We start from the raw sequence: 144,179 nt of genomic DNA, 5'->3' as shown, positions 1-144,179 counted from the left end.
AAATCATGATATTTTTTAAATAACGTTGAGCTGTTGTTTAAAAAAGCCGCGCATGCAAGCTACATGTACATGAGTGTGAGGATCCGAATCCCTCCAAGATCCATTTCGAAATGTCGCCACAGATCCAACTTCTCCTTATACCATCCCGATCCAAGTCCGACATGATCAGCATCCAATTGGATCCAGCCACATGGTCCGGATTTAAGAGAAATCTATTCGTATTCGAGCCTTGATATTTCCAAAAAGGATCATTTCTGTTCGCATTAGAGCATAGTGACAAAACTTTTTTTTGCAAAATCTTGTTTTTCAAAAACTCGCGAGAAATTTAAAAAATTTCATAAATCTCGTGTTTTTTTGGGTAAAATCTAGGCAATAAAAAATTAATAAATATAAAATATAAAAAATATTTTTATAAGAAATTATTAATAGAAATTATTTAAAAATAAAAATACATGTTTTTTTCATGATAATTAGTCGTTTAAAACGTATATCACATTTAAGTCTCGGTATTTATGTTTTTTTATAAATCTCGTGATATTTTGAAATTTTTGCAAGAAATCGCCATTTTAAACTTTCAGGCAATTTCTCATGATATTATGTGCTCGATATTTGTCACTATGCATTAGAGGTATCAATGGGTAAGACATGACCAGATCCAGTGTGGGTTGGATCTGAGAGGATCTGCTTTTGGTAATAAATAAAGAGGTATTTTAGGTCAGACCCAAAGGACCCGATTAGTACACGGAGCTGGTTATGGTTTATAAAATTTTATATGAAACCCTGTTCTGACCCAAGTTCTGATTAAGATCCGCAATTTTTTAATGTAAAAAATATAACCAAAATGTTATTTTATTAAATATAGATATAATCCTTATAGGAATCGGGCATGGTTTTTTCCCCAATGTTCTCAGAATGGTATCGGACCCTAAATTGTTTTGAAAACAATTCAGGAGAATCGGCCAATTTCCATCCTGAACTGAATCGGTTAATTTGAACCAGTAGATGACACGTGTCACAAAAATATTAAAATAATAAACAACTTGCAAAATATTTTTAAAAATATTGAAAAATAAGTCGAATCAGCTTGGTCTCATATCGATTCTGGACGATACGAAACGAATCGTCCGATTCGAAACGATACTGGCAACATTGGACCATTGGTTCCCCATGATAAACTAGTTCGGATTCGGGTATGGACCCGGTACAGAACCTTGAAGTCAGACCTATGGATCTGGTAAAAAGTCGCAGATCCGACCCGTTGACACTCTTTTCGGTATGGCTAGGGTTAGGGTTTTTCTCTTTTTCTTTGCTCTAGGGTTCTGATTTCCCTTTCTTCCCACCACAAAGAGAGAGAGAGAGAGAGAGAGAGCAGAAACAATCTTCACAGATCGCCAGAATGTCAGGGTACGCTCTCTAACTTCCTCTTTCCATCTATTCTTCTTCTTCTTCTCTGTTTGTTCGTTTCTTATTTTTTCTTTCTTATGATGTAGTTATCATGACTGCGCTTGTTAGATTTGATTCCGGGTTGTGGGTTTGCGCCGATTTTTCTTATTCTTTTGTTGATATTCTTGTTAATATCGCGCTTCTTTCTTAATTTCATAAGATTGATCGTTATGGGTTGTTGTTCTCACTTGAACTTCCATCAGCTCCAATTTTGCATCATTGGTTGTGGGTTTTGAATCATCTTTAAGTTGGGAACGGATTTTCTGCAAAAGTTTTTTTGTGGGTTCTTCGTGGGAGAGATTACCATGTGTGTGCTCGATTACTGATTGGTGTGGATTTGGGGTTATTGTTTTTCATGCACCCCCTGGCGTTGAATCCTTGTTCTTCGCCTTCTGCTTTTCATTGTGACCGGGAAACCGAACGCTGATAAAGTTTTTGTGGGTTTTTTTCTCCTGTGCAAGGGCACTAGTTCGATCGATTGTTTTTTTGTTGGTCTCTTGCGGGATTGGAATGAACTCCTGCTGTGAGCAGATTCGTAGTGTGTAAGATACTTGTTTTGTGCCACAATTCGGATCTGTTTACTTATCGAAGGTGCAGCCCTGCTCTATGCGCATCTTGTGTTTTTGTAGTGATAACAGACTATTTTCATCCTAGACAACATGATTAGAAAGTTTGTGGCTTGGGTTACATGTTGCCCACTAGGTGTGGTCATTTAGAACACGTTGGTGGTCATGACCTGCAGTAGATAATTCAGTATCTACAGGGTTGTCTTCTAAAGTCATGGCATATTTTTAAATGTGTATACATCTCGCTTGTTGTTGCCTTACTTGACAGACCAAGGATAGTTAGCTGAAATTTTGGCACCTATTTTGATTAGGCCTAGGCATCTGTTGGTTTTCTGGCTGGCTGGCTAGAATCTTGAGCAAGTTTCTATTTGTGCCTTCGATGTCATTGCTTCTTCTCAAAGTTCAGTTTGGTTTGGCTGCTCCTGCAAGGCTCAAATGACCAAATTGATGTTATGTTTGATTGATCATGCTCTGATTGGCACTGATTGCTATCTTCTTTGTGGCACCTCATATTAGATTTTTGCCAATCTTCCAGTTTGCTGGCAAAAGTATTCAGCTCATTGGTGATATCAATCAGTTTCTATAGTGTCTTTATGAACCACATCTTGTTGCTATTTTTGGAATCAATAAGCGAATAGTTTGCATAAACTTGTTGTTCATAATATCCCATGTTTATTACATATATGTGCAAAGGTACTGGAAAGATACTTGGACATTGTTATGCATGCATTTGTATTTTGCAATATTGTACATATCTGTTTTACCAGAAATCTTTCAAAATATTGGCTGTCAATCATACTTCAAATTATCAACTGATTGGATTTTCAATATATCATGTTCCCTAGGCCTTCTGTGTGTCATTCATGTTATTAGTTCGTTTCAGCTGTTCCTGTTTGTTTAGGTGGTTATGGCTTTTGGAAGGTTTATGAACTTCTATATCACTGTACTTCATGGATTTTCTTGGGGATTGATTTTTCTCTGAAATTGATATTGAGTGCAGTTATGCTTGACTAGAGATTTGTTACTTGTAGAACACCAAAAATCTAGAGTGATGCAGATGGTTTAGGATCACAAAATTCTTAATCCAGAGAACCTGATTGCGATTATTTGATTTTTTAGCAATGACATTTATTTGAATATATCACTTAAATTTGGCTGTAAAGGACATGTATTTAACTCTATGAATTATCAGATTATTCTTAATGGGCATCTTTTGGCAGACTGTTTTCTGCTTTAGCCTTAACTCCCGCACTGTGTAGCCCCATGTGAAGTGTGTTTACAGAGTAGGTCTCATTGTTCTTGTAGACATTGCCATATGCCATAGTATGATGCCTATATTTACTGGCAGAGCTAGTCTGTTTCTAATTGGTATTCATAGTCATTACCTGGTGCATGCTTTGTCACTGAGTCTAACAACATTTTCTAGTATTGACAATATTATTTGGTGGACTTGACAGAGAAGATGGTCCCGCTGTTGTTGCCGAGTCATCGGCACCAGCTCTAGGAGAGCCAATGGACATCATGACAGCTTTGCAGCTTGTTCTGAAGAAATCACTTGCTCATGATGGGCTTGCACGTGGCCTTCATGAAGGAGCCAAAGTGATTGAGAAACATGCCGCACAGCTTTGTGTGCTTGCTGAGGACTGCAACCAGCCGGACTATGTCAAACTGGTCCAAGCTCTCTGTGCTGACCACAATGTGAAATTGTTAACCGTTCCCAGTGCAAAAACTCTTGGCGAATGGGCAGGGGTAAGCAAAGAGCTCAACACTTCTCTTCCAAAAAAACAAAAAAACTTGTGAGGGCCTGTAATGTTCATTACTTATGCTTCTAGCATGGAGCTCATGAACATGAAAACATTAGCAGTCTTTGCATTTGTTAATTACTACTAATATATAACTTAACAAGTATTGCATTTTCTCTCTGTTTCTAGTGTTCATATTGTAAAATGTTCAGTTCTAGTGTGTTATTCTGGTCTTCTTTACAACATGCATCCAGTGTTTCCCTTAACATTGATATCTTGTCTGCAATTCTAGTAATACTATGAACTAGATAAGAAAATGATTTTGTGACCGAACTTTTAAAATATTGAAATAATCCATGATTTCTGTTGCCATGCCTAAAGTCATGAAAGGTTTTTACCAAAATCTCTTATATCTTTCTTTTGATTCCAGGTGGCAGCATAAAACTGCATGCGTGATTTTATGCTCTTTTCTTGGTCTTCATACCATTAATCTACTATAAAATTTCCTAAAATTCTTTGTACTTTGTTTTTTGCAGCTATGCAAAATTGATTCAGAGGGAAAAGCCAGAAAGGTTGTTGGTTGTTCCTGTGTTGTTATTAAGGTATGTAGTAGTATAAAATCATTTATGCTTGTGAAATAGATCCCTTGTTAGGTATTGTTCTGGCATTTACTTGGACCAACTTGGTGCCAACCAACAATATATGTAGGAAAATAGGATTGTGCTTTGATGAAGGCCTAAGCCATGAAACACTTTCAATTTTCATGGCATTCAGTGGTAGTTGAAACAGTGAAATTTGGGAATTAAGGGCAATCCATGAATGTTTATCCAGGTGCACTTGTTCACAAATTCTGAGTTGTAACCAGTTACGATTTTTTTTCAGTGGTTAAACTTGGAGTGAGGAACAGGAAGGTCTCACTTCATGAGTTACTAGTTCTTGTGCTGTTCCTGATAAAAAAAGTTATGAACCTCATATTTTCCATTGCATGCATGCACTTGCGTATGCAGCTTAGTCATGGATGCAGTGATTAATTGTTTAAACAACCCATCCATGACTGTTCATCCAAAAAAGTTATGAACCTGATATTTTCCAAGGCAATCCATGACTGTGCGTAGAAATGTATTGGAATAGATGCTCAAAGCATATTATTTCAGCGTATTTTGAAATGGCACTACTTCTTGAATTTAGAAGTCCACCATCACTGGAATTCTGCTGTGTACCTTGCAGGGTATCTTGTCTAAAGTATGCTTCTGATAGCAATATGCCTTTGGGTACCTTTGTGTATTAGTTTTCATCACAGTCATTTTCTTTCAAATATATTTGCTAATCATGTATTGTGGGTTGCAGGACTATGGCGAGGAGTCTGAGGGGCTTCATATTGTTCAGGAATACGTGAAATCTCATTGAGTTTAATGGTTATTTTTAAGGTATTCGCTGAGGATTAAGCTAGTCTTTTGTTAGAGTTGATCTTGTCCTTCATTTCCGACTGCAGTATGCGAGGACGGATCAATTTTTCTCTTTCATGTAGCTTTGCCATTGAATGGATAAATGTCTTAGCTCTCTTCATGTTGTTTTTCAGCGTCATGTTTTGTCAGCATATTCCTGACTCTAATTAGGAATTATGAGTACCATTCTCTCTCTTTTGGCTATCAATGGTGTGGCCAACAGTTTGTGATCAGGAGCACTCAATGCTACTCTTTGAGAGCCAGGACCATCTTATCTTGGGTTTCTTTTTTGTTACACAGAATACAGTCAAGCTATCCCTTTTAGACAACAAAACTTGCCCTTTTAGAGATTTGAAAAGCTGGTTCTGTTTATTGCGAGTTGCAATGGGCATTTTCACCCAAGGGTTGCGCTCACAGTTTAAAAGTACATTAGACTGTGAACCCCTCTTTACTGCGTTGTTGGACTCTGTAGTATGCTGCTGGGCTTCTGTTCATTTCATTCAAAAGGGTGCTTGATGAACGTGTTGCTGCTGTCTATGTCAATCTCCATCCAACCTGAGGGGACGTTTGCATGCCTCCAATTGGCACGGACCAACTCGTGACTCCGGTCACCTGCACGGTGCAGTGCTAGCGCTCATATTCGACCCTAACCAACATACCGTTTGCTAGTATTGATTGCTATGTCACAGGTACATGGCTGCGGATATGGATGGTGGATGGTCTTTTTTATGAAGTTTTCCATTACAAAATAGTGTACAAGGGGATACAGAAAGGGGACTGAAAATGTAGTATCTGGGTGTGTAGGTTGATTGAACATGTTAGGTTTAGAGAATCAGTTGCACGTGAAGCACTGAACTTTTGCTATGCTATCTATATGCGCCATTTTAAGCCTAAAAATGACAGCTATGCAATGCATTATTATGACAGCTACAACATTAAACTTTTAAATTCGCTACATTTGATTTTGAGCTTATTTGATCCAATCTGACAGTTTGCCTATTCCATCCCCCAGCTTCTAAAGTGCATACGGTTAAGTTGTCCTACTGTTATCCAAAATTCGCCAGCATTTTCCCTTAGTACATGCTTCTGTATATTCCCTGTTGATGTCTTTGTCCGTGGGCCAAAGACCACCGATTTTGGCACCTTGGCAGCTTGTCCTTGACCAATTTCATTATCTGTGTTCCATTCCTTCACCCGCCTTTTCTTCCTCCTTCAGTGTTGTGTAGGCGCATGGTGATTCCCCCCATTTTTCATCAGCCCTGGCCACCACTGAAACCTCTAAGATTGCAGGACATGTACAATACGCTTTCTACTTTCAAAGTGCTTATGTTTTCACCACATTAAATTATGATATCATTTGCTATATCCTTCACCTTTATCAATATTTGACCTGGGCATAAATTTTTTTACAAACCTGCGATGTGTCAGACTCAGACTGATCAGCCTAATGGCCAAAGGGCGTGCATCAATACTTTTCTATGTGCTGAATCATTTTATTGGCTTTACACATCACCTCATGCGCAAATGCATAGTGAAAGCTGATTAAGCGTATTTTCAAATGCAAATTCTATTTAGTTCAGGTCATCTAGTGTATAGTCGTTCGATATCAGCTACACTACACTTTTGAAAGGAGCACAAACTTGTCTTAACTTTGCTTGTCATGGAGTTTATTGTGATTTTATTTTCACATTATAATAAAACCTTATTAATGAAGGAACAAGATCTTGTGGCCTCCAGTTTGAAGACCAGTTGATGATTGGATACCATAGCGAAGAGCACTATCCAAACTCATCCACCAGCACTTAGGCATTCACTCGTTTAACCCTAAGTCACTATACTCGATTGGAATCACCTAAGGTGATCTTTAAGAGAATTAACCCTAACCCACACGTACTCTTGTGCGTTCAAACGTTGTGCATGAAAAACTTTTACAAACCGAAAGGTTCTTAACCAAATCTTTAAAAGCAACATCTTTTGATCTGCTTGTATTTTTTAACCAAACAATGCTCTATGTCTGTGTCATCATACATCGATATACTAACGACAATATCATTGCCTATCGCATGTCGTGCTACCACCGCATGTCACCAATCAGGCTAACTTACACTGTGCGGTCTACACTCTATGCATTTTTCACTTAGTAGAGCTCTGCATTGCACCTTCCCCATTGTCATTCTCGACAATGTCGGTGAAGGTAAGGACACAGTCTTAAGTGATATGTCAGTTTTTCTTAGTACTTATCTTTGGTTTCCTTCTTTTCTTCACCCTACTCAACTTATTCTAATTTTCATCTACCGTCATCGTAACCTTTAATATGTCAAGTCACATTTCATAATGTGCCTCTAATCACTTAAAGATCAGTCTTCTGCTCCATCAACATTGAACATTCTTTGTTCGTGGGACCTTAATGCGGTCCCATACACAAGCGGGTCATCATCGCTCGCACGATAAACTTATCGTCTTCATGTTCATGGCTTGGGTGTCTTTCAACCCCAACAAGGGAAATTCCAAGCCCTTCATGGTCCTCGCAGAGAATGACAACCATCAATGTGTGTCACATGGATAGCAACTCCCTTAAGACACCAACTTGCGATTTTCCAACGGTCCAAACTAGTCCTTAAGTAGGGGGCGCCTACTTACGTATCACTCCAAAGCGGTCATTCAAAGCGTCTTCATGGACACTCATCCACACAAGGAGCAACACGGACCAACGCTGCAACTCTCATCTGGAGTCAGCACAATGCAACTCTCATCCTGAGCTAGCAAAACGTTTATGCAGGAACCAAATCGATGAGCTACGAGCAACAACTTTTTTTGCACACATAATTGACAGAAGAACTGTCAACTCAAGTGACCAAAACAATGAGCATTTTGCTCAAGATGGACACTCCGCTAACCTACAATTTTGGGAGAGAATATAGGAGTTTAGTTGAGTCTCCCATACCCAAAGATGTAAATCCATCCAGCCAAATCCAACATGTATTCTCTGCATGTACAAGGCAAATGCCACGCTCTACCTGCTAGCCTAATACATAACTGGTAGAAATCTTTGGCTTGTCCATGTTCCTTTAGCCAATTGAATAACAACTTTATACTTCTACTTGCCATCGACAAGATAACCTATACCACCCTGACAACATATTGCTTATTGCTTTAATGCTTGGTCAACAACACTTCAGCTGCGCAAATTTGCGTAACCAGGATAAACCATCACTATCTCCTTCAATGTTACACTCAATGAACAACAAGGTCTTTGTGAATCTTTCTACTCTAATGTCAATTTGTCACGAGAATAAATTTTTTTGCAAACCCGTGATGCGCTAGACTGCCCAGCCTAATGGCCAAAGGCCACACAACAACATTTTTCTATGTGTTGAATCATTTCATTGGCCCTGCACACCATCTCGTGTGCAGCTGCCTGATGGAAGCTTATCAAGCGTATCTTCAAAGGCGTGTATTCTAACTAGTCTATACCGCTTAATACATAGTTGTCCCATACCGGCTATCACTTCTGAAAGGAGCACAAACTTGCCTTAGCCTTGCGTGCCATGGAGCGTATTGCAACTCCATGTGCATGATACAACAAAACCTCGCCACTGAAGGAACAAGATCTTGCGGCCCCCAATCAAAAGATCAGTTGATAATTGAACATCATAGCGAAGAGCACCACCCAAACTCATTCACTGGCGCCTAGGCATTCACTCGCCTAGCCCTGAGTCACCATACTTGGTTGGAATCACCTTAGGTGATTCCTGTGAGAATTAGCCCTAACCCTATGCACCCCTGTGCATCCAAATGCTACATGTGAGAAACTCCTACAAACCGAGAGGTCCTTAACCAAATCTCCAAAGGCAACATCCTCTGATCCGCTGTCACTGCTCTATTTCCCTGTGACTTACTTTGTACAGTTGTGTCTAGAGTTTGTTTTGCTTTGGTTGAGTCTTGATGTAAAGTGTCGAGTCACTTGAAACTTTCTTTGGGCCATCCATGTACTTTGGTTTAAGTTGAACAATACCCTGAAGTGTTAGCCCGTAGATCTAAACTGTAACGAGCACTCTGGCAAAAATGTGAATGAATGTAAATGTGAAGTGCTTTCTTTTGTTCACCCTCATTGTGATTGCTTCCGAGTGATTGCAATTTTTCTTTCTCTCTATTATCTCGCTTTCTTGCACTTTCAGTTATCAACGCTTCCACAGTTGCAAGTGAGCGATCAAAAGGCTTGCGGCAATAAGGAAGGATTGTCACGTTTTGCTGGCTTATTGAAGAAGTAGGCCTATGACAGGTGGTGCCAGAGTTCGTTCTCGAGCTGAGGAAGAAACTCAGGAGTCGGTGTCGAGGACGCATCAACAAGCCACGATTTGTGAGCAAGACATTGTGGCATACCATTATAACTTGCGGAGCACCAAAAGAAAGACAGTTGCCGAGGCCGAAGAGATGGGTTCACCTTGGGGCCATGAGTAGATAGTCGTGATCGTCAACAGACTGGTGGTTTATGTGACTTCGCACGAAGAAGCGATTTCACTTGCAGTTGAGTCGTTCGGAGGACTGGACGACGAGGTGACGAGCCTGTGAGAGCATGTAAACATGTTGATGGGACAAGTTACTTCATTGACTACGACAGTAACCACTCTGCAGACTGAAGTTGAGGAGCTTCAGTTGAAGAACCACACTTTGCAGTAGACAGTTACTCTCAATGGCAGAAATAGCGATAGGTCATCAAAGATATATATGTCAAGACCAACTAAATTCAATGGTTGCAGGGATAACAAGGCCATAAAAAACTTTCTATTGCATGTGGAAGACTACTTGGGCATTCAGAATGTATTGACCGACAACCTCGGTCTGAAGGCAACAACAACTCTACTTGACAAAGTTGTTATAGCCTGGTGGAGACAGAAGCATAGCGACATGGAAAGAGATCACTGCGTGCTTGATACCTTTGAAGCCTTCAAAAGTGAGCTACTACTTTATGCCAAGAAATGCACATCGTCAAGCTTATCGGATGATGATAAAATTCAATCACACTGGAGCATTACAAGACTACATCAGGACGTTTTAGAAGCTCATGCTAGACGTACTCAATATGCTGAATAAAGACAAACTCAACTGGTTTATTATGTGACTATAGCCATTGGCACTAGTGGATACACGTGAAAATGAGCAATCCCCAGGCGTTGGAATATGCATACGTGACGGTCGACCGACTAGTGGATATACAATGCAAGTTCTTCACTCCATCGACTAAGGTTGGGAAGAAGCCAGACCACGAAGGCAAGAAAGAGGATCAACGCGACAATAAATGTGAGTCGTCGACCCAACACCATTCTTAAAAGAGGCAAAATTATAGAAAGCACAACAATAACTGCAACAAAGGGCTAGTTCTGACTTGTTGGTTATGTGGCGAGAGACATTGTCAGGAATGTTTAAAACACCTCGTGAATGATGACGGGCAGGCCAATACAGTGCATGCGGAGAGTAGTGACGCCGAGGTCGTGCAACCAAGGATGGGATTCCTGCAAACGATCAATGCAGCTAAAAGTTGCACAATCAAGAGCATGTCGGTTAGCAAAGAGTTCATGTTTCTGAAAGTCATTGCGAATGGAAAGTCTTCTACGACAATGGTAGACTCTTGGGTCATGCATAACTTCGTCTCGCGGAAAAAGGCAGAGCGGTCAAAGTAGAGGATCATCAAGACAGTGAACTCTGAGGCCAAGCCAATCCTTGTTAAAGCAAGGGATGTGGTTAGCCAGAATGGGAGTTGGTTTGGGAAAGCTAACTTTTCAGTGTTGTCTCTGAACGATTTCAGAATGATTTTCGGCATGAAGTTTCTTCACAGTTAGAATGTAATGATGCTATCGAAGTTCAATTTGTTGACAATAATGGGGCCAAACTTTTCACACACGGTGCAGTGCCTTGATCTTGGAGGTAAGTATTCAATGATATCTGATATGCAATTGAAGAAGGGTGTCAAGCGTATAGATCATACATTTCTGGTCACCGTGCACACCAAAGAAAGGAAGGTAAAAGCAGCAGTGCAGCCGACCCTTGCCTCAATATTGACTGAGTTTCGGAGAGTGATGCCTCCAAAACTGCTGAAGCGTTTGCCGTCGAGACGCGAGGTCGACCACAAGATAGAGTTGACTCCAAAGTGAAACCAATCTCCTTTCAATGCTTCTTCATTTGCCTTCGGATTCTTCAGATAACCTTTCATGATCCGGTTGCCTTTCGTTACTATCTCTCCCAAGGTTTTACCATCAGCTGGGACTGGTTTTGATGTTTTGAGATCATGGAGTTTAGCTTGGTGATGGGGAGGGAGGGAATTCTACTCGAGCTTCCATGCACAGATCGTAGAAGGGCCATATGTCTCGGAAAGGTCATAGGTGTGATCTGCACGAAAGCCTTGCTCTGCCGTGGCTGAGAGCATGGAAGGTGGAGGAGTACCACCTGCAGTCGTCACATTGACATTGTTCTAAGGGAAGTTAATAGCATCTTCCTTTGGGGCATTGATGATGGTGCTGAGGATAACAGGAGCAGCACAGCAACGAGTTACATTGTATTCTGCAATAGACGAGTATACAGCTTTTGCCAACACCCGTCTTTGTCTGAGCAAAGGCATATATATCCCTTGCTCTCATTAATGCAAGAGGTAGGCTGACATTTTTACTCTGTCGCCTAAAAAATTTAAGCATCTGATTTTTCAAGCGACAACTTACAGATTTTTTTTTAGGCGGCAATTACATGGTGGCTGATAGTTATCCAAGTTGCTATATAATAGTTAATTTTTGAAATTTTTATATTATTAAAAGAATTAATAAATAACTCAAGCCCATGGGGCCGGCCCGAGCCCAGCTCACATATATAATGGGCCAAGTTTCGGCCCAGTACCTAACAGGCCCAGGTAGGCTTGGCCCATCTGCCAGCCGGCCCGTTGCCCACCATTTCCATCTCCACTGCTAAAAAGTACTGTCAAGTTTGGAATCTTTGAGGGTTGGGTTGTTATTATCTGTTTTCTTGTGTGGAATCACACAATGTGAAAAATACTTTACAGTATTTCCCTTGTTCTGTTACAACTTGAGAGAAAGACAACAAAACTCAAGCGCACATGCCATTGGTTGCCAAAGTTGGCATTGTTTATTTTAGAAAATATTTCATTTAAGGGCCAATATTTTGCTTATAATTTTAAAAAACTAGCCATACATTTTTGAAATTTCAAATATGAGCCAAACTTTTCTTCCTGAAAACAGTTAAATAAGGACCTCAGGTCAACATCTATCACCATGGAAAACGTGATTCCTTTTTTTTATTTTTTACAATATCTCTTGAAAATTAAAAAATAATTCATTCTCGTAAAAAAATAAATCGTAAATCGTTTGAACTCTTAATGATGAAGGTTGCTATTGTAATTTGACTTGTTTTTTAACTCATAGTCACAAATATGGCCGAGATTTTGAAAATCTTGTGATATGACCACATTATTTAAAACATGCAATATTCCCAATTTTAATAGTGAGATTTTGAAAATCTTGCTTATTCAAGTTAAAATGAGTAACAGTACAATAATAAATGTAGCCCTTATTTGGCAGTTTGGAAGAAAACAGAGGCTTATATTTTAAATTTCAGAAATGTGAGGCCCATATTTAGAATTAGGGCCAAACCTCCTAAATGGATTTTTCCTTTTATTTCAGTATAATCCACTACAAAAGCCCATGCGGGCTCCACTCATTTGGTAGGGGGCAATCTTGTCAGTATCGGCATCGGCCCTGAATCGTTGGGTCACCGATTCATTTGTATCAGCTCATACCGATACTCAACTGAATTGTTCCATATGGGCCCAAAAATAATAAAAAATTATTTATGTCAATCATAATGTGACACATGTTAAAAAAATTAAAATAAATATAAAATAATATTAAAAAGTATTTTTGACATTTTTATAATTATTAAAAAATATTAGGCCTACAATGTACCAAATTTCTATTGATACGATGTATATCGGCCTATACACAACGAGTCAGGTTTGGTTTGGACTCAAGTGGAACTAGACTTGGCCCTGATTTTTGGATATGGGAGTTTGAACCCGGATCTAATCAGACCCACATTAAGAGAAACCATACCTGGCCCTGATAAGAACTACATGAACCAGACCCTGTCCATACTCGGTGAAACAATAATTTTTATCATTTTTACATTGAAAATTATAGGTTTAAATTGGGGCTCGGTTTGGGTCTGGTATAAAATTTCATAAACTATACCCAAGTCCATTTATTAATCGGACCTTCGGGTCCAAGCTCATGTCTTAATTGAATCTTCTTATTTATCACCATACCCGGATCCTATAGGGTTTGGTTCGGGTAAACCCGACCCGTTGATACCCCTGGATGCAAGCTTGGAGATCAGTATACTCCTAAATGGGCAAAGGGGGGCTAGGGTTTTTCCATCAATGAACTCACAAGTGAGTGAGGTGGTTTTTCTTGATTATCCCAAAAAAAGAACTTCAAAACCCAAGTATCAACAATAGAGATAATAAAAACTACAAACGCAGGCATGGAGACCTAGTCAATTAGGTTTGAGGGAAAAAAACAATAACACAAAAATAGAAGATAGACACTTGCATAAGTTTTTCTTTTAGAAAACGATTATATTGTATGACAAATATGACGTATTTTTTAAAATGCCTTACAATTTTTGTTATTCTCTCCATATTCAAAATCGTAAATATCTGGTTTTGAAAAAAACTTAATACCCTTCATATGTGATTTCCTAAATATATGTAAATTTCTTCTCAAATATGTGACTAATTTTGCAAAGCATTGTCTATTCTCAGAGTTGTATCTCTTTGATTCGATGATGAAAACTTACATTTTTTACAGTTGGTTGAAGTTGAGACATAAGCATGTAACTTTTTGTTTAATTTAAAATTGAAGACCACTTTTTTTATTTGTTCTATGCTAATTTTCAGCTACATGTGCTTAAAATCGATAAAAATATAAAAAAGACAAAAATAGATCAGGACGTTAACTTTTCAATGCTGCCAAGATCACCTTGATTTGATGAGTGGCTGAGAAAAAATGTTCTCTGAAAGAGAGACTGTTTGTAGAGCTTACTTATATTTCAGTTTTGGAGTTTAAAAATAAAAACCTTAAAGGGGTTTTTGTTTCTGACTCAAAACAAAAAAGTTATCGGCTTATGTCTCAGCTTTTTAATGACTAAAAATGAAGATTTTTGATGTTGGAGTGGAGAGATACAGACTTGAGAACATAGACTATTATGAAATATATATATATATATATACAATTTTTGCATATATTTTCTATGATTTCTTGTTAAATATATGTGGAGTTTCTCTTATATATGTGATTTTTATTTTCTCCTAATTATATGTAAATTTTCTTCTAAACATGCGATTTTCTCTTATATATGTGATGTTTTCTCTTAAATATATGATTTTTTTATATATAATTTTTTCACAAATATATGATTTTTACATACATTTTCTATGATTTTCTCTTAAATATATGTGTTTTTTCTCTTATATATGCATTTTTCCTCTTAAACATGTGATTTTCTCCTAAATATATGCGCTTTTCTCTTATATATGTGATTTTTCTCCTAAACATTTGATTTTATCTTAAATATATGTGATTTTTCTCCTATATATATGCTTTTTCTCTTAAATATATATAATTTTTCTCCTTTATATATAATTTTATTCTAAATATATGATTTTTCTCCTAAAGATACATGATTTTCATGAACGAAAAATCATATATATAAGAGAAACTCTACTATATTTAGGAGAAAATCGTATATACTTAATAAAAAATTGCATAAAATATATGTAAAAATCACATATTTTAGAGAAAATAAGATATATAGGAAGAAAATCACATATATAAAATAAACTTCGCATATGTTTAAGAGAAAATAGCAGAAAATATATGCAAAAATCATATATTTGAAAGAAATTCACGTATATTTAGGAGAAAATTGCATGTTTAAGTGAAAAATCGTATATTATTAGGAGTAAATTGCATATATAGGAAGAATTCTATATATAATTAAGAGAAAATCACAGAAAATATATGCAAAAATGACATATTTTTTGCAGAACAATCTTTGTTCTCAGGTCTGTATCTCCTTGCTTTGATGTTGAAAACCTGCATTTTTATGGTCGTTGGAAAGCTAAGACATAGGCTTATAATTTTTTTGTTTTGAGTCAGAGACGAAAACCCCTTTAAGTTTTTGTTTTTGAACTATAAGGCCAGAATAGAAGCATGATCTGCATACTAAAATAACCAAATAATCTATCTTTCAAATCAAGGTTGTTAAATGCGATAAGGCGAAGCGAGGCGTTGAGCCTGTTATGAAGCAAGGCGTAAGCCTCGAGGCGTTAGAAGCGTAAGCTTCATGATCAAAATAATAAAATATATAATATTAATAAAATAATAAAAAATTTAAATAAGAAATACTAATAAGCGACAATATAAAATAAATACTACTTTCCTATAATTAATTCGTATTATTCATTTTCTTATATGCATGCATATGTAAACCACAATTAAGTTAGACTCATAGCGCAAGATAAAACAAGTTATATCTACAATCATGAAATCATATTGAATATATGTGGGGCCATCTTCAAATCGACATGTTCTAGAAATGCATTTTATGCACAAAAATTTTGTTGTAATAATAGAGTTCAAATGCACAATTAATATAAAATAAGTTAATTCATCAACTATTGTACAAAACTAGACCATGATAGAAATCAGTGTTTGGATCTTGTTATTCTTACTATTTTGACCATGCTATGGGTTGGGTATGACCCGATTTGGACCCATATTGAATTTGATAGGGTCAAGGTTTGGTAACAAAGAAAGGAGTCTGATTAACTATTCGGGTCAGACCTATGAAGTCCAATATGGTTTATGAAAATTTATACCAAAATCAGATCCATTTCGAGTTCCATCCACAGTTTTCAATGTAAAAAAATTTATTATTTTATCTGGTTTTGTTTATGTAATCCTTATCGGATCCAAGTATGGTCTTTCTGAAGAAATATCAGATCTGATCCAAATTTGAATATGATATCGACACTTCCTACTTGGATCCGAGTATAGACTCACCTGTAGAATGTGCATATTTTAAGTATTATATTTGCTGGAAGTAGCTTCTGTTGGATTTGATATCTAATTTGGATCTGACCCACTTACACCCCACTTAGAAAAGTGATTGGGCGAAGCGGTGTCGCCCAACAATACAAATCAAAGCTTAACGATAATGAGGGAGAGCGCAAGAAAATAAAAGAATGGCCTACTCGCTGCTCTCTCTCTCTCTCTGGTCCGAAGCCACCATCGCCCAAAGGCGTAGCTATGGGGGGCAGGACTGGGTTGTAGCCCAGTCCTGCCTCCCAAAACAGTTAATTTTTTTTTTAAAAGCCTAGCCCTGATTCCATATGAAATAGATTTTTATCCATTTTTGTAGCCCAGCCCATCCCTGACTGCAGCAAATAGTTTGATTTGTCCATATGAAATAGATTTTTATTAATAATTGTAGCCATTTTTTATTTTATCTCAAAAAAAAAAAATCGAGGGCGCTGCCCCCGAACCCCCGACTATCACACAAATAATTTTTTTTTTGCTACACCCCTGTTTGCCCCCCCCCCCTCACATGAATCCTAGCTACACCACTGCCATCGTCGGAGAGAGACCTTTGCCAGAGATCCTCCCTCGTCGGAGAGAGAGATCCATTGTTAGAGGCTCATGCCAGACTTCCTCCACGGACCACCATTACCAGAGACACCCACCAAAGAGAGAGAAACTCCTTTTTCCCATGTTCCTCACTGCACCCTCTCTGCCCACTATTGCTCCTCCATCACCAGACCACTGTCACCCTTATCAAACCTAGTTGCCTGTGAAACATCTTTCTCAAATCCCTCGTACCTTCCCCTATATCCACCTGATATCTTTACCACCTTTCTCAAAACCCTCAATCACGGAGAAGGACGACTTCTATACCTGAAGAAAGATCGTCGGTCCGTAGGATTCCATAAGTTTTGGCCGCCATGGGTTTGATCGACAAGTTTCGATAGTTCTTGATCGTTGGGCGACAAGAGTTTGAGTGACAGGGGTTTGAGAAGCCTCGATTCCTTGAGCTTGTGCTTCGCCTCTAAGGCGTACGCTTAAGGTACTGAGGCGTTCACCTCTAACAACACTGTTTCAAATAATGTTTCTCCTCAATCGCTCATCAGATTAAGGTGATCGGTACAACGTTAAAAAGCTAATGTCCTTATCTATCTTTGTCTTTTTTTATTTTTCTCAATTTTTAACACATGCAGCTGAAAAATTACATAAAATAAACAGAAAAGATGTATTCACGGATGTTTCAGTTTGCAAAGCATGCTTTTATTTCAGTTTTGAAACTAAAAAATGAGAACCCTAGAAAGGTTTTTTTTTCTAAATCAAAACAGAAAAGTTATAGGCTTATGTCTTAGCTTTCTAACGATTATAAAAATGTAAGTTTTTCAACATCATATTAGAGAGATACAGATCTAATAATAATGATTGTTCTGTAAAAAATAATTATATATTTGAGAAAAAATTCACATATATTTCAAAAATCGCATGTGTAAAAGATAAAAAGGTCTTTTTAAAACTAGATATTTGTAATTTTAAACTTGAAAAGAATAACAAAATTTGTAGGGCATTTTTGAAAAATGAGTTATATTTTTCATACGGTTATTTTCTGCTTTTCTTTCTTCAAGAAAGATTGCATTTCAAAGGCATGTTCGTCATGCCCATTTTTGTTGTAATTTGTGTATACGTGGCAAACTTTTGTTGATGGCTTGAATTCATGTTGTACCTTTATTTTTTGAATAGTCAAATTGGGGTTGGCCAGACCCCTTCAGTTATATGATCATACAATTGGGATTTGAACTTGCAACATCCAACACAAGGTGACTTGCACTAACTGCTCCTACAGATAAGAGAAGCCACCCGTTGGTGTGTTTCTTTTAATAGGCAAGCAGACATGCAAAGACACACTGATTCGTTGTATTACTTTTTAATAATATTTCAATAAAAAATAATTTAACTGTTAAAATATCACAAATAACTTTTGTTGCTTTAAAAAATTAAGATTTTTAATACCTCGTGGCCCATTTTTTTTTTTAAAAAATCGAAGTTGCGACCTGAGCCTGCATCCTGTGTCCTCGTGTCCCATTTTTTGAAAGAAAGTTTGAACTTGCATGTCGGGATGCCGGCGTGTCTGTGATCATAAAGTTATGTGTCATGCATGATGAAATGTGTGCTTCTTTGGTGCACGTGCAGCCTCAATAAAGTAATTTACCACCGAGGTGGTATCCCATGTGGTAAACGGGTCCTGTGTCAAGCTGAAGGCCCACGATCGAATCCTGTTGCCACATGGGGACGGCTGTTCTTCCGGTAGGGGTCCTCCTAACCTCAGCTTGCCTATCAAAAAAAAACTTCATGAGTAATTCCTAACAATGTCAAACCGAGACCTTGAGCTAAGTTTCATCAAAACAAACATTGGGAACCAATAGGGGGCTCCGCTTGTCTGGCAGGAACAGTTAGTGCACGTCACCTTGTCTTACAGGACATTGCAAGTTCGAACCCATGGTTGTATAACTGGTAGGTCTGCCTAACCCGAGCTTTCTCTGTCGAAAAAAAAGTAATGAAAATGTGTAAAGGTGTGGAAGTTTATAGTTTGCCCTTAGCTAAAAAAACACATGATTTTTCTTTTAAACACATAAATAACTTAACCACCCTTATGGAGCAAGGTGGAGAAATAGAAGCGGAGAAGGACATTTTTAATATTTTTAGATATTAATTTAGGTTAAGCAACTGAGTTTAACAAGAAGTTAGGTCTGATTAGGGATGCAAACGGTTCTGATCCAGGACAGTTAAATACATGGGGATTCGGATCGAAAACAGCCAAAAAATTTCAAACCTCTGTAATGGATCCAACCCATTTTCATCTCTGTTGTTCGATGGTTGTCAGAAAAAAAAACTTATTATTTATTATGAAAAATATAGTTCGTGATATGAAATAACAGGTAAAATCATTAACATCGAACAACAAAGGACCCCGGTTCAGTCGAAAGTACGAGCTATAAGCAAGTATCAAACGGAACGGAAGAAGGCGACCAGCGGGAGTACTTAGCTTGGCACAAGACCCCGCTTACCACATGGAAGAGGAGGCTGGCAGGCTGCCAGATCAGTGGGACCCGGGTCATGGATCACCGCCAGCATTATAACAAAGGTCCCCGGCTCATCTATGCGGGGCCCATTCAGATTGGCCTAAGGAAGCCATGCATGATGCAGTCACTCTCCCATCATAGCCCAAATCGGTTTCACTCATCCCTTATGTCATTTCCATCTTCCTACTCCTTGGGATTTCAATGATGCAAGCACATATATAGTGACAAATATCGCGAGATTTATCAAAATCTCGGGATAAGATTGTGAAAATTTGCCTGAAAGATTAAAACGGTAATTTCTTGCAAGATTTTCAAAATATAGTGAGATTTATAAAAAAACATAAATACCATTAACGACTATTTATCATGCAAAAATCATGTGTTTTTATTTTTAAATAATTTATATTAATATTTCTTATAAAAAATATTTTATATTTTAAATTTGTTTTTTATTGCTAAGATTTTGCCAAAAAAGCGAGATTTATATAAAAAAAATTCTTGTGAGTTTTTGAAAAATAATATTTTACCGTTTTTAACTTTTGTCACTATGGATGCAAGTTGTTTTGATCAATACGTGATGTTTGTTATTCATTTAGTAAAGATTGACATTTGTGTGCAGAATGTTTTTGGTGAATAAAAAACCAGTGGTTGACAATACACTTTTTTTGTGATTTTAAAAATTCATATTTTTTATAAATAAAACAAAATTAAATTCAAGGGTCTAATCTTGTTAAAACGGTCATGCTCAATCATCTATGAAGTTACTTTTGATCAAAACATCATAAGATTTAAGAGGGGCATGAAGATGTGGATGACATATAGGGGATGAGTGGAACCGAACCAAAACCTTGTATGGCCTTCTTGTGTTTTTTTAGAGCCACAAAGACCTTGTATAGTTGTTTTTTATTGGATAAGGTATGAGATTTTTTTACATCACTTACTTTAAATTGAGTCCTTTTCACTAGGGGTGGGCAACGGGGTAGGCTGAGCTGGCCCACCATGGGCTGGGTTTGGGTCAAGGTTTTAGGCCTTAACCGGTTAGGTATTAGGCTGAAATCTGGTCCATTATATACATGGGCCCGGCTTGGGTCAGCACACGGGCTACATAGCCAACCCGATGGCTTTGAGTTACCTAAATAATTTCTTAGTAACTAGCTGCATAGTAACTTGGTAACTACTATTATTTACTTAATTAGTTGTATTAATTTTATGAAAACTAAAATGATAATTAGTTGGGTACATGAAAAGTTGTTAACTATTGCTATGTACTTAATTTGTTGTATTAATTTTATAAAAAATAGAAAAATAATTAATTGAGTGTATTAATATTTTATTTAATTCATTGCTTTTAGTATTATAGGAATTAATTTATGAACTTCATTAAAAAAAATAACCAACAATGGCTTTTCGTCAGCCACATTGGCCCATTAAGCCAATGAGCTGGGTAATAGGCTGTTCTCCAAAGCCAAGCTCATTTTCGGGCTGAACCACACTTAAAACCCGATGGATCGAGCTCTAAACGGGCCTGGGCCAGCCCAATGCCCACCACTGCTTTTTAACTTCAATCATTTCATATATTAAAATGCCAAAATGACTGATCAAGAAAGCAACTTCATCAGTCGGCTATGGCGTCTACACGAAAAGAGGTACCTTTACAAGCCAAAAAAATAAACTTTTTAAAATCCAACGGTCTGGCAGGCGTACTTAGTATACGTCACCTTGTGTTGGAATGTTACAAGTTCGAACCCCAAATGGTATGGTTGTATAACTGGTAGCGGTCTGCCTAACCCCATCTTTCTTTGCCTAAAATAAAAAAAAAAGTGTATTGATCAATTCCATGATCACCGATAAATCAAACGGTCGGTGCACTTGGTTTTGGTTGGAAAAATTTTGGTTTAAGGGCTAACCCTTTTCTAATAAATGGCCCATACTTTTTTGAAATTTTAAATATGGGCCAAACTTTTCATGAAAACAGTCAAATAGATCATTTTAGAAAAACTGATTCTTTTTGTTTTCTATCATTATCCCTTGGAACTTGAAAAATACTCATTCATCCTCGTAAAGAAAGTAGACAGTTTGAACTCTGATGAAGGTTATCATTATAATTTGACTTGTGGTTTAACTTGAGTTAAAGGAAATGTAAACTGTACCTCTTGTTTGTCCGTTTTTAGGAAAACAGAGGCGTGTGTTTAGAATTTAAAAAATGTGAGGCTCATATTTAAAATTAATGGCCAAAAGTTGCCCTTGAATGAAATTTGCCCTTTTAGCTTTGCACAAAGCAGCAGAATTGTTTTATCTGGATTTAGTGAATTGATTAGGCAAGCAATTTGGTGTCTGGTCTCGTCTCAATAGTATAGGCATCAGTTGTCAAGGAACTTTTACCACGGAGGTGGTATCCCATGTGATAAGCGGGGTCTTGTGCCAAGCTAAGTGCTCTCGCTGGTCGCTGCTTATCGCTCGTACTTTCAGCAGCAAAACTTCCATCTTTCGGGCAGTGACGGAGCCAGAAGTTTTTCCTTGGGTGGGCAGACTTCGGGTGGTGATGATCAACCTCTATCGGTGTGCCTCCTCAGCTCCCTCTCGGAGGGGACGGTCCTCGCCACAGCATGAGGCGGAGCAACTCCCTCGGCTGGCTCCATCCCATGTCCACCGTCTATTGCGTCTGGGTGCCATAGGGTACTCTGTATCGCAGGGAGGCTTGATCTCCACTCCTGCACCACCCTGCTCTGATCTTTTTCGACAAGCATTCGCAAGGAAAGAAAGCAACCACCAAATCGTGCGGAATGAAGAAGAAGACTCGAGCCGTATCATATTTCAACTCGGTTTCTAATTCTGGGGTGGGCGACCGATCACCCATGCCCACCCCTGGCTCCGCCACTGCTTTCGGGCACTATTGGACAACGACTACTGCTTACGAACTACCATTGATTGGCCGGTAAGTCAGCGGATTGAAAGTCCTGCCCTATTTCTAGGGAATCAATTGATTCTGCTTTACGGTCCCTCTGCCATATGGGCTTAAGAAATATATAGTAGGGGTCTGCTTAACCCAACTTGCTTTAAAAAAAAAAAGTTGTCAAGAAACTTTAGGTGCAATATGATTGCACACAAATTATGCATTAAGCACCTGATCGCCTTTCATCAAACATTGGGCTTCACACCTGACAGGTCTTTGTTTGCCGGATGTAAGAAGATAAGAGTATATAATTTAAAGAATAAAGCAGTTTGAGGATCACTTTCTTCATAGAGTATTTTTTTGGACTTTGATGATGTGGAATAGTCACATATTGAAGAATCACAAAATAATGGTGGAGTTTATATCTCATTTGATGATTCAATCACTTGTTCCAAAGAACAAGGAGATGGAATAGTTACCACACACACGTGCACGCCGCATCATGTCGAGCCGAGTTGGGCTAAGCTCTGGTTTGGGTTATTATTATTGGCCCTTTAGGGCCATATCCATTAATCTAAGTCAAATATTCTTTTTGTCTTGCATTAATTATTTTTATTTGAATTAAATAAAGAAAAAGAATGAATGAATAACAAATCATTTCGTTGATGGGTCACGTTACTTCGTAACAGGTAACAGATCTCTTTCACGTTTTTAGTATTCGTTCAGAGATTATAAAACATGGTTAGAGGGTTGCGATTACGCATACGCTGGTGACTCTTGCGATTTTTATTTTCTTTCTCTCTGCTTTCTCTTGCTTTCCTGTGGGCGTTTCTCAGAAAGGGAAGTTTTGTAGCAATTGTTCACAGAGGTTGTTTTTGAATGGTGATCTATCATCGAAGTGCATCGACCCAGATCACAAAGGTTATTGTATGCTGGGAGAAGGACGTCGAACCCTTCTTGCACCTCTTAGAGAAGATTCTAAGCATGTCAATTTCATCTAGTTTTATATCGAAAGTAGACATGTTTGGTATGCCTGAAAATTTTGCCGATCAGAATTTCAAGCGCTGGCAACAATGCATGAAAATCTGGTTCACGACTATAAGCTTGATTTCTGTTCTAGAGTTTGAATGCCCTTCGGTTTTAAGACTGATCCTGATCTTGCCATTGTTACTGCGGTTGTAGAGTGGAAAGAGAATGGTGGAATATGTCATGGTTGCATTCTGTTGGCTCTATCCAACACTTTTTTCGACGTATATAGTTCATCTTCTACCGCTGTTAAAATCCTATGGGATCAACTTGACAAAAAGTACAATACCGAAGACCAAGGTCTTGAGAAGTATTTAGTTGTTAAGATTCTGAAATATCAAATGGTTGAGGACAAGTCGATCACTGAACAGACATATGAGTTTTTGTTATTGATTCATAGTTTGGCTGAGGCTGATATGAAACTTCCTGAGAAGTTTCAAGTCATGACCATCGTGGAAAAATTTCTCAAGTCTTGGGTAGACTTTGGCATGTCTCTCAAACACCGTAGAGGAAAATTTTCTTTAGATGATCTTATGGTAGTCATAGTCATTGAGGAAGAGCATAAGAGTCAGAATTAAATTGTGATGCCAATTGAACAACCTAAAGTAAATATGATGACCGGATCTTTCAAAGGCGAGGGTCAAAAAGTTAAACCTGCAATGAAAAACTAATTCAAACCCAAGGCCAAAATCCAGAAAAAGAAAAAGAACAAACCTTGCTGAAACTATGGACAGGTTGGGCATTGGGCTAAGGAATGTCCTTCTAAGAAGGCCAAGGCTCATGGGACCACAGATGGTACTCCTTAAGTCAATATGGTGACTAAGGTCGTTGAGACCAGTGCTAAGTATGTTTCTGTTAACCCTCAAATCTATCACATTTATGAGCCAACTAAGTGGTTGGTTGACACTAGGGCTAATGTGCATGTTTGTGCTGATAAGTCTGTCTTTGTCTCTTACCAGGCTACTAAGGTCAGATCTGTGATTATGGGCAACTCCACGACTGCAAAGATGTTGGGGATTGGATGCGTAAACCTAAAGTTTTCTTCAGGACGAGTTCTATCTCTATACAGAGTACACCATGTACCTATAGTTAGAAAGGATTATTTTAAGTGGTTCATGTCTAGTTAGAGATGATTATGAATTTAACTTTAAATGTAATAAAGTTGTTATTTTGCATTCTAGAACATTCATTGGCAAAGAGTATTTAGATGATGGTTTGTTTAAACTTCGTGTTGAACATATTTGTAGTAATAAATTAGAGAATGATATTTCTTTTGATTCTCTGTCTAATGTTGCTTATAATATAGAATCATCTGATTTGTGAAATAATAGATTGGGTCATGTGAATTTTAATTCTATAAAACGCATGATAAATTTGAAAATGATTCTTGAACATTCTATAAAAAAAAATAAAAAATATAAAATTTGTGTGCAAGCAAAATAATATAGAAAATCATTTCATACGATTGTTAGAGATTCTGAAATATTGGATTTGGTGCACACAGATATCTGTGAGTTTAATAGAGTGTTAACTAGAAATCATAAAAAATATTTTATCACTTTTATAGATGATGACACTAAATACTGTTATGTGTATCTGTTAAAATCAAAAGATGCAGTTTTTGATAAGTTTCTTATTTTTAAGAATGAAGCAGAAACACAAACTGGTAGAAAACTTAAAGATTGAGATTTGATAGATGAGGAAAATATGCTTCTAATAAATTAGATGAATATTGTCAATCCGTTGGCATAGTTTGTGAGTTTACTGATCCATATTCTCCTTAATCTAATGAGATTGCAGAAAGAAAGAATAAAACACTAACTGACATGATAAATGCTCTACTTTGAAGTTCTGGATTATCTACCTATATGTGGAGGTATGCTCTGAATATGACTTGTCATAGTTCGAATAGAGTTCCCATAAGCATAAGAACAATAGCCCATTTGAACTCTGGATAAATAAGAAATCTAGCTTAAAATACCTCAAAGTTTGGAGGTGCCTTGCAAATGTACTTGTCCTATAAAACAATAGGAAGAAGTTGGGTCCTAAAACCGTACATGTTATCTTTTTGGGTTATATAGAGAACATATATGCCTATAAGTTCTTAGTAATTAAGTCTAAGATATCTAGCATAGATATAAACTCTATTATTGAGCTTCGAGAAACTATATTCTTTGAAGATGTATTTCTCATGAAAGTTGGTATTTCTCATGAAAGTTGATGTACCTCAGAATCTTTTTTCTGTAGATATACTTTCAACTTCTGGTTTTATTCCTAAACATGTGGAAATAATGACAGATGTGGAGGTTGAGTCATCTTGTTTCTACTCTTAACCAAATGAGTCCGAGAAAAGTGGTTGAACCAAGAAAGAGCAAAAGACCACAGATTACCAAGGATTTGGGAAGTGATTATATCACTTATCTTATCGAGGATGATTCTCTCACTTTTCGATATGCAATGGCTTCAGCTGAAGCAAGGCATTGAAAAAAAGTCATAAAGAGTGAAATGGACTTCATTGTCTCTAATGACACTTGAAAATTGATTGACCTCCCTCGTGGTAGCTCTACTATTGGGTGCAAATGACAATCTTGAAGAAGAGATCTATATGTTTTAACCTGAGGGTTTTGTTGCTTTTGGTAATGAAAATAATGTTTGTAGACTTGTTAAGTCATTATATGGAGTAAAACAAGCCCCTAAACAATATCATGAGAAATTTGATAAAATTATTTTATCATTTGGCTTTGTTGTCAATGAATCTTTTAAATGTGTTTATTGCAAAGTTAAAAGTGATGCATGTATCATTTTATGCCTGTATGTAGATGATATTTTATTGTTTGGTTCCAATATAAGAATTGTGAATGAGACACTGTCGTTTCTTAGTAGCAAAATTGAGATAAGGATATGGGTAGTGCAATTGTGATCTTAGGCTTAAAGTTGACTAGGTCAATTGATGGTATAACTATTTCTCAATCTTATTATGTTGAGAAAGTACTTAAGAAATTTGGCTATGACTAAGAAAGATCTGTAGCAACTCTATATGACCCTTTTACTCATCTTTATAAGAATATGATTGTGTTCATGTGTCTCAATTATGGTATTCTCAGATTATTGGAAGTTTGATGTATCTTGCGAATTGCACGAGAGACCGGATATTATTTTCTCTGTGACAAAATTAAGTAGATACACAAGTTGTCCAAATCACACTCATTGAAAGGCATTGGATAAGGTAATTAGGTACCTGAAAGAAACTATTTTCTTGAGTTTGCATTATAAGAGATTTTACGTCGTTCTTCAGAGATATAGTGATGCAAGCTGGATAGTTATGAACTCTTGAAGTTGTGGCATAACAGAGTATGTATTTACCTTGGGTGGCAGCGCAGTCGCCTGGAGGTTAATGAAGCAGACCATCTTGTCATGGTCTACTTTTGAAGTTGAGCTATGTGCTTTAGATATCACAGAAATGAAAGTTGAATGCTTAAAGAGACTTCTAGAGGAACTTCCTTTAATGAGCAAACAAATTTCTACGATATATGTGCATTGTGACAATATAGTCATAATTGCAAATATTAAAAGCATAACATATAATAAAAAATAGAGAAGACACATCCAAGTCAGAATAAAATTTGTAAGGGAACGGGTGTCTCAGTTAGTAGTTGTTGTGGACTATGTTAGATTTAAAGAGAACGCAATTGATCAATTAACGAAAGGATTAGATAAGTCATTAGTCTTGAAATCTAGAGAGGGGATGAGACTGAAACTCATTAGTAGTTCATCTACAACGGCTACCCAACCTATCTGAGTGGAGATTCCACAAAGTAGGTTCAATGAGGTAATAACAAATTGTAGGGTGAACTGGATAGCACCTTCTTAATGCGATACTATGTATCTCTGTTGTTTCTCCTGATTGCTCTGAAAAGGTGTTGTAGCTGCAAGTAAAAGAAGTGTGAAAACTCTGAATGAGTTCAAAGTTTTCTAGGCGAGATGTTAGCAGTGCATCTTTGAAGAATCTCACCTATGTGAGTGTGATTGTGTGGCCGCTGTTTAAGAAATTGGGTTATTCCTGAAGTCACTCATGAAACATAATTCGGGCGCATGGTCATTAATGTGTCTTCCCTAAAGATTACAACCATAACCTTTATCATGTTGTTGCTAATGGATACTTCTACACCAAAGGTTCAAGTTCAAGACTTTAGTTCACTTCGCTCCTGTGGAGGTAAAGTTAGTCAATTAAGGTAGTGGTTCAAACCAGAAAATACCATTACTGAAAGCATGATATGTCCTACTTCAGATTACTCCATCTTGCATTTTTGTTTCCAACTGTTTTCATTCTTTGAATTTATGGAGGAATGTTGAATATAAGAAGAGTAAATTATATAATTTAAAGAAGAAAGCAATTTGGGGACCACTCCCTTTATAGAGTGCCTTTTTGGACTTTGATGATGTGGAATAGTCTCATATTGAAGAATCATAAAATGATGGTGGGGTTTATATCTTACTTGGTGATTCAATCACTTGTTCCAAAAAACAAGAGGATCAAATGGTTACCACACACACATGCCCGCCCACCACGCCGTGTTGAGATGGGCTGGGCTCGGGCTCAGGTTATTAGCCCTTTAGGGTCATATCCATTAATCTAAGTCCAATGTTCTTTTTGTCCCGCAATAATTATTTTTATTTGGATTAAATAAAGGGAAAAGAGGAATAGATAACGGATCGTTCCATTGATGGGTCACATTACTTCGTAACAAGTAACATATCTCTTCCATGTTTTTCGTATCAGTTGAGGGATTATAAAATGTGGTTAGGAGGTCGTGGCTACGCATACGTAGGTGACTCCTGCGATTTTTGTTTTCTCTCTCCCTGCTCTCTCTTGCTTCCCTGTGGACGTTTCTCAGAAAGGAAAGTTCTGTAGCAATCGTTCATAGAGGTTGTTTTCGAAGGGTGATCTATCATTGGAGTGCACTGACCCAGAACGTCGAGGCTATTGTATCTTAGGAGAAGGACGTCAGACCCTTCTTGCACCGTATGTGAAGGTGAATCTTCTCTAAGGAGAGTATTTTTATATGCCTTAGCCAATTGCAGAATATTAACGTGTTTTATTTATTGTTCTTATTTTGGTCTATGTATCTGTTTGATTTGTTGCCTTTGTCTAAATTTTGGTTTAAAACAAAACATGACATGCTTGAACCCTGTTACGGTTTGAATCAATTATTTTACATGTATATCATATTGTATTGTAATTTGATTTACATTATGACACTGTTTTTTATTCTATCACTATCCCTGAGATAGAGGGTGATTAGGTGCTTAATGCACAAATATTTGTGCATGATCTTTTCACTTTAGACGCACTTTGTTCCCTATGTTCACATCATGTCTGAACATATGATCTCAGTCATTCAGATGCATTCGATTCGACGACTAAGCATGCCTTTTTTTTTAAGGTGGGCCATGTGGAATTCAAAAGTGAACAAAAAGAAAAAAGTTTTTTGTCGAAAACTAACCGATGTAAAAGTCTTGGATCTGAAAGTTGATCCCAAATCTGATTGCTCTACTTTCTTTTTTATGACAATGAACCCTAGCAGAGAATTGTATCACTTCATGAGGCCGCCTCCTTGCAAGGCAAACCCCAGATGAAGTAACAAACACCACAACCCTTAGTGAGCCCTATTTCTTTTACAGGGATTTCTGGGTCTAAAATCCTTTGTTTTAATTAGGGGTGCCAATGGGTCAGCTTTGGTTTGGACTCAGACGAAACTGGACTTGGACCAGATTTTTGGGTATGATATCTGGTTTGAACCTGGGTCTAATCTGGTCTAGTATAAGAGAAACTATACCCGGACCTGATAAGAACTACATGAACCATACCCGCTAAAATAATAATTTTTACATTGAAAATTTATGGGTCTTAATCGAAACTCGGGTCGGGCCCGGGTCTAGTATAAAATTTCACAAACTATACATGGGTCCATTTATTAATTGGACCTTCGGGTCCAGACCCAAGTCTTAAGCGGGTTTTCTTGTTTGTCACCATATCAGAACCCTATAGGGTTTGGTCTAGGTCAGGTTCAGGTAAACCAGACCCATTGACACCCTTAGTTTTGATAAGATTGTATATGAGCACCAACAGGGGTTCCCCGTGGTTGGTAGGAGCTGTCAGTGCACGTCTCCTTGTGGTGGGAAGTTGCAGGTTCAAAGCCCAGTGGTTCATCAAATAATATCTGGTAGGGGTCTGCCTAACCCCAGCTTGCCTTTCAAAACAAAAAATTGTATCTAATCAGTGTGCCCGTGAGCAGGGGTAGCAAAATCTAACCCGACCCGCCAACCCGCTTCTTAGTCAGGTTAGGGTTTGGCTTAAATGGGTTCGGGTCGTAAACGGGTTGACCCGCCTAACCCGTTTATTAAAACAGGTTGTGTTCGTGTTAGGGGTATGCCAACCCGCCAACCCGTTTGACCCGTTTAATAAACGGGTTAGGCGCCCAGGTCAACCCGTTTACACGAATCCGTCAATCCGCAACCTGTTTACACAAACCTGTCAACCCGCAACCCGTTTGACCCGTTTAATAAACGGGTTCGTGCCGTAAAAGTATAATATGTATTTTTTTTTTGTTTCTAATTGTGTTATTCGAATTAGACAGGTTATTCGGGTTACTCGGGTCAATTATCGTGTCTATGTTATTGGGTCGAACCATTTAATAAACGGGTCGTCGTGTGGTGTAATCGTGTAGTATTGGCCCGACCCGTTTATTAAATGGGTTAACCGTGTTGTGTCGGGTTACCCGTTTAATAAATGAGTTGTGTTCGTGTTTGCCACATCTGACTCATTTAATAAACGGGTTGTGTTCGTGTTGAGGTATTTTGACCTGCCAACCCGACCCACCAACCCGCTGACCCGACCCGATTGCAACCCCCTACCCGTGATGCATCAGCAACTGTTTATGCCTTGCCAGATCCTCGGATCGATGATCCGATATCTCAAATTCACCCATAAGCCTTGAGCAACACGTGGAAACTAAAAAAAAATGTGAAGTAAGTGGGCCCCACAAAAGGGGGCCTATCAAAGGATTTTATATGAAAAATTGTTTTTCACTTGCAACTGTAGGGTGTCAATGGGATGGATTTGACCCAAAAGCAACCGTACTAAACCTGATAAAGTTAGGGTTTGGTGATAAACAGTGGTCCTATTAAAATCCAGGTCAGATTCAAAGGATCCAATTAATATATGGAACGGCTATGTTTTATGAAATTCCATACTAGAACTAGGTCCGACAAGAGTCCCCACTAAGGTCTACAACTTTTCGATGTGAAAAAGAAAAAAAATATTATTTTACTGGGTATGGTCCGAGTCTGGTTCATGTAATCCTTATAGGGTTCGGGTATCCTTTTTCTTATGATATGTCCCACAAAACTTGAGTCTGAACCCGGTACCAGCACCTTAAATCAAATCTGGGTTTAGTCTCACCAAAGTCCGAAGCAAAACGACCCGGTTGACACCCCTAACTGAAGGCTCACCCATCCCGCCACAAAGGTGTTTGCCCATTATGGGAATATAGCCAATTTTCATATGAAAACAAGCCATTTCTCTATGGGATATGAAAGAAAGGTCGAAGTGATTCAGTGACTCTTTATTAAGAAAATCAACTATCCACCCCAAAACCTTTCCCCTCTTCAACCCTCAAAGTTCTCATTTGAATTTTTTTCCAACTTAGTGATGCCTATGCGTCAACTACATGTAGCATCATAACCATATTCATGAAAATGATGTACTAATTGGATCTGGCCTGGACCCGTATATCCAAGTTCTGCCAAACCAATCAAAATAAGGATTTATCAAACGCAAAAGATTCTATGACATCTTATTAGGAAAATCAAGCGGGGACCCTAACACCAACTTTCGCCTGGCATATTTTTCATGTGAGGCCTAGCAGCCCATATAGGACAGTACATAATATTTGCTGCATCTCATCAAGTAACTTTTGAGACTGTAAAACAAGGTAAGGAGGAGTTATTACCATCCCCAATGCATGGCAGAATAATTAGGTGATAATATATTAATATTCGGAAGTTACCACAAAGACCACTATCATTTAATAATGCACTAGCTGATCTTTTCTTTTTTCTTTTGCTTTTTATTTATAACTCAAAGAAAACACACTTGGCACAAGGACCTGCTTGTGCTGTCATACTTACCGTCGTCATGCTGGTGGTGCAAAACTCCAAGGCCAGGCGTCAGCTTACCACTACAAGAAAAACTCTAATTAACGAATTTTTTTGTCGCCCATTTGCGACGGATTAGCGAAAGAAAAATATCCGTCGCTAATATTCAAATTATTTGTGAAATTGGTTACGAAAAACATATCACCGGATCCATCGCGAGTTAGCGATGGATTAGCGACGGCCAAATTTTGTCTCAAACTCTATCACAAATGGGGGACGGCTATTTGGGTTTTGAGAAGGCTAGTATATATGATTTTATTTTTGTTCTTTAAAGGCAAGATGGGTTAGGCAGACCCCTAACGGTTATAAAACTGTACCATTGGGTTTTGAACCTGCAATGTCCCAAGGACTACTTATTATATATGAACCTTTATCTTCACCTTATTCCCCCACCCCAAATAAAAAAGGTCATGCTCACCAAAACAATCAAAGTGACATTCAAGTTCTTAATTGCAACTTGTAAGGGTGCATCATTCACCTGGGCAATGACTACGTCAATGTTCAAACTTATTGAAAATTACCATAATAGCCTCCGAAGTGAAATGCTGGAATGTTTATTAGTGGCCAAAATAACGGGTCGTTTTGTAAATATGATAGTTTTAAAAATGCCATTACCGACATTTTCATTGACGTGTTCAACTCCAACTTTTATATCCATTGTACTTTTCTACGACCCTCGCACAAGCGCGAAAAACCCGATGTGCCGGGCGGCCCCACTATTAGGGTTGTCAATGGGTCGGGTTTACCCAGACTCGACCCGAACCAGACCTTATAGGGTTCGGGTAAGGTGATAAATAAGAAGACCCAATTAAAAGTTGGAGGTCTGATTAATACATGACTCGGATATAGTTGTGAAATTTTACAGGGGTGTCAATGGGTCGGGTTTGGTGATCATACCCAGGTAGAATCTGGCACAGATTTTTGGGTATGGTGTTGGGTTGATTTGGACCTTGGTCTATCAGACCCACTATAAGAGAAACTGTATCCAGACCTGATAAGAACTACATGAATCAGACCCGGGCCATACCGAGTAAAACATTGTTTTTTTATCATTTTTATATTGATAAATTGTGGGTCTTAATTGAAACTCGGGTTGGGCCCGGGTCTGATATAAAATTTCACAAACTATACCCAGGTCCATGTATTAATCAGACCTTCGGGTTCAAACCCGAATCTTAATTGGGCTTTCTTATTTATCAACATACCCGGACCCTATAGGGTTTGGTACAGGTCAGGTTCAGTTTAACCCAACCCTTTGACAGCCCTAAAATTGTATATGAGACCCAGACTCGACCAAAATTTCAATTAAGACCCACAATTTTTCAATGTAAAAATGATAAAAAAATATTGTTTTACTGGGTATGACCCGGGTCTAGTTCATGTAGCTTTTATCGGGTCCTGGTATGGTTTCTCTTATGGTAGGTCCGATTAGACTCGAGTTCGGACCCGATACTATACCCAAAAATTGGGGCTAGGTCTGGTTCCACCTAGGCCTGAACCAAACCAAACTTTTGGACACCCCTAGGATTAGTTAGGATTAGACCACATGCAGAGTGGCTTGTGGGTGCCGGGTGGCCTGTCGTTCAGTCCTAACGGGTCGGGTATGGGTCTTGGAACCAAAGCCCAACAAAATCTGGGTTTAAACTCGACTTGAAAAAATCTTGAGTCGGGTTGGGCAGCCCGCAGGCCTTATCTCTCTCTTTCTGTCTTGAACTTTTTTTTCTCTGTGAGCAACTTTTATGGACAAACAGAAGCGCATCAAGAAAGAGAGGATCTTATGTCTATATGATGCATCCTGCATCACTATATCAAAAATTGCATTAGAAAACCAATTGTGGTGAAGGAAATAGGTGGCAAATCAAAGTATTCGCTCATGTTCTTATACACAAACCTCCATTTGTGAATGCATAAGGATCAAATACCGGTACGTATCTAAAATCTTGACGGCCTACAGAAAGAAAAAGTAAGAACTGAGTAAACCCTAATCTATTTGGTTTTAAGTCAAAGCTGTATGAACAAAGTTTGTTGCTCTCATGAGAGTGGGCAGCTTCCAATAATGTCTGAGTTACCGAGTCGACCCATCAAGGTTGGGCGATCCGAATCCGAGTCACGAGTATGCCAACCATGATAGAGATTCTATAAGATCATATCACATTGCTCATAGAGAAAGCCACAAAATCACCATTCACATGATGAATTCTCAAGGTTCTTCATGTGTAACCCACAAGAAGAGGGACCCTTTTTGTAAGGTCATGTGGTCATAAGAAGACTGTTGGGAAGCCATCCCGACACTCTCTCCCAATAGTTGCAATTGTTCAAGCATATAACAATTAAAATACAAAACTAATCAAATAATAATACACATTAAGATACAATTATAAATTTTTTTCTCTTCTATTCATTTTTTGGTTGGGTTAGAGAAGCATCCGCCCAAAGCTCTTTTGTCGAAGATCGCCTGCAACGGCGGAGGGGCGGAGGCTGGGTTGTTGAAAAAAAAATAACAGATTACCTCTGTGTATTCCTGTCAGAGCTGATGTTGGTGGTGAGCTCCTTCTCTTCCTCTTTCTCCATCTTTGCAGTACAATGTTGCCATCAAATCTCTCTCTCTCTCTCTCTCTCTCTCTCTCTCTCTCTCTATAGGGCTCTTCATCGAAAAACGCAACAGTAGCTGCGGGTCTTGTGAAGGACTTAAACAGCCGGCCATCGGCGGAGAGACTCCGTCGTTGGAGAGGGTGAAGGGGTCGAATCATAGAGAAAATAAAAAACAAGGGGATTTTTATTTCTTAAGGAAGAAGGGTCGAGACCCTTCTTTGATTTTTCATTTTATTATAATATGTAATTTCTTTTATTTAAGTCCAACTTATTTTTAGAAATTTCATTTTAGGACCCTCCTGTTATTTCTATAAAGTAGTTCTGTTTTTGGAATTTTCAGAAACAAACTTGTCTGTTGGAAATTTTTGTGGTTGGGTCATTGCTTGTCGATTTTCCAAAAACTGACTTACTATCTTTTCTAAAATTATAAAAAGGCATTTTAACTTTTCTGTTTAACTCAAAAAATTGCAGATTTACAGTTTAAGGTCCTAGTTTACAAAACAACACTCTAACTTTTTTGAAATTATAGAAAAATGGTTCTCTTTTTGTGATAAACTAAAAAAAAAAATCAAAAAGTGTTATGCTTTATTGAATTTTTGCAAAACAAGGCATTTGAACTTTTCAAATATTATAAAAAGATGATCAGAACTTTTTGTTTAACTAAAAAAGTTACAGAAACAGGTTTTTGTGATTTTGTTTACATAGAAGCTCTTATTTTATTTTCTAAAATTGCAGAAAGGTGGTACAATGTTTCTTAAAACCACCTAGTACTTATTTTGTTAATAGTGCTTAAAAATTTAGCATTTTTGTGTATTTCTTGCACATTGAAGTATCTTGTTGCATGATAAACTAGTTTAGAAGGACTAAAACTAGTTACATTCACAAATATTAGTTGAAATAATTTTATTAATATTAATATTTGTTTATAATTAGGATAATGGCAAATTGAACAATCATGGCTGAGTTGTCCAAAATTAAAAAACTCGATGGGATGAATTTTGAAATATGGAATAAAATATACTATTTATTAACACATGACAAGACTCTGCATGTATTGAATAATGTGAAATCTTCACTAACTCATAAATCTAGTAAAGAAGAGAAGAAATCATATAACAAGTTTATTGAGGATGATCAACTTGCTCAAGAAACCCTTCTAACATTCATGCAAGATGACTTCATCCGAATATTTGAAGACTTTGACACCACAAAGAAAATGATGAAAGAAGTCAAAAAGAAATATGATATGACTTCATATACTCATATTCAACTTTTTCTGAAACAATACAACTCATGTAGGATGAAAGAGTCAAACAATATAGTTGATCATATGAATCTTATGTTGGCAATGGCTAAGGAATTAGCCATAATTGAAAATGATATTATTGAGCGAATGCAAATCTCCATCATACTTACTATTCATCCCTCATGACCGACCTCCATTTATTTTCAATTAACTCGAGGTGTTTCATAAATTGAACCTCATTTTTTCTTTAGAGTCATGCTTTATACTAAGCAACCTTCCTCCAACTTAGAAGATTGCATCAATTGTCATGAGATTAAACTAGAAAAGTCTCTCTCTAATTGGGTTCCCTTTGTAATTGACTCTAAAGCAAGAGCACATGTCAAAAGACAAAAAATTTAAGAATACTCAAGAATCCTTCCCAGCAACCTCTCATAGGTTGAAGCCTAAGGGCATATTCTTCAAGAAATTTAAGAATAATAAATTCAATAAGAAGTGATATGTGCAAACCAAAAACTCTAAGACTGCAACAAAGAGTATATTTTTCATATAGAAAAGTTGGGCATTTCAAGAATAATTGCCAAAAAAACCAAGAAAGAGAATTTAGGAAAACAAGTATCTAGAGAGTGTGAAATAGTTTGCATTGTGTATGAATCATTGATTATAGATGACGATCTCTTAGGATGGTGGATTAATTCAGGGGTGACGCGACATGTGTCTAAGTCAAAAGAAGAACTTTTGGAGATGAAGGAGCTGAAGCCTGGAGATCATAATGTGTATATAGAAATAACATTTATTGTGATGTGGTCTGGATAGGGGACTACAAGCATCAAATAAAAGGGACTAATTTTCTACTGGCAAATATACTTTATGTACCTTTCATGAAAAAACTCTTTTAGCAGTAGACGACTTTGCTAAAAAAATCTTTGAAATCCATTTTCGGGGTGACAAGGTCATTATTAAAAAAAAAGACAAAGTGAAGCAGAGAAGTCGCTATGATGCTAACCATGGTCTCTTTCATTTAAATGTAACTCATTTTATAAATAATGCAATGAATGTTTTTTGTTATATTGATTGTGTATTTAATGTTGATGCATATTTATGACACTTAAGGTTAGGACATGTAAATGCCAATAAAATAAAACAAATAATTCGCATGAGATTATTATCTTTTCTTATAAATGTAGAATGTGAAAGATATAAATCATGCATATCGGGTAAAATGACTACTAGACAATCATTTCTCAAGGGTAGTAGGGCATGCGACTTAATAGTTTTTGTATACACAGATATATGTGAACCCTAAACAATATAAACACATGAAAAAAAATCACATTTCATCACATTCATATATATATATGACTACTTAATGTATGAATATATTTATCTAATTTTTAAGAAATTTGAAGCTCTACAAAAGTTTAAGGCATATAAACATGAAGTTGAAGGATTATTGAGAAGGAAAATCCAAGTTATTAGATTTGATAGAGGAGGTGAATATAACTTTGATAAGTTTAAGATATTTTTTAATGATAATAATATAACTCCCCATACAACTATGCTTTATACACCTCAATAAAATGGTATATCAGAAAGAAGGAATAGAACCCTAATGAATATCATAAAATATGTGTTGACACATGCAAATCTTTTTAAGAAAATTTTGGGGAGAATAAATATGTACTGACATGTATATCATAAATAAGGTTCTTTCTAAGATTGTAGAGCTTACACTTTATGAGTTATGGATCGACATAAGGCCAAACTTGAGTCAATCATGAAAGTGAGAGTCACCTGCTCGTATGTTGATTCCTAGTCAAATGAGAGACAAGTTGGATAACAAGACTATCAAATGCATCTTTATGAGATACCCAAAGACATCAAAGGGATATCGTCTATATAATTTTGAGAAAGAATTTATAGAGAGTAGGGAGGTAGAATTCCTGAAAACCAAATAAAGTAATTTTGATTCTTAAGATGATGGTATCCTTTTGTATATCGTAAATGACTCTGGGGTACCTACTCAGGAGTCAGATCATAAAGATCCAGTTATGAATAATGAGCAAATTTTACAGCCAGTAATTAAACAAAAAAGAACAAGAACTTCATCTTATTCGAATGATTATTATACATTATTGAATGAGAAATTATTGTTATTCCATGGACTTGGATGAAACTCTTGACAACTTGAGTTATGAGGATGCAGTTGCTTCTAATGAATTTGGACTATGGAAAGAAGCAATGAAATATGAGTTCGACTTCATAAAAAAAAATGGAGTTTGGGAACTGACCATATTGTCTAATAGATATAGGACAATTGGTAGTAAGTGGGTTCTAAAAAAAACTCAAGGCAGATAAATCTATTGATAAATTTAACGCAAGATTAGTAGAAAAGGGCTATATTCTCAACAAAAAGTTATTGATTATGTAGAAACTTATTCTCCTATAGCCAAATTGACATATATAGGTATTGTTTTGGCATTAGTAGCTTATTTTGATCTTGGCCTATATCAAATGGATGTGAAAATGACATTCTTAAATGATAAATTAAATGAAATTATTTTCATGCAGCAACCAGAAGGTTTTGAAATTAAAGGTCAAGAGGGTAAAATATGTAAGTTGAATAAATCTTTGTATGGAGTTAAGTAGTCACCAAGACAATGGTATTTGATTTTTCATAATGCTATAACTAAGTTATGTTATAAGGCAAATAATTTGGATCACTGTGTATATGCCAAGAATAGTGGGAGTAAGTTTACTGTATTATGTCTCTATGTTGATGATATATTAATTACAGTAAATGACATAGACTTGATAAATAAAACAAAATCATGGTTAAACTCTCGATTTGAAATGAAGGATATGAGTTAAAAATAAAATACAAAGAAATAAAAAAATCAGATTTCTATGTCTAAGTCAAGAAAAATATCTTGACCACATTCTAAAAAAAAATTAGAATAGAAAGTATCAAGGCAAAGGGCACTCCTCCAGTAAAAGGTATAAAACTAAGTAAGAATGATTATCCAAAAGATGAACAAGAAAAGTTAAATGTTTCTTATGCGCAGGCAATTAAAAGCTTGATGTAAGCAATGCTTTGCACTCGACCTGATTTAAGTTTTATTGTAAGTCTAGTGAGTAGATATCAAAGTAAACCGAGGCTCTCTCATTGAGGAGAAGTGAAAATGATTTTTCGATATCTAAATAGAACTAAGGAACTCAAGCTATGTTATTAGTCAAATCGTCTAATGCTTGTAGGTTATTCAAATGTTGAATTTGCTGGTGATAGAGATGAAACAAAGTCTACCTCTGATTAATTATTTATGTTAGGAGGTAAGGCAATTGCATGTTAATGCAAAAAACAAGAATGTGTATCACAACATACCCAGAAACCTTAGTATATTGTCTATAATATAACAACCAGTTTTTGTGTGTGAATAAATTACCTCCTAAATGAGTTGAAATTAGATATTTCAAAAGATTCAATTCAACTTTATTGTGATAACAAAGCTGCTATAAGACTAATACAAACTAGAACTAATAGCTCTAAAAGTAAGAATATTGAAGTTAAATATTCATATATTCATGATATGCTTATAAAAAATGAAATAGCAGTAGACTATATTATTTCAAGTAACATGATAGCAGATCTGCTAACCAAGGCAATTACTAAGAATGTTTTTACTAGACATGTGAGTCAGATAAAACTCAGGTATGTCTAAATGGTAAGTAAATAAAATATCACTCAGAATATGTTTATACTAGGTTTTAGTTAAGAACAAGCATAGAAACACAAGATATCCCTTATGACTAAGTGAGAGATCTAAGGTCATGTGGCCATGAGATGATTATTGGGAGGCCATTCCAACAATCACTTTCTCATAATGGTTGCAACTATTCAAGCGTATAATAATTAAAGTACAAAACTAATCAAACTAACTTAAAAGATAATAATGCACATTAAGATCAAGTTATATTCTCGAATTGCAAAGAGATGTGTCTCTTGAGGATGGAGAGATTTCTCACAAGAACGTGTCGCAAACTTGCACCCTTTACATGATTATAAATGTAGAGTATGAGTATGTGAAATATACAGAATTCTAGCAATTAAATTCTTTGAGTTTTGAAAGAATTACTGCAGTGTAAGTGGGTTGAGAAGTGTGGACCTTCATTGGCAATTTCGAGCGTAACAATGCACGGCTTCAACCCATCAAAATCTCTATTCATGAGTTTGTAATTTCCTATAATTTTTCTAAATAAAAAAATTTTGTTTGAAAGAGTGCTGCCATTGATCCAACGCGACAATGGTTGGGCATCAGCGAATGAGCATTTTAGATGCAGCCTCTTCCACAAATAGCCATTCCATTACTGAGTGCTGGCTGGGAAAGAGAGCAGCACGGTTGGTAGAAGATAATGATATAATTGCAATATGCATAAGAGGCTTTAAGACTTTCTAATCTTGATGCATTTTTATCAAGTATGGCTTATTTATTTCATTTTTCTAACAAATTTCGGTCAGCTTTAGAACTTGTGCCAATTTAATATTCACAAAAACTACTAACAAAAACAACGTCACCCTCGGCCCTCCACCTCAATTCTCAAACCTCCTTGGTAGAAAACACATCACATCAGTATATAGACCTCCATCACATCAGTGCATGCTTTAAGCGTATTAATTTTGCATTGAAATCCGAATCCGATTAAGTGTGTATAGAGTTTTAGATTTGTCGGCTTTTGTCTTTTTCCATTCAACTCTGAGTCTGATTAGGTCGGATATTCGGTTTTATCTTTTTCCATCAGACTGGCAAATCCAACCCGTTGATATTCCTATTTTCTACCTATCATAAGTAAAATCCAAAAGAAAAAAAAAATCTTACTTTAATCATGGCATGTGTTGAAAAAAAAAAGAGGTGATGACAAAGACAGCTGATTTTGCAAAAAAGTAAAGGACACCTTTGTACCCATGTCACATGGGGATCCTGCCATTTGACAAAGGACGGGTTATATCCTAGCACGGCTAGGATTAAGTGTAAGATGAAATCCGTCCTATGTCAAAGGACAGAATCACACTCCTGGTAAAACCCTTGAGGCCCCCCTGCCCATCAAGAGTTACACTCACCTTTCACCTTGCGGTAAGAGATGCCATTAACTTGTGATGTCCCATCAACCAAAATAAGCCCCCCTACCTGATGCGCAAAGCCATTGTGAGATAGAGGTTCCAATACGTGATTTGTCCTAAAAAGGTAGGACACATGGACACTTTTTTTTATATGAGGTCACTTTTTATGCAGACGATTAGACCCCCATCTCAACATTTCTTGAGATGGGCACCACACCTATCTCCAGAAATGCCAAAATGGGTAGCTGTCAAGTAGGGTCATACAGTAACACTGTTCACGACAATCTATGTTGTGATTTGTGATCCACACTATCAACTATGAAAAAAAGAAGTAATGAACAGGGTTTAGAGAGAAAGGAGAAGAAAAACCTAAGTTTAGAACAATTAATCATTCAAGCTAATTACAAATCCAATGTAGTTATACTTGAAAGAGAGAACCCTTTTATTAAGATTTTGTGTAGATCCAAAACCCAAAACATAATCTGAATAAACTATTGTAAATAAATGAACCTAGAATCCAAATGGATCTTTAAAATACAAAAAGTTGACTAATTTATTATCCAAGGCATCTAACATTTCAATTATAGCCGCCTGCTGTTGAGTTCTAAAGGCACATCAAGTTGACCTTTCTAAAAATGCCTATTATTGATTTTTTTATTGGAAGAGAATTAAGTTGTATCAACAGAATGACTAGTGGAGTGGTTGTGAAGGTGCTGACATGAAGACATCGGATCAAACCCCACTTGGGTATGGGTGTATCCGTAGGTAGACCACCTAAGGCAAGGTAGTTGTGGGGCCCTACCGGGGGTTTTCTCAGATGAGTGAGGGTTCCTCATCATAAAAAAATATAGTTGTCATACAGGTAATTGATAAATTAAGAAGTTTTTGTATATTCTTAAAAAAAATTAGTGTTCTGCATGTGAGGACCATATTTGTTTTTTTTTTTTAAGTATAAATGTTTTTTTAATTGTTTCTATCAAATTAACTTCAAAAATATGATCTACATGTTTTTCTCAGTGAGAATGGACTCTTAGATGATCTAATTAGACAAATAAGTAGGTCTCAAAATATATAATAAAAAATCTATGTTCACTATTTGGGACATACTCAGATCTAATTGGATCAACCTGAGATGTTTGCACCTACAAATATAGGTAACAATAGATGTTCAGTACAATTGTCAGAAGCTAATTATGTGGTGTTCCCTGTACATTTGCCGAGCATGACCAGCTGAAACAAAGGATGAGAAACCTAACCGCACTGGCTCTGCCTGCTGTACTTAGGGTTGTTGTCCTGACAGTATAAAACTCTGTGAGCGCCCCCAATATATACACTGTATAAAGCTTAATTTTCACCAAAGAGCCGTAAAAGGCTTGATGTTGATGCATTATAGAACTTACATCTTTAAAATATTTATTATTTATTTATTATATAAGAAAACCACCGGTGAATTCTACAAGGACCATGCTCAATCTTCGAGCAGCATAAAACCACACCAGAGTGTGTTTTTTCCTCAAGTAATAAAAAGGTGGTAATGATAGGGTGCTCACTGATTATCTATTCCCACTTAATTCAAGTTTTAGATTTTTCAAATTTCTTGAACTTTGTTCAGACCCTGCACACATGTGATTATATTAAGCCCTTTAAAAATCAACAGCACTAAGTGCGAGTAGGTAAGGTAATCTCGAGGAGCTAGCATTACTCAGAAAACGGAAACACCTGTGTTACTTTTCTCACGATAGGAAAATGACTGAATTTCACTGTGTTAGTTTTAATTTACAAATTTATGTTTAAAGTTTTGCTTATTTATAAATACACCTAACTTTTATGATATTACAAATATATGCTTAACATTTATAGATGCAAATAGAGATGGCGGTGGATTGGGGCAAGAGGCAAGGGACAAGGTCTCCACCCTCACCCTGTCTCAAAATTCTGCCCTCCGTTCCCGCCTCTATCTTGGCATGGGTTTTGATTTTAACTTCCATCCCTATTTCATGTCTTCTATCCCCGGTTCAAACGAGACGAGGCGGGGTGAAGCTCCGTATCTCTCGGATCCACTGCCATTCCTAAAGTCATTTTAGTTATTTTACTAATGAAGATGGGGAACGGGGCAGGAGAAAACGTAAGTCCATTCTCGCACGGGTTTTGATTTTAACCTTGGTACCCACTTTCATCCTTGTTTCATGTCCTCCATCCCTGGTCCAAACGGGGTGGGGGGCGGGGTGTTCATTGCCATCCCTAGAAGCAAATGGGTTAGATTCAAGGTGATGATTTTGTAATTTTTGGCGGTTCCAAATCCGATCTAACCCAATTTTTTCATGTATTTAGCTATTCAAGATCAAAACCGTTTTCATCTCTACTGTCTTATTTTTTTGTAAGTCCAACTGGGTTAGGCAGACCCCACCAGTTATTATTCAACGTACTGCTGGGGTTTGAACCTGCAACCTCCCATCACAATGAAACGTACATTGACAGCTCCTACCAACCACACGGAGCCCTCGTTCGTCATATCCCCTACTAACTCTAAGAATCCTATTGTTAACTAGAACGTTTATATTCATAATATCGCAAAAGTTAGACGTGTGTTTGTTAATAGATCAAAAATCAAGGGTGTTTTTGACTTAGATCGATAGTCTCACCCTCAATTTGAGGGGTAAAACGGTCATTTTCTTTAAGGGTACGATTTCATTCGCGGGAGCGTTTCTTTTCCTGCTCTTCTCGACGGGCGCAGATCAGGTCATGCTCAACATGAGCGTTTTTGCTCATGCGGACATCGTGGCCGTCTGTTTGCATTTTGGATGAATGCCACGTGGTTTTGTAGACTTTTGAACTTTTTAAAATGCAAATCGGACGGCCATGATGTCAGCATGAGCAAAAACGCTCATGTTCAGCATGACCTGACCCGCTTCCCTTCTCGACACACTGCCGTTTGTTTTTGGTTTCCTGCTCTTTCTCTTGTTTTTATTTTCTTTCCTCCTTTGATTGTGCGAATTCTCGACCTTTGATGCTCACCGACAACTGGATCAGTTTTTTTCGCGATCTTGGTATGGAAATTTCCCTTGTTTTCGTACTCTAGAACTTGATTTTTTTGCTCCTCTCCAAACCCTATATTTTGTCCTCATTCTTGCTGCTCTCTTCTTGTTGATAGCCTTGGTTTCTTCGAATCCTCCCTCGATTTCGCAGTTCGGAACCCATGGTGATGTTTAGAAGCAACCTTTTGACGGATGGTGGGGCTCCGGAGTGCCTTCTGGGGTGGGAGATTCATGGGTTTCATACTATGGAAGGTGGTACTCTCTCACTAGGATTGCTGTTTTCTTCTTTTTCAGATTTTTTAGAGTGGTGGTTTTCCTTCTTCTCGAGGCAGCAACTATTTTTTTTTGTCTTTTGTAGTTCGGAAGATTATTGGGTTGTCTTCTGAAATTGTGTTTCGTGGAATTTTTTTGACCGGGTTTAGTTGAATTTCTTGAAAGTTGGAGTTTGTAAGTGGGTGGGGATTCGATTTTCGATGTTGGGCATGTGTCACTGTGTGTGATGGAGTTCCTTCTGGGTATTGAAGTGGTATCCACATCATGAATTATCCAAGAATGGGTGGTACCTATGATGGGAACCGGATGAGTTATATGATACTGGTCTTTTAGATGGTTAGGGATTGAGGATATACATGGAGAATATCGCTCCAATTGAGTAAGTGGCGCTGCGATTTCGTAGTCTGGGGCGTGCCTTGTTGCTTGACAATCTTCCTTATTCAACATTACTTACTTAAAATAGTTATTTACTATGTACTGGGGTTTCCTTGATTGGAAAACTTTAAAGTCTTTGCTATTAGCTGGGCTCTTGCTTGCTAATTTTGCGTCTGTTGGATGTGTTAGGTGCTGGGTGTAGCTCAGTTTTGTCCCATGGATGATGATGGTTGCCTCTTTAGCATCTTTGTGGATAAAATTTTATTGGTTTATTAAGATAATCACTAATTTATTTTTTGATTGTTTGGGCAGATTTGGATATGGAAAGTATAAGAGCAGAAGCATCATCTAGATGGCTTAGACCAAATGAAATTCATGCAATATTGTGTAACTATGTGAAATTTACAGTCTTCGTCAAGCCCATGGACTTGCCACCAAGTAACTCAACTTTGATTTTCTTGTTACTAAATGCCTTCATGTTGGCCTCTGGAGTATCATGTAGATGCATTCTTTTTCTCTTCATGAATTGATTTTTTATTTTTTTTGCTTTAAGTTCTAGTTATTTCTTGCTTAATTTCGTGAAAGTACTTTTTCTGGATTAATCATAAAATCATTTTTATTCTGTGTATTAAAATCACGGACTCTGCAGTTTCCATTTAGCGTTTACTTAGATTGACCATTTCCTATACTGGTTTGCAAGACGAGCTTCCATCTGAAGAGGGTAACTAGTGCACGGTGTTTCCTCGTTCATATGTGAACAAGTTCCATTTGGCTTAAATGTCACATAATGGAATTCAGGACTATCAACAGTTGAGCTGTATGATAGTGAAGAAGGAAAAGTTTTAGACTCCATTGAAACTGATACAGTATGTGGCTTGTGTACAATTTTGATGAACTGGTTTTCTCTCAAAAGAAAAACTTTGATAACTAGACTCTAATACCTGAAAGGAAAAATATTCTGAACACTCATTTTGGTGAAATAAAAAAGGGAAAAGCTGGATTATCAGTGTTGTGCCCTGTTGGATTATCATTAAGTCAATAATGGTGTAAAGAAACCAAAATGGTAATGTGAGGGTCGAAAAACTGGAAAAGCATAAAGTGACTACATTCATAAATGAGAAAGAGGTTCTTAAAGTGTATATAACCATATATTCACATATCATCTCACCGAGAGGGAGGAAAAGACAAACTGTGCCTGAGAATAGATTAAAGGATTGAATAGAGAACTCTAAAATAATGAGCGTACATGTGAACTTCTCTATTTCTACTTACTTCAAGGTCAGATAAGCTTGAGTTTACCGTGTTGGACCCAGCAACAAAGAGATGGGGGGAAATCGTTGAAGTTGGAAACTGAAAGTCTGTAGAAATGTAAAACTATGAGATAACACTATACAGGAACTGCTTAATAAGTTAATGTGAATCCTTCATTGTGTGCTTCAGACATTATTAGTGGCAATTATGAGTAATAGTAAGATTATAATAAGGTATCTTAGATGCATCAAGGAATGCTGATGTTTTCAAGAAGCCTATTATGTTAGACAACTTCATTGTGAAGGCAATTGCATGGTATTAGCCTTACAAGAGGAGCACATATCTGGTGCTTTGTAGCACAAAAATACTAGAGGGTCACATGTGAAAATACAAAAACAGGTGACCAGCTGTCTATATGTGAAATGACTGTAATCATCACCTGAGCAACCCCACCCCTTAAAATGCTGTTCAACCTTGATCTGAGAAATGGATCCCCACCTTCCCAACAAACCAACCCCATACCCCCTACTTGCTGTTCAACCTTGATCTGAGAAATGGATCCGCCAGCCATCGGAGAGGGATTGGACCATACTTGCTGGATGAACTTTTTTAGGTCACCAGCAAGTCCTAACTTGCATGCCAGTCTGACACACAGTCACATATATATTTACAAGTGAAAGCTTTAACTAGACATTGCTGTAGGTTAGATAAACACAAGATTCTTCTGCAGTCTATGGGGTCTCTAATTGCCTACTGATCTATATCACAGACATAGACACGGGTATGAGACACAACATAGTCATGCTTGGTACGAGACATGCGTTTCGTAATTAGGACACAAGTTCATGTCACGTGTTTTGCACGTTGATCGTGCACATGTTTTGTTCCCCATATTGTTCTTTGTTAATCTATATTTGCTTGTTTATGTTTTCTCTTGTTAAAAGTTGTCAAACATCAATTAATTTTCTCTTATCCAATGAACTATCTCTAACCATGGTTCCATATGCATATGTAAGCAATACTTTTTTTTGAGTGCTCACACAATTACATTTTTAAACCACTTTTAGTATGCTGCTACTGTTTTTCTTTTTCTTTTTTGTAATTTCTCTTGATTTTTATTTTATTTTATATGCTTGATGTCATTGTATTTGTCGTTATAAAGTATGTCTAAATATCAAATCATTCAACAAGTTGGGAAATATTGTTTATATTGTTTAGGTTCCAAAGTTCTACCCCTAGTTTCTCATGAGCTTGGTGATGAATGGCTGGTTGTATCTGTTTACATTCTATAATTATGATAATCTGTCTTTCTCTCTCTCTCTCTATGTGTGTGTGTGTGTGTGTGTGTGTGTGTTAAAGCACATGCATGCATGTATAAATTTGTTGTATAATGGTGTAAGTATGTTTTCTTATCTTGTTTGGGTATATTGATAATGTTCAGGTGGCACCCTTGTTTTGTTTGATCGTAAAATGCTTAGAAACTTTAGGAAGGATGGCCATATTTGGAAGAAGAAAAGTGATGGAAAGACAGTCAAGGAAGCTCATGAACACCTTAAAGTGAGAATCTCTTTTGATACTATCTTCCTTTTCTGATGGCAATTCAAGACCTTTATAATCATGGACCTGAATAATCCAGATGAATGGTTTTCTCAAATTTATTTCATCTTCTTGTATGCCTTAAACCAAATTTACATGCAACTCATTTTGAAGATATGGCTATGTTTCAAACTGTAGGTTGGTGATCAAGAAAGGATTCATGTCTATTATGCACATGGTCAGGACAATCCCAATTTTGTCCGCAGGTGTTACTGGCTGCTTGATAAGTATGTAAAATTTTCTTTGAGTGCATTGTAAACTATTTACTAAAAGGCATATGAAAACTTCCTAGTTTCATTGGAGAAATATCTATGATCTTATGCTTTTATGAGCCATAAGAAGGAGCTTTTGATGCAGAAAAATATAAATGTAAGCCACTAGTTTATGTCTTTTGATGTGTTTTTTGTGTGCATTACTGCATGTAATCTAAAGGAGAAAACTTATTCTTATCAGCTGTATTGAATGCCACACCACCCTTGAAAAGATTACAGGCATTTCAAAAGAAAGTGTTACACGATTTTGAATTATATTTCTAAATTCTTAATGCTAACATGTGTGGCCCTCATCATTGAAGTCCTGGCTAGGGGAGAGGGTTGCACAAATGTCTCAAGGTCGAACCCCAGGGAGTGTGACTTTACCAGGAGTGCGATCGTAGGGCCAATTTCACTCCCGGGTTTACTACCTAGGATGCGGGCCCAATATGTCTTAATCCTGGGTACGTTCCTTGTCATTAAAAAAGAAAAAAACATGTATGGATATTACATTTTTAACATACTCTATAATTTGCTATCAAGTGGTGTAAATGATACTCATGTATACATTGTTAGCATTGTAACAGTTCTACATACTTATTCTGTTTCATAGGGTTTTGCATTATAATGTACCTTATGAAAACGATCATGATATAAGAATGAGGTCTGGTAAATATGATCTAGGTAGTCTTGCTCGATGTTATTCTTAATAGACTGTGTAATCTAAAAAATGGCACTAACATTGTTATGCTGCCATGCACATAAAGATAGGGTATTTTGGGAGGGACTGAAAAGGCAAAGGGGTTCAAATACGAGAACTTCATGTGTTGTGGTGGCTTTTTCTTCTCCAAAGACCTTTACATATGGTGGAAAACTCAGTGGATCAGGCTTTTGGGCAGCCATTTTCCTTGTTAATGCATTAATTTCTGATTCCTTTCCATCTCTTATATTCTTATATCATTTAATGTAGTCATTTTCAGTATCCATTTTCTTATATCTTTTCAATGACTTCTCCACTTCGTTTTTCGGATAATGCATTGAAGAAACCCAAATGATATTTCCTTCCTATGGAATCCAATTCTTTTGATATTTTCTCTTCATATCATCAGCATTGTCTTCCTCTTCTGATATTCCTAAAGTCTGGTTTCCTTTTATTAAATTTCATTTCTCAAACTCTGGTCTTGGTTCCCATGTTATTCAACTTTGCCACACAAATTCAGTTTGATTGATTTTCTATTTCACGTGTACATACATATTCATGTTGGTACTATTGCATTAATTTGTGGCTCAAATTTTTTTTCTTTATTTGCTGTAAAAGGAAAAAATAAAAACAAAAAGTGATGCATCTGGCTGAACGTGCTCTTTGGGGTCAAACAGCAGTGGGGCTCATCATCTAGTGCAGATAACATGCCATGAAAGAAGTATTGCATTGTTGTATTCCTATTTTATTTTTTTACTTCCATTTCATCATCATTCTCCTTTCTAGCCTATTTCAACCATAGCATTCATTTCCTTATTTTGCCTGACTGTAAAATGGATTCTTTGTCCCTATCTTCTTTTTCTCGTCTATTTTCTTTTCTAAAGATTCATATGCAACTCTTTTTGCTATCTGGAAGAAATTGAGGGTTCCTAGATAGGAGCCTAGCATTCGTGCAGAGTGTTGATGGATATCATCATTGCCTGAGCATCTTATTGGGAGCTTAACATTAGTGGGTCATCTTGATGGATCTTACATCTATCATGGATCGATTAGTTGCTACATCACAGGGTTACTCCAATTTACTTTCTTGTCATGTCCCCTTTAAGGAAAAACTAACACAAAAAATAGTGCATCCTGTGTCATTTTAGTTGTGTCCATGTAACATAGGATTCATGTTGCTTTTGAAGAGATATTGGCTCAAGTTAAGGATTATAGAATGCTCTACGTGATTTTTGTTCTTAAGAGTCTTCCATGCGCCTCGTGCATTCAAGTGTAGAACTTCTCAAGCAATGTTTTTCTGAGTGTTCAAATAAGATCAAGGACATATGTGATCAGCTTGGATATAGCATCTTGGCTACTTCGGTGCATATTCTTTTCATAGTGGATGTAACATTATTCATGTAAAATTTCATATTCCTTCCTTGCAGATCTCATTCAATTGCCTGACATTTTCTCTTTTCGATGTAATATTGTGTGTATCATGTGTATTTATAGGAGAAACACAAGCTACAGAGTAAATAGTTCCTCACAGAGAAAAGAGGAAACTGAAGTTTAGAGTATGCCATAATATAAATGGTGGAATGACCTTCAAATAAGTGAAAAATATCTATGATGTGTGTTTACTAACTTTACTTGCAAAATGTAGATTTTTCATAGAACCAGTAGTAGAACTACTGTCCGAAATTGCAGATGATAAAAAAAGGACGATAACAGTTCTAATAGTAGCACCTAGGTGAATTGCAACTGACACTGTTGTCCCAACTCTTTTTCCTAAGAGAATCTTTTGCAAGCCTCTTCAATACTAGGCTAGATTTGACTGATGTCTAATGAAATTTGTCATAGTGATCCTGTGCAGTATGTAGCCCCTCTCATATGCTTGATTTTAGATATCTGCAATAAAAAGAACATAATGGTTGGTGCTTCTACTGATCTTGTTCAACCGAATGCACTTTTATAAATTTCAACTATATAAAGCCAATTCATTTCATAATATTGACACAGCCAAATAACAGTGCATGGCAATTCCCGTTTATACCATAAATCCATATCACATGGACACTTCATTTAGCATATGTGCCCTGTGTTGACAAGATGTGACACCAGACACAACACTAGACAGTAGACACACCATGACACTTCATGGATGCAATGAAAATCTGTGTCAAATATGGTCAACACCGTGTGCCTAACTTTATCTACATCTATTTATATTCTTGATTCTTTATTTTGTATTTACTTGCGTGTTTTCCTTTTAAAATTTGTCATTTGTTGCATTACATATTTTTGACTTGAACTCATTATTTAATATTTGTAATCTAAGGACTTAGAGTTGTTTAAGAATTTACACTTAAGATAGTATTCATGCCTTGTTGCTTTAGATTAAAACTTTTGAACATAATATATATATATATATGGCGTTGTCTTCCTAGTTTACAGAATTCTGGCATCGTATTAAGTAGTGGTGTCAACAGGTCGGGTTTGGTTCAGGCCTAGGTGGAACCTGACTTGGACCAGATTTTTAGGTATGGTATTGGGTCCGGACCCGAGTCTAATCGGGTCTACTATAAGAGAAACCATACCCGGACCCGATAAGAACTACATGAACTAGACCCGGACCATACCCTGTGAAATAATATTTTTTTATTATTTTCACATTGAAAAATTGCGGGTCTTAATTGGAACTCGGGTTGGGCCCGGGTCTGGTATAAAATTTTACAAAATATACCCGGGTCCATGTATTAATCAGACCTTCGGGTCCAGACCCAGGTCTTCTTTTTTGTCACCATACCCAGACCCTATAGGGTTGTTAAAATATATATTTATATATATATATACTTATATGTATATACATCTGTATATATATATATATAAGTATATGTATATACATATATATATATATATATATATATTTTATCTCTCATTTAGCTAAATACCCGATAGGGGTATTCTTGTAAAACCACTTATGTATTTTTCTCCTTTTTTATTTTTTCTCTTTTTCCCTTTTTCTTTTTTTCTTTTTTCTTTATTTTTCCTTTTTTTGAAATGACCACAAGGGGGCCCCACACTTGTAGTCGTTGGGGCTCCAACGGTCAGATTTCTGACCGTTGGGGCTCCCAACGACTACAAGGGTGCTCCCCTTGTGGTTCCTTTTAGAGCTTCCCTCCTCTATAAATAGAGGAGGTCTTCCCCTCTTAAATGTATGGGTTTATACCCCTCTCTCTTCTCTTCTTCAATAATATCCAACTTATGACTTTAAGTCATTTCCATATTTGAGAGTTTTTTGTGTGTGCACATTTGGTGTTTGTGTTCTTGGCTTTAGTAGTCACTCTTTAAGAGTGACATTTGCTCTATTGGTGCTTCCGCCTCTTTTCATTACAAGGGTTTGGTCCGGGTAAACCCTGTTAAGATTAGCCCTTTCTCTCTCTCTCTCTATATATATATCAAGGGCATTCCTATCATTTTACATTGTAATAGGTGTCAGCCAATTAGGGGCTGACTGTGTATTTTTATTCTTTTTATTTCTTGTTTTATATGTGATATGATTGGGCAGTTCCAACTAGCTGTTGGAGCTGCTCCCAATGATCACAACCCCACAGCTATTTGGGCTGCTCCCTTTGCCTCTTATGTATTATAAATAGGGCTTCAAGCCCATGTATATTCCAATGCCTTTAGAGGATTTCATTCAATACTTAGAACATTTGTTTTGACCCTTGGGTGGGTAGTGTGGCTTGATCAAGTGTTCTTCTCGGTTGGTTGTGTTCTTGTAAGTCCATAAGTGACATTTATTTACTTTTGTGTTATTCCATTACATGATATCAAAGCTTTGGTGCTCTTGAGTTGTTATTAATTCGGAAAAGCCAAGAGGAGGATCATGAGATTGGCGGAGCATCGGTTCGTGGGATCGTTGCATCGGGAAGCGCATTATCAAAGAGCTCCTCAACAAATCTTTTTTTATCTTCCTTTCTCATTCTGTCTCATTATTGTAAAACATAGAGAATGAAAGAGAAGCGATCATCTCCATGATACTAACTATGTGATGTAGGCATCCATAGTAAAACACAAAATATGGGAAAATGGTCTATGAGGTTTGGTTAATAGTTCCAAAAGAGAGTCTAAACTTATACTTGCCAAGATTGAAAATGGAAAGGAAATGGTTCTTCAAGGAGAAGAGATGTCTAATGCCGTCAGCGAATATGAGAAAAAATGTAAAGAGTGGAGGATGGGTCATTTCAAGATAATTGGATGACGCATCAATAGTGTTGACATCAACAAGTGCTCTAGCTTAGCAAAATTTGACTTCGCTAGTGATGCATGAAAGTATCTTAAAGATGTAAGAAAATGGAATCCTCAAACAAACTTGAAATGCTTCCTCACGAATAAACTCTCTCAAGAACCATAAAGGTTCACACACAAAGCAAATACTTAAGAACCACTAGGGTTCACACACAAAATACTCAAGAGAGATTCTAAATGAAAAAGTGAAGAATTGATTTCATTTAATTAGGACAAAACCCATATACACACCATAAAATACAATGGGGTAACTCCCCGTATATATACACAAAAAGAGAGGGCAAGGGAGAGTTGTTGGACATTCCAACAGCTCTAAATAGAGCCGTTGGAGTGTCCGACGACTCTCGCAGCTCCAACTTTAGTCAAAAAACAAAGGGTCTATATTATGTCCAAAAAATGAAATATAAACTAAAAAGTAAAAACCTAACTAACCTATGCTATTGTAACTAAACTGGAAAAAAAGATTACATATTATGAGATATTTACATATGAGATTATCTATGAGATTACAATTTTTAATACTCCCCCTCAAACTTACGGTTGAACAACCGAAAGTTTGTCCAAGAGAAAGTGAAATCGAAGAGTAGCAAGCGGTTTAGTGAAAAAATCTGTCTTCTGAGGAGACACAGGGAAGATCAATGGTGCCTTGTAGAAATTCCTCACGTACATAGTGACAGTCCATTTCGATATACTTGGTTCGTTAGTGGAATGTCCGATTGCTGGCAATGTAAATGAAACTTTTATTGTTACAACATAGCCGTGATGCACTTGTACTTGTAACACCCATATCATGAAGTAGTCGTCTCAACCACAGACCACTTCCATGGTGGTGGTATCCATGGCTATGTACTCGGCTTCAGTAGACAAAAGAGAAACCTTGTGTTGCTTCTTACACCTCCACGAGATCAATGACTCTCCAAGGAACACACACAGTCCAGTAGTTGAGTGTCGATCATTTGGATCACCTCCTCAATTTGCATTAGTAGTGTGGAAGAAGCCGACAAAAATAGTCCTCTAAAAATAAAAGTTTTAATATATCTAATAATGCGTAACACAACTCCCATATGAACAGAGGTGGGGGCATACTTGAATTGACTTGCTGTGTGAACATCATGTGTAATGTCAGGTCTTGTGATGGAGAGGTAAGACAATGCCCCCAACAGGTTGTCTATACGGTGTTGGGTTCTAAAGAGGTTCCCCATCGTCAATTTTTATTTTGATGTTCACAACTTCAGGGGTATCAGCATGTTTGTAATCAGTGATTCCTGACTAGTCAATAATATCTAAGTGCAAATTTAGATTGAGTTAGTAAATAATCTCTAGGAGAATAAGCTACTTTAATACCAATATTTAAAAAAAAAAAATCTAAATCACTCGTTTCAAAGTTGGTTTTGAGATTTTTTTTGATATTGTAACTCCCTGTTTATCACTTACTGTGATGATCATGTCGTCCACGTAGAGAAGAAGAATGATGATATCTGTACTAAATTTCTTAATAAACAAAGTTGTGTCAGTAAGACAAAATTGAAAGCCAAAATCAAGCACAACCTTACTGAATTTATCATACGAAGCGTTTGGAGCTTGCTTAAGACCATGTAAGGCCTTATGTAATCGAAGAGCTTTTCCTTGAGGAACTTGAATGCTAGGAGGTGGTTCCATAAAGACTTTTTCGGCTAGACTTCCATCGAGAAATGCATTCTTGACATCTATTTGAAAGATATGCCATTTCTTTATGGAGGAAAGAGCTATTAGAGTTTTTACGGTAGTCATTCTAGCAACTGGTGCAAAGGTTTCTTCGTAGTCTATGCCATATTCTTGGGAATAACCTTTGGCGATTAGTCGAGCTTTAAATCGTTCAAGAGTGCCATCACTCTTTGTTTTAACTTTGTATACCCATCGACATGTTATGGGCTTTTTCCCCGGTGGAATATCTTGAATAGTCCACGTGTTTGCCTTTTTCAAGGCATTTAACTCGGTTGTCATAGCTTCGATCCATTCTGAATGTTCTTTTGCTGTATTATAGTTTGAAGGTTTTATATAGGAGTGTAATGGGGCAATATATGCTTGATGTTTTGGTGAAAAAGATTTATAGGATACAAATTTTTTGGGCACCTTTGACACCCTAGATTTTCTGGTTTCTATTTGATCCTGTGCTTTTAATATATTTTTCTAGAGCACAAGGTTGCTCTAGATTTTCTCGCCTGAAGTATTGAATGTAGACTGGATGAGATGTTTCAACGTTGATTATACTTTTTTGATATTCTTGATCAACTTCTTCATTAATTTTTGAAACTAAGTCCAACAAGGAGTATTCATTAACCTCCCTAGGGTTTTTAGTTTCAAAAAAACTTTCGTTTTTTAAGAAAGATACATTTTGTGACACATATAACTTCCTAGTTCTGAGATCAAGGCATCTATTGTAAAGACCGTGAAAAAAAAAAAACCGTGTCGGACACGTGCCCTGCACGTGTCGGACACGTGTCACGGTCGGTCCGCCGTTTCGGACCCGGATCCGAGCTGGACCCGAGCCCGAACTCGGACCCGGCTTCTCGATCGTTCGAGAAGCCTGTGACTTTTAAAAGTCACAGGCGTCTCGGGCGAGGGGCAAAACCCCTCGCCCCTTCTCTCTCTTCTGTGCCGCCCCCATCACGCTCCCGCCGACGATCGGAGACGCCGGCGAGCGATTCCGACCGGCGATCCTCCCTGCGGCCTCCCGATGATACGAGCACTCCCCTCTCAGTCCGGCAGCCTCCCCGACGATCGATGATCCTCGCTGCCGGCCTCCTGACGATGCGAGCATCTCCGTCCGGCCGCCTCCCCTCTGAGTTTCGGCAGCCACCCCGGCGACCTGCGTTCCTCCCTGCAGTCGCCGAGCGTCGGCGATTCGCCCCCTTGCTGTCTCCTCTTCGCCTCTCACCCTTTGAGCGCGGGTTCTTTGCCATCGGCCTCCCCTCTCAGTCCGGCGACTTTCGAGCATCGCCGCCACCCTCCGTCCGGGTGGCCTCAGTCGACAGTGGCCTCGTCCTTCCGGCCCTGACGACGCGAGCTCTTTTCCACCCAGCATCGGAGTACCCCCGTGCGAGCAACCCTTCCGACGGTCCCGTGGCTTCAGTCCTCAGAGGTAAAACCCCTTCTCCCGTTCTCTTCTTTCTTTCCTAGCGCCGGCAGGGAGCTTCGCTCCTTGTGTTGGCTTAACTTTTCGGTAGGGGGGCTCCGCTCCCCTGCCTCTAGCAGTTTTTTCGGCAGGGCTCGATCGAGCCCTGTGACCCTCCTCTTCTTCCTTTTGAGGAGCTGTTCGACAGGGGGCTGAGCCCCTGTCGGCAGGGGGTTAACCCCCCCTACCTTCCTCTTTGTATGGGTCGACAGGGGGACTTTGCCCCTGTCATCGTGCTTGCCGGCAGGGGGCTCGCCCCCCTTGCCATTTCGCCTTGCCGGCAGGGGGCTCTGTCCCCTGCCATCTGCCTTTGTTTTATTTACGGTAGGGGACAAGCCCCCTACCTTCTTTCTTTTCTCGGCAGGGGGCGAGCCCCCCTGTCGTTGCTCTTGTGTTCGGCAGGGGGCTTCGCACCCTGCCTTATGTTGTTGTTTCCGGCAGGGGGCTGAACCCCCCCTGCTCGCCTGTTGTTTTTCGGTACGGGGCGGGGTCCCCCTGCCTTTGTGTTGCTTCTCGGCAGGGGGCTTCGTTCTCCTGCCTTCTTTTGTTTGCCGGAAGGGGGCTAGGCCCCCGTGCCTTCTGTTGTTTCTCCTGCAGGGGGTGGAGCCCCATGCACCCTCTGTTGTTCCCGGCGGGGGGGGGGGCGAGGCCCCCCTGCCTCCTGCGTTGTGCCAGCAGGGGGCGAAGCCCCCCTGCTTTCCTGTTTTCAAGCAGGGGGGGGGCAATATCTCAGTGTTTGTTCTCCGGCAAGGGGCCTTGCCCCCTTGCCTTGTTCTTGCTGCCGGCAGGGGGCTGCGCCCCTGTCTCGTGTTCTGACAGGGGGTGCTTCCCCCCTGCCTTGTTGTGGCAGGTGTGGCAGGGACCTTCTGCTCCCTCCCATGCTTTTCCTTGTGCTAGGAGGCAGGGAGCTCCTGCTCCCTGCCTCTGCTGTTGTTGCCAAGCAGGGCTGAGGCCCCTGCCTCTGGCACCCTTGTCTGCAGGATGCAGAGCTCCTGCCTCTGCCTCCTGCAGGCAAGAGGCCTGGTTGCCTTGTTGCTTCTTGTTTACCTTCGGCATATGCTAATGTTTTGAGATCTCCAGGTTGAACGGTGGATCCAGCTCGCCCTCTGTGGCTCGAGCTCTTGCTTGCCTACGCTGCATGCGTACGAGGACCCGCAACCCCTTAAGGTAGGGGATTCTTGCGTGAAAGGACAATGAACTGATAAATGCTAAAATAAGAAAGATAACTAAAAGAGGATGATATATGTATACGTATAATATATATACGTATGTCTTTACCTTCAAGGACGCGGTTTCGCGATCCTTGCCCTCTTTACTTTCTTGCACTTTCCTTTCTGTCCCGCCACGCTATATGTGCCTAGGCTTTTCATTCCTGTCTTTACATTCCATGTCTTTTAACTCAAGGACGCGGTTTCACGATCCTTGTCCTCCCTACTTTCTCGCACTTTACTTTCCTGCTGCCCCGCGCTTTGCGCCTTGGCATTTACTTGCTTATGTTTGCCTTGTTCTCCAGGATGCCTGGTCCTTCTTTACGTTCTTGCACTTTACTTCTGGTATTTACTTGTTGCCCTGCGCTTTATGCGCCATGGCTTTGCTTCTGCTTTACTCTTCGTATTTTACTTTCCTGTGCTGTCGTGCTTGCTCTTGCACTTACCTTTTGTATGTATTCGTCTTTACCTTGTTGCTGCGTTTCGTGCATATGCCTTGTTCGTGCATGTATCCTATCTTTGTCGCATGCTCCTTTTCTTACTTGCGCTTATTGATCTATCGAGGTGCAACCCCATGCCTCGTGAGTCGTCCTTTACACTCGCATGGTCAGTATAGGATCTCTTACCTCACGAGTTGCTTACGTGTTTGCCTGCTTGTGCGTTACGATGATCGATGTATGATTTCATACCTCGTGTGGAGCTTTAGCGTTCTACCCTCGCGGTGCGGCTTCGCCCACCGAGTCTTGTCCCTCGTTTTGCCTTTGAATTAGTATGTGCATGAGTTTGCCTCTTGTCAGCTTGCACTCCCTGAGTGCAGCTTCAAATGTATAGTATATATCGTTTCACTTGGCTTACAAGCCACGACACGCACTTATACACTTCAGTTCTCAAAAGACATCGTCTTAGGTGCAAACCTATTTTCAAGATGTATATCTTGTAAAACAGAGGTGGCGGTCGGACCTCCCAAATTGATGTATTTGGGATAGATGTGTTACAACCTTAGTTGCCTCTTCGATATGACTCAGATAATCTTGTGTAGGATCCTGTACACGAGTAGGGCAGGGATCCTAGCGATGTACTTGCGCCATCGCTAGATCGGCGTTACCTCACCTCTGATACGAGACCTAGTTTCTGGGCTTTCTGGTTCAACCATGATTGTAGCGCCTTCCTTCGTGAAGGTATTGTTGGATCTTTTACGAGGGATCCATATTCCTCCTCTAGTAGTTGTACCCTTAGTCACGTACGATATGTTTGGATTACGAGAGTAGATCGAGAGGTCTATAGTAACTTCTAAGCGTGTATTGACACATTAAGCTAATCCTATTATATTGATTTTCGCCTAATAGGCAGATTGCTCGCGATTGTCTATAGGATCCGAGCACGATCAGTTGGAACTGAATGAGTTCACTGTGGGCTTCTATAAAGCAGAAGTATTGGGATTTCCTGCGAGAGATCCATACCCCTCTTATCGTGGTTGTACTTTTGAGCAGGTACGATGCGTACTACGATGAGTAGGATGAGAGGCCTATGTCTGCCTCGAACATGCAATGGCATGTGTTTGAGATCACAAGAGTGATGTTTCTACCTTCACTGAGGATTGACCCCCTTTTTCATCGTGATTGTATGTGTGAATAGTTATGATGCGTACTGTTGTGAGTAAGATGTGAATTGTGTGCTTGCCTTGAACGCGCAATGGCGCGTATAACTCACCTAAATAATAATCATGCGCCTTCGCAGGCAAGATGCTCGTTTGGGTTGAAAGACCAGAGCATGAGAATGGGACGGCGGTTAAGAAACCTTCCTTCGTGCTCATTCGGGACGGTTCATCAAGAGAGAAGATGGATGGTACAAAACTCCGATGGACAGTCATATATGGCAATCTCGGGCAAAGATCCGACCTTCCCCAGTCATCGGAGGTTAGGGGAAATCCTTTGGGCCACTTCTGCAGAAGTACGGATGCGCATCCATTGGGCCTTTGTTTGCCTTTGGGGATTTACTCTCTTGGTCACAGACCGTCCCCTTAGGAAGCGGACTCAGTCAGTCATTCGGGGTATAATAAAATACATAGCATAATGGACCCCCGAATCGATCTCGGCTGTTTCTACGTTTTGCCTTGTGCATACCCACAACGACCTGCTCAGTAATGAGACAAGATATAATTTATACACATGAGATATGCATGTTGTGACGTGCATTGCTTGCTTGCTTGTTAGCTCGGTAGTTAGGTATGCTACTCGTTGAGCTAGGTACGCTTGTCGAGGCGTTACCCTTGTTGGTTATACTGCTTACGCAGTTCTTTGCTTGGTGATAACTAGCTTCTCATACTAGTTGATTGCTTATCCTGTGTAGCTTACAGATTGCTTGTGATGCAATAGCTTGTGCCTCACGATTAATGTAGCTGCTGGCCGATAGGCTGAACTATACAATGGTACTTGTATTTATTACGAATGTTGTTATGAATACCTGTCTTATGCAATTGCTTTTGCTTGGCTGATGGATAGAGTTAGTTACTCTTCACCTATTATATTTGTGAGATGGCTATAGTTGTCTGTTCAGCACTCTGATCCTTCCTGCTCTTTTGCGTAGTTGTTTGCTTTGCTAGAGCTTTGCTTACTCCACAGTACTTTTGGTTAGATCTGCTAGTCTTGCTTATTTCTGCTTGATCTAGCGTTTATCTTACTTATTGCAACTTCTGCTCTTTCTTGTCCTTTGCACCCCTACTAGTCTGTTGTGTGACTGACCCATTTTCATGGGCAGGTGGTGAGCAAGTTGAGACAGCTTGCGATGGCATGATGACGCGATGCATTCAAGGCAATGCCCTTTCCCGACGTTGCGCTCCGGGGGACTCTTTTAATAGATTGGTATAAGGTTTCTTTGAAAGCATCTCTTTTAATTAGAACTCTGGATTTCTTAAACTGTATTACCAAAATGTGGTTCTTCTTTTCATTTCAATAAAATATATATTTGAACTGCAAATCGGTTTGTAAAGGGGACTCTGCTTTTTGGTTGTAATGTGCCCAAGGTCTAGGGACTTGTTGTTTTGAGCCTGATCTTCCGCTGAACTTCTGTTTTAAACTCTGATAAATGATTGATTTCAAAGCTTTCAACCTTTTTCATAAAAGGTTTCAAGTCCACGATTTTGGGGCGTTACATCTATAGCCTTTCCGATTGCTAGCATAACCAAGGAATGCACAAAGAATGGCTCTTGGGGAAAGCTTGTCATTTTTGTTGGAGAAAACAAAACATTTGCAACCAAATACTCTTAATGGTGAACAATCTGGAATTTGTTTGAAAAGTTTTTCAACAAGTGATACATTTTTTAACAAAGACGATGGCATTCTATTAATGAGATATACTGCGGTTAGAGTAGCTTCGGCCCAATTTTTTTTTGGATCTTGATGAGTAATGAGCAGAGTTCTTGTTGTTTCTATAATGTGTCTATGTTTTCATTCTGCTAAACAATTTTGTTGTGGGGTATATGGGCATGACTTTTGATGCAAAATACCATGTAGATTTAAGTAATCGCTAAATTCTTTTGATAATTACTCTCCCCCTGAATCAATGCGAAATATAGAGATATCATTCTTAAATTGGTTCTTAACCAGTTTATGAAATATTTGAAAATGTAAAAATACTTCGGATTTATGTTTAAGAAAATATATCCAGGTATGTCTTGTAAAATCATCTAAAAAATGACGTAGTCTAAAAACCCTCCTGATATGACAGGTGCAGGACCCTATACATATGAATGTACTAACTCAAGAGGTCAAGATGGGATAAAATTTCTTTCTTGAAAGGGTAATCTCTTCATTTTTCAAAGAATACATTTTTCACATTTAAATGTCTCTGAATTACAAAAGTTTTTCATATTTGGAAAAAAATGAATTTTGGATATGTTAGGATGACCAAGTCTCCTGTGCCATATATCCAAGTCCATTTTCTGAACATTACAACAAAATGTATTCTTGGGAATTTTCAAAAAATCCATGTAGTATAGGCCTCCTTCTCTATGGCCTTCTCCAATCAACTTCTCTGATTGGTGATCCTGCACTTGGCAACCATGAGAAGAGAAGAAAACGTTATATCCATGGTCTGATAATTGAGAAACGGATAAGAGATTGAGGTTCAATTTTGGAATATATCTAATTTGAGGAGTATGAAATCCTATGTCACATGGGTGCGGGTGCGGGGATTCGGCACTTCCGAAAAACCCGGGTGCGGGGGTGCGGCAGGGGAAAAAATGTAAAATATATATATATATATATATATATATAAAGGGGGTCGTTGTTTCCCCCCAGGTTTTTCTGCTGACAGCTGTTGTCAGCAGACTTTTTAAAAAAAAAAATCGCTGTTTCCCCCAGGTTTTTCTGCTGACAGCTGTCAACAATTTTTTTTTTAAAACAAAATTCGCAGCCCTGACAGACAACAGCTGTCAGCCCTGACAGACAGCTGCTGTCAGCAGATTTTTTTAAAAAAAAAATTCGCAGCCCATTTCATAGGGCAAATTTAAAATAAAAAATAAAAAAAGGACCTAAATGATCCTGTGTGCGGTCAATGCACCCAGGATCAGGTTGACCGCACCCGGTGCTGCATCCGCACCCGCACCCGCACCCGCGTCGAGTCGCGTCGACGCGGGTGCGGCACCGTGCTAGCCGAATCCCTGTGACATAGATGAAATCCTTTTAAGTTTTGAGAAGTTTTTTTAAAGTTTCCTATTGCTTTAATTTCTAGTGATGTTCCATCACATTGGACCCATTTAAGTTATGACATTCGGATAACATTTCAATATTCGGAGTCATATGAAAAGAAGTACATGAGTCAAGAAGCCATAGAGTTTTACCTAGATCGGAAGTGCTAACTGAAGAGATTGCAGCGCCTGTAGATGAAGATGCTCCGTTGAGTAGAGGTCCAAGAGCTTCCACCAATTGTGCCAGTGACATGCTTCCAATGGAAGATTCGCTTGATTCTTGTGGTGGTCCGACAACGACGACCTTTTTCTCATAGGGCCTTTTTAATTTTGGGCAATGAGTTTTTACATGTCTCTGTTCACGACAATAGTAGCAAATGATTTTTCTTCTCTCATAATCATTTTCTTGTTTTTCATCATTTCTCCTTCCATAGTTAGGAGGTTTGTAAGTCCTGACATAGTTTTTGTGTTTTGAGACGGCTAGAACTAAGTCATCATTCTTGGATATTCTACTTTTGAGTCTATTTTCTTCCATACTTAACTCCTCTATTGTGTCTTCTATTGAAGGCACTTTTCCACGATGAAGGAGGATAGACTTGGTGGATTCAAATTTCGATCTTAATCCACTAATGAAATGAAAAAAAGTGCTCCGCATTGATTTGGTTTTGACGGAGTTCAATATCTTGTGGACAATGCCACTTTGGTTCAAGAAGAACTAATTCTTCCTGCAATTCCGAAAAGCTATTATAATACTCCCTAATGCGCTTGTCTCCTTGAACCATATTTCTTACTTTAATTTGAAGATTGCACACATGTGCAATATCTTTAAGAGAATACATTCTCTTAAGATAGTCTCAAGCTTCGTTTGCATGCTCAAATTTTGCTAAACGTGAGCATTTTTTTATATCAACACTTGAAATAAGCCAAGATATGATCTTGGCATGTCCCATACGTCATTCTTTCCACTTTTTATTGTAAGTAGACATGGCCTTAATTCTTTCTACCTCCGTGAGAGGTATTTCCTTTTCTCTTTCATCCTTCGTAAGAATTAGAGTAGGTTCCTCGTCAGTTCCATCTACTAATCCTGGTAAACCCTTCCCCCATATAAGATGCTTCATAATTGAAGCTCATGCGACATAGTTGGAATCATTTAGTTTGATGGGCTTAATGGTGACATTATCATTGTCATCCATATTACAATATTTGGGAAAAGAGATAAGAGAAGAAAGAGAAAAAATAAATAGAAGAATACTCTGTAAAAGTATCTTCAACAAGATACTTTAGTCGATAACACAACAACCTTAAGGATAAATGTGTGAACATACACACCCAAGAACACTTGTGCACAACAAACACAACACACCGAATCACAAATGTGCACTTGCACCCATAAGTTTCATAAACACTAAAGAGGTTGGGCTATAATCCCAAATCCCTTGAGAAAATACAAGAGGAGCTGCCCATATAAATAGGGCTTGGAGGAGGCCTTGGGAGGGGCTCCACATAGTCGTTGGAGCCCCTCCAACGGTCACATTTGTGACCGTTGGAGGGGTCCAACGACTAGTGGGTTGGGCCCCTCCCAATGCATGTACAATGCATTAAATGCAAAAAAACAAAAATACAAAAAAGAAAAAGAAAAAGGAAAATACAAAAAAAACATATTCTTGAAAAAGAATATGTGTAAAATTCCTAAACTACCCTTACTATGACTATATATATTATATATATATAATTGGTAAATACATATACATATATTATATATATGTATATGTATTACCTTATATATATAAAATATATATACGAAATTACAAGTTTGATTACATAATTTAACACCCCCCCTCAAACTTAGGGCAAGATGACCGATAGTTTGCCAAGAAGGAAGTTGAACCGCGGAGCGCACAGGGCTTTAGTAAAGAAATCGGCCAACTGATATTCGGACGTGACATAAGGAAGGTCGATAACTCCTCGGAGATATGCTTCACGAACATAGTGACAGTCCATTTCGATGTGTTTTGTCCACTCATGAAAGGTGTGGTTCTTTGCAATGTAGATTGCACTTTTGTTGTCGCAGCATAGCTTGGTGGGTCCTTCAATTTTGATCCCCATGTCTTCTAGCAGTTGGTGAATCCAGACAATCTCCATGGTAGTAGTGGCCATGGCACGATATTCAGCTTCAGTTGAGGAGAGCGACACCTTTTGTTGCTTCTTGCATCTCCACGAAATTAGTGAGTCTCCTAAGAACACACAAAAACCAGTGGTGGAGTGACGGTTATTTGGGTCACCTCCCCAATCTGAGTCAGTATAAGCAATCAATTTTAAATCAGAGGAAGAGGACAGAAAAACTCCCTTATTTAGAGTACCCTTTATGTATCTTACGACCCGTAAGATGGCACTCATGTGAACGGATGTAGGCGCATGCTGAAATTGACTTGCAGTATGGACTGCATGGGATATATCTGGTCTGGTAATACTCAGATACATCAGGGACCCTACAAGCTGTCTGTAAGGTGTAGGATCCAATAGGGGAACTCCATCATCAATTTTCATCTTTGCTCCTACTACCGCAGGAGTTTCACACAGCTTCTCATCTGTAATACCTGACCTGTCAATGATCTCAGAAGCAAGCTTAGTTTGAGATAAGAAATATCCTCGAAGAGAGTATGCCACTTCAATTCCCAAAAAATAAGTTAAAAAACCCAAGTCAGACATTTCAAATTTATCTTTTAAGATAGATTTTATACTTTTAACCCCGTTAGAATCACTCCCAGTGATGAGCATGTCATCAACATACAGAAGTAAAATAACAATCCCTGCATTGGATTTTCTAACAAATAGAGCAGTGTCAGTAAAACAAGAGGAAAAACCATTCTCAATCATAACAGAGTTAAATCTATCATACCAAGCCTTGGGAGCTTGTTTTAGGCCATAGAGTGCTTTCTGAAGGCGAAGCACCTTTCCCTTAGGAGTCTCCATTCCAGGACGAGCATCCATGTAGACTTCTTCGCTTAAATCGCCATTTAAAAAGGCATTTTTCACATCCATTTGATAGATGTTCCATTTGTTGATAGAGGCAACGGTTATAAGACATCGAACAGTGACCATACGAGCTACATGAGCAAAAGTTTCTTCATAGTCAATACCATATTCTTGACTATATCCTTTTGCAACTAAGCGAGCTTTATACCTTTCAAGGGATCCATCACTTTTAGTTTTTACTTTGAAAACCCATCTGCACCCTATTGTTTTCTTGCCTTTAGGAAGATTTTGGAATTCCCAGGTTTTGGCTCTTCTCAGAGCCTCAAGTTCATTGTCCATGGCATTAATCCATTCAGGGCATTTACGTGCTTCTTCAAAATTTCTAGGTTCTATATAAGAGTGGATGGCACTAAGGCAGGCTCTATATCTTGGTGAGAAAGAGTCATAGGAAATGAACCTAGAAGGAGGTCTTCTACTTCTCTCAGTTCTACGAGGGATCACTTCATTCTGAGAGGCACTGGAACTGGCATCATTATATCTGTCAAGAGCACTCCTAAAGTTGTTTTGATCTCTATGAGAGTAGGTGATAGGGTCTCTAGGTAATTCAATAGGTCGATGTGACGAAGGAGACAAGGAGATGTTTTCCTCGGTTTCAAGTTCATTTGGGTTATCTTGATCTGACTCATTATCACTAGTATCATCGTCCTTATTCAGTAAATCAAATAAAAAAGAGTAATCCATATTTTCATTATGGGGGTCACAACTTTCAAATCCACTAGCATTTTCCAAAAAACTCACGTTCCTGGAAACATACAACTTATTACTTTTGATATCATAACAACGAAACCCCTTTTGGGTTTCAGAATAGCCAAGAAAGGCACAAGGAATGGCCTTTGGAGAAAGTTTGTCATTCTTATCAGTAAGAACAGAACACTTACACCCAAAGACCCTTAACCTGCTATAATCAGGTTCCTTATCATACAGTTTTTCAAAGGGAGAAATTTTGTTTAAATTTTTCGATGGAAGTCGGTTTATGAGATAGACAGAGGTAAGAGCTGCCTCAGCCCAAAGATTTTTTGGAATGTTTTGAGAAATGAGCAAAGTCCTAGTTGTTTCAATGATGTGCCAGTGTTTTCGTTCGGCTAACCCATTTTGTTGAGGGGTTTTTGGACATGATTTTTGGTGAAGAATTCCAAAATTTTCAAGATAACCCTTAAATTCATTTGAGAGGTATTCTCCTCCAGAGTCAGACCTAAAAATTTTTAAAGATCCATTGAATTGATTTGAAATCATCATGTGAAAATTTTTAAAGGTTGAAAAAACTTCATGTTTATGTTTAAGGAAATAGATCCAACAAAACCTAGTATAGTCATCCACAAATATTACATAATATGAAAAACCTCCTTTAGACATTACCGGAGCCGGTCCCCATACATCGGAATGGACAATTTCAAATGGTTTTGTCGTAAGCATGGATCTTTGAGGAAAGGGCAAACATTTCATTTTCCCAAGAATGCATTCATTACACAAAAAGTCACTTTTACAAAGATGTTTAACAAAAGGCAAATACGAGATTTTAACAATATTGGGATGACCCAATCTCTTATGCCATACATGAATGTCTTTGTTTTGGACGACGTTGCAAAATTGACTCTTGGGAACTTGAAGAAAATCTACGTAGTAGAGGTCTCCTCTTCTAGAGCCTTCCCCAATCAATCTCCCGGACTGGCGATCCTGTATCCAACATTTATTAGAAGAGAATTTTATATCGCAACCATGGTCCGAGAGTTGGGAAACGGAAAGAAGATTTAGGTTAAGGTTTGGGATAAAACGAATTTTTGGAACAAAAAAATCTTGATTTTCAAAATTACCTATTCCTTTAATCTCAAGAGATGTACCGTCCGCGGTTGATACAAAGGATGGAAAAGCACTTTTAGAAAAATTTGAAAGAGTGCAATAACTAGGGGTCATGTGAAAGGATGCCCCGGAATCTAAAAGCCAAGATGTCTTACCGGGGGAAGAGGATGACATAGCGGTTCCGGAAGTACCTCCCTTGAGAAGAGGTTGTAGGGCTTCCACGATTTATTGAAGAGAAAGAGACTCACTTGATAAAGGGGGTCGTTCTTCAACTTGAGACGCCATAGCCGTTGCAATTAATTTCTTCCATTTAGGACACAAGGGTTTGATATGTTCGGGTTCTTTACAATGATAGCAAGTTACTTTGCTATAGTCTCTTTTGCCATACCGATCATTTCCTCCTTGACCTTGATTCTTGAAATGAGGAGGTCTATAGGTCCTCATGTTATTTCCCGGTCTTGACACGGCATTAGCCATTTCACCATCTTCTTGAGTAGAAGAAGTAACAAGAATGCTAGGGTTATTTTTGCCAATCCCCATACGGGTTTCTTCACCACTTAGCTTGGTGATAACATCTTCGAGTGAGGGGGATGTGAAGGCGGAGAGAAGAGAGGACCGAACTTGTTCAAATTCGGGTCTAAGGCCATTTAAAAAATTAAAGAACCGGTCTTCTTCAAGTTGTTTGTGCCTTAATTCGATAGCCTCACCACTCTATTTAGGTTCAAGAATTGCAAGCTCGTCCCAAATAGAGGATAATTCGGCAAAGTACTCCCGAATGGTCATGTCATTTTGTTGGAGAGTCAAAGCCCTCTTTTGAAGAAAGTACTTGTGGGATAGATCTCTTGAGGTGTACATTTTCTCAAGATAAACCCAAGCTTCGGAAGCTCTTTTAAATTTGATGATGTTGGCATTTATCTTGGTCTCAACGGATGAGAAAATCCAAGATAATATCTTGAAGTTCTTCATTTCCCAATCATCATGTTTCTTAGAATACTCTTCAAGGGCCTTTTGTCTTTCATCCCCTTCAAGGATCTTAATATCACCTCCTACAACAATGGTAATTTTGGGTTCCGGTTCCGGTATGGATCCATAAACGTAACCCCAAAGCCCCTTTCCTTTAATATGGGCTTCCATATTACCGGCCCAAACATGATAGTTTGAGCCATTAAGCTTAAACCCAAGAGAGAAATGGGAGTCTTTTTCGCCCATTAGAGAGGAAAGAATGCAAGAGATAGTATGTACCTTAAATTCTTTTTGCGTCTTTCTTGACAAAAGGAGCTCCTAAAATATTGCTCGAAGAAGATGATCCTCTTTGATTTCAAAAAACTTGAAGGCACGCTTCCCGAGGAATGCAAAAGAAGGCGAGTCGCAATTCTTCTTCTTCAACGAGGCTCTGATACCATGTAAAAGTATCTTCAACAAGATACTTTAGTCGATAACACAACAACCTTAAGGATAAATGTGTGAACATACACACCCAAGAACACTTGTGCACAACAAACACAACACACCGAATCACAAATGTGCACTTGCACCCATAAGTTTCATAAACACTAAAGAGGTTGGGCTATAATCCCAAATCCCTTGAGAAAATACAAGAGGAGCTGCCCATATAAATAGGGCTTGGAGGAGGCCTTGGGAGGGGCTCCACATAGTCGTTGGAGCCCCTCCAACGGTCACATTTGTGACCGTTGGAGGGGTCCAACGACTAGTGGGTTGGGCCCCTCCCAATGCATGTACAATGCATTAAATGCAAAAAAACAAAAATACAAAAAAGAAAAAGAAAAAGGAAAATACAAAAAAAACATATTCTTGAAAAAGAATATGTGTAAAATTCCTAAACTACCCTTACTATGACTATATATATTTTATATATATAATTGGTAAATACATATACATATATTATATATATGTATATGTATTACCTTATATATATAAAATATATATACGAAATTACAAGTTTGATTACATAATTTAACATACTCTACCACAAATGATGAGTACGAATATCCTTCAAGCTTTTTACGCCTTTACACGATCACTACAAGAAGAATCACTTTCTTGCAAGAAACTTGTGTGACACGTTTCCTAATGCATCGAAAGAATTTATCTTGATTGTTTCAACCAAGCTCTGATATCATGTAAGAAAATGGAATCCTCAAACAAACTTCAAATGCTTCCTAAATAAACTCTCTCAAGAACCATAAAGGTTCACACACAAGTCAAACACTTAAGGCCACTAGGGTTCACACACAAAATACTCAAAAGAGAGATTCCAAATGAAAAAGTGAAAAATTGATTTCATTTAAGTGGGACAAAACCCACGTACACACCATAAAATACAATGGGGTAACTCCCTCGTATATATACACAAAAAGCGAGGGCAAGGGATGAAAAGAAGGCATCGTTATCTTCATTGTGTATGTCTGACCCGATCCATTTGAGTAATGGATCGGGTCTAGATCCAGCTCATGTATTGTAAATTAACATTTTGTAAAAAGGGTATTTTCGTACCCTAGTGTTTTACACTTTATTTTAAATAGAATGAGAGGGCAGTCACGATGGACTGAACCCTCCTTCTTCTGGAATCTCTCTCTCCCTCTCTCTTCTCTTCTCTCACTATCGATTATGGTTTCCTTCTTTCATGGTATCAGAGCAGTTAATCTGCGTGAAGAAAGCCCAGCGTGGATCTGCGTGAATCTGCGTGAAGAAAGTCCAGATTCATCAGCCGTGAATCTGTGTGAGCAAAACCCAGCGTGGATCTGCGTGAATCTGCGTGAAGAAAGTCTAGATTCATCAGCCGTGAATCTGCGTGAAGAAAGTCCAGATTCATCAGCCGTGAATCTGCGTGAAGAAAGCCCAGCATGGATCTGCGTGAAGAAAGTCCAGATTCATCAACCGTGAATCTGTGTGAGCAAAACCCAGCGTGAATCCATCAGCGTCAGCAGAGTGGATTTATCAGCCGTGAATCAAATACCTAGCCGTGAATCCCAGCGTGAATCTGCGTGGTATTGTAACCCTCAAATATCACGCGTGAATCTGTGTGAAGAAAAACCCAGCGTGAATCTGCGTGATTCTGGACTTTTCATCAGTGTGCTCCTATCTACTTCTGGACCTATCAGCCGTGAATCTCAAAGAGCCACAACATCAATCTGTGATTCTCTCAGCAGTGTGTTTCTACCAACAAAATCTGTGTCTAATAAAATCAGGTTCCCTCTTTCCTTTGTGAAAGTTCGATCCTCTTTCGATCCATGGTTTAATCCCTGTTGTTTTCTACCTGCCTCTCTTGATCTGTGATTTCCTTCCTGCTATTTTCCCCTGCATTGACTATGTGTTTCCCTGCTACCTGCTAATCACTGTCAATCTGTGATTTCCTGCTTTGTATTTTTTTTGTTGATGCTAAAGAGAACTGCCTGCTAGTAGCCATCTGTCTTTCCTTATCTGAAAATTTTTCTGTTAGCCGAGTTCTTTGTTTTTCATACCTAAGTAACAGTTCAAGCATATTCAGCAAATGGAATTTTCTCACGGGCAATCATGTCTGTCCTCAAGTTTTCTTGGTCAACTAGTGTCTGAAAAATTGAATAACTGCAATTTCTTAACCTGAAAAAGACAGATTATTCCGTTTATAAAAAGTCAGGACCTCTCTGGTCATCTGGATGGATCGGTCCCACCGCCTCCAGAATTCCTTTCGCAAGAAAAGGCGGACGATAAAGGAGAACAATCTGTTGTTCTTCACAAGAATCCAGAATATGTTGCTTGGATGAAGAGAGATCAATCGCTAGTGGCATACATCACTTCAACTCTTTCACAGGAGGTTCTTATTGCTCTTCCTGATGATTGTTCGGCAAAGGAACTGTGGGATACGTTAGTTCAAACATATTCACAAATTTCTGAGGCAAGAATTATGTTTCTTAAGCGAGAATTTCAAATGCTGAGGAAAGATTCCTTGTCTATTATGGAATACCTGAATAAAATGAAAGGCATCACAGATCAGTTGGCGGTTGTTGGGTGTCTTGTCAGTGAAAAAGATAAAGTACAACAAACCTTGAGTGGATTGGGGCCAGACTATCATGTTATGACGACAACCTTACTATGTCTACCAGAACTTCCAAAGTTTCAAGATCTTCGTGCAAAATTATTGCAATATGAGATGAATCTGAAAGGTTCTTCTGAAACCTCTCATGGGAATTCCGGAACACAAGATGTGCTGGCTATGGGAATGAGTTATGGTCGAGGTAGAGGAAGTTCTTTTCGAGGAAAAGGAGGCCAAGGGAGAAATAACTATGGAGGTCGTGGCATACTTCCATCACCTAATGTCCAGGGTCAACGACCCATTCCCACCTGCTTCCTATGCAACAAGAAAGGGCACATTAAAGCGAACTGTTGGTTTAATCCCCAAAACAAAGGGAAAGCTCCACAAGCAGAGACTAAAAAGGATGAAGAAGTAAAAGAGTTACTGTTGGCATCCTTGGCAGGATTAAATATGAAGCAAAATGACAAAGGAATTTGGTATGTCGACTCCGGAGCAGTTACTCATGTTACAGGTGATGTAGGTAAGCTCTTGACTCTTACACCTTATGTTGGAAAGAATAGCATAGTCACAGGAGATGGATCCCATCATGCATCTCACATACTGAAAATGCCATTATACACATGTCAAAATCCTCTCTTAAACTTCCAAGTGTCATCCATGCTCCTAATATTCAAAAGAACATTGTTTCTGTCTCAAAACTTGTTGATGATGCTAATGCTTCAGTCGAATTTACTCCCTCTTCTGTTTATGTCAAGGATCTTCGCACGAGGAGGATATTCGCTGAAGGAAAACGATGGGGCAACATGTACATCTTCCAAGAAGATCCTTCCTTCATTCATTCCAACTATTCCTCCTTGAAGCCTCACCAACGTCAAGTCTTTGATTCTGATTTTATATTTACTGTTTCTGAAAGTAATAAGCCAAGACTTTGGCATAGTCGTCTTGGCCATTGTGGTCGTCATTTCATTGAAAAACTTGTCATGAATAATCTTATTCCTAAGTCCAGTCTGAGTTCAGAAGTCATTGATACAAAATGTTCTAGCTGTCATCTATGTAAGAGTCATGTTTTACCTTTTGCTTCCATTAATAAAAGAGCTTCAAGGCCATTTGAGGTCATTTGTTCAGATGTCTGGGGTCCTGCTCCAATTACTTCTTTTTCTGGCAGTAAATACTATCTTATTTTCATTGATAGTTACTCACGTTATACTTGGATATTCTTTATGAAGCACAAATCAGAAGTTTTAGGATTGTTCCAGAAATTTCACTCTTTTGTTCAAAATCATTTCTCTATCAACATTCTTAATTTCCAGTGTGATGGAGGAGGTGAATTCTCCTCGAGTGATTTTGTTAATTTTCTTCAACATAATGGGATAAAGAGAAGGGTGTCTTGCCCTGATACACCTCAACAAAATGAGATTGCTGAGAGGAAGCATCGACATATTGTTGAGACTGCAATGAGCATGATGCACGGGAGCAATCTCCCTATATCATTATGGACTGAGGCTTTCCACTCCACAGTTCATGTGATAAATCGCTTGCCCATGAATATCTTAGAAAATAAGTCACCATACTTCTCGCTTTTTGGCATACAACCTGATTATCATGAATTACGTGTGTTTGGGTCTGTTTGTTATGTGCACATTGATAGCTCACTCAGGCACAAGTTCCAAGATAAGGCTTTGAAATGCAGGTTTATAGGATATGCAGAAGATTACAAAGGGTACATGTGTTATGATCCCCTGAGTAAGCGTGTCAAAATATCAAGGAATGTTATTTTCGATGAAATAAACTTTGCTGATCAGGATACTAATTCAACTATGGTGGATACTGATAACTCAAGCTCCAGCATTGAGGTATTCTACCCATGGTTAAATTCAGAACTCTTCTCCAACGGTACAGTAGACTATCCAGAAAATTGCAGTCAGAATGAGCCACATGAGGATTCAGCCAATGAGACTCAAACGGAGGAAACTGTCACATATGACTTGGAGCCAACAAGGTATATGGGAATTGTGTACACTCGGCGAGAGAAAGAGCCCTCATTCATTCCTTGTACGAACACGGATCCTTCTGGATCATCCGTTTCGCAGCAAATGGATATCAGAAGATCTTCACGGATTCGACATCCGCTTGACAGGTGGGTAAGTTATAAAAAATTTTCAATGGATTTTCAGTTATTCTTGACATCCATAAGTAAAGAGGATGGGCCTCTTATGTTCTATCAAGCTGCGAGCTCTAGAAGATGGGTAGAAGCAATGAATGAAGAAATGGAGGCCTTACATGAATGTGGCACATGGGAGATTGTGCCTAGACCACTGAACAGAAATGTCGTTGGGTCAAAATGGGTGTACAAGATAAAATATAAACCAGATGGGAGCATCGAAAGGTACAAGGCTCGACTTGTAGCCAAGGGATTCACACAAGAGGAAGGCCAAGACTTTGATGAAACTTTTAGTCCTGTAGTTAAGATGGGGACTATTCGTATTGTGTTGAGTCTAGCCATTAAACATGGATAAACATTGGGCCAACTGGATGTAAAAAATGCTTTTCTACACGGGGATTTAAAAGAAGAGGTCTACATGGAACAACCCACTGGGTATGCAGAACGAGACGCCAAAAAATATGTATGCAAATTAAAGAGAGCACTCTATGGTTTGAAACAAGCTTCTCGTTCCTGGTTCGACAGTTTTTCTCTAAAAATACAACGGCATGGCTTTTCTAGGTCTCTTCTGGATCACTCATTATTCATTCACAAAGATTTGGGAGAGCTACGATATTTTCTTGGGATAGAAGTTGATAACAAGAATGATACACTTACCCTTACTCAACACAAATATACGCTGGACATTCTCGGCAGAGCAGGCATGACAGATTGTAAGCCGTTAACAACTCCAAGTGTCATTCATCAGAAATTGAGTTCACAAGAAGGGGATATATATGGAGATCCCACTAAGTATCGCCGTTTAGTTGGCATGTTGCAATACCTGACTTTTACTAGACCCGACATAGTGTATTCGGTTAATCAGGTATCCCAGTTTATGCATGAACCTCGTGTGTCACATATGGAGGCAGTCAAACGTATACTTCGCTACCTAAAGGGTACAATGGGTGATGGGCTGGTATACAAAGGCAAGGAAGACTTAAATCCAGGCGGGGGCCATGAGATTGTTACTTATGCTGATGCTGATTGGGCGGGTGATCCAGACGAACGACGATTAGAATCCGGTTACTGCAGCTTCATTGGGCCAAACTTGGTATCCTGGAGCAGTAGAAAACAAAAGGCGATTGCTAGATCGAGCACTGAGGCTGAATACAGATCGATGGCCACTGCCACGGCCGAGGGTACATGGATAAGACATCTTCTGACTGAAATGGGAGAACCGATTGCTCGGTCACTGTTGCTGTGTGACAATCAAAGTGCCATCAACATGTCATTCAATCCCATTCACCATAGTCGAGCAAAGCACATTGAAATAGATCAACATTTTATTAGGAAAAAGGTTGAAGACAAAGAGATTGAGCCCATGTATGTGTCAACTAAACAACAAGTTGCTGATATCCTCACTAAAGGGTTAACAAAGGATAGATTTTGGTTTTTGAAGAACAAGTTGTTCATGGTCCAACACCATGCACAACTTGAGGGAGGCTGAAAAGAAGGCATCGTTATCTTCATTGTGTATGTCTGACCCGATCCATTTGAGTAATGGATCGGGTCCAGATCCAACTCATGTATTGTAAATTAACATTTTGTAAAAAGGGTATTTTCGTACCCTAGTGTTTTACACTTTATTTTAAATAGAATGAGAGGGCAGTCACGATGGACTGAACCCTCCTTCTGGAATCTCTCTCTCCCTCTCTCTTCTCTTCTCTCACTATCGATTAGGGTTTCCTTCTTTCAAGGGAGAGTTGTTGGACATTCCAACAACTCTAAATAGAGCCGTTGGAGTGTCCAACGACTCTCACAACTTTTGTTTTTTGACTTAGTCAAAAAGCAAAAGGTCTATATTATGTCCAAAAAATGAAAAATAAACTAAAAAGCAAAAACCTAACCTATGCTATTGTAACTAAACTGGAAAAAAAGATTACATATTATGGGATATTTACATATGAGATTATCTATGAGATTATAATTTTTAACAAAAGATATCTATAGTCTCAAAGATATTGCTCACATATGCAATGTGCAAAATAAAGTGAGAACTATGACCCAAGAAGAGATGAACATTTATTACAATGCCTTCTCTCTTCTTTGGGATGAATTGACTCTTCTAGAGTCAAAATGGCATTGCACCCAAGATGTAGAACTTCGTGAAAAACAAATTAGAATAAAACATTTCTATCAATTTGTTAACGGGCTTAGACCTAAATTTGAAGGGACCAAGTCGCTCCTTCGTAAAGGAGGTGTACCTGCCATAGTTGAAACTTTTGAAGAGTTAACCATGAAGGAAAATAGGTTGAAAAAACCATCCGCTTCAAAGGATGAAGAATCCGTGCTTGCTATGTCAAAGCTCGGTAATCACACTAGGAGTTATAAACCTCCTCACCTTGTAAAAAATAATGAGAATGAAAGAAATTTAAATGACTATGGAAGAAGTCAAAGTGATAAAAGAAGTGATCATGAATACAAGAAAGGTGGTAAAATAATATGTTACCATTGCTATTAACCATGACACATAAAGCCTTTTTGCCCCAAAAGAAGGAAATAAGATCAAAGAGATAATAAAAGGATGGCTTCAATGGGACCGACCATCCTTTGAAAAAAATGGTGTAGACGACTCCAAATGCAACAACTCATTATCTTTGGTGCAACTCATGAAGGTACTACAACCAATGTTAAAAAAACAAGCTTCTTCCTTTTCGGGAGCGGTCGGGTCCACATGTGGTGACCATGTTTAGACTTCTTGGATCATGGACTCTGGTGCTTCTTTCCATATGATTCCAAATGAGTCTATATTATCGGAATGTCATACTAACCCAAAAAATTCTTATGTTTCAACCATCGATAGAACTTTATTAAAAATTAAAAGTTTTGGGGTTTTTAAAAAACAACAAACTTTCTTTATATTAAGATATTAGAGTAATACCAAAATTGAATTTAAACCTCTTATCTATTTCTCAAATTGCGGATCATGGATGTAAAATTGTGTTTTCATCTAATGATTGTTTATTACAAGATCTTCAGTCCCGGAAGCCGATTGGGCGAGGCTATAGAAGAAGAGACCTCAATGTTAACAATATTGAGTTATCAAAACGTACCTTTGTAATTTTGTGAAAAAGAAAGATATAAAAAATTGACACAAAAGACTAAGACATCCTAGTATGTCCAAATTACATTTGTTTGCATTTCTTACACGCTATAAATAAAGATATTTTGTTTGTGATGATTGCATTCTTGGCCTTTTGGACCTAGACATTTTATATCTAAAAATCCATTTGAGTTGGTACATTAAGATGTATGGGGATTGACTCTGATTGTATCCAAATGAGGAGTATCTTATTATGTTGTGTTTGTAGATGAGTACAGTAGACACTCTTGGATATATTTCTTCAAACACAAATATGAAGTATTCGATTGTTTTAAAAAATTTCATTGTTATACAAAAACTCAATTTAGAACCAATATTAAAATTATTAGAACCGATTTCGGAGGAGAATTTATGTCAAAAGAGTTAAAAAATTATCTTGACTTACATGAGATTATTCATAAAAAAATCTTATCCTTATACTCCTCAACAAAATGGATTAGCCAAAAGAAAGCATAAACATATTGTTGAGACCACCCGAACACTTCTTATATCAAAAAATGTTTTAAAAATGTTTTGGGCCGAAGCCGTTTTTTATGGCAGCTTATTTGATAAATAGAATGCCTTAAAAAAACATTGAAAATACTTCTCCTATTGAAAATTTATTTAAAATATCTCCCGGTTATAAAAGTTCGAGAGTCTTTGGTTGTAAATGTTTTGTCCTTACCAACAAAAATGACAAACTTTCTCCAAAAGCAATTCCTTATGTTTTTCTAGATTATGCCAAATATAAAAAGGGATATAGATGTTATGATCACTAAAAGAAACGAATTCTATGTTTTAAGAAATGTTACTTTTTTTGAAAATGAAAATAGGTTTGGTAAAGAGAAAAATCCAAGAGCATTGTGACTATTCATTTCTTTTCGACCTTGTCAATAAGCATGAAAGATGAGATAACATTCATGATGTGCATGATGTAATGAAGTATGCAGAAGAATTCAAGAATGCAAATGCATTCACAAAGTCCAACACCGGACTAATACACAAGTAAAAGAGAGAAGAAATCCACTTAAGGGAAATACAGAAGGCCTTGCAACAAGGCTACACACATAAAATAAAGACTCTTTTTATTAAAGAGGAGCTCTCAAAAGCATAGTAACATACAAGGGGACGCACCCCTATTTATACATCAAGGGAGTCACTTGGGGCTCTCAAAAGAGTCGTTGGGAGCCCCCAACAGTCACAAATGTGACCGTTGGGGGTCCCAACGACTCTATGTTGGGCCCTAAGTGGCTCAAAAAGAAAGATTTTAAAAAATAAAAAAGGAAAAAAATAAAGAAAATAAAAGGAGAAAAACAAGTACCCCTATCGGGTACTTGTGAAAAGACCATAATACACCGATCGGGTATTATGGTGTATTTGGGTAAATACATATATATATATATATTTATATATATCTATATCTATATATGTATTAGTACATATGTTTTAACACATGCGAGTGACAATGAGGATACTCATGATGCACATGGGAATGTGAACACGAGTCTTGATGGTATAGACCTATCTCATAATGAAATTCAAACCTATACTCGACGTATCAAAGACTATCCGCCATGTGCTTTAGAAAGATATTCTCAAAATCAAATTATAGATTCTCTTAGTGAGAATTTCAAAGGTTCATAGTAGATTCAGATTCTATGATTCTTTTGAACCTAAGTATAGATCTTGTCTAATGGCTATACACCTATATGAAAAACCAACATCTTACCATGATGTTAAAAATCATTAAGAATGGATTAAGGTGATAAATTATGAATTAGAAGCTTTAAAAAATACAAAAACTTGAAAAATTCAAAAATTACCTAAAGGAAGAAAAATTATAGGACGTAGATGGGTTTATAAGATGAAAACTAAAAGTGATGGGACATTAAAAAGATATAAATCTAGGTTAGCAATAAAAAATATGGGATAGACTATGACAAGACATTTGCTCAATTCGCTCGAATGACCAATGTTAGAAGTTAGAACCCTTATTTCTATAACATCAATTAAAAAATGGCCAATCTTTCAAATGGATTTTAAAAATGTTTTTTGAATGATAATCTCAATGAGGAAGTTTACATGGATCCTTCACCCGGTTTAAGTTTAGCATATAAAAAAATTCTTCGATTATGAAAAGCATTGTATGGTATAAAGCAAGCCCCCAAGGCTTGGTATTATCGGTTCAGTAGTGTGATGACATAACTTCATTTTAAATCTTGTTATACTGATACTGCATTGTTTGCTAAGTCTTTTAATGCAAAAATAATACTATTACTTCTTTACGTTGATAATATGATTATCATAAGAGCTGATGAGCAGGGAGTTAATCATGTGCTCAAAGATAACTTTGATATGACATATTTTGGTTTTTTACAATATTTTCTTGGAATAAAAGTGACTTACTCGCCTCTGATTATTTTTTGTCACAGACTAAGTATGCAGCACAGATCATAGAACAATCAAGACTCTGAGATAAAAAACGAGTTGATACTTCAGAGGTCATAAATACAAAAAATGAAGAAAGATGATAGAGAATCTTTAAAGGATCCAACTCCATATAGACAAATGATTGGAGCTTTGTCTTATTTCTCTATTACTCGTCATGATATTTCTCATGCTATTCATTCTGTTAGTCACTTTCAGCATGCTCTCACTACAGTACATATGAGTTATGTAATGAGAATTATTAGATATATTAATTTTTTTATTAATTATGGGTTATTTTTTTCATCCTCTTTTTCGTTAGAAGTTATTGCATATTCTGATTTTAACTGAGGGGCATGTAAATGATAGATGCTCAACCACTGGTTGTGTTTTTGTAGATGATTCTTTAATTTCACGACGATGAAAGAAGCAACAAAATGTGTTCATCTCTTTCACTGAAGAAGTGTACTGTCCCATGGGAACAACTATGTCTGAGTTAGTATGGTTGAGACAATTATTAGAGGGTTTGGGAGTTCACATTGCAGAACCTTCAAGATTATTTTGTGACAACAAGAGCGCAGTATACATCGCAAGCAATCATATATTCCATGAAACGACTAAATACATTGAAATTGATTGCTACTACGTTCGTGAAGAATTTTTAAAGAAGACCATCATGTTGCCTTATGTTTCATTTGAGTATCAACTGACATATTTCTTCACTAAAGCGTTCCCGTCACCTAGGTTTCACTTCCTACTTGTCCAACTCTCGGTTGTTACACCATGAATTTGATTGGGGGTGTTAAGATTAGCCCTCTAATATATATATATATATATATATATATATATATATATATATATATATATATATATATATATATATAAACCAGAATACCCATCAAGGGCATTCTAGTCATTTTACATTGTAATAGGCGTCAGCCCATTAGTGGCTGACTGTGTATTTTTATTCTTTTAATTTTTTGTTTTATGTGTGATATGATTGGGCAGCTCCAACTAGCTGTTGAAGCTGCTCCCAACAGTCACAAACATGGTTGCCAGTCAAGGAAGCGGGAGCGGGAAGCGGGAAGCGGAAAGCGGAAAGCAAGTTACTTTCAAAATTTTAGGAAACGGGAAGCGTGGGACGACTTAGAAGCAAACCGGAAGTGACCTAGGAAGCTAGGGTGAAGCGAAAAAAGAGAAAAAATGACGGAACTCTTATTGTTAAATTTTTCCCAACTCTTGCTTGCAAATGGAAGACCGCATTGATAATTGGCTGTTTTCTTATAATTTTGCTTCTCTTATTGTGACATTGGTTGCACATGTAATGATTCCTTAGTGGCATAGCTTGATAACCAGGTATATCACATCTATATGTTTACATATAGGCACAAGTAATGCTGTTGATACTCTATTTTGCCCAAGTACCATATGCAGATCTTCTGTGGAAGTATCTCAGAAGAAGTATGCTAGTGTAAACGTACTCATAAAAGAGCATTTCTCAAATGTCTTCTTGTTAGTGATTTATCAGAGATTCAGAGGAAAATAATTTTCTAACATTGGCAATTCTTCTGAATAAAAATATTTCATTGCTGCCATTCTCATTTGATAACTACAGTTGTTATTACTTGATCTCCCCACGCAGCCTATACTTGCATGGTGCTAAAATTGTTTTCATAAGGCATGGTACATTAATTGAATTTCAAAGTTAACTGCAATGTCAAAGGGGATCAAGAGATAAGAAGTGATTGAGCTATTGGAAATAGTCGCTGGTTAACCTTTAAACTTCTGCAATGGTTAACTTATGAATTTCTGCTTCATGCTATTCCCTGCAAGTTCCAGGTAAAATGTGATTGTATGCTTGTTGCTCTCGGTCATAAGAATTACATGTTCAACTGAGCTTTACTTTATGCTTTCAGCTTCAAAGATATAGTTGAAAGGACAGGCAGTAAATCTTGATAAGGCTTAAACTGACTGTTATATTTAAATATGTGCTGTCAAACCTTGCTTGTAACTCGCAGTTCCAAAACGAAAAAAATGGGGGAAGCCAGCTTCCCATAAAAGGGAAGCGTGCGTCCCAAAAAAAAGTGCGCTTCCCGGCACGTTTTGGAAGCACGACGATTCGCGCTTCCAAAACGCGCTTTGGGGAAGCGCGCTTCCCCACTTACCTAGGCATTTCTGGTAACTCTGGTCACAAATGTGACCGTTGGGATGCTCCCTTTGAAAAAGGTGAAAAGTGTTTCGGGTCTAGATCCTGTACCAGACCCGAATTACAAGTTTGTTTTTATTGTATCCTTTTATTTGTATCCGGGTTCGGATAATACACCAGACCCGACCTGAACCACTGTATACACTTAAGTGTATTAATATTAACATTAGGTCACGATTTCCTGTGAATGAAATCGTGAGCCGCAGCCCCCTTCTCGTAACTTTTTTTTTCTTCTCGTCTCTCTCTCTCTCTCGTTTTCTCAATGCAGGAAAGAAGGTGGAATTCTGAGATGGTATCAGAGCTTAGATCTGCCTAAGGGCCGGAAAGGGTTCTCGTGAGGTGCGACTCAGCTACTTCTTCTTCTTTCAACGAGCCACCTTCATCATCTTCAACCGAGCCCATCAACAGCCGCTTTAACGAGTCTTCTCCATCTTCAGCTGAACCCATCGACAGCCAATGTGAAGCCCTCATCTATTCTAAACAGGTTCTGATATTCCAGTGAGATTTTAAAATTTTTTATCTACTCTTCTTCTTCCTCCTCTTCTTCCCTCATTCTTCTTCTCTTTTTCTGAATTTCACTCTGCACCCACACCTCAAGTGGGTCTGTCCCTCTCTTGCATATGAGGCCCACGTGAATCCTGTTCACGCTAATCCAAATCGTAACGTGAGTGGCTGTGTTTCACGTGAATCCCTGAAATCGACTCACGTGAAACACCAGATCAATCGCGATCCCTGTTTCTCTCATTGATATTGCCTGTTCGATCTTCTTGGGTCCATCCTTCTTCTCGTACTTGCACATTCAAATATATATCAAATATATTTAACGTGTCAGTTTTTTTTTTCTCACATTGTTGAATACTAGGTTTCACAAGCTGAACCTGCATTCCTGCATCCCTGCATCCTCTGACTGATTCTGTCCATTTACGACCTTCTGTTTTCCAAAAAAAAAACACTAATTTTTGTGGATACTTCAGTTGTTTCTAATTCTCAATGGATTCTTATCACTCTCAATCAAACCTGTCTTCAAGTTTTCTCAACCAGCTTGTTTCTGAAAAGTTAAACACCTCAAATTTCTTGATTTGGAAGAGACAAATTATTCCTTTCATAAGGAGTCAAGGTCTCTTAGGTCACCTTGATGGAACCACTTCAGTCCCACCTGAATTTATCCCGCGAGAAGAAAAAGATGACCAAGGGGCGAGTTCAATTGTGTTTGTCAAAAATGTTGAATTTCTCAATTGGGAAAGGAAAGATCAATCAGTTGTTGCATACATCACATCAACTCTGTCTCAGGAAATTCTCGTTGCCATTCCTGACAACTGTACAACGCTACAACTCTGGGAACGACTGGTTTAGACGTATTCGCAGGTTTCTCAAGCAAGAGTGATTTTTCTAAAAAGGGAATTTCAATTGTTAAGAAAAGATTCTATGACCATCATGGAATATTTGAACAAGATAAAGATTGTCACAGACCAACTTGCAGTCATAGGGTGTGCTATTAGTGATAATGACATGGTGCAACAAACTCTGAGTGGATTGGGATCCGACTACAATATGATAGTTACATCACTATTGTGCCTTCCTGTTCTTCCCACCTTCAATGAGTTACGAGCCAAATTGATCCAGTATGAGATGACTCTGAAGGGATTCTTTGAAGAAACTCATAATCATCCAAATACTCAAGAGGTTTTGACCACAAGAGTGACTTATGGTAGAGGACGGGGACGATGAGGACAAGGGCGAAGTGGACACGGAGGGCGTGGTTTGCTTCCCACTCTAAACATGTCAGCTCATGCGCAGGGACCAAGATCCATTCCTACTTGCTTCTTTTGTAACAAGAAGGGGCATATCAAGGCAAATTGTTGGCATAATCCAGAGAATAAAGGAAAGGGTCCACAGACAGAAACCAAAAGAAAATTCACAAATACCAGAGACAGTGGGGAAATTAAAGATTTGTTGATATCGGCCTTGTCAGAGTTAAAATTGAAGCAGAGTGATGAAGGCACATGGTTTGTCGATTCAGGGGCAGCAACTCATGTAATCGGCGATGCAGGTAAAATTTCTAACCCTATTCCTTATTTCGGAAAAAATAAGATTGTCACTGGAGACAGATTCCACCATCCTGTTTCTCATGTTGGAAAGACTGTCATTCCCATGTCACATTCCACTCTTACCCTTTCTGATGTTCTTCATGCTCCTGACATTAAGAAAAATATTGTCTCCGTCTCTAAACTTATTGATGATAATAATGCTTCAGTTGAATTCACTCCCTTCTCTGTGCAGGTCAAGGACCTACGCACGAGGGAAACATTCGCTGAAGGAAAGAGACGAGGCAACATGTATGTCTTTTAAGAAGCTCCATGTCATGATGTTCGCCCTTCTCACCTGATTTCGAAGCTTTTATTAGAGTCGTGTTCATCCTCTTCTTCCAGTGTTTTTAGTATCTCTGAATGTAATAAGCCATTCTTATGGCATAGTCGGTTAGGACATTGTGGGAGTCATTTTATTGAGAAACTTGTTTCCAATAATCTCATTCCAAAAGAAAGTCTTAATGGGGATGAGAGTAGTCATAAATGTTCTAGTTGTCTTTTGTGTAAGAGTCTTGTATTGCCTTTTCATTCCATTAATAAGAGAGCTTCAAAACATTTTGAGATTATTTGTTCTGATGTATGGGGACCTGCCCCAATTGTCTCTGGGTCTGGAAGCAGATATTACCTAATCTTTGTTGATAGTTATTTTCGATAAACTTGGATATACTTCATAAAAAATAAGTCACCAGTCTTCTCTTTGTTTCAAAATTTCCTTTCCTTGGTCAAAAATCAATTTTCTGAGTCCATTTAATTTTTCCAATGTGATGGAGGTGGGGAATTCTCATCTCGTGACTGTATTTCTTTTCTTCAAAATAACGGAATAGGAAGGAGGGTGTCCTGTCCTCACACTCCTCAACAAAATGGTATTGCTGAACGAAAACATAGACACATTGTTGAAAGTGCCATGAGTATGATTCATGACAACAATCTTCCCATCAACCTATGGACATAAGCTTTTCATTCTGCCGTGCATGTGATAAATAGACTGCCCATGGTTGTTCTGGAAAATAAGTCTCCTTATCAGTGTCTCTTTGGAGCTCATCCTAGTTATCATGATCTACGTGTTTTTGGATGTGTTTGCTATGTGCATATTGATCGGTCCCTGAGAAACAAGTTTCAAGACAAGGCCCAAAAGTGTAGGTTTGTGGGATACGCAGATAACTACAAAGGATATCAGTGCTATGATCCCACCAACGAACGCATCAGAATCTCAAGAAATGTTGTCTTCGATGAACAAAATTTTGATGACAGAGCTGATGCAACGAATATACCAACTGAAGTTTATTATCCTTGTTGAGTTCAGAACTTTTTGCTGGTTCCAATGAAACATGTTCATCAGATTGATTGTGTGCAGCAAGAAGAAGAGATGTCTGAAAACACTGAGACGTCGGGGCCACAGAATTCAGAGAAAGCACCAGGCAGATACAAAGGCATTGTCTATTCTAGACAGAGACCGACATCATCAAGCCATTCAGACCATGTCTCAGTCAGCAATTCGAATCCTTCTCACACTCTTGAGATCAGAAAATCAAGCCGGATACGACATCCCATTGACAAGTGGGTTAGCTATAACAACTTCTCCTTAGATCTTCAACTCTTTTTAACTGCTCTCAATAAGGAAGATGAGCCTACTATGTACTATCAGGCAGCCACTTCTACCAAGTGGGTAGAAGCCATAAATGATGAAATGCAAGCTTTACATGAATGTGGAACCTGGGAAGTTGTTCCCAGACCACCTAACAAAAATGTTGTCGGATGTAAATGGGTCTACAAGATAAAGTACAAGCCAGATGAAACCATCGAACGATACAAGGCAAGGCTTGTGCCAAAAGGATTCACTCAAGAAGCAGGGCAAGACTATGATGAAACCTTTAGTCCAGTTGTAAGAATGAGAACAATTCGAATTATTATTTCTCTGGCTGTTGAACATGGATGGAAGTTGAGTCAGCTTGATGTAAAAAATGCTTTCTTGCATGGGGACTTCAAGGAGGAAGTGTACATGGAGCAACCCCTGGATATCAAGAACAAAATTGTAAAACTCATGTGTGCAGGTTAAAAAGAGCTATCTATGGACTGAAGCAAGCATCTCGCTCTTGGTTTGACAGCTTCTCACTAGAGATTCAGAAACATGGATTTTCACGTTCCATGCTGGATCGCTCATTGTTTATTTTCAGAAGTCAGACTGTGACCACTCTGTTATTGATATATGTCGATGATATTGTTATCACAGGAAACTCTGCGGCCTACATTCAAGAAGTAAAAGACTTACTAGGTCAGAGGTTCAAAATGAAAGATCTTGGAGCTCTACGCTATTTTCTTGGTGTAGAAATTGATAATCAGGCTCATGGCTTGACATTCACTCAGCACAAGTACACCGTTGATGTTCTCAGCAAGGCAGACATGAAAGACTGTAAACCTCTGGGAACTCCGAGCATGCTTCATCAAAAACTTAGCGCTCATGATGGAAATCTATGTGATGACCCCACCAGGTATCGAAGCATAATAGGAATGTTACAGTACCTCACATTCACTAGACCTGATATTGCTTATTCAGTCAATCAGGTGTCTCAATTTATGCATGCGCCACGTACTGGATATACGGAAGCCGTCAAGAGAATCATTAGATATCTGAAAGGGACGATTGGGGATGGATTGACATACTCACCACAGTCATATGGCAAAGATGATCATAGACTCACTGTATATTGTGATTGTAACGACCCCAACTCATCTTCTTTGAAAATGCAGATTTTTTTTTTCTAAGACAGTGCAGAAAACTTCCCAGAGACCCGGGGTCCTCACAGTTCCAATTCCAACTGGATAGCCACAAACCACAAATCAACTTGCAAATAACATCCATAACTAACCATTACCTTTATTCATGAATTAAAAACTAATCTCAAAAATAAAGTGTCCGACTCAAGTAACTACTGATGACAATAAGCAAATAACAAGAATACTAGATTGAAAAACCAAAACGAAGAGCCACTCTGTCCACAAAGAAGACTGTCAAGACTCGTTGTGACTCTCGCGCCCTCGCAGTAGCTGTCGACTTCACTGATCACCTGTTCCTGCGAAAAACCAACGAAGTAGGGTGTCAGAATCGAAATCCTGAGCACAGCTACTTCTTAATGAAACAAGTGAGATAACGAGTGAAGATGAGATATCATGTAACAATTAATGGAATTGCATACAAGACAATTTATAGCAACTGGAAAATTATTCATGCAACAATCATAATTGCTAAGCATGCAAAGACAGTAAAGCAGCAGCATCTACTAAAATTTCAGCATGCAACAAGAATTAAACATTCAACACGTACCATCATGTATTGATTAAGGAAACCATTAAAGTATGCATGATCTAATGCATAACAGGAAAAATGCATGTCTTTTATGCAATGCATGAATCATTTTATTAGCTTCCATTTAAGTCTTTTGTTTCCTTATGCATGCCCTATTAAATGCATACAACCTTAAGTTTTTCTTTTTAATTACCGTTGCCCGCGGATACACCAAACGGGTACAAACCCCGAGGTTAAGTTAGGTTCCCAGGGTAGCTTAGCACACAATTTATATTTTATTACTGGGTCCTAACTTAGCCCTCGACCGAATCACCTTCGGAACATTAGACCTCCACATCTAATGTCGGGGACACAAGGGACACCCCACGCCCACAAGTGCCACTTCCTTGGTACCAAAAACAAACAACAGCTGTGTCAAACACACCACTCCCGGGTAAAGTGGCGGACTCTCCCTAAAACCGTGGCCAGGAGAAAGAACCTCAATATCGGGTTCAGGGGACCAAAATTAAGCACACGGAGTTTTGTATCCTCACAGTCTCCCCCAAGACAGGATTTCTAAGATCCCCATTCTCCAGATGGGTGATCCCAGAAGGTATATTACACTGTGCTTTATTATTTCTTTTATTTAAAATTTAATTTCTTAAGTTTTGCAACATAATATGCAAAAGGAAAGATAAAAGCTCACATCAACCTCGCGAGAGCCATCACAGGACTCCGGCCTGTGGAAACATATAGAACAGTGCAATAAAGCTGAAATATTTTATGAAGCATGATCTTTGAAATGCATTGAAATGAGTAAGGGAAAATATTCCCACAACTCGGGTTTACCAAACCCTCGATGATTCATTTTGATCACCGGAACACTAATACAGGGATCACAAATTCAATACCATCTTTAATTTCTAAGACATATCAGAATTAAACCATGGATGAATTATCATCTCATTCTAACCATTCAAATTAAAATAAGAATGCCTAACAGCATGATAAATCTGATGCCAATTCATTTAAACAATATCAATATTTTCCAACCATTCAAATTAAAGTAGGAATGCCTAACAGCATAATAAATCTAAATGTTTTTCCATAAAATTTCATATCGATATATGAAAACGCAAAATGGGTCAACACGGATGGATCAGAAGCTAAGAAAATATTTATATTCATAATGGAAGATTAAGATGGATCACAAAGGGAGTTCACTTGATTCGGTTTGAAAGAGAACATACATTGTATGATTCACAGATGCATCATAGTGATATATTCAAGTATAAGGAAAAATACAACTTGAGACTTGTTATCTAAAAAAAAAACATGATTAAACATGATTATCATATCGATACATGAAAACACAAATCAGCCCAAAAGGGCTTATAACTTAAATCCCATCCTGCTCTTACTGACCATAACATAAATCCAACAGCTTAAGCATCTTTGTTATTATATATATATATATATATTTTTTTTTTATAGATGAAAACACCCAGCCCAACCCAGCCGACCCTGTCGGCTGGGTCCACCAGCATGTGCACAGGCCCAGTTTGGGCCTGTGTGTGCTGTCAAAAAGAACAGCATAACCTGCGACAAGGAACTGATTTTTTTTTTTTTGCAACTCTGCCCAGCCCAGCCGACCTTGATGGCTGGGCTTAACAGCATATACACAAGCCCAATATGGGCCTGTGTATGCTGTCAATAAGAACAACATTAAAAGAACTGTTATTTACGCACATTGCCTGCAAAAATGTCATGTATATATATAATTTTTTTTTTTTTGAATAGGAGAAGAACACCAGGGTCGGCTGGGTTCAAAAGCATACACCCACCTGCCCCAGCCCAGCCGACCTTGTTGGCTGGGCTTAGCAGCATATACACAGGCCCCAATATGGGCCTGTGTATGCTGCCTGCAAACAACAGCATACATATCTTGCAACTGAAAATTTCTATTTCCCCTTTTTTTTTTTTTCTATACATCAAAAGCACAGAAGGTGCAAGGGAGTAACAGTGGAACTGTTCTCCACGATTTTCCATCGATTGTTGCATGAAATCGAACCTCCACCGATGCCCCATTTGAAAACAAAAAGAGGTACCCGTACCTTTTTCACGGTGGTTTTCCGGTGACTGGAGGCTGCTGACGCGAGAAAGGGAGTGTGGATGCTGCTTGCCACGACCTTCACTGGCAGCCGGTAGCCCACGCTGCCTGTCGATGGTGGTTGCCCTCCAGCGTGCGCACACTGAGCGAGAGAGAGAGAGAGAGAGAGAGAGAGAGAGAGAGAGAGAGAGAGAGAGAGAGAGAGAGAGAGATGGGGAAGAGAGAGCCCGAGTGAAGAGGGCATAACCCCCTCTTCACCCCCCCTTTTATCGACCCCAGGCTCCCTCCTTCCTCGCCGAGATGGGAGGGGGTCGGTTACGCCTTGCGTAACACCCCCTTTCCCCCCCCTTTCCTTTCCTGCTAGGGCTTATCGGGCAAACCCTTATCGGGTTGCCCTTCCTATTTAAAAAAAAAACATTAGTTGGGGTGGGGCTCGGGTCCGAACCCGGGACCCGCAACCCATGCCCCAAAACGAAATGGGTCCACAAGTGGATCCAAATGGATCCACTGTGGATCCTCGAATTAAAATAAAATTTTTTAAATAAATAAAAAGAATTCATTTATTTTCTTTTATTACCCTTTAAATCAAGATTTCAATCAATACTAATCATTCCCCCTTTATGGGTCCTGGATCCGTAATGTGGATCTAGGCCCAAATTGAAAAATTTGAGATATTTTCAAATAAGAAATCTCGGGTTTTACAGTGATGCAGACTGGGCAGGAGATCCTGATGAACAAAGATCTACATCAGGACATTGTGTCTTCATTGGAAGAAATTTAGTCTCTTGGAGCAGTAGAAAGCAAAAGGCTATCGCTAGATCGAGTACTGAGGCTGAGTATAGATCTATGGCTACTGCTACTGCCGAAGTCACATGGATCAGACATTTACTGACTGAAGTAAGAGAAAAGATCTCCCACACTATCTTGCTATGTGACAACCAAAGTGCTATAAACATGTCATTCAATCTAGTACATCACAGTCGTGCTAAGCACATTGAGATTGACCAACACTTTGTGAGACAGAAAGTTGAAGAAAGAAAGATTGAGCCTGAGTTCGTCAATACTGGAAAACAAGTTGCGGACCTATTTACGAAAGGGTTAACCAAGGATCATTTTTGGTCGCTTAAAAGCAAGTTGTGCATGGTCCATAACCATGATCAACTTGAGGGGGGGTGAAAAAGGTGAAAAGTGTTTCGGGTCTGGATCCTGTACCAGACCCGAATTAAAAGTTTGTTTTTATTGTATCCTTTTATTTGTATCCGGGTTCGGATAATACACCAGACCCGACCTGAACCACTGTATACACTTAAGTATATTAATATTAACATTAGGTCACGATTTCCTGTGAATGAAATCGTGAGCCGCAGCCCCCTTCTCTAACTTTTTTTTTCTTCTCGTCTCTCTCTTTCTCTCTCTCTCTCGTTTTCTCAATGCAGAAAAGAAGGTGGAATTCTAAGACCCTTTGCCTCATATGTATTATAAATAGGGCTTCAAGCTCATGTATCTTCCAATGCCTTTAGAGCATTTCATTCAATACTAGAACATTTGTTTTGACCTTTGTGTGGGTAGTGTGGCTTGATCAAGTGTTCTTCTTGGTTGGTTGTGTTCTTGTAAGTCCATAAGTGGCATTTATTTACTTTTGTGTTATTCCATTACAAACCCGACCTGTTGACACCCCTAGTATTAAGGCATGTCTCGTACACTATGTGACATAGCTGGAAATACTTTGTCACAAGCTTCTCTAAGTTTACATTATAAGAAATATCTCTTGCTTGTGGTAAGGTACTTTTTTTCATAAAATTGATGAACATTTAAGTGACTTAGTGTGTTGTATTCTGGCATTCATGGTTCATGCTGATATTATACTTGGGTTTTTTGCTAAAACAATGTGGCTAATATATTCTTTCCTTTTATTTTTTTTTCCACAGAGATCTTGAACGTATAGTACTTGTTCATTATCGGGAAGTTTTGGAGGTTTGTCTTAGCCTTGCGAAAATTATGGCATTTTTTATTCTATTATTGGCAGATGTAATTTTGTGTATTCTTTTAGTAGCCTATATATCTTTTGCTTGGTGCTCTTTGAGAATGGAAGAGATTGATGAACATGCTCATTTTTATTTTCTAAGAGCAGTTTCACCTTTATTTCTGATGTCTTTTTCATACTTTATAGGAAAATTCAGTATCTATCTTCTTTTAGTTTAATTATCACATGATGTGTAGACTGTTTTTTCTTTTAGTTTATGCAGTGCTTGTTTGTCTTGATGCCTATTCAATAAAATTTATGTTCAAATAGTTTTCATGTCCGCAGTGTTCAGATTATTGTCACTTTATTGGAATGCTAATTCTATTACTGAATTTTTCATATTAGGGTCAATAAGTTTATCTATGTTATGTCACCCTATATATCATGGGTACTGCTCGAGGAGTGCTATACCCGTTTCAACATTGGTACTGGTGCTTGGGTCAGACTGGTTTCGGATCTAACCTGATCCAAACCCAGCCTGTTACCTGTTATTGAGATCATTTACATCCATTTGCATAAAGGGTTGTTTTCATTGGTATATAACACAAGCTTAATTGTCCATGAAGTGTCATGGTGTGTTTGGTCTTGTGTTTGGTGTTGTATTGTATTGTGTTGACATGGGACATGCATGCTAACTGAAGTGTCTGTGTCATCTGACTCATCCCCATGTATATGTTTTATAAGTTTCCTCCAAAAATGCATTTATTCCCGCATCCTGATTACCCAGAGTTTTTATTTTCTTAATTTTTTGTTTTGGAAAATCATATTTCAAGTTGTTGTTCTAAGATCATGCCTAACTTTGTATAATATATGTTTGTCATTGATCTAAATGAATTATATCTGGTTTTCTTGTTGGTGTGATGTGGAGCACTTTTCTCACTATAGTTTCAAGTATTATTGGTTTGAAAGCTATGAGTAAGAAAGGGTTTATTCTGTTCCTGTTAAGTTAGGGGGTTGATCTAAATGAACTGATCAGCTTCAGAATGTCTCTTGAGCCAGTGGATGCCATGTTAGCAAGTTAATTGCACTAATCTTTTATATATATTCTCAGCAGGATGATACATCAAGAAAAGAATGCAAGGATCTTACGCCCCTGTCAAGCACGTCAAATATCCTTCCTAGTTCTCCACTTGATCCGACAAGTTCTAGTTCTTATTCTGGGAACTCAGCCGAATATGTTTCTTCTAATAAATTGGGAGAGAACCATCCTGTGTTGCCCCTGTCAAGCAGGGCAAGCATCCTTCCTAGTTCTCCACTTGATCAGACAAGTTCTAGTTCTTATTCTGGGAACTCAGCCGAATATGTTTCTTCTAATAAATTGGGAGAGAAACATCCTGTGATTGTAACAGAATCTTATGCTGGTGAGTGAAATATCTTTACAGCTTATCCATTCTTTACATAGTTACGTTCCCCGATTATGGAAGAGCCTCAAGAAATATCTTAGTTATTTTTGTTTGTAGTAGTGTTTTTCATGCCACTTATAGTGTTTTTTTGTATAAATATTCAGTTAAAGCCTATGTTATGGAGACATGGCCATGACCTGACACACAAACTCAAAGTTGACATGTGAGTTCAACTTTTTTTAAGAAAAGGATAACTTTTAACCGACAAAAACTATTTTTGATAGGTTAACATATACAATGAATTTTTATTGAAATGTTACTAAAAATTATTAAGAAGTTATAAAATATTAAGATAATGTCCTTACGTGTCAGAGTCATGTCAGTGTGTCTAATTCATGTGTCATGTCAACCATGACACTCTAAATGGTGTGTCAGTGTGACAGAGGTATTAAGCCTTCTTGTAGCTTTCTCTTTAGCTAGTTAATGAATCATTTCTAGCTTGCTGTTGAGTCTCTGATGCTTTCTGTCATTCATGAAAACATATGATTGGATTGCTTTATATGAAAAGTTATGGATGCTGTATGTTGATATGATAGATTGTGCTTCTGCAGGTAGAGAATTAGATGTAAGACATAATCTATTCAGTGAAACAAAGAATGATGGGAATCAGGAGTTTGTGCTTGATGACACCACATTTGATTGGGAAGACCTACTTGAACCGCAAATCTTTACTAATTCTGTTTCTCCTGTGAGAGGTAGGGAGAGACCTACATATTGATTGACATTGACCATTCAATCTTGGAACATTCTATTGATATATATTTGTTTTCCAGAGGAAGCTTTAGCAGAATATGCTCTGAGGGGCTATGAAGACAGTGTGAGTAATGAAGCACAATTTCTGTTATATAAATTGTTCATGCTGCATCATGAGATTTTGTACTGATATATTTCCATGTTGAGAGTGACTTTTCATGATTGAGCCTTAAAATAGTATGAAATATTTTTTTTTTAATTTTCAGCATCATAAGTTAATGAGCTAAGAATTTAGATTTGGGTCCTTTTGCATTCACTTGTTTGTGATTTTAGATGATTTGTAAAACAAAAACTAAGTGATTTGGAGCTGTTTTGAAAGAGATGATTTTTTAAGAAATTTCCTGCTGCTAGGACCTCTTTGATTTTCTGGAAATTTTCAGAAGTGTATGACTTCTAATTGTGGTTTTAAAGCTTGAATGAGGTTGTATTAGATCTCTGTCACTCTTATAATCCTAGGTCCCTAGTAGAAGGGCATATTTTGATGATGGCTAAAGATTTGACGTGTTTCTTAAAGAAAGGGCTTGGTGGCAGCTCTAGAATTGTCGTAGAATGGTATAAGGTGCTGTGTGTTCAAATAGACAGCAAATGTATCTTTCCCTAGATTGAAGTGTTAATTGTCTAGAGCATCCATACTAATAATGTGGGTGATTTAAGCAAAGAACCTAGAGCTGGTAAAGGTAAGGAAGTAACGTGTATTGGGGCCACTTGAAGTGTTAGTGGTGTAGAGAGTTTCCAAATCATGAATGTAAAATTTGATAGAAGAAATCATATAGATCCGATCTATTGAGTTAGCCATCCTTACAAGTGGTACATGAGAATATCTCATTGGAAAAACAAAAAACTAGAGGCAAATCATGAATGTTCACCTACACACACATCATACAACACACATACACTTCTATGCCTGTCCTTCATCAAACACAACGACGGAAAAAAAGGATGAAAGATAGATGACAGGAACAGAGAAGAAGAAAAAGAAAGAAAGAAAGAAAGAAAGAAAGAAAGAAAGAAAGAAAGATTAAAAATGAAAATAAAAGAAAAAAGAAAACAAAAAAGAAAGGGGGCAAAAAGAAGAAGAAGAAAGAAAGAAAGAAGGAAAAGATGAAAAAAAAAAACAGAAGAAGAAGAAGAATGAAATAAAGAAAAGAAGAACAACAAAGGGCATGAAAGAAGGAAAAAACTGAAAGAATAAGAAGAAAATGATTGAAAAAAGAAGGAACAAAGAAGAAGAAAAGGAAGAAGGAATATAGAAAAAAAGAACATAGAAGAAGAAAAAGAAAAATGAAAAGAAAAGAAAAAAGAAGAAGAAAGTGGAAAAAGAAAAAGGAAAAAAAAGGAGATGGGGAAAAGAAGAACAATGGAATAAAGAAAAGAAGAAGAATAGAGGGCACAAAAGAAGAAGGAAAAAAATGAAAGAGAAGGTGGAGAGAGAGAGAGAGAGGGAGGGAGAGAGAGTACTCTCGGTCGTCGGAAAACCTTCGCCAGAAAAGCCTCGTCGGATAATCCTTTCCAGTAGAAGGGAGGTGGAGGAGGGGAGAAGGAATTGGCGTTGCCTAAACCCCTTCTTCCTTTCACAGGTTTTCATGTTTCTTTTTTTTAAATGACATAAAATAGGTCAAATGGGGCCTTTAACCCCATTTGACCACCTTAAATATGAGGCATGCACCTCATGTGTGAGGCACATGCCTCATAACCTCTTGCGCTTTTTGGTGTGCATCGAGGCATATAAGGATGCGCCTCGCTTTGAGTCCTGCTTTTTATGCCTCAAAGCAAGTTTTTAAGAACACTGATTCCATCACTTCTGGATTTTACTTTGTATACCCATCTACAACCTATGTTTTTTTCTCCTTTAAGTAGTTCCTCTATTTCTCAGGTTTTGGATTTTTTTAAAGCTTCTAATTAATCATTCATGAAATCTATCCATTCAGGATAATCTTTAGCTTGGTTATATGAGATAGGTTCAAAATAAAAAAATATTTTAGCCAAGCATGCTCTATATTGAGTGAATGATTCATATGATACAAACTTATCTGGAGGTGTAGAGGCTCTATCAAATCTTCTAAGAGTATCAAGTTCCTGTGTTTCTCGGTTGGAGTACCTTTCTAATGCACTTGGTTGCCTATCATTTCCTCTTATTCTGTATTGGATAGTTAAAGGTTCACTTATGTCTATATCATTATTCACACCGCCATGAATATTAAGTTGAGGTTCATCATTATCACAACTCAAAAAATCATTATTATTCTTAGGAAGCAATTCTAATAGGAAATAATATTTAGTATCTTTTGATCAAAGAAGCTTCCTTTTTTTTATAAATGATGTATTTCTAAAAATAATATAAAGTTTATTGTTTCTTAAATCATAGCATCTAAATGCTTTTTGGTTTTCACCATATCCAAGAAAAACACATCATATTTCTCTTGGTGATGACTTATCAATTTTGTTTTTAAGAACAAAACATTTGTACCCAAAAGTTCTCAATCTAGAGTAATCAGGGAAAATTTTGTAAAGTTTTCAAAAGGAGAAATATTTTAAAGTTTAGTAGACGGAACTATGTTTATAAGATAAACAACGATGAGTGAAGCTTCAGCTCAAATGGTCTCTATAATATGCCTATGTTTTCTTTCAGCCAATCCATTTGGTTGAGGTGTATTGGCGCAAAATATTTGATGCAAAATGCCATTGATTTATAAATACTTTTTGAAATCATTTGACATAAATTCTGCCCCTGAATCTTAGCAAAAATTAGATATATTTGTTTTGAATAAGTTTTTAACAAGGTTGTAAAAAGTTTTGAAAGTTCCAAAAACTTCATATTTGTGCCTAAGAAAATAAATTCAAGTATAACGAGAATAATCATTCAAAAAGATCACATAATAAACATAACCACCTTTTGAGATAATGAGTGCTACACACCATACACCCGAGTGTATTAATTTAAGTGGTTTAGTTGCAAAAAAGGTTCTCTCCTTAAAGGGAATAATTTCCATCTTTCTAAGAATGCTATCTGCCTTTCTTGGTTTCGGTAACACCATACCAAATGAAGGCTTGCATCAATTCAGAATTACAAATTTCAGTGACATGGGTATTATTGTATTTCTGAGCAATGTATATAGAAAGAGATCCCCAACCACACCCAATATCCAGAATTGTCTGCCCATCTTTTACATCTGCTCTCTCACAATATGTCGCCAGCATTGCTCTCTCAACTTCCTCTAATGTGTCAAACTTATTTCTGAAGTAACAGCAGCTGCAAAATACAATTCATAATATTTCAATTTGTTTAAACTGGGTCAGAAAAACCTGGTATAAGAAAGAACCAAGAGTAGCACACTTCAACAAACAGTTCTCGTGCATTCTTATTGTTGGCATTCTTGGGTCCCAGCAAACAAAGTGTTCTATGTTGATTACATAGGATTTCATTTTTCAACTTAGATTTATTTGATTGATTGCATGTTTTCGGTTTTGATGAATTTTTGTATTAAGGATATTGCCAGAAATTTATTTATGTTAAGTTCCATGACAAGATATAGATGTATTAAGCCTAATGACAGTTTTGAATTTCTGTGTTAACACGTTGACAGAAAGTGATCTCTGTGTTAAGTTCTAGGGCAGTTTTGATTCTTTTTAGAAAAGAATATTTCGTTTGTTTTTTGTCCACAAGGATGCTTACTGATATTCTATGCTGCAATTCATGCGCAGATGTAAGATGTTTATCTTTTTTTTTAAATTTTTCTATTTTTTTAATTCAAGAAAGCATGCAGTTGTAGAAAGTGAAACAATTTTTAATTTAATGAATGCCCATGTTTTATTTTTTAGATACTTACATAGATTAAGTTGTTGCATTAATGTTACTTTTACATGTTAATCTCATATTTTTTTCAATATTTATTTGAGTTTTTTTTATTTTCTGTTGGTTGTTGCTTCATTAATAAAGATTTATTTATTTATTTATAATTGTAGATATTTTTTATTGTTTTTTTAAGTTAAAAAAAACTTTGAGGCTTACGCTTTACGCCTCGAGGCTTACGCTTTATGCCTCGAGGCTTACGCTTTATGCCTCGAGGCTTACGCTTGGCCTCAGATTTTGGTGGAGTGCCTTGCTACGCCTCAACGCTTTTCACAACACTGCTAGAGAGGAACCATTGGCGGTACAAACATTAGATCTACTTGAATTAGTCTCACAATCGAAAAGTACAGAGATATTGAAAGTCATATGAAAAGAGGCACCATAACCCAAGAGTCAAGAAATCTTACCAGGAGGTAAAAAAGAGAAAACTGTGACACCCGTGATGGAAGTTGACAATCCTTTGATTAGCGGTTGTAGGGCCTCTACTAATTGGGACAAAGTTATAGTTCAAACGGATTTGGAATCTCCATTGGTTCCATTTTTTGGCCCCTTAGGATGCATCTACAATTGCTACCCATTTCTCATCATTTTCTCTAAATTCGGGACAATAGGGCTTATTGTGCCCTGGTTCTCCACAATCTTCTTTCTTCCATTATCATTGCATTGCCTCTCAAAGTAAGCTTTGGTAAAGTGGGGAAGCTTATATGCATTTGTGTTGGCACCGGGTCTAGAGACGGTCAACACATTATCTTTGGTCTCCTTGGGTTTAGACATAGTCTTCAACCTAGTTTCTTCCATGCATACTTCAGTTAAGACCTCATGCAAAGGTTGGATCACCTTGAGGTGGATTATCATGACTCGTACTTGTTCATATTTGGGTCTAAAATCCTTTATGAATTGAAAATATTGCTCTTCAAGGATTTGGTTTTTTTCTTTGAAGAGTATCATTGGGGGTATCCCATATAGGCTCTATTTTAGCAATTTGATCCCATAGTCTTTTGAGAGTTCCATAATACTCTCTAACATTCTTATCCCCTTGTTTACAATTGTGGATGCGATCACGTAAATCCCATTTGTGTGCGGCATCCTTTTGTATGTAAGTTTGCTTGATGAAGGCCTATGCTTCATAGCCTCTTTCGAATTCAAGAATGTTGGCACATGGTTCCTCACACGTACTACCCATGAAAGGGAGAGAACCTTGGCATGTTCAACTTCCCATTTTTCGTAGGTCTTTTTGTAGTCCCATAGAGCTTTTTCTCTTGCTCCCTTTATAAGGCTTTCTTTTGTAATCTCACCTCTTCTCCCACAATAGACTCGGTAAAAATAGGTATAGGATCCGGTGTGGAACCGTCAACATATTTCCATAAATCCTTTCCAACAAGAATCCTCTTCATCGCGGTAACTGATATATTATAGTTGTTACAATTTCTTTATTGGCCATGGAGAAGAAGTGAAGAGAAGAGAGAAGAGAAAGAAGATGGAGAATGTTGATGGTGCGCTTCCTAAAGCAACGATCCTTCAAACTCACAAACCGCCACGCTATCCTTGATCACTAAATACAACTTAAGCGCTCCAAGGCTCTAATACCATGTAATGAAATAAAAAGGTGCACAAATAGATGCCACTTATGGGCTTAGAAACATACAAGAGTGTGCAAAAACAAAGAGCCTCTTATGGGCCAATACAAAACAATATCACAAAGCCACTTATGGGCAACAACACATAAAAAAAAGAATAAAAAACAAAATAAAAAACGGAAAAACAAAAATACAAATGTTCTCCTAATGGGTTGTCGCAACGGTTAGTTTGACTAGCCCAACAGCTAGTTGGGCCAGCTAGAAATTCAAGAATAAAAAACAAAATAAAAAAGGGAAAAACAAAAATACAAATGTGCCCCTAATAGGCACAACCTATTACATGTAATGAAATGACCAGCAAAATAAATAAATAAATAAAATACATACATATATATATATATATATATATACAACTTTAACACTAGTATCCCAAAGGAAATATGTATTGGATTTGTTCAAGGAGATATGAATGATGGTGAGAAATGTGAAGATATAGGAAGATATCAAAGATTAGTTGGGAGGCTCATCTACCTAACCGTTACAAGGCTAGATATATCTCTGTTTAGTTACTGTACTTTGTCCTTTTATGCATGCACCTACTCTTGCTCATGTGATGATTGTGTATCACATCTTAAGATATTTGAAGGAAAATCCTAGGAAGCTATGTGACATGGATGCGGGGGTGCGGCAAAAATATATATATTTTTATATATATAAAGTCCAAAAGTTTTACATAAATGACCCTGGGTGCGTTGACTGCACCCAGGGTTAGGTTGACTGCACCGGGTGCCGCACCCGCATGCGCACCTGCATCGCATCACATCGACGCGAGTGCAACACCTAGTTGGCCGAGTCCCTGTGACATAGCTAGGAAGGAAACTCTATATTCATGATCATTTTCATATTAATGCATATAGAGATGTGGACTGAGTAGGCTCATTGACAGATAGGTGTACTTTTGGTTATTGCAATTTTGTGGGAGGAAAGTGTATTGGAAAAGTAAGAAACAAGCTGTGGTTTCTAGGTCGAGTGCAGATAATGAGTATAGAACCAAAGAAATTTGGTATTTATGAGAGCGTATGGCTCAAATCGTGTATGGCTCAAATCTCTTCTTACCAAGTTGGGAGTAGAAGCGAAGAGTAAGAGACCCCAATTAACTTGTATTGTGACAATAAGGTGGCAATCTGAATAGCGTTGATCTAATATATCATGAGAGAACAATGCACTTTGATATTGATTGTCACTTTATAAAGGAAAAAGTAGTCTAAAGAGTTTCAACTGACTCATCTGTACATTCAACTTCATTTGGCTGGCATACTCACCAAAGCAATTGGAAGATTTATACTTGAAGAGCTCATAGGAAAGTTGGAGATGTTAGTAGTCATTTGTGGTCTTTTGCAGGGGCATACTTGTCCATATGATATTTCACTTATGTATTTTATTGTCTTAAAGTTGAATGAGAAACAAGTTTTGCCCTAACTCTCTAACTCTTCTTCTTCTCTACTTACGTTTATTCACTCATCTTCTTCATTCCTAATGGTTTCCTTTATTTTATTTGTGCAAATCAGAGTTACCGGAAGCGCCTAAGCAAAAGGGGAAGCGCGAAACGCCGCGCTTTCAAAGTGTGAGGGGAAGCGTCCCTTTTTTGGGAAGCACGCTTCCCTTTATGGGAAGCGCGCTTCCCCCACGCTTCCCCTTCACTTCCCCATTTTTTCCATTTTTTTCGCTTCCCCCTCGCTTCCGGTTCGCTTCCTAGGTCGCTTCCTAAGTCGCTTCCGAGACGGTTCAGAATTTTCTTCTAAGTGGTCCCCCGCTTCCCCGCTTCCTAAATTTTTGAAAGTGCCTCGCTTCCCGCTCCCGCTTCCCGTATCGCTTCCCGCTCTCGCTTCCTCGACTGGTAACTCTGGTGCAAATAGGCTTGAAATCATTTAAGATGTAGCAGTGAACATATTTGTTTGATATCTTAATGTATGTTTTCTTAAATGTCATTATACTTAGCTTTGTCATGGATCCCTAGCATTGGACATTGAGAATGTATCAATCTTCTCCCATAATGATATCTATACTATACTGATTATTTCTCAGTTAACTATGTTGTATGCCACTTTCTTTGCTTTGGTTATTCCTATTCCTGCCACCCCCGCCCCTCTCCTTTATTCCTCTTCTCTGTGTTCCATATGGATTTGAAGGCTATGGATGATGTAGTGTGATCTAAATGTCATTATAGACATGTGATGGTGCAGGATGAAATGATGTGAGCTATCACATGCAGTTGTTCAAAATTTTGTTGTTATTGATGGCTAAATTGTGCTTCAGTTCAGTTACATTTGTTCCTTGTACATCAGAGTTTTATTTGTAGGAGATACTTGCACAATTACACATTGAATTCCCTGTTATTACCTTTTTTTAGCATTTTTAATTATTGGGTTTAACTTATTTTTCATTTTATCTTTTAGGTTATGTATGAAGGAGTCGTTTCAGATATTCCTGGTATAAAATCATCTCATGTTGAACCTGATGGCACATCCTCTATTTATCCAACTAGTAAGTTTACTGGAAAAAATGGAGACAAATCTGTGAAAGAAAAAGAAGATGCTTTTCAATCCCCAGTAGATCAAAATGGTCCCTTGCTTGGAACCATGGGAATGCCTCTAGAGAATATCTTCCAATCGCAGGAAAGCTTTGGAAGGTGGATGAACTCTATTATGAATCATTCCTCTGAGCCTCTAGTTAATGAACAACTCGAGCTTCCAACTTCGTCTGGTCAAGAACTCGATGCTAATCTAGTGCATCAAGTACCCCCGGAAGATAGGATTTTCATTGTCACTGAAGCTTTGCCTTTATGTGGTTTGGCAACAGAATGGACCAAGGTTTTGTTCATTTAACCATCCTTTATGAAGCACAGTATTTTCTTTTCTCTTTATGGTGTTGAATGTGTGATAAAAAACATTACATTGTGAAAGTGGAGAAGTTAGGAGAAGAGCGGCTCCTATTATCTTTATCTTGAATCAATAAGATGTGAAAAAAAAACTAGTAGAAAACACCTAGACTGCCATTATATACTAGTATTTAACAGTCAAATCAAGAAATGAAGTTGAAACATGCCTGTATGGCAAGGCATTGGAAAAAGTAGACAAGAATACATTACATGCCCAATCTTTTCCATCAGTCCAACTTATAATCCCCATCTCTCTCTCTCTGTGTCATTGTTTTAGTTTTTTCCTTTGTAACGACTCATGGAAAGGATTTTTCTTTTCCAGATTAGGCATTACATAATTTGCATAATGGCACATATCCAAATCAATGTAAGAGCGAGCTAGAAGTGGACTCCAATGATCATTCATGGATATTTTAGTATTTTCAGGGAGTAATTTTATCTATCAGGCAATTGAGCAATAGTTACCGGCTTCCCACAGTCGCCAACTTTTTTTTATTGTTTGATAAATGAAGTGGACTTGGAAAAAAAAGACTTGCAATTGTATGTAGTGCCATTTTGTCTTAATTTTTGATGATTTGCCTAGGTCTTGGTGATTGGTTATTTCCAAAAATCCCACGTGCACCTTTTGGAATCCAGAATCCTGTGTGTCTTTGGTGATGTATCTGTTTCTTCTGAGATGGTTCAAGCTGGGGTCCTTCGATGTATGGCTCCGCCACAGTCTTCTGGCTTATACAATTTTTATCTAAGCTTTGATGGCCGTACTCCTATTAGCCAGGTTCTATCTTTTGAGTATTCACCAGTTCCAAGCCATTCAGTCGATAACAGAATATCTGCACCAAAAGTAGATGAATCAAAATGGAAATCTTTTGATGTCAAAAAGAGGCTTGCTCATTTACTCTTCTCGACAACTAGAAGTCTCTCTCTCTTCACTAGTAAAGTATCTCCAAAGACATTAAATGAAGCCAAAAGATTTCTTCTGTCAACATCGTTGCATGACAAAGAGTGGATGTCTTTGAGAAAGTCGATGGAACAGGAAGAAACATTATATTTGGAAGCTAATCTCAGTTTACTAGATCTAACTTTGAAAATCAAGTTACAAGAGTGGCTTCTGGAGAAGCTTATTGAAGGATCTGGAGCAACCGTTCGTGATAATCAGGGGCAAGGAGTTATTCATTTGTGTGCTATTCTAGATTATACATGGGCTATTCATCTGATTACACAGGCAGGCACAAATATTGATTTTCGAGATGCTTATGGTTGGACTGCACTTCATTGGGCTGCACATTTTGGAAGGTAATTTTATTTTCCTTACACATTTGATTTGAGAAAATAAAACCAATGTTATCAGTATCGGCCGATACACATCGTATCGGCAGAATTTCGATACGCTGCAGGCCTGAGTCGGCTATTTTTTAATAAATGCAAAAATACATTTTTTTTAATATTATTTTAAGATGATTTTAATGGTTTTAACACATGTCACGTTATGATTGACACATTATAATTATTATTATTTTTGGGCCGATACAGAACGATTCAGTTGAGAATCGGTAACTGAATCAGTGGTCCAACGATTCAGGGCCAATACTGATACTGACAACATTGAAGAAAACTATTATTTTGTCATGCATTGTTTTATCCAAAAGTTGTTGCTTCTGCATTAGTTCCAGCTTTTTTAAAAAAAGAGATCTTGGTCATGCTCAAGGCAAATGCTTCTTCAAAGTATTTTGCTCTTACAGTATGATGATTAGTCTAATGAAAACTGTGCTATTGCTCTCGAAATTATAAGAAACTCTTATTTATTAACTTGCTACAGGTTCTCCCTACTATAGTATTTAAACTGAATCCTTCTGTGTTTTTTGTTTCGTTTGAGTTTGGGAATATCAAATGTGTTTCTTGTTAAAATGCATATATATTAAGAATATGGGAAGCTACACTAATAAAAAAAATGACTGATCTCTTATTGAATATGAAGTAGCTGTTCTTTAGAAAAGTAACTTTTTATTATCGGAGCTTAGGGTTTAAAAAAAAGAAAGAAAATTGATATCTTTATTAAATAAGTGAGAAAGGAGAATATTGTCCCCATACAGGACTTACAAATACAAAACAATGAAAAACTAAAAAAATGACGACAAAACCCATGATCATGCAAACAATACCTATAAGAGTATAAAGCATTCAAGCAAATATTTTAGCAATCCCCTCCGAACTCATGGTTGAGTAATTAAGAGTTTGTTAATTAAGAAATAAAATCTTGTAGAAGGTAGAGATTAGAGCCTTGGTTAAGAAATCTTCCAACTGATAGATGAAGGTATGGCGAAGAGATGACCCCTCTATTATATTCCTCCTTACCATAACAATCCATTTTGTCATGTTTGTTCTTTCTATGAAACATAGGTTTTCTTGCTATGTATATAACACGTTTGTTGTCGTAGAATAATTGAGGTGCTTGAGTCAAAATAATTTCCATGTCTTTGAGCATACATCTAAGTGATACTAGTTCAATTCTAGTGGTAGTCATTGGTATTCAGCTTCAATAGATAATAGTGATATTTTCTATTGTAACTTCATCAACCTTGAAATGAGAAGAATACTATCATATAAGGGGACAACCTCTCTACCCCACTGGCAAAAACTATTGACTCTGCACTACCTAAAAAATACAAAAATACCCCTAAAAGGAATGCTGTGTACATATAAATACTGAAAGGGCAGCACACAAGAACGGATTAATATACATATGATACATAAGTCTCAACACTCTCCCTCAAGCTTGAGATGATGCAAGTGGAATCATTCCAAACTTGGAAAGGAGTGAACTAAAACATAAAGGAGCAATACTCTTAGTGAACACATCTGCAATCCGATCCTTAGAGCCTACATGCTCAAGTGAGATAACTCCATCTTCATAGGCTCTCATTGTAAAGTAACAAGCTATCTCAATGTACTTAGTTCTTTTATGAAACTCCAGATTCTTTGCAATATGAATGGTATCATATTGGCACAATATAAGGAACTCCAATCATCAACAACACCACCCAACTCTCTCAATAGCCACCTTACCCATACAGTGTCAATTGCAACTTGAGCTATAACCTTGTATTCTGCTTCGGTTGTAGATAACACAACTCTTTGTTGTTTTTTACTTTTTCAAAAGATTAAGAAACTCCCAAGAAAAATACAAAATCCAGTAGTAGAAAGACAATCCCGAGTAGAGCCCTAAAAAATCAACATCACAGTAAGCTCTCAAGTCTGTAAAAGAAGATGATGAAAAGAACATACCATACTGCATGGTGTCCTTCACATATCTAATGATCCTAAGAAATGCAACAAGATGGATCGTCCTGGGGGAGCTCATAGGCTGACTAACCACATGGACTGCATAAGTGATATTCAGTCTGGATATAGTCAAGTATATCAAACTCCCAACTAATTACCTATATACCACTGGATCTTCTAATTCCACTCCATATGAAGCCCTTAGTTTTAAATTTACTTCCATTGGAGAACTCTCTTTGAATCATTTGCCAATCTCGCCTTCACAACCAAATCAATTGCATACTTATGTTGGGATAAGTATAGTCCTCTCTTCGAGTATGCAATTTCTAAACCAAGGAAATACTTTAGATTTCTCAAATCCTTCGTTTAAAAAATACTAGCCAGTTTCTTCTTGGTATCATCCACCTTCTGCAAATCATCTTTTGTATTAATCATATTATCAATATATAAGAGTAATATGCATTTTCTTTGTATGAAGGATGATACAAACAAGACTGAGTCCTGATAACTCTGCTCAAAGCCATGAGATCTGACAATAGAACTAGATTTTTCAAAACAAACACGAGGTGCCCATTCGAGTCTATACAAATCCCTTTTCAACTTGCAAACTCTACCCTCTGGATCTGAGTACCCTTGTGGCAACTCTATATAAACCTTCTCATCTAGATCACCATTCAAGAAGACATTCTTGACATCTAGTTGCCACAAGTTTCATTCTCACTACAACAGAAATAAGATTCATTTCAAGAGAAGAGACATGATAAACTTTTAAATATATTCAATTTACACTTAGGACAAGAATTGGGAGTAATGAATCCAACTTTTGATACCGCTATTGAGGAGCCATCTGCACTGCAAAAGGTACCACCGTAAGTCTGACAATTGGCTAAAATGGACTCATGAGCATTCATGTGATATGATGCTCCAGTCTTGAGTTTAGCAGCCACCCAAAAGGACTATCAGAAATACCTGCACATGCAATGTCGAAAGAGGAAGTGAAAACAAAAGAGGGAGCAGGAGAAGGGGCAACAGTGAGTGATTGAGATAAGAGCTGCAACTGAAGAATTTGCTGCTGCATCTGCAGTAAAAACTCCAAAATCTGTAGTTGACTCCCATCAGAATGCTTAAAAGAACCTCCCACAGACAAGTCAAAAGATTGAGTATTTCCACTACCATTCATTTTCCCATTCTTGTCCCTAGGACTCTCTCCAACAGACTGAGTTGCATAACCTCCACTCTTCTTTCTCATTATATGCCCTATTTCTTTGCAATAGTGACATTTCATACCACTCATGTCACCTCTGGATGCTCCTGGCATAGAAATCTTCTCAGTACTGAATCTACTATTCTGACAAACAAATACACAGATCTCATCAAACTTCGCTGGATTAAACCGAATCAATTTTCCTTTCTCCATCCCAACCACACAACAATTCTTTTGCACAAAATCAACAATAACAACATCAAAATAGTCGAGAACAATACAAAGGACAACTAATCACCACACCATCCAAGCCACAAATCTATATAAACTCCAAAGGATTTATGTCAAACACACGATACACCTCAAATACAATGGTATGCACAATATCAGCCCCAATATGTGAAATTAGTCCTGTCGGATTTCACGGGAATAACTTGAATAATCTTCTTCTTCTTTAGACTCTCCAAACCCCCCAACCTACAAATTAAATCCCTGCACACCAATGCAAATGCAGCAAAAACAATGCTGAAATACTGCTCACAATAACAAATGCAGCAACCCAAACCACAGTATGCTGTAAAGTAGACTAAAATCAGATCATCGGCACCCAATTCTCGTAATAACACCCAAAAAGCTTGACCCAAGGGCACAAGAATTAGTCAAAAAGGTACTTCACACATATCACTCTTCCAATATCACATGCACATGGTTTATAGGCAATCAACACATTAGCACACGGCAGAAATAGAAAAAAACAGTTAGTGCTTACTAGAGCACACCCAAAACGCCAATAAAACTCAGCAAATCTGTCGTTGATTGCAACCAAACCACTTCCAATAGGATCCTTACTAAAAAGCGACCCAAATAATGTAAATCTAGGGCATTGAAAACCCCAGATGAGATCAATACCAACGATTTCTCAAATATAGACACTATTTGTGTTACTATTGAGAAAATCAGAAAAAAATCCATATAAAATCGAGTACACCTCCGATTAAAATGATTCTTGATTTAGAAATCATCTAAAATAAAGATCTACGAAAACCCCAACTCAATCGAACCAAACTACAAAAAAATTATGGATATCCTCCTTGTGGTTCGCAAAACAAGGCAAACACCTGAACACACCAGAATGGAGTTTCTTCTTCCTTTTTCCTTCTAGATGATTACCAGATACCTCTTTAGGGTTGGGTGTGGATTGATACCATATCAAAGAACTAGAGTTCCAACCATAAGAGAGATATCAAGGAAGAAGATTAGAAAAGAAACTTCATTAACCTTGAAATGAGAAGAATACAATCATATAAGGGGACATCCCCTCTACCCCACTACAGGACAAAAACTGTTGACTATGCACTACCCGAGAAAACACAAAAATACCCCTAAAAGAAATGCTATGTACATATAAATACAAAAAGGGGCAGCACACATGGACGATAATATACATATGATACATAAGTCTCAACGGTTTCTTGCACCCACATTAAAGACTTGCTTACGTATAAGTAGTAACCTGTAGTAGAGTGCCTATCAGAGGTATCTCCTCCCCATTCAGTGCTTGTGTAAGCATATAAATCTAAGGTTGATGAAGACGCTAAGAAGAGACTCCTAGTGATGGAATGCTTGACAAATCTCACATTGTGAAGAAAAAGAGTCACATAAACGGAGGTTGGTGCTTGATATTAACTTTGTGAATATGTACTATGTCATCAGATGAGTGATGGTCAAATATTTGAGAGCTTCAACCAATTAAGGATAAGGTGTAGGATCCTCCAATAAAACTCCATTAATATTTCTCATTTTTGTATTCAAGATCTCAGGTGTATTTATGTGTTTATCATCAATTATTCCAAATCGAGAAATGATGTCAGCAACATTCATATGTGAAAGTAACCTCAAGGTGAGTATGCAATTTCTGTGCACAAAAAGACACAAGTTGATGGATGTTGAAATAAATGAAGTGAAAAAGGTGAGGGACTTTAGACAAAACATAGCATACATCAGTCTTTCGGAAGCAGCTTCAACAGTTCCTTTAGGTCTTAATGGAACTTCATATAATTATGACTTTTACTAACCCACAAAAAATCTTGAACAACATTTCAAAATCTTTAAACTGCAAACTTAGAAGTTAGAAAGTCAGTCATAAAACTCTGCTCTACATAAAAGATCACGAAGCTGTTCAGTTGAACTTGTATGTTTGACATCTTGTGGCAATTTAGTGCAAAGTGCTCATTCCTAGTGATGAGCCTAGCACCAAGTTGAGATACAAGTGAGAATTAAATAGAAGAAAAGTAAAATGAGAAGGAAGGATAAGGGAAAATAATTGATCGTCTTTACTTATGCTCTAAAGAGTACATACATCTATAAGGATTTTAAGCACTACACAAATTGTCCTAAATTTATGAGGCATTTAAAAAAAAAATTAATCCTCTAGGTAAATGGCCCTCACTCTGGGCAATTAACATATTAAGGTTTTTGGTTGAAGCTGTTCCTCACAGTATGTTCTTCAATCTATCATGATTATTTAAATTTAATCTTGTATTTGAAAGCATCAAAGGACCACTACCATGTTGCTTATGAATGGAAAATAACATAATTGAATTTAGGTCTACAGAGTTGAGCTTCTACTTTGGGAATTTTGGATTTAATTTTGCAAACAATTTTCACAGAAATATCTACTTTCTTGTCCTTCTCTTTCTAATGTTCGTGTTCGTATTCCTTTTCAAATTAATGAATTGTTTTAATACATGTTCAGAAATGAAATGGTCGCAGTTCTTTTGCGTGAGGGGGCTAATCCAAGCTTGGTTTCTGATCCAACTTCTGAGTATCCTGGGGGATGCACTGCTGCTGATTTAGCTTTTAAAACTGGTCATGATGGTTTGGCAGCTTATCTAGCTGAGAAGGGATTGACAGAACATTTCCACAGAATGACTCTAGCAGGCAACATACAGGGTAGCATGGAACCTGCCAGTGCAAGTGAGTCTGTACAATTGGAGGATCTTACAGAGGAAGACTTGTGCTTAAAAGATTCATTAGCTGCAATGCGAACTGCCGCTGATGCAGCATCCCGAATACAAGAAGCATTTAGACAACGGTCACTAAAGTTACGTGCTAAACAGGCTAAAGAGACCAACACCGAGGCTGAAGCCCGCCTCATAATTTCTGCACTGAAGATTCAACATGCTTTTCAAAGGCACCGTGAAAAAAAGCAACTTCTGGCTGCTGTGAGAATACAACATATATTCCGTGTGTGGAAGGCACGCAGAGATTTTCTCAATATGCGTCGACAAGCTATCAAGATTCAAGTGAGTCTTAATTAATATTTTTCTATTCTGACCATTTGTTGTTTGTAATGGACATCATCATTTAAGAGTGGGCTTCTTGTTCATGTTAGCACTTCAATCTGTTTGTTGTTGATTGTAGTCATTGGCTTGCTTGCTGCTCAATAATCATCTGATTACTCTTTCTGCATAGGCTGCCTTCCGTGGCCACAAAGTTAGGAAGCAATACCGTAAAATTCTTTGGTCAGTTGGAGTTCTAGAGAAGGTTATCCTGCGCTGGCGTTTAAAAAGAAAAGGCTTGCGTGGCCATCATATGAATCCCACTGATGATGCAAAACGACAAGGCGAAGAAAATAATGCTGAAGAGGACTTTTTCAGGATTAGTCGGAAGCAAGCTGAAGAGCGAGTGGATAGAGCCGTGACACGTGTTCAATCTATGTTTCGGTCACACAAAGCACGAGAAGATTATCGAAAGATTAAGCTGCTCTATGAACATACAATGGTTTGTTGCTAATTCCTTTCCCTTATCTCTTAGCATAGATATGAACTTTCTTTGTGCGTGCATTTGTTTCCTCGTGGTCTCAATATTCTTAGGCAAAATTGGGCATACCCTCTAGAGTATCAAGATTCAGTGGATGGTCTTTTGTTTTCCTGGTGAGAAACTGGAATTTTGAAAATCTTGATTTTGGAGCATTGATTTTAGCCTGAAATTAGCTGAGGTTATTTAATGTTTTTTTGAGTGGGTGGGAATGCAACCTTTTGGACAACAGCACGGTAATTTATTTTCTCAAGAATAGGAACTTGCGTCTTCTCTCGCCCACAAACTATGACAAATTTGTTCTGCATTTCCAGAAAAAGAACATTTGACCCTTTTGTTTCAATTAAAATTAAGCCCCTCATGCAACTGTCTTCATGTCTTGTATTGTCTTGTGAATTTTGAGCAACAAAATGATGTTAGAGAATAAGCCCATAGTGACGTGCTGCTTGCATGAAAGCAGGTTGCTTTTGGAATGATCAGAAAAGGTGAATCAAATTTCGCAAAACAGCTGTTATAATAACTTTGAATACTGCAGCATGATGGGAGTTATCTTTTGAAATTCAATTCTTGGTCACATAATTGTTTGCTTTTAGATTCCCACAATGCCACCTTATTTTATAAATATGTGCTCCACAAAAGGCTTGGCTTCTATGTCACACAGATACTCCATTTTGACTCCAATTCTGTATCCCCTTATACAATAGTCACATTGGAAACTTCATAAAAATGACCGTATCCCCATATCCACAGTCTATCCATGTGACAGCTTGGTTTTCATTTTCTATATGGGGCCATTGCATGACTGCTCTATTTAAAGCTTTTGTAAATTACAGTAACTGTAATCATTTGTTCTGGAATAATAGATGTTTTCCATCATTCAAAAGAAATAATTTGCAAACTAATATTTGCTTCTTTTTATCTTTCAGTCAGAACATGGAGAACCCCTTGACTTTGACCAAGATTAACATGAATGAGTTGCGGGAACGTTGCTGCTTGCTGCTAAAACATACTCAACTGTGTATTTACTGAAGTAGCTAGTATCTTTAGTATTTCATTGTAACTATATATTATTTTCATCATATATATTCCCTCAATTGCAAGGTTTGTAATGATTTATACTTGATGAAACCACAGTTCATGAAATCTCGGAGGACTACAAGAATTATTGTACAATCTTTTGTATGATTTAGGTTTGCCTTTTAAAACATCCATCTTTTGGTCGAGATAATATCCTGAGGCGTATGGGATCATGGCAAAATCAACCGACAATGCTAAGATGGACTATTTAGGATCACATTAATCTATCACTTCATCACCACCTCTGTTTGTCCATGTGCATATTTCTCTTACTATTTGTTGGGTAGCCCTGAAGGTTGGCATTTTTCATGACATAATTGAGCCTTATGATTCCAACTAAAGCTTCTTTTGCAAATTTTGAATCTTTTTTTCAGTTAAATTATCATTCCAAAGTTTAGGCTTTCAATACTGGAATGCTGGGGAAGCCAATGACCGCTAGCAGTGATGTGTTATTCTGGAATCAGTTTCATCTATTCTGTGATGTGAACAAAAATTTTGATTTTCTTTTTTGGTGGGGCAAGTTTGGATCTTTACAGTGCCCTCCATTATCCATTGCTAGGCTTGGTTTAATGCTAATGACTTATTTAGTAAAGTTTTTCTTGGAGAAATCTATGCTATATACATAAGAACCCCATTGCTGTTAGAGCGATGCTTCAAATCTTTTAAAATTATTGTTAGGACACTTTGTGGGTTTGGTTGTTCCATGGTCATCAAACAATTTCTCAATGTTGGTATTCTTTGACAGGTTTATCTTCAGATGTGATATTGCTGTTTAACATGTGCATGTGCCTGATTGATAGCTTTAAGTTGTTCACAGGGGCTCCGTTCATCTGGTAGGGGGACTTGTGAATGTCACCAAGATGACGGGGCATCACAAGTTCGAAACCCGTGGGTGGCATCCCTTGCCCCAAGGTCAAAGGCTAGGAGTACTCCCTGGTGGACAGGAGGGACCTCAAGGGTTTTACCAACCTGAGGCCAGCCAATGAGCGCCTGATGATTGGGGGGGGGGGGGGGGGGGGTGGAGGGTCAAAGAAATTTTCTATTTGCCGTTATAGGTAATAGAAAGAACATTACTTTTCTTGGTGAGAAATGCACCTATTTTTTTAAGCTCTCTCAGAAAAGCATTATCATGTTAAATCATTCAAAGAGAGGGTTCAGCATAATTGGTTGTTACAGTGCATCCATGATGACCAGTGTCACGGGATTATTGGGTCTGGAACAACCAGATTGGTTCACTTAATTCTTCATCCATATTTCCAAATATGCGACCTACCATTGATCAAATTGGTGGGAGTCGCTAGTTTCATAAGCCTTCTCCTAAAACCCCAAAATACCTTGGTGGCCCTAGATGGTAAATGCCATGATGTTACTTCTTTCCTATTTGATCCCCACTGCCCATAGTTTCTTCCCCACTATAACTAATTACCTATCTCAGCTCTCCTCTCTTAAGGTCATAAGATGATAATGATGAAGAGAAATAGGAAAAAATCTACAACTTAAAGTTCCATGTGATAAAATCTCATAAAACTTATGGTAAATGAGAAACTGCATGTTTTTATTTCATGGGAAAACACGATCAAGAGTCTTGCTGATCTCATGAAAGACTTATTAATACATTTTTTTGATAATTTGGAAAAACCATCTCATTCACTCTCGATCTCATTGTTTTAAAAATCAGAGGTCTCCCTTGTCCATCACGAATTACTTTTCTCAAAGTTCTCTTCTTTAAGAGTAAATTACAGATGAATCCTTTCTTATCACTCATTTACGTGTTTGGAATGCCCACAAAATGCCCCGTAAATACTGAGAAATGGGTCCGTGCTAAATGTGTTTTTCCGCTCTTTTGGTATTTTTTTTGCAGTTTGGGCCCCATAAATGTTGGGTATATGGCCGATTTACAAGGAATCCACACCTGGATCATGTTTTTTCAATGAAAAAATGATATTTGGAGACTAAAAAATTTATAAAAATTTTATACCATTGACTTTTTAATGTTATAAAAACCCACCCATGTGTTGGAATCCAACACTTCCAAGAGCTGATCCCTATAAAATCTCAAAATTTTAAAATAAAATAAAAAAGACCTGCAAAACTCATTTAGCACGTTTCATTTAGCATGTACCCATTACTACAAAAATGCAATATTTTTAAATTAACTCATAGTTTGGAATCTCACGTTTTTATCACAATATCAACATGATAAAAACATTGTTTGTAATGTTTCTACTTGTTTGTAATTTTATATGCATTTTATGTTTTATATTTTTGCATTGCTGGCATTTTCCAATATTTTCTCAAGAACGAACTAGGTTTTTCAAAATATGGTGAGATTTTCCCTCGAGTTTTCATGAAAATAAATAAGATTTGTAACTGTGCTTATGCGGATCATGCAGAGTAGGGGAACATGATTTACTTGAAGCCCTTAGAACCTATATATTACAGTGACACACTATTTATATTGTGTAACATGGGTTAACATTTTTCATATTTCGATACTTTTTAAGTAATATTTTAATAAAAATATACTTTTATATAATAAAATATTTTTATTGATTAAAAACTTAAAAATAAACTGTGGGCTCCATAAGGGCTTCGGTATCGGTGACCCCACTGGAGATTACGTAAACTTTGTTATAAATAAATAAAAACTATAGTTATGTCTTGTGTTTTTAAACATTTTCAGATTCACGTGCCAAACTCAAGTCACGTGTTGGGTTGTACCCGTGTCTTTGTGACAGCTTAAAAACTCACCAAGCCACCATTGATCCTAGACTTCCTTCTTTCCATATTTGATTTGGGGAAACCCTGAACCCAAACTAGAGACATCATCGCCTTATTGGAACAGGAAAATGCCAGGGCTACTACCCTCAATCCCAGGGCATATGCTAGCTTCAATTTACGCAAGGGGTTAGTCAAACCCCGACTATCTGTCTGACAGCCAAAGCCCACTCCAACTACGCTAACCCCTTTGGGTTAACCCTGGACTTCCCTAGATCCAAGGGGTTTGGCGTAGTGGGATGGGGCATGGACCGATTGACTCGGGCGGTCTAGGTTCAAATCCCATGGTGTCAACCACCTGCGTAAGTCAAAGCTTGGCGACTCCCTAGGGTCGAGGGGTAAGCCCTCGGCCGACTTGGACAAAGACCGTAAACACAGCAGGTTAAGCCATCACGGCTAGGTTCCTGCGTCTGGGGTGGTTTCTCAGAGTGCCCTTCAAACAAAATAATCAACAACTTTTAAAAGGAAGGAGGGGAGCAGGTTTGACCAAAGTCAACTCCCACCGACTCTATTTCATCACTTCATACTAAGTCCACCCCACTTGGACCTCACAGATTTTGGAGCAGTTTTAAACAACCCCAGTTGGACCCATTTATATCACTCACGCCCATATATTTATTTCTTATGCGGTGCTCACCTCCCTTTGAACTCATATTATTAAACCACCCCCTTCCCTCCTCTCCATGCACCAAACCAACTTCTTCTTGCCTCTGGTATGATATGGGAAACATCATCTCCTCTAGATCTTCGAGTGCCATCGCCGGAAAAGTTGTATTTTCGGATGGATCAGTCCTAGAGTTCGACAAACCGCTAGCGGTCGCAGAGCTAATGCTGGATTACCCGCAACAATTCGTCGTCGAATTCCAATCAGTTGTTGCAGGAAAGAGGCTAGCTCCATTGCCTGCTGATAAGGAGCTGGAGATGAACAAGGTGTACTTCATGTTGCCAATGAAGAGGGGGCGGTTAGCTTGCTCAGCGGAGGAGGCGAACCGGGTATGGAACAAGGCGAGGTTCGCATCCAAATCCGGCCCACTTCCTTCTAATAAGTTGGTGCATCCTATGCTTGATCAGAAGTACAAAGTTGGAGTGAAGAATGAAGAGGAGGTGCCCTTCAAAAGGAGCCATGACTGGGATGAGCTCGTTTCGGTGAGCTTTTCGACGTTGCCGGAGTTCATGAGCAGGCAATTTTCCGGCAAGGCGTGGAAGCCTACACTTGACACCATTAGTGAATCAAGGGCTGAGAAGAAGCGTCGCCACTGGTTGTTCTAGGTTCCGTGCTTCTCAGGATGTTCAAAATTTCTGGCCGTTGGGGTCTAAGGAAACCGTGGTTAGAGAGTAAAGAGAGTGACTTCAATGAAGTTGTATGTTTATGTTCTTTTACATAAATGCATGTACTTATTTGCATATGGCAACGAGTTAAACCAATGTCATCTCTCTCTCTCTTTAAAATGACCAGGAACCTACCCAAGATCGAGCCCCCACCCTACGCGTGCTAGAGAGAGACACAAAGAGAGAGTACTGGAGACTGTCTCCGGCAGGTGGTCGATCTCCGGAGGCACCGGAAGGAGGTCATCTCCCCGGAGGCAGAGGCAGCGAGAGGAAAGGGGGAGATGAGAGGAGAAGAGAGTTGTGGCCTAGGTTTTTACCCTTTTTTTTTAGTTAAAGCATGTCGTGTGTGTCTTTAATTCTGGACCCACTACTATCCATGATCTGATTCCAAAACTGTTTTGGGTGGGTGACTCTGCAATATGGATTTTCAATAAGGGGTTTGTGGGGGAAGCAGATCAGGTCATTCTGAACATGAGCGTTTTTGCTCATGCCGACATCGTGACCATCCGATTTGCATTTTAAAATGCTAAAAACACAACAAAACCACGTGGCATTCATCCAAAATGCAAACAGACGGCCACGATGTCGGCATGAGAAAAGACGCTCATGTTCAGCATGACCTGATCTGCTTCCTGTTTGTGGTGGTCCTTCTAACTCCTCTTTTGCTTGTGGGCATAAGCCCGAGTGTCGAAGCATGTAAACTTTGTGTTTTGTCCTGTTCTTTTCTTCTCTTTCCTTTATGGTTTGCTTCATTTCCGTTGTGGTTTGCATAAGAACGCATGTCCCTCGGTGTTCGTCCCGTGATGTTCCGTGGGAAGCTGAGAAACATCGCAGGACAATGTTTCACCTTCTCGCGATGCCCCGCGTTTGCATGGGTGCACATGGGCCTCATGTGGTGGGCGTTCCGCCAATTCAAACGGCCCCTAAGAGTAAAATTAATTGGCTCCACATCGCACTCTCTAGACCCTTGATCTTAGTTACAGAAAAGAAAATGGATATGTAATGCGAAAGCAGTGCTAAACAGTAGTATGAAGCAGGAAATGAGATATGATTGTGAAGCAAATCCACCTTATTTCTTATCCAAGAAAATCTCAACCATTGGGGACGCAAATAGCGCTATGATATATATATATATATATACAAATACCATAAAAGACTGCAAAAAGTGCATTTTATCACGTTAATATCGAGATAAAAACACAATTTTGAAAATTGGTGATACTTTGTTTTTTTATCTTGTATATGAACCTTTGAAAACATGAAGAAAAAATGCAATATTTTTCAAAATATCGGCAATATAAGTGACACGGTTAAACAATCCATTTGTTGCATCATCATTGATAAGATATGTGTGGATATGGATCTGGGTCATTGCCTTTTAATTTCATTTTTTTTCTTTTTGGGTCATGCACTTCCAGGCTATGTCACAGGGATACCCAACTTATCCCTGTGTTGTGTCTACTAGCATACTATTTTGAATGGAAAATTATACGAAAATAATGTGACTCGAGTCTTTTAGTTGTGTCCTTGTGACATGGCTTGCATGTTACTTTTTTGCAGGGGTAACGAATCGGGATGTAACAGAGTTGGGGTTCAGGTCAGGTCCTATAAGACCTGATTTAGAATCAGGTTTAAAAGTTAGATCTAGACCCGACGCATTCTAATTCAGGTTCAGGTCCGGTCTGGTCCGGGTATAGCGGGAAAATATGGATCCATATAGGTTAACAGGATCGGGTACATATTGGGTCAGATAAAATTGGGTCGGGTTTTGAATAGGCCAGTTTTTTAATCAGGTCTAAGAATTAGAACCAAACCTGACCCATTTTTATTCATGGCTGGGTTGAGTTGATTGAAAAATGTAGATCCATATGGGTTAACGGGTTCGGGTATGATGGGTTGGGGTGGATTCAGGTTTTAGCTCGAGTCTTTATATGATTGGTATAATTTAGACCTTGTTACCCAATAGTCAAAATTTAAATGTGGAAATTTTTCAGAAACACACCTAAAGTATGGGCATTAATAAAAAAGGCACCCAAGTTTTAAAATAAAAAAATGCACTAAAAATATCGTGGTTAACCACAAGTTTGCTGTTAAATGTGATGTGAAATTACCATTTTACTCTGAACATCATATTTTGAAAAATACACCTAAAAAAGCAAAAGTGTGTTTGAAGGGTTAACTAGTAAACTCTCTTAACTCATCTTAGGTTATCTTAGGTTAGTGATAACCTAGGTTAAATGGATGTAAGTTTGTTTTTTTTATTAATGGTGCAAAATTTTAGGTGCCTTTTTAATTTTTTTTAAACTTAGTGTTTTTTATTAATGCACAAACTGTAGGTGCATTTTTAAAATTTTCCTAAATATGAAAATCAATTGAATCGGCTGTTCATTAAGATATTGGTGGAAAATTGATAGCAAACAATACAGTAAGAGCCCCAAGGGGGTTGGCTTAGTGGGGTGGGGCCTTGGCTGCTAGACGGGCAGTCAATGTTCTATTCTCAAGAGCGTCACCCCTCTAAGCAAGCCAGTGCGGAGCATAGTCCTCGGGGACATGGGTCCTAGCCTCAGAGTTTTATGCTGTTGGCTTGATGACTGTAGGTATGGCAGGAAGCACCAGCGTGATCAGGTCTTTGTGTCAGGTGCGGTTTCTTCAGAGTTTTACGCTGTTTAGCCAACATCCGATTAGTCGAATATGGTATTGACCACACCCGATCTGAATCCGAACTGTTTACATCACAACCACTCCCAGTGTTGCAATGCGCTCTGAGCTTTACTTTTATTTATCTGCGTCACAAGATCAGAACATGGGACCCATGTGGTTGACCCAGTGAGTCCATTAAGTGTACTTGGACCTAACTTGTGAAGGTGTTCCTGATCAGGATCCGAAGTTGAATGCCTTATCTGCCCCGGTCCCACTTCCAGGGGCATTTGACCAGATCCGAAACAGTCCAACACATGCAGTGCTTGAATAGCAGTCCTTCAGGCATGGTGTTCCCACTTCCACTTGGGTCAAGGTCCACGGGCCGGTTCAGTTTCATTGACCACTAGAACCTGTACACAGAAATGGACCCGGCCAGTGAGGTTCGACGGAATCAAATCCAGTAAACACGTAAAATCAGGACCTAGTCCGTATAGAACAAAACATCAAAAAGGATCCACTACACCCGCCCGGGTTGCCTCAGTGGTAGTGGGCCTGGAGAGAAGGTGCTGACTCTTTTGTCTCAGGTTCGATTCCCACCAGGTGTGTAGGTGCCTTTCACTGGTAGGCTCCGTAAGGGCTTAGGTGTCAGTACTCGCTTCAGCAGAGAACTGCATCATAAAAAGAAGAAAAAGATCCTCTGAATCTGTGATCCAACCTGAATCCATGTCCCATTGATTTAAACGATATCATATTGTAACTTAAAAAAAAAAGCCTATTCCCATACCCTACACTGCAATTCGGACTTGGATTGGTAATCCGGTGATTAAATTTGACCGATATATGGATCCAGCATGGCAAATTTGACACAAGTGGAACTTTGCATGGTGCTTTTTTTTAACGTAAACAGGATTTTTAATTCATAAAATGTTGGTTTTTTTTATGGCCGTTGATTTTGAATCACCGGAAAATTCTTCACACGTCGGATTCCGGCAATTCAAATGCTGATCTTCACTAACGGACTATGTAGTCCACATCTACAAGGCCAAATTTGATCAAAACTGCTTGCAACAGTAAAATCCCACATTTTTTTTAAAGAGGAGGAACCCTAGCCAAGAACTGGGTTCGGCCCTTTCCCCTGCGAGGTAAACCCCGGGTGAGGTCACCAACACCCAAACCCTCGTCAAGGCACCTGCACACCCTGTGAGAGTTGAACCTGAGACGAAGGGGTCAGCACCATCTCTCTAGGTCCGCTGCCATTCGGGCGAATGTTAGGGATGATTGGATCTTGCTTCATAATCTGGACCCGACACAAAGCTGCTCCTTCTCGGCAATTAATTCATGACACGCGTCCGCCAACGAACCACTTCGTCAGCTCAGAGCTGTCAGTCCACGTCATCATCAACACGCATGCCATATCCACCACGCCTTTGCCATATCTTCGACACGTGGTTATACGCGCGAAGACCGTTGACATCAAAACGCTTCCTTTTATCTCCTATAAAATGACTTTTTTAACCTTCACGTTGAGTTCTCCATTTAGTCTAACTTGGTAGGTAAATAACAGAAAGTACAAGTGCTGTCTCGTAATTTTATCACAGATACCATTCCCCAACGTCTCCTCCCCTCTATAAATACCCCAAACCCCTCTCTGTAAAACTCAGCAAATCGAAGAGTCAAAAACCTTATAATTCCATTTTCTGATCTTCACTTCTTTCTCTCAGAGAATTCCGGTTTCACTCATTATCCAAACAGTAGAATTTGATACAAAACCTCTTTTGTCTCAAAGAGATGGGAAACTACTTCTCTTGCATTTCCTTGATCAATCGCTCCGTCGTCATGATCGTCGATCTCAACGGCAACGTCCGTGAGTTCGGATCCCCCAAGGTCGTTGCCGAGCTCATGATCGAGTTCCTCGGCCACATCGTGGCGCCGGCCGACGAGTTACGGAGCCATCGCCGGGTTCGAACGATGCGTGCCGACGAGAAGACGAAGCTCGGCAAGCTCTACGTCCTCTTCCCGATGGACAGAGCGAACTCGAGGGTCTCCGACGGCGAGTTGGCGGTAGTGCACCTTGGCGGGGAGAGAATCGGCGCAGCGAAGGCTTTTCAGGCGATCAGAGAGGAGGTCAGGGCCGCTCCGAAGGTCAGGATGGAGGAGATCGTGCCGCCGGAGACGGGTCTGGCGCATTTGCGGCTCCCTCAGTGCCGGAGGTGGCAGCCGGTGCTTCAGAGCATCTGTGAGCACAAGTGCATCAGATAGATCCTCGGTGGAATTTCTTTTTTTTTTCTTTCTTTTTATTAATTTTCTCTAAGTGTATATGGATTCTTTTTGCTGAATTCTTTCGAGAGTTGAGCACCTACAGTTACAGAGTGCGGGGCCCACATGAAATGCTGTCATGTGATTGGCCGATCCCTGGATCCTAAGTGTGAAATGAATGCATCGAGGAAGAAAGAATTGTGTAAAATTTATGGTGATTGTGGTATTCTCCTTATCAACGTTTCATCGGTATTGGTGGTTTGGGTTGGATATTATTCGATCGACTCAAACCCATTTAATTGGGTCTGGTGGAAGTTTAGGGACCCTTTCAAGTGAATGGGTCGGATTTGGTATTGCATGAAAAACCCGATCACATTCTGTTTTATATTCCAAACAGATTTAGGATCAATGAATAATGAATTTACTAGAAATCTGCACAAGTGAGCTTCTTCTTTCTAGTTGAAGATGGGTGTACTCTCTCTGGACCTCGAGGGTTTTACCCATAGTTACTAGGAAGTGAAATGGATATGGGAAGCAATGCTTAAAGTGGAAGCGGATAAACGATTTGTTTTGGAAGGGATATATGAAAGAGAGTGTAAGAACAAAAAAAAGAAACACAAAGGAAAGGAGGAAGCAGTAACAAGTGAGGAAGCAAGGGAAAAACGAAAAAGGTAAATATTAACATGAAAAACAGAAAAAGTAAAGAGGAAGCAATGTGAATCAAGTGGAAAACTAAAGGGATGCAAGAGAGAAATGAATTGAGAAGCAAGTGAAAAGTGTGTTTCTCATAAATGAAAGGCAAATTTCTCCGGCATGACACTTTCTGCTTCATGTCACGGGTAAAAAGCTACCCTTCTTTTCACTGTTCAGAGAGAGTGAATGACGAACTCTTTGCATTATGACTAGCGTACAACTCGCCTTAGAAGAAGTGCAGAAACTTTAGAACCACGAACTACATAAGTTGTAGAGAGTGAGAAAACAAATTCGAGGTCGTGCATATCCTATGCACTTTTAACACAATAGAAGTCTTGAATATGCTAAGCTGAATGGGTCGAAAGAATATCAATGACAATGCCTTCGGCATAAAAACAATCAAGCCAATGAGAGACATGGATGTCACATTTTCATGCAATGAAGGGTCGAATAACCAACAACATGTTCAAACAAGCATCATAGACATTAGAGAGCATGCGTTTCAATGAGATGTCAAACAGAGCAAGTACCGAGTCCTGGGGACCAGAGGATCATGCAAGACAGATAGTGGGCTTCACGAAAAACCTCTCATTGCTATAGAAAAAGGTCTTGCGAACTTAAATCGAAGCCAGTTGTTATCGAAGCCAGTTGTTAGAATGACTTCGTGAAACTTCCTAACTAAAAGAAATCATCATGGCCCAACATGCACTCATCGAGTCCCTCACAAGAGTGCGAGGTTGGGAGACAATGTGAGGAGCAAAAGCGGAATGCAACATATGCTTCAAATACCCCAAAAGAGAAATTTAGATACTCATGGACACCCCCGTGCACACCAATGTAATACCCATGATATATAAGGGTAAGGGTTGCCGCTTTAAGACCGCATGGTTGGCACACGAATGCAAGCCAAAAGAAGGAATCCCTATATAAGTGTTATAGGATCTGAACTCTTGATACTAATGAAAATCCGATAAATATTTGGGGAACTATAATTTTTTTTTTACTTAGCTAAATTTTTGATAGTGAGCTAGAACGAAGTAGTGGTTTTCTCCATATATGAATGTGTCAGCGACTATTCGATCTCGTGTAGTAAATTCTTAAAGCGGATGGAGGAAAGCACTCACTAAGTTTGAGGCAGGCCCGTGTAGGCACCAATGAGGCACCCCCCAAACGAAATTACTCATTTTCACATTTTTACTTCACAGACGTATTTCTCATATATAATTAAGTAGGGAAACCAAATGACCTAATGGATTGAAGCTGAGCTGGGTCATGAGTGGCATCAGACACCCTCGAAAGCTTTGCACAAGACTGCGGGTGGCTAAAGATGTCTCAGAGACATCGAGCTTGGAGATGAGCAGATACACTTGAGATAAAAGATGCATACCAACACTTGCTTACCCAGGCGCTATCGAGCATGTTGTGTTGCATCATGTCACCACTACATACCATAGCCATCGGCATGGGCTTTTCATAATAACACACACATTACCCTATATACCACCGTGATAAACACACCATGACACGCTAAATCGTGCAGGTGATGAACAAAGTTCGAAACATTCGGAACTACCCTTTAGTTAACTGTGGTTCTACCAACCAAAGGCATGCCAAGAAAAAAAATGAAAGATCATATAGCAAGGCATGCATGATTGTGTTTCTACGTGCATGTTAAAAAATGGATATGAATTTGATTTGGATCTGACCAAGTCCGGATAGTGTGACAGGTTTCCATCAAATATACTTGGATTTGGAATCAGACTTATTTCACTTTTGAATCTGAATATGGATTTGGTTAAGGCTTATCCGATAAAGTCACATTTGATAATATCTACATCCAAATTGAATCAGACCTGTATAGATTCCTTCCCAGTGAGCACAAATCCTGGTCAGACCAGTTGATCCGGAACTAAACATGGATCACAGGATCAGTAAGTAGCATTTCCAGTGAAGGTCCAAACTCAGATCTGGACCCATCTTAACGGATGTGGATTTCTTAGTGGGTAGGCTACGTTGGCCCATGAAAAAGTGAATTGTGGTCAAACCAATTGGCCTGGAATGACACATGGCTCAGCTTATATCATATCCAGCAAAAAGGTCCAAAATCGGATCCAGACCCATCTTGATGCTAACAAATCCGACGCGGGATTCCTTAACCTGAAGTGATGAGCTGACCCGGCTGAAGTCAACTTCCCAAAACCATTCAAAATCACAGGCACATTTTTTTATATTTCACAGGCAGCACCAAAAATTGTTTAGGGTTACTTTCTAAATAAACTACTGGGTCAAGATGTTTTCCATTCATTAATGAATTGATAAAAGGCAATTAGCTGGCTTGTACATAGGGTGTCAACGGGTCGGGTTTGGTTCAGACCCAGATGAAACCAGACTTGGACTTGATTTTTGGGTATGATATCGAGTCCAGACCTGGGTCTAATCGGGTCCACTATAAGAGAAATCATACTCGGACCCGACAAGAACTACATGAACCAGACCCAGATCAAACCCGATAAAATAATATTTTTTATCATTTTTACATTGAAAAATTGTGGGTCTTAATAGGAACTCGGGTCGGGCTAGGGTCTGGTATAAATTTTTACAATCTATACCTGAACCCATGTATTAATCAGACCATCGGGTCGGGACCAGGGTCTTAATCGGGTCTTCTTATTTATCACCATACCCGGACCCTATAGGATTTGGTTCAGGTTGGGTCCGAGTAAATCCGACCCATTGACACCCCTACTTGTACACACACAAAAATTGTTTGCTAGCCTTGTTTGCTAAACCCCTTAGTGGAAAACACTATTTTTTTTTTTGTTTATTTTCAGTTTGACCCTCTAGATTTGATCTATATTTTTGGTTTAACAGAAAGTCACTCTTTAATCATGTTTTTCCAACAAACATGTTTTTTCAGGGTTGAAAAATCAAGAACTTATTATTTGCATTTTTTTATGTTAAAAAAAGCACAATCCAATGGTTAAATTCTATTGGACTATGTTCAACACGTCTATAGAGTCAGATTTGGTCAAAACAACCTCCTCTTTAGAGTTTTGACTAAGGGTTTGAAAAGTAGAATATGAGAACTTTTGTGTAGGCATTTTCAATATTTTTTTTGCAAATCTGACCCTGCAGACGCATTGACCATGGTTCATTTGCAAAATCAACTGTTGGGTCATGTTTTTCAACAAAAACACATGATTTTTTTTTTATGCTTGAATCTTTACAAAAATTGAGTTTTTGATTTTCAAGCGTTAAAAAATCTTGCTTAAGCACGGCGATCTTGATGATTCAAGAGCCGCTCTCTTTGAAACCAAGCATGTAAATGACGATGACATCCATACGGCCAGATTTAAGAAAATGAAAAAAAAAAACATGAAAATCTCAGTTCACACAGTTCTCTGGGTAATCTGTCACTTCAAACCCATGAAAATCTCACTTCTCAACAGAGCCTCTCACATTTTCCTTATTTTTTTTAGGCAAGCTGGGGGTAGGCAGAACCCCACCAATTATACAATCTTACCATTGGGATTTGAACTTGCAACTTCACGTGCACTAACTGCTCTAATTACCAGACAAGCAGAGCCCCCAGTTGGTGAGGTTGGACTCGACTTTTTGGGGTTTGCTTTTCCTTGGCATCTCCAACTGTTGTCCTGCCAAGAGGTTGGCATGGTTGGACTTGACTCTTTGGGGTTTGCATGTGGTTATAAATCAACAAACAGTCACAAACATTAGCTTGGCTCATGGAGAGAGATTCTCATTCTTCCTCCACATTAATTTCATGCGCAATCTAGTCTGCTGACAAGAGGTGACATTTTAAAAAATCGGAAGCACATCACAGTGGCTTTATCTTATATAGATTCAGTTAATAAATAGCTCGTTTGAACTCCTAAAATAAGTTTGTCAAGTAAATAGATGCTCAGCTCAGCTCCTGTAAGCTCATTAAGTAGCAATAAATATATTATATATATTTTACATATAGCGCAGAACAAATAATTGTATTGGTTTGCAGTTGAATCAAAATCCTATTATTTCAGATCACAAACAATGAATGTTTTTGTAGTTCCATATATTTCTTTCAACTTTGAAATAATGTGCCCTTTTTGTAAACAAAGCAGTTTGAGCTCAACTCATTTAGCTCTAACTCATTTCAGCACCTTTGGGGTTCTTAAAATCCCATATTTACACATAAAATAGAAGTTTCAATTGTATTGTATCTGTAGGGCTGGGCAACAGGCCACCCCAGCCCCAGCAGGGCCTATTTTAAGAGACAGGATCAGGTCAGAGGCACCTTTGACAGATTACAGTAAATGATGCCGTAGATGCCATTCATTTATGCGATGAACGACAACCCCCAACACCATGGTTGGATAGTTTGCTTCTCAGCTGAGTCCCACAAAAATTTTCAGGGCAGTTCATATTCTAGATGAACATCTAAAACAAAAGACATGAACGGCTGAAAAACAAGGAAAAATGGTGGTGTTCGACTTCCCATTCAACCCTAAGGATAGGTCATTGACAAGCCCACAAAGGGCTCTGCTCATCTGGTAGGGGTGACTTGTGAATGACAATAAGTTGATGAGATGTTACAAGTTCAAAAACCATGGGCGGTGTCCCTTGCCACAAGGTCCAAGGTTGGTGTAGTTTTTAGTGGACAAGGGAGACCTCAAGGGTTTTACCAACCGGATGTCAGCCAATGGATTTTCCCTTGGATTATCCAAGAAAACATTGTCAAGGCTGCCGGCCAAATTGATGAGGTCTAGGCCTACTGACACATAGCTGAATGCCTAGCCCACTGCCCTTCCATAAAAAGCATGTGCATCACGAAACTGCCTCACTCCACAAGGAGCACCATGTTTTCCAGCACGAAAATGCTTTCTCGAGGGACCCTGTGAAAGAGTTTTCATAAAAGAAAAGTTCTCTAGGGTTGGGAAAAACGTGGACTTAATGGCAGCCCACGTGGGGCCTTTTGTTGTATTTCACCTACCAGGAGAAAACGACCCATCTATGAAAATGTTTTTTCTTTTGGTTTTTTTAACCAATGGGTCTCTCCTTGTCGGACAGGAGGAGTTACTGCTAGGGATGCACATTGGCCGAGTTTGAGCTGAGCCTGAGCTGTTCGAACTCAGCTCAGTGCAAAATATATCTGTTTAAGCTTGGCGCTGAGCTTGAATGGCTTTGTCTGGAGTCAGTTCAGTTCCGAGCTCTAGCCTAGCTGAGCTTCAAGACATTCCAAATAAATCATTTTTTTTTAAAATACTATTGAATGTGGGTTTCAAACCCAAACCTCTCTTAGGTTTCCCAAGTGACCCACCACTAAGCCAAATCATACATTTTAGTTATTGACAACAAAAGTAATGTATACATACTAAAAGTACTCCATATTGACAATAGAAAAAGTAAAAAACGACATTTGAACAAATCTTTTGATAAAAACTTAACAACCTACCCATTACACTAACAATAACTTGTTAAATAAAATCGTAAATATATTATCTATATACTTGTATCCAAGCCTTATCGAGCTTTATCGATCTTGGTAGGCTGATCAAGCTCAACTCATTTACTCATTCGAGCCTTAGAACCATTTTCAAGCTCGACTCATTTAAAGCATGGACAAGCTTCGAGCCGGCTTGGTTAGTTGTACATCCCTAGTTACTGCACGCCACCTTGTGTTGGGATGTTGCAAGTTTGAATCCCAATGGTATATGGTTGTATAAACGGTAGGAGTCTGCTTAACCCCAGCTTTCTTTGTTAAAAAAGGGCCCTTTTAAGGATTTGTAAATGTATTAATGGAATTCCATTTGAAAAATTCCAACTCCCTTGCTATAACTCTAAAATGATGAAATAAATTTATAAAAAAATTCATATGACTTTAATTTTTTGATAGCACTACAAAAGAGTTGGAGATATTTTTTAAATTTTCTTTATGCTAAATGACAAAATAAAATTAAAAAAACAACTCATACACAAAATAAAATTGATTTTTTTATTATGTATGTTTTAGATTTTATGAGTTTTGTATTTTTATCTTTATTTTTGTAATTTATTAAGTGAATGCATGCTATTTTTTTTGTTATGTATGCTTTAGATTTTAAAATTTTTATATTTTAATAATTATTTTTATAATTTAATGATTAAATACATGCTAATCTATAATTTTATAATTTAATGATTAAATGCATGTTAATTACAATTTTTTTGTTTTGCTTTAGATTTTAGATCCTTATGCTTTTGTAATTTATTGAGTGAATGTATGCTAATTCATATTTTTATAAATGTTAACTTATTGTTCAATTTTCAATAGATGCTTCATAGAGGTGTATCATCACAAGCACCGATACAAGAATCCAAAACTCCTATTGATTCTTCAGGTGTTTGCTATGGTCATATTGACAATGTAATGTTGTTGATGATAACTAACAAATTATCAATACATGCCTTTTTAATGTAGTAATTAGGAGGACAAGATGTTATAATCATACTTTATTTATTATAGGTCTTCATTCATGACATAAGCATAAAGTTGTCATTAATAGGGATGCCAAAACCATAGGGCAAGAGGCATAATACTTAAGTAGCTTTGTAAGAACTATTGCACGAGATCCTGATTAGATACATTTATATTTTTTACCTAGCGTGTATTACCACATTCTTACAAGGAAGATGCATTGACTTATGTCCAAGTATATATATTCTTTATATATATAGTAATTTTTTTTAATTTTAACATTTATTTTTATTATTTATATGTAAGATACATATAATGTTATTGCAGACAAAATACGACATTATGATATGATAAAAGGATAAGTATTAAAGGAATATGTAAGAACCTAGATAAACTTTAGGTACGAGCCTAAAATAATATTTCTTCAAGCAGTATAGTACTCTCGATGAGCACCCGACAACATGTCCACTTTACAACCTTGATCATCAGTAAAAAAACCTTGATGCATCATTTTGATTCTTGTAAATTAAAGGTTTGTATTTTTTATTAATATATATCTCACTTACATATCTTTGTAGGTGTTAAGTATGAAGAACAAAGCCAATCATGCCTTATAAATTTTTTTGCACACTACGGGCACAAAGATTTTCACACCATTTAAAAAAGAGAATGTATATGGCTTTGCATGATTTTCATTCATGTACAAGACTTTGAACTTTTTTAATCATATTCCATTTATTCATAGGTTAGTGATAATGAGGTTGGGCCTTCTCGAATAGAGATGCTTTGTATGACTTCACTAGCAAAAATTCTGGGGTGTTCAATGCGAAAACAAATCAACTGATGGTAAAACATATTTGCTTTATTGTCGTTTATTGTTATTCATAATATATATATATATATATATATATATATATATATATATATAATATGCTGGTTAATAAATTAATATATTTTCTATAAGATGAAGATCAAAGACAAGTTAGCCCAACTGTATCTATTGTCGGATGAATTTGTGGACGGCTCATCATGAGGGGATGTTCTCTCTCAAGTAATGAGACTTGACAAATATGAACGTGTGCGGATGTTTGGCATGGGTGTATCCAATAAATAAGTATTCGATCCTGGTCTAGGTCGAGTGAAACTCTTGCATCAAAATACTGTGTATCGTAAAAAAAAGTAGTACAACAAGTTCAAGTCAAAGGCCTGAAAATTGAGGTTAGTGTGGTGAAGGAGATATTGTTTGAGATGGTGGACAACAATCAATTAGGTTCCTCAGATGCTCCTTATGTAAGTTATTATAACTGAAGATTTTAATCATGCTTATGACTTTATATATATATATATATATATATATATATATATATATATATATATATATGTGTGTGTGTGTGTGTGTGTGTGTGTGTGTGTGTGTGTAATTCTTTCATCTATTTTATTCACATGCCTCATATATAAGTGTGGTGCACTTTCGATTATGAGATATCATCCTTTTCATAATTCATGAATTATAACATATTTATATATTGACATTGTTTATATGCATGATTTTTTCATAATCTTATAAGCTTTTAAGTTCAAATCTCAACCCCTATAGGAATATATGTGAATGTTGTGATTATGCAGGGTTATGTAATTATATTTGAATTTTATTGTCATTCAGGATTGATGTATGTAAATATATGGTTGAAAATGTGAATTTTATAGTTATAAAGGAATGAAGAAAGATAAATGTATATGTAAATGTTGTATTTTTTGCAAGGATGAAAATATGAATGTTGAAGTATTGTAGGGTTGGAGTTATGAAGGGTTGAGTGAAAATAAATGTATGTGTAAAATGTTATATTTTTTGCAAGGTTGAATATTTGAATGTTGAAGTTATTGAGGGTTGAAGAAAGATAAATCTATACAAATGTATGTGTAAATATTGTATTTTTTGCAAGGTTGAATATGTACATATTGGAGTTAGCAGGGTTAAATATATGAATATTGAAGTCATGGAGGGTTAGATTTATTAAGAGTTAAACATATATAAATGTATGTGTAAATGTTGTGTTTTATATAGGGTTGAATTTATTCTTGTACAAGATAAAATATATTAATAAATATAATAAATAAACTAAAAAATTTTATTGGTGTGAATTTAGCGCCATTAAAAAGTTTTTACTAACACCAAATTAGTGTCGTTATATGTGATTTTTATTGGCACTAAAAGTGCACCTATAAATGTGATTTTTACTAGCGCTAAAAGTATGCTATTAAATGTTATTTTTACCGGCGCTAAAAGTGTGCCAATAAAAGAATGTTTTTACTGGTGCTATTTGTTTGCACCGGTCAAAGTTTTATTGCTGCCATCTTTACCGACAAAACTACTGGCACTTTGTGTGCGACAGTAAAATTCTTTACTAGCGCACAACAGGCTTTTATTGATGCTAAAATAGAGCCAAAAAAAGTGTTGCTTCTTGTAGTGTCGTGCCTACAAGTATTCACTTGATTTTCAAATTTCCAAGGTAGATTGCATTTTCCTTTATGGAAGTTCAATTCTAGAACTTGTTGCAGATTTACCTTTCAAATCTTTAAGGCTCTGTTTGGTCGTGGGATCTAGAAGCCAAGATTCCAAACAATCCTATGTTTGGTGTTATTCACCACATTTGGGACTCTTGAAAAAATCTTGGGACTCTTAGTGGGCATTTGTTACATGCCAAGGGGGGGTTAAGGCTTATTTGTTTCGTTCAAGGTGGGAAAGCGTCATGTTGGCACAAATAAGCCCTAATTTTTCTAGCATCTACCACTTGTATGAAAGCTTTCTCTTGAAAAGGTTGAGCTAACAGGATTTTTTTTTAAAATATGTGCCCCTTCCCATGAAAGACCTTTCCTTTTCATGAGAATCAAACAAATGGGCCCTTACTGTGCAGACTCATGGGACCTTTCCTACTTAGGTGTTCTTTCATCCCAAGCAGAAAAGTGGGCCACTTTCACTTGAAACTAGGCCTCTTTCTAAGTTTTGGGGTGAAACAAATGTTACATATGAAATAAGAGTTATGACTATATTATAAAGTTGTGTTTGCCTTCTTAAATATATATTTTTTTAGAGGCAAGCTGGGGTTAGGCAGACCCCCACCAGTTATAAAATCAAACCATTGGGATTTGAACATGCAACGTCTCAATACAAGGTGACGTGCACTAACTGCTCCTACCAACCAAGCGGAACCATTGTATATGGTACATAGGAAGTTCACTTGAAAAAATTCACTTCCCCAATGTTATCAGTATCGACAGAAAATTGATACAATACTAACTTGAATTGGCTATTAGTCTAATGGTTTTAACATGTGTCACATTTGGATTGACACACAATACTTTTTAATTATTTTTTAGCTAATTCAGAATGATTCACTTAGGAATTGGTATCGGCCGATTCACCTGAATCGTTGGCCAGACGATTCAGGCCGATACAGACACAAATTTCAAAAAAACTGCTAGATGGCACTAAATTTTTTATGACACTATTAAGAAGGCCTAAATCTAAAATGAATGTCGATTTTATCCAATCTTGGACAAGATAGAGGATCGTTCACCTTCCAACAATTCAAATTTATAGTTTCCCTTGATAAGCAATGTTGAAAACTCCTAAATTGTCACGATTGGCACAAGAAGCTCCAATCAAAATCTTAAAGATCAAGAGAAAATGGATTGGATAAAGTGAGGCCTAGAATAAGGAAATATGATTTGGGCTTTCCGGACCATGCAGAATATTTTCTTTTTCATTTGTATAGTTAGTTCTTTCAGTCCACAAGGAGAGGGGCAACTTTGCGAACATCACACAATTGACATGACATTTTTTTTTTAAAAGGCAAGTTGAGGTTAGGCAGACCCCCACCCGTTATTATTCAAGGTACCATTAGGTTTTGAACATGGAATGTCCCACCGCAAGGAGACATGCACTGACAGCTCCTACCAACCATGCGAAGCCACATTGGCTCAATTAACAGGATGTCATGAGTTTGAAACTCACAGTCGGCAACTTGTGAATGTCACCCAGTTAACTCATTTGTCGTGAGGTCGAACTTGGTGTTAGGGATGGCAGTGAACCGGGGGACAATGGGGCTCTGCCCCACCTCGCCCCGTTTGGACCGGGGATGAAGGGCATGAAACAGGGATGGAGGCGGGGATGAAGGTTAAAATCTATCCTCGTGCGGGGATGGAGGCGGGGATGGACTTAAGCTTTTCCCCGCCCCGTCCCGTCCCGTCCCCAATCCTTTAAGGGATGACTATAGACTAAGGAGAAACGGGGCCCCACCCCACCTCGCCCCCATTTAGACCAGGGATGGAGGACATGAAACGGGGATGGAGGAGGGGGTGGAGGTTGAAATTCATCCCCGTGCAGGGATGGAGGCGGGGATGAAGGTTCGGATTTTGAAATAGGGCGGGGATGGAGACCTTGTCCCCCGCCCCGGTCCACTGCCATCCCTACTTGGTGTACTCTCTAGTGGGGCAAGAGGGACAATAAGGGTATTTAATGAATCAGAAGCCTACCAATGTGCAGTAAGTGATGAAAGGGTTTTCCATTGGCCTAGCAAAAAAGAATAATAATAATACTAATAAGTTCTTCCACTTTATAATGTCTTAATTTCTAAGATTGTACATTAACATCACAGACTAAGGGCTTGGTATATATATATATATATATATATATATATATAACCCTTTCTTGAATCTCTCATTTCTCCTTTATCTCTTTCCTATAACGAGTCATGCGAGCTTCCATTTCTCTCATCTCCTTCCTCTAACGATGGAAGGTGGTAGCAACAGAAGGATCAAAAAAATGGGGACCCTTTATGGCTCAACCTGTTGGACCAGAGATGGAGGACATGAAATGAGGAATGGATCAGGGATGGAGGTTAAAATCAAAACCCGTACAGAGATGGAAGGCAAAATTTTGAGACGTGGCACGGTCCCGGTCCACTGCAATCCCTAACAAAAATGTACTCACAACATATTACACACACAAAAAAAAATTAGGTTAACATGATACAATATTTTGGAATACACCTACATCCATGAAAGCTCTCACACCACTTTACACACATGGGTAAGGTGTCCACTATTATAGAAGGAAATATATGAGAATAGGAGACCTATCAACCTTCCTCAAAGGTCTCCTTAAATATAGGCTTTCCCTAGTAGTCTTGCCATAACTGGATTCTTTGCAACTGTTATGGGCTAAATTCACGAGCCTTTGAGAGTCCTGTCTCTTTGGATAAGAACCATCTTTGTTAAGTAAATTTGAGCGTCCATTCTTGACTTGGTTTGGATCATCTCCTCCTTGAATCTGAGCTGGATCACCATCCTAACCGTCTTCTTCATCTTTCTCTAATACCCCTCAAATTCAACGGTCCTAGTTAGACATTGAGTTTGGATCAAAGAGAGTTGTACTGGTCCAAAGCTAGTTGTTTAGTTAGAATATATGTCACTTGGTCATAAGAAGATAAGTGTCTAATCACCAACTGCATCTTAGCAATGCTATTCCATAGGATGTGGACACCATCTTCACATGTTTGCTTCCATTATGAAACACTAAGTGAGCTGCCATGTATGTGGCACTGACATTGTCACAATAAAGGGTAGGAGAGGAATAGTGGACACCAATTTCCTTCAACAAATACTAGACCCAGATAAGCTTAGTTGCATCATTGACAATGACTCAATACTAAACTTCAGTACTAAATCTAGCAATATTGGTTATTTCTTAGAGTTTCAAAAAAGAATGTTTCGTCCAAAATAGACTACATATCCACTAGTCAGAATAAGTAGAAAGAGTATGATGTAAAGAATGTTGAATAAGAATACCAAAATGGATAGTATGCTTTACATAGAATCTATTTCATTGTTGTTCAATGGTCAACTGTGGGTTTTTGCATAAATTGACATACTTTGTTAACTGGATATGACAAATCTGGTCCGAATAGGGTGAGATACTAGAGAGCTCAAACAATGCGTTGGTACTAAGTTAAATCATGAAATGGTGTACCCAATCCATTGTGAAGATGGGCCAGGTAATAATAGGCTTCACTTCAATCATATCATCTCGATGGAGAAGCTCAGTGATGTACTTGTGTTGGGATAGAAGAAGTCTATCAAGGGTCTAAATTGCCTCAATGCCCAAGAAAAAAATTAATGAGCTAAGATCTTTAACTACATGAAAAATGAGTTCACGAAGATATTTAGTAGAGTTGCTGGTGACCAATATATCATCCACGTAAACAAGAACAAAAGCCACAATGATACTAGTTCTTAAGTATCAGTACAGTATCCAAAAAACCCATATGAAATAGTGCATTACTAAGTCGTAGATATCAAGCATGAGGATCTTGTTTTAACCCATATAAAGCTTTTTGAAAGTAACAAAAGTAGTTAGGATGGTATGAATTTTCGAAACCAGAAGTTGTTCCAGAAAAACCACTTCATTGAGGTCCCCATGTAAGAACACATTTTGGGCATCTAACTATTGAATGGATCATTGGTTACTCATAGTAACAAACATGATGGTATAGATGGTGCTTAGTTTGACAATTGTGCTAAAACTCTCAAAATAATCAATATTTTCTTCTTGGTTACATCCTTATGCTACGATTCTAGCCTTTTACCTCTCGAGAGAACCATCAACTTTTAGCTTAATCTTAAATACTCGTTTGCAGCCAAAAAGGTTTTGGTTTGAAGTTGGGGGTTCAAGGGTCCAAGTCTGATTTTGTAATAATGCTAAAAATTTTTTCTCCATAGCTTCTCTCCATTGTGGACTCTAGTTAGTTGAACGAAAGGTTTTAAGTTTGACTATCTTGAACATATTGAACTATCAAGTTACACATAAGAGGACAAAGGGTAGAAACATGGATTTTGGGAATGCATGTACCATCCTAAGGTCATGTGATCATAGGATATGTACGTAAGGGTTCAGGAAGAGGAAGATTATCACTTGATGCTCTATTGGGTTGGTGACAGGACCAGGTGAGGTATTTGGTGACTCATATTTAGGTGTGAGCAGTGAAGAAGTTGGCTCTTAGGTTGGAGATAATGATATGGGTGAAGGACTTGGGACAATGATATTTGGATCATGGTTTTGGTTGGTCACCTCATATAACTCTTTCTGATTGGGTCTAATGGTAAAATAGGAATGGTTAATAGGACTTTTGACTCCTTAGGTTGAGTTGATTGCATGGTAAAAAATAAACTATTCACTTCATAAAAAATAACACTTCTAGAGAATGACTTTTTTCTGTAGTGGGGTTTAAACATTGATACCTTTATGAGAGTTTTTGTACCCAACAAAAATATGTCAATCAGACTTGTAGTTAAGCTTGTGAGATCTATATGCTCTTAGTCGGGGGTAGCAAGCACAAACAAGAGCTTTAAGAAATTTGTTTTTTTTTTAGTAGAATCTCAAAGATAATTTTGTAAAGAGTAACAAGAAGAAAGTCTGTTAATTAAATAAGCTATAGTTTAAAAGGCATAACTCCAATACCTCGTTGGGACCTAGCCTGGCTCATCAAACTTAGCCCAATGTCAACTATGTGCTTGCGTTATGCAGCACCATTTTGTTTATGGGTGTAGGGACACTGACACTCTGTAACTAATACCACAGGAAGCAAGGAAAGGAGCTAAAGCTTGATACTCACCTCCACCATCGGTTTGTAAAAGCTTGCCTTTTATATTAAAAGCATTTTCCACACTAGCTTTGAAATTCTTAAAAACCCCAGCATTGTATTTGTGTTATCATATAAATCTAAGTAAATTTAGAATAACTATAAACAAAATGAACATAATATCAAAATCTATCCAAACTAACAATTGGGGCTGCCCCCATACATCAGAAAATATGAGATCAAAGGTCCAAAAACCTTATGTTCAATAGGAGAAAAAGAGAGAGTATGGCTCTTCCCTCTTTGACAAGCATCGAAGATCCTATTCTAAAACTTATGACAATAAGAAAGATCAAACTTATTCACCACCTGCCTAACAATGCGAAAAGTAAGGTGTCTGAGTCTCTAATGCCATTGATCCAAAGGAACTCGTGAAGAGAATAAAATCTAGAATGAAGAGAAAAAGTGGAGAACGATGATGGAGAATGACTTCTAATACTTTTACTTGAAAAGGATCTTCACATTTGAATTCATACAATGACTCTTAGACTAGGCTTTTATAGCACTAGTAAGACCTTTCAAGATGTATTGAGACTCCAAAAGACTCTTAGAAACTTGTACCTACTTAATAACTCTAGAAGACTCTTAAAAACTTGTACATGCTCAATAATTCTAGAAACATTGTTCAAGTTTAATTTATTCCCAACAATGCCTCTTCTAAATTAAACTTGCTCCTTACGCCCAATCTTTCTGCATTTCTCTTGAAGACTTGTCCACTTAGTGGCTTCTTGAAAATATATGCCATCTGATCTTCCGTTCTGCAGTACTCCACATGAACATCACCTTCATTCACAAGTTTTCTCAAAAAATGATACCAAATCCGAATGTGTTTCATCCTTCCATGAAGAACTGGATCTTTCGCAACTGAGATAGTTGAGTTGTTGTCACAGAAAAGAGTTGTTGGTTTATTTTGCTTCTGCTTCAAACTCTCCAAAATTCTGCGCAACTAGATTAACTGACAACCTGCAAAAGATGCAGCAATATATTCTGCTTCCATAGTAAAAAGCGCAACAATTGGTTGTTTCTTTGAGCTCCACGAAATTGTTCCACTTCCAAGATTAAATACATAACCTGAAATACTTCTGCTATCATCAACACTCCTTGCTAAGTCACTATCAGTATAACCAATAAGGTTGACTGCAACATTAGTTTTATAAAGAATTCCATAATCGATAGTTCCTTTCACATATCTTAGAATTCTTTTTGCAGCTTCCCAATGATTTGAATATAGATTCTCCATGAATCTACTTACCAAACTGACAGCATACATAATGTCAGACCTTGTGGATATGGGATGCATTAGATTTCCAACCAAACTTCTGAACATAATGGAATTGATAAGTTTTCCTTCACCTTCTTTAGATAGCTTCAAACCTGAAATGCATGGAGTTGAAACTGAATTAGCATTCTCCATCTTGAACTTCTTCAAGATCTCTTTTACATAACTCTCCTGCGAAATAAAAATTTCTTTCTTGGTTTGATAAACTTCAATACCAAGAAAATAATGCAATTCACCCAAATCTGTCATCTCAAACTCTGCCATCATTGAGTTCTTGAACTCATTCAATATATGCACATCATTCCTTGTGAAAATTAGATCATCAACATAAAGATTTACACCAATGAATCTTCCTTCCAATTTAACTTTGATGTAGAGAGTATGCTCATATGGACATTTCTGAAATTCATATTTTTTCAAAATATGAATTGATGCAGCTATTCCATGCTCTGGGTGATTGCTTCAACCCATACAAAGTTTTCTTCAACTTGTACACTTTCTTCTATTCTCCTTCCTTGACAAACCTAGGTGGTTGGTCAATATAGACTTCTTCATTAAGAACACCATTCAAGAATGCAGATTTTATGTCCATTTGAAAAAGCTTCTAATTATTCTGAGCAGCAATAAAAATAATTAAACGAACAGTCTCAAGTTTTGAAACAGGAGAAAATATCTCTGTAAAATCTTCTCCTTCTTTTTGCTTATACCCTTTTGCTACCAACCTTGCCTTGTGCTTGTTGATAGAGCCATCTGGATTCATCTTTGTCTTGTACACCCACTTTACTCTAATAGAACTTTTGTGTGGTGGTAAATCTATAAGCTACCATGTATTATTGTTTTCAATTGAACCAATTTCTTCTTTCACGACTCTCCTTCATTTTTCTTCTTGACATGCATCATCAAAAGAAATTGGATCTTCACCTGCAAAGAAGGCAAAAAATATGACATCATTCTGACTAACTTCTTCTGTGATGTCATATAATTCTTGGATGCTTCTCATTTTTCTTATAGGGCTGCTCGATGAAGAACTTGGGGAAGCAGAAGAAATTTCTGCTTGGGCACCATTTTCATTATTTTCAAATGCTGGATCATTCTCTTCTTCTTCAAACTCCAAAGGAAAGATAGGCAAATTTTCTTTTTCAACCTTCAAGTCTTCAAATATGGAATTTTCATTAAATCAAACATCTCGATTGATCACAATCTTCTTTGTCACCGAGTTGAACAACTTGTAAGCCTTGCTTCTTTTTCTGTAGCCTATGAAAATACACTTCTCTAATTTATCATCCAACTTGTTTCTCATAGCATCTGGAACATGAGCATAAGCCACGCTCCTAAATACCCTAAGATGGTGAACACTAGGTTTTGAACCATACCATGCTTCATGTGGTGTGCAATTTTCCAAGCTTCTTGTTGGTGATATGTTAATAAGATAAACTGCATAAGAAACAACTTCTACTCAAAATCTTCTTGACGACTTCTTCTTAAGAATATATCTAGCCATCTCCATAATTGTCCGATTCTTTCTTTCACACACACCATTTTGTTGTAGTGTATGTCAGACCGTCATTTCATACCAAATACCATTGTCCTTCCAATATTTTTCAAACTCATTTAAAAAATAATTACCTCCGCAGTCAGTCCGCAAAGTATTGATTTTCAGCCTAGTAAATGTTTCAACTTCCGCATTGAAGTCTTTGAATTTTTGAAAAGCTTCAAATTTTTTTGGCACAGTATACCCAAACTTTTCGTGAGTAATCATCAATGAAAGAGATAAAATAACGATTACCTACCAAAGATGTCACTGTCATCGAACCACAAAGATCTGAATGAATAAGCTTCAAAGTTCTTGTTGCACGCCATGATGATTGAGGAGGAAATTAACTTTTGTGTTGCTTTCCGAGTTGGCATGCTTCACAAATTTCATCAAGATGATCAATTTGAGGCAAGCCTTTGACCACCATCTTATTTGAGAGAAGCTTCAAATTTCTATAATTCAAATGTACATATCTATCATGCCATAGTTTAGAAACTCCATTATCAATACTAGTAAACTAAGATATTTTTATTTTGAAGAGTGAATAAAAAAAGATTATTTGAAGCAACTCCAACCCTTGTAATAACTTGCTTTTTCCTTGACAAATAGCAAGTCATGTCATGAAAATGAATGTCGTATCCCTTCTTCAAAAGATGCCCGACACTGAGCAAATTATTTTTTAAACCAGAAATGAAATAAATTTAAGACATTTTCTTCATTTTTCCTGATTTTATTTTGAACTCCATTTCACCAACACCACTAACTTTGTAAGCCTTTCCATCTCCTACTTTAACTTCACCATGATTAGATTCAAACAACTTAGAAAATAAATTTTTGTTATCTGTCATATGCTTGCTAGCACCATTATCTATGTACCAGACGTCATCAAGATCTCCACCATGAGACACAAGCAACAAAGTGTCATAATTTTGCTCTTATTTTTTGTTTTCATACACCAAACGAGCATCATAGCTTTCTTTCTTCTTGTACCAACATTCACTTGCCTTATGACTAGGTTTGTGACAATTATAGCATTCAAAATAGCTACGACCTCTCCCTCTTTGATTTTCACGACCTTTTCCTTTTTACGAGCTTTTGAAATTTTGATTTTGATTTTGATTTTGATTCAAGTCATTCTTCTTGCTTGAATAATCGCCTCTTCCACTAGCATATGAGCCTCTTCCTCTAAAGCTTTCATGACCACGTCCTCAACCTCTTTCATTTTTGAAATTCTCCTTATTTAGAGACAATTTTAACTGGAGTGCTTGATCCAAATCTACTTCTTTCTTCTTTTTTATTAGTCTTTCTTCATGAGCTTGCAACGGGCCCGTAAGTTCATCAATAGTCATGGTATTCAAGTCCTTTTATTCTTCAATGGCTACCACAATGTAGTCAAATTTTGAATCCAAAGAACAAAGAATTTTTTCAATGACACGAACATCATCCATAGTTTCACCATTTTTTTAATTGGTTAATTATAGACAATACTTGTGAACAATAATCAGAAACTAATTTCAACTTCATTTTATGCAAATCTTCAAACTCTCCTTGAAGAGTTTGAAAACAGACCCTTTTTACTTTTTCACCTCCTTTAAATGAACTTTTTAAAATCTTCCATGTTTGCTTTGAGAAAGTAGCACACACAATCTTCTCAAAAGCGACTTCATTTGAGGTTACTTCTTGGTAGATTATCACAAGAGCTCTCTTATCTTTTTTTCTCGACACTTTTAGTCTCTCTCTTTGAGCCTGTGACATTTCTTCTTCATTTTCAACTTCAACATAGGCTTTTTCGATTATCTCCCATAATTCTTGAGATCCAAGAATAACTTTCATTTGGATACTCCAATTGCCGTAAATTTTTTTGGCTAATTGAGGGATGAAAGGAAGCTGAATAGAGTTGTTCATTTTAACCGAACAAAACTCTGATACCAATTTGAAGAGAATAAAATATAAAATGGAGAGAAAAAATGAAGAACGATGATGGAGAATGACTTCTAATACTTTTACTCAAAAAACTCTTCATACTTGGATTCATGCAATGACTCTTAGACTGAGCTTTTATAGTACTAGTAAGACCTTTCTAGATGTATTGAGACTCTAAAAGACTCTTAGAAACTTATACCTACTTAATAACTATAGACGATTCTTAAAAACTTGTACATGCTCAATAATTCTAGAAACATTGTTCAAGTTTAATTTATTCCCAATAACTCGTTCACCAATACACACTTCTTTATTTTTTTGAAAACTCTTTTATTTGATGCTGGATTTGAAAACTGCATTTGGTACTGGCCTTGATTACTCTTTCAGTCCATAGTCCATAAGCTCTTTCCCTGTTACCTGGTCTCTTACACAACAGTAATCACGATGAAACTAAAAAATAACCTGATTATCATGAGTGGACTTATTTTCTGAAAATAAATTTTTAGTCACCTAGGGCACATATAACACATCGGTAAAAGAAATTTTACAACAATCAACATAAAAGTAAGGTGAGCCAATGTTTTGTATATTCAAACCTGAACCGTTGCTAATTTTCACAGTATCTTTCCCATCATGTGGAGACTGAAGAGAGAGAATTAAGATCATGTGTAACTTAAAGAGACGCACCGGAGTCTGGGTACCACTCAACAGAGGATGTAGATGCATGACAGGCATGTGGTGGTGATGATGTTCGGGACATTCCGGCTGACCTCTTGTTTGGTGGTGATGATAGGCACTATGCTCGGGTTTATCACAATATTGGCAAACGATATTGTTGCGACCTCTTTGATTTTGATCCTACCGACAACCACCATGTCTGCCCCTATACTGCCCTTGATTCTGTTTTTGGTTAAAGTTTGCATTATTTTTATCATGGCTAAACTTGCAAATCTGATTATTAGAGGACTGTATAATTTGCTGATGGATTGTTGACATTAGACATAGTTTCGTTGTGTTCAGCATAAAAAAATGTTCACTTCTGAAAGCAAAAGACTGCTGCTCACTGATAGAAATTTGTTCTTTCCTTGTTCTCATTGAGGTTCTGAAGTGACAGCCCCTCATAATATGAAGAACCAGATCGTCTTCATCTACCAGCTTCGAGGCCATAGCCAACTGATGTGATATCATCTTGGCCTTTTGGAAATATTCGTCAATAGTAGAGCCTTTCCTCAAACAATGCAACTGTTCCTTTAGTTGCATGATCCTCGATCGAGAATGAGCAGCATGCGCTCCTGAGGGCATCCCACACTTCATATGAAGACTTAAGTCCAATGACCCGAAAGGTTTAGAAAGTGAAGAAATAATTCAGCTAAGCAAAAGTTGGTCATGTCTCAACCATGATGTATTCAGGATTGATTCCTAAAGGTTTCCCATCATCAGTTGTAAGAAACTTTCTGAGGACAAGGCCTTGATCCGTCTATGTACCCATAGAGGTCATAGAAAAGAAGCAAGGGAGTGAATTGTGATTCTCACAACAGATGGTTCTGTTGTTAGCTTAGTGGTGATGGAGTATTGTTGGCTATTCGGTGCAAGTAACAGAGGCAAAAGAGAAGAACTTATCGCTGTAGATGCCGAGCTTGAACGAGATGATTCGATCCGCGCCATAGTCTCGTGCTCTGATACCATAAAAGGGAACACACGGCAAAGATAGAAGCACCGAAACACACTCACAGCAGATGAACACAAAAAACTCAGGTTAATGTGGTTCGGTGTTTTGGAATAGACCTACATCCATGAAGGCTCTCACACCACTCTACGTGCATGGGTGAGGTGCCCACTATTATAGAAGGAAATACATGAGAATAGGAGACCTATTAACCTTCCTCAAAGGTTTCCTTAAATGTAGGCTTTCCCTAAGTATTAGATTTACATAAAATCTTTCTTGATACAGTCTTGCCATAGCTGGATTCTTTGCAGCTGATATGGGCTAAATTCACGAGCTAGCCTTTGAGAGTCCTGCCTCTTTGGATAAGAGCCACCTTTGTTAAGTAAATCTGAACATCTATTCTTGATTTGGTTTGGATCATCTCCTCCTTGAATCTGAGCTGGATCACCATCCTGATCATGTTCCTCGTTCTTATCTCTAATATTTAGACTCTAAACTTACAGAGCAGTTCATTTAAAAATAAATAATTGTTTTAAAGCTGGAAGCAACAGGATTTGAACTATAAACTTATTGCTTGCAAGCCAAACATTTCAACCATCTATATATGTAAAATGTATTTAATATTAGTTAACGATCCTATACAAGTTGAGCAGAGCCAAACTTTGGTTGTTCATATTCGGCATGCCAAGCCTATTTTGTGAATTCAGATGAGCTTTTTACTAGTCAAACATGATTAGCTCATCTTGCTTTCCAGCCCTACTCAAACCTGAGGATCTGATGTGGCATTGGCGCGGCTGATGTGGTGTGGGGCTCATGCTCATGTTAGAGGCTCTCATTAACATATCTCTTAATTTGAGGATCTAAGGCACACATTTCAAATGGAAATGCACAGTTCTTTGGCTCGATTTGAGAGGGTCAGGCCAAAGATCCTGGATTTGAGAACTGAGACCCGGCCTTACGTTTTGATTATGGGTTATTCAGCTGTGAAAGTTTTGTCCCCGAGAAAGTGATTTATGTGATTCAAATTCTCAGACATTAACTTTCCATGTTTGCTTTTAAGTAGTGAATTTGACTTGTGAGAACGTGTTTCTACTTTATCACATTTTCTAATGCTTGTGGGCAAGGGAAACTTGTCTAAGTCTCATAACTTTTGACGCTTCAACATGCACCGATGGAATCACATTTAGGGGTTGCATTTGCAATGACCCCTATGAAAGTTCTAAAATATGAAAGTTACAAAATCACAGGGATTGCAATCATGCCCTCGGTCTCTTGCTGCGAGCTTAAGGAATTTGATTATATGGAGTAAAGCACTCAAGTTGTTGAAGTTGGTTTTGCAGTCCCTTGTATATACTGTCCCATCACATATTGGATGATAAGTTTATTCAATAAATTTTGAGGGTTTGCATTCTTGCACTAAAAGACTTGCAGTGTGGTACGTTTCACTCGGTATTGGAAACTTGATCTGATAGATGAGAGGCACTTCTCAATGGTCAAGGGCACTCACCAAATTTAGAGTACCCGTTTGTTTCCAGTAAAATACTAGCGGTTGCACGAGCACCCTTTTGAGTCCAGTACCTTTTTCTTCAGTGAGTGCTCAATGTTGTACATGATGCTCAGAGACCATATACAGATTTTCAGGAGTTTGTTGTCGAGATTGTGTTGCTTTTTCTTGTTATTTTGTTATTGTTCCTGTTTGTTCTGAAGAATTTAAACGCTTTTAGGAACAGGAGTCTCAGCTTGTCTGGTAGGAGCAGTTAGTGCACGTCACCTTGTGTTGGGATGTTGCAGGTTCAAAACCCAATGGTATAGCTGTATAAATGTTAGGGGTCTGCCTAACCCCAGCTTGCCTTTCAAAAAAAAAAAAAAAAGAATTTAAACGCTTTTAGGAACAGGAGTTTGGATGTTCCAAGCTTCCATTGCTGTCTTAAGCTGCCACCTTCGTTAGCTGCTGTTTGGCTGTCTCTTCCCAATTACTTTTGTTCTTACACTGGATTTCATTGATAACCACCATTTCTATTTGGCAAAAATGCTATTGAAATTTTTGCAGCAAATTAAGCTAACATGTGGGGTTTCTCAGTTCTCACAACAATTCAAATGTTATATGCTGGAAGTTTTTTAGCACCAATGTCACAAATCTCGAGAAATACGGATGTCAATCCGTCGGATGTAATCGGACATTCTACCTGAATCTGAATCCAATTAGTCAGATTCGGTATTGAGTTTTGCATCTGAGTCCGAATCCAAATCCGACAAAATCTGAATCCGAATTGTGTAAATACCGAATTTTAAGCTGGTCAGATCTGGAATTGGTTGTCTGATCCCATCCAACTTTGATTAGGTTGGACTCGGTAATGGCTAAATCTGACCCGTTTACATCCCTACCAGAAAATCTTGGTGAAGGAAATTCTTGTGATATTTAAAAAAAATGGTTTTTTCTTGAAAAAATCTAGAGAAATTGTTGGTGTATATTACATATACCTCTATATATGGAAGATATATAGAGAGGTACAAATAAAAACATAAAATTAAGCAAACTATTTTTCTCCATTAATATTATGATAAAAACATGAACTTTTCAAAATCAGTAATATTTTGAAAATCACATTTTTTTTGGGTATCATATCAGCCTCAAAATATCACTGATATTTGTGACAGTTTAACACCTTTGTCTAGTAGTGGTAGTTTGTATTTAGCAATAGATGTGGACATCACGCCAGCCCAACCCAAGGCCCCTTAGAGCCCCGACAGGCCGACACAAACACTGACAAGGCTTTTGTTGAGTTTGAGCTCAGCCTAGGACTTATTGTGCTAGGTTTGGGTCAGGTTGGGCCAGGCCCTTTATTGTGCTAGACTGGGTCAGGCTCCATTAATAAGGCGTTTCAGCACTAGCTGAAAACGACCCGTTTACTAATCAGGCAATCCCCCAACCATCTTCAAATCTGACCAAGTTCTCTAGTTTGCACCATGTGTGAGACCAACAATTACGGCTGGGAAACATGCTGAGCTTTTCATGGCTCGGCTTATGTTCGGCTGGTAAAGAGCTCGTTCTATCTAGTAAAATAGGCTCGGCAAGCTCAGTATAAACAATAGATATTCGGTGGTTTGACTCATACAAGATCGATAGGTAATAAGAAATATATATAAATATATATAAATATATATATAAATATATATAAATATATATATATATATATATATATATATATATATATATATATATATATATATATATATATATATTCTTTTTTGTAATCCTATTTCTTCCGTCTAGGACAATGTATATGTTTTTCCTACAAACGAGCCAATTCGAACTGGGCTCGTTTAACTCTGTTTGATTATGAGCTCGAACTCAACTCAGCTCATCATATGAAAAAGCCAAGCTTGAACACTTCAATCTCATCTTGTTCAGCTCATCTACAAGTCCTATCAACAGTTCTTTTTTTTTCAGTTAACCAGGGAAAAAAACACCTCGCTCGCTAACACTACCCTAGGTTCCCCTTGCCCACTAGGGAGTAAGCCTAACTTTGGCTTCACAGCAAAGGACACACATCCCTGGGTTTTGAACTTGTGATGTCACGTCAACTTGGTGACATTCACAAGTTGCCCTTATGAGATGAGCAGAGCAATGTTGTCAGTATCTGTGTGAATCGGCCAATATCGGTCGATACTTATCGTATCCGCAGAAGATTGATACGCATCACCTCTGAATCATTGATTTTTTAATAAATGTAAAAAAATACTAAAAATGAAATTATAAATATTTTCAAATAGTTTTTAATGGTTTTAACATGTGTCACATTCTGATTGTCACTTAATGTTTTTTTATTATTTTTTGGCCGACACAGAATGATTCACTTGAGTATCGGTATCAGCCGATACAGCTGAAGGGCCGACAGTGGAAACATTGGAGCAGAGCCCTCGTAAGAGACCAACGGTTGGCCGGTCCTTGTGGGCGAGCCAATGCACTAGCCTATGCACAAGTCCCTAGCCAGCCAAATTAAGTAGTACCTTGTGCACAAAGATTGCATTGGAGCAATGCACGAGTACCATGGAAGACATGCACCCATGCATCAAGGGATGCTAGTGAGCGAGTACGAGCTTCACATGGGCTCAGGCCAAAGCCAGCCCAAATCCAACAACTTAAACAAATAAACAAATCTAGATGGGTGGATTGATAAGTGCGTCCTTGATGCCTTTTCTATGAGTATTATATTATTTATCAATGTACTCTTTATGTTAGCCACTACAGTATTTCGATGATTTGACGACAGGAACGAGATTGCTGTCTTTTGTTCGAATCTCTCGACAGCTTACTGTAAAATAGTAAAAAGTGAAACCGAAATGAATAAAGACCAAGGGTGTCTCTTCCAATTCTATGAGGAGGGGTGGGAAAAAAAAGAGGGTGAAAATGAATAGTTT

General features: G+C 37.9%; 4 protein-coding genes across 5 annotated transcripts; all 4 read left to right on the top strand.

The window, feature by feature from the left end:
- Nucleotides 1-1,277: 1,277 nt before the first annotated feature.
- Nucleotides 1,278-5,397, top strand: LOC149839216 (small ribosomal subunit protein eS12-like). Its single transcript, XM_090002382.1, has 4 exons — nucleotides 1,278-1,404; nucleotides 3,467-3,758; nucleotides 4,288-4,353; nucleotides 5,099-5,397. Exons 1-4 carry the CDS (start codon nucleotides 1,397-1,399, stop codon nucleotides 5,156-5,158), a joined length of 426 nt encoding a protein of 141 aa, XP_089858508.1. The 5' UTR covers nucleotides 1,278-1,396; the 3' UTR covers nucleotides 5,159-5,397.
- Nucleotides 5,398-43,425: 38,028 nt separating this feature from the next.
- LOC149839215 (calmodulin-binding transcription activator) lies at nucleotides 43,426-109,635 on the top strand. 2 transcript variants are annotated; one of them, XM_090002381.1, is made up of 14 exons: nucleotides 43,426-43,548; nucleotides 43,653-43,788; nucleotides 44,497-44,622; nucleotides 46,877-46,992; nucleotides 47,170-47,258; nucleotides 89,517-89,562; nucleotides 90,666-90,972; nucleotides 91,566-91,709; nucleotides 91,788-91,831; nucleotides 99,651-100,064; nucleotides 100,716-101,425; nucleotides 107,371-107,920; nucleotides 108,090-108,398; nucleotides 109,361-109,635. In XM_090002381.1, exons 2-14 carry the CDS (start codon nucleotides 43,698-43,700, stop codon nucleotides 109,397-109,399), a joined length of 2,985 nt encoding a protein of 994 aa, XP_089858507.1. In that variant the 5' UTR covers nucleotides 43,426-43,548; nucleotides 43,653-43,697; the 3' UTR covers nucleotides 109,400-109,635. The 2 variants fall into 2 exon arrangements, with proteins under 2 accessions (XP_089858507.1, XP_089858506.1); XM_090002380.1 differs by having other exon boundaries at nucleotides 90,663-90,972.
- A 3,374-nt stretch (nucleotides 109,636-113,009) lies between these two features.
- On the top strand, nucleotides 113,010-113,558 carry LOC149839214 (multidrug resistance protein ABC transporter family protein). Its single transcript, XM_090003951.1, has one exon. It carries the CDS (start codon nucleotides 113,010-113,012, stop codon nucleotides 113,556-113,558), a length of 549 nt encoding a protein of 182 aa, XP_089860077.1.
- Nucleotides 113,559-118,046: 4,488 nt separating this feature from the next.
- Nucleotides 118,047-118,517, top strand: LOC149839213 (uncharacterized). The gene has a single exon (XM_090003950.1). The coding sequence runs from the start codon at nucleotides 118,047-118,049 to the stop codon at nucleotides 118,515-118,517; it is 471 nt and encodes a 156-aa protein (XP_089860076.1).
- Nucleotides 118,518-144,179: the final 25,662 nt, after the last annotated feature.

This window comes from Nuphar pumila, chromosome 4, assembly GCF_984573655.1.
Source record: "Nuphar pumila chromosome 4, dmNupPumi1.hap1.1, whole genome shotgun sequence".
Classification (NCBI taxonomy): Eukaryota; Viridiplantae; Streptophyta; class Magnoliopsida; order Nymphaeales; family Nymphaeaceae; genus Nuphar; species Nuphar pumila.
The sequence above is the reverse complement of the archived record's forward strand: the minus strand, read 5'-3'. Positions and strand labels throughout refer to the sequence as shown.

What these genes read in the sequence shown, in the direction of transcription:
- LOC149839214 (XM_090003951.1), top strand. Translation starts at nt 113,010, where the DNA reads ATGGGAAACATCATCTCCTCTAGATCTTCGAGTGCCATCGCCGGAAAA.
- LOC149839216 (XM_090002382.1), top strand. An exon ending in CTCTTGGCGAATGGGCAGGG is followed by an intron (nt 3,759 to 4,287) that starts GTAAGCAAAGAG and finishes TGTTTTTTGCAG; the next exon opens with CTATGCAAAATTGATTCAGA. An exon ending in GTTCCTGTGTTGTTATTAAG is followed by an intron (nt 4,354 to 5,098) that starts GTATGTAGTAGT and finishes TGTGGGTTGCAG; the next exon opens with GACTATGGCGAGGAGTCTGA.
- LOC149839215 (XM_090002380.1), top strand. Translation starts at nt 43,698, where the DNA reads ATGGTGATGTTTAGAAGCAACCTTTTGACGGATGGTGGGGCTCCGGAG. An exon ending in TGTTACTGGCTGCTTGATAA is followed by an intron (nt 47,259 to 89,516) that starts GTATGTAAAATT and finishes TTTTTTCCACAG; the next exon opens with AGATCTTGAACGTATAGTAC. An exon ending in TGTAACAGAATCTTATGCTG is followed by an intron (nt 90,973 to 91,565) that starts GTGAGTGAAATA and finishes GTGCTTCTGCAG; the next exon opens with GTAGAGAATTAGATGTAAGA.
- LOC149839213 (XM_090003950.1), top strand. Translation starts at nt 118,047, where the DNA reads ATGGGAAACTACTTCTCTTGCATTTCCTTGATCAATCGCTCCGTCGTC.